A 144,179-nucleotide genomic window follows, 5' to 3' on the forward strand; every position below is an offset into this window, starting at 1 on the left:
ATTTTTCATTTCCAGTATTGTATTCTTCATTTCTGATTGGTTCTTTTTTATATCTTCCATTTCTTTGTTGACATTCTCACTGAGTTCATCTATTCTTCTCCCCAGATCAGTGAGCATCCTTAACACTCTTAGTTTGAACTCTCTGTCGGGTAGGTTGCTCATTTCTGTTTCACTTAGTTCCTTTTCTGGGGTTTTGTCCTGTTCCCTTACTTGGAATGTATTCTTTTGCCTCCTCATTTTGCCTCTTTCCCTGTGCTTGTGTCTACGTATTAGGTAGGTCAGCTATGTCTCCTGCTCTTGGATAGGTGACCTTATGTAAGTGATGCCTTAGGAGGCTTCCAGTGTGCTTCCCTCAGTTCTCAATGTTCCAGGGGTGGCCCCTATGTGGGCTACGTGTGTCCTTCTATTGTGGCCTGTTAGCTCTCCTTGTAGGTGCCCCGGGAGGCTGAGTTATGCTCCTGGCCAGCTGTTGTAATGCTCAGCTGCTTGTAGTTGTTGTGGGCCCTTCAGTCTCTTTATCAGTTGTGGGGAGCCCCAGCACAGTTGGCTGCAAGTTCTAATACCACATTTGTGTTGCAGTATTTCTTTTAAGTGAGTAGGCCCCCAGCGTGGCAGGTTGTTAGGCTCAGGGCCTTACAATTGCTGCAAGCCTCTAGCCTATTATGTCTCTTGTCAGCTCTCTGATGATTGCAGCTGGGTGGGGCTGGCCTCAGGCACAGGAGCACCCAATTGTTTCAGGCTTTGGAAGGTGGGGCAAACTTCCTGTGTGGGTCTTTGAGAAGCACAAGTCTCTTGCAGCTGACAAGCCCTGTTGCCCACAGGTCCACACACACAGTCAACACAGTCCTGCCCCGTGTGAGTGCCCCGACCTCCCCAAGTGGACCCAGTCTCTCCACGGCGGGAGCCCCACACACTCCGCCACCGCCCCACACTCTCCACCCACTCCTTGTGCACACCCTGCCCCGCTCAAGTCGGCTCAGTTGCCAGGCTGCAGAGAATCCAGTCACCAATCTATGCAGGCCCACACGTTGCCTGAGGGCTTGTTGTTGGGTGGGGCCAGTCTCTAGGGTGGGCTGCCTGCCCTGGCTGAGCTGGACTAAATGGGTGCTCTAGCGGGTGAAGCAGACCCTGGGCTAGCAGGCCTCAGGGAGAACTCCAATGGCGCCTGTGTCAGCACGCCCACACAGGGCCACAACAGTGGCCGCCGCCAATGTCCCAGTCCCTGGAGAGGTCTCACCCCTCACCGAGATGCACTCAGGGCCTATTAGGTGAGTCTCTTGTCACCAAAGCACTGTGCACCTTTCTTTCTGGTGATTTTAGGATGCTTTCTGGAATGGGTGAGTTTGTGTGCGGGCCCTTTAAGAGCCAGTTTTAGTTTCTTTGTGAACCGGGTTTTCTGGGGGTACTCCCCAATGTTTTAGTAGCAGGCAAAGTCAGATATTATGCCCCTGGTGTCGATTGTGCTGGGTCCACAAAATGCCCACAGCGGGGGCGCTCCCCTGCTCAGGACCCCGCGCCTCCAGGGAGGCTGCATACCTGTGAGCTGCTCCCGGCGGCCGTGAAGCTGGCAGCTTGTGAAGGCGGTGTTTCCTCTCCAGAAGGGAGTCTCTGCCTCTTCTACACCAGTTAGGATTGTCCGTTGTTGCAGGAGTTTCTCTTATCCAGTTTTCAGTTCTGTCTCAGGGGTAATTTTTCCACGAGTAGTTGTAAACTGGCTGTGTCCGTGGGAGGAGGTGAGTTCAGAGTCTGGCTACGCCACCATCTTGACTCCACCTCTCGATAATTTTTTTAATTTACAAAAAAACAAACTTAAGGGAAACCAGTCTGCCTCTATTAAGCCCATTAATAGATTTCCACTGATTTAGATTGTAAGAACTCCACACTGTAGTACTTGCTTTAGCTCTTGATTCCCACATCTCAGCTCAGGTCTGCTCACCTGCACCGACCTCTCTCACCCTCTGCTCTCTCTCTATACCCTTCTTCTATTGCTCCTCCCTCACATTCCACATATGAACACAGCTAAATTGCCTGCTATTTTACAAACACACCAACTGTTTTGATTCCTCTGTAGCCTTGCACATGTTGTCTTTTTTCTATGGGATGTTCTCTTTCAGCCATCCCCATCGGGTCCTCCCACCCCCACGTCCACACACACATACACACACACACACACACCCAATTCCTTCTCATCCAAATCAGTCAGGTGTCTCTTGTTTCAGGAACCTACCCTGACCGTAACCTCTCTGTTCCCTTATGTAGTATCATCTCTGAACCGTTTATTACGTATTCCTGTTAAAGCACACATCCTGGTTTATTGCTGCTCTTCTCATACGCACTCGTTCCTCTATGACATTGTGATTGCTTGCGGGCAACAGTTGTGCTTTATTTATCTTTATCTTTAAATTCCCATTGCCCAGCACAGGGAGTGTTCAACAAATGTTCGTTGTTTGGAATAACCCATGTAAAATACCTAACACAAGGCTCATGAAGACAATAAGCACTGGTTTCCATCCCTATCTTATGAAAAGGAAAATAGTATGGAGTAGTAAAGAGTTTACCACTAGGAGGGATTCAAAAGACCTGAGCCCCGAGTCCTGGTCTTATTTTCAGTGAGCTATTGGTTTGTCCTTGAGTTTTCCCCTTTACTTCTCTGTGCCTTTGTTTCTTTAGCTATCATACAAAGACAGTAGACCACTTCCATAAGGTTCTTTAAATGCTTGACTAGTTTCATGCTTAATTGGTTTATGGCTGTTTGGATGTTTCTACACAATGCCAAATATATGAATGAAAAATAAAAGCTCAATTGCCCAGATGCTCTAATACATGGTGCCAGACAATGCCAAAGGGGAAATGATAGTGTGTGAAATGTATATGTAAAATATCTTATTTTTGTGTAGTTAAAAAAAGTTTACAGTTTTTAACATGCTGTCAGATGCATTACTTCGTTTTGATTATTACAAGACTCTTGAATTATTATTTTCTTCTCATATATGAGGAATCTGAGGCTTAGAGAGGTCAAGTGACTTGCTCAAGATTACACAGGTAGCAAGAGATAGCTGGAACGAAAATGCCAGTTTTCTAAAAAGATGATTCCATTTTCAGAGATTTCAACTATAACCAAGATATTCACGCAAAAGATTAAATTTTTTACTGTTTATGGGTAATATAGAATTAAAATGGGAAGAACTATAGTCTTCACTATAGTCATCCTTATCAGGATTTTATTTTTGCATTTTTGAAATGTAGGAAGAAAGGAAGAGAGAGAGAGAAACAGGATATTTAAAGTCATTAGGTTAAACATCGTTGACTATATGTTTTAGAAAAACATTTTTTTAGGATATTAAAACTGTTATTTTTTCCAAAATCCACTTCTAGGCAGTCTGTTCTAAACTAAAATGTCAAAAATTTTATTTGTTATTCATACATCAATTGTGCATATGCCAAAGTTCTCCTACACTGTTATTCAGTCCATTGGCAATTGCTCCTCTTCCGGGTTGTCAAGTTCATTTATTTTTGGTTATTACAATCTGTTCATATTTTTCCAATTCATCCTTTTATTAAATGAGAAAAGCTATCAAATATATCTATTTAGGAAATGAGCAGCTAGTTCAAGAAAAGCATCTGTAATGCTTCATAATACTGTTCAAAAGTATTTTTATGTTCTGCTGTTCATTCAGAGTGCTGTATCAACTACTAATTTGAACATAAGACAATACACCATTTTTTATCAATTTTAAAACATGTACTTTCAAAACTCAAACATTATTCTGATTAGTTCTGGAGAAGAAAATATCACCTTATGGGAAAAAAAGTAGAATGAAGAGAATCCAAGATGACTGTCAAGTAAATACTTGTCTACAAACTTCTAAGTATCTTCCCTGCAGTTCCCTCTTAACACTTGGCATGCATTTAATTTTCTTTTCCTTCCCTGGTTTCTGTTTATGAATTTATTTTTGCAAGTGCTTTCTGAAGGTGTTTTAGAGACCAATATTATACAAATAGAACCCTTCTGAGGAAGTCAATAAAATCTTTCTACATTTAAAAACCTGGATAGTAAATGATAATTTTTTGAAGACATATGGCTTTTACAGTAAAAGTTAACATTTACATAGGTTCTCTGTTTGATCTCATTTGATGCTTATAACAATGTTGGAAATTAGTATTTATTGTCCCCATTTTACAGATAAGAGAGCAGATCTAGCAAAGGTAAATAAGACAAAGAGAAGAGGTTGAGGATACAGTCAAAGAGGAAAACTGACAGAGAGTTGCCTAATGGGGCAGCTTCAAGTTCATAGAAGGAGAGACCTGTCATCCTCTGATCTAAGGAGGAAAAGGAAAGGATGGGAGCAAATGCAGGTTTTTATTTATTTATTTATTTTTGTGAGGAAGATCAGCCGTGAACTAACATCCAATGCCAATCCTCCTCCTCTTTTTTTTTTTTTTTTTTTTTTTGCTGAGGAAGCTTGGCCCCAAGCTAACATCTGTGCCCATCTTCCTCCACTTTATATGGGAGGCCGCCACAGCACGGCTTGACAAGAGGTGTGTCGGTCTGCCCCCAGATCCGAACCTGCAAACTCTGGGCCGCTGAAGCAGAGAAAGCGCACTTAACGCTTGCGCCACTGGGCCGGCCCCAAATGCAGGTTTTTATTGACTCACATCTGGTGTCCTCTCACGGGCAGGTCATTGGACAAGAATGAGAAAGAGTGGGGCTGAGAGAAATCCAGGAAAAGGGTGGTGAAGACATGGAATGGCCACAATTGGAGATAGAAGAGAGAGTTGTCAAGTAAACTGTCAATAAAATTATTTAGATGGGCCCATTGACTTGTTGTAACCAGACTTGATCTATATTTTTAAAATACAATGGAAGCTTCTGCTACCAGGTTTTCTTCATTAGGATGCAGACCAGAAAAAAACTGCCCCCCAGAAAAGGTGAAGAAAGAAGCTTAAATATTTTTAGAGTGATCTGTGGCATGGTACATCAAATATTTTAATGTATCCCCCAAAGTTTCTTATTTTTATGCCTAAATCTTTTATCTTCACTTTGTATTATGAAATATTTCATATGGAAAAACTATAGAATAATATAGTTAACACCAGCTTTGTCAACCTTAATATTTTACTATAGTTGCCTTAGAATTTTGTAGGAAATTCGACATTTCCTCTTGTATGCCTCTTCTGGTTTCCATTTCTGTTTCTTTTCCCAGACATAACCTCTATCCTGAATTTGGTATTTATCAGTTTTATGCATATTTTTATAATTTTGCTACATGTGAATGTATCCATAAACAATCTTTTGTATTACTAGTCATATTTCTAAACTCTGTAATGGTATCAAACTGTACCTATTATTTCTCAACTTGCATTTTTGATTCTCTGTGTTCTTTATGAGTGCTGTCAATGTTGATGCATATAGCGCTGTTCATTCATTTTAACTGCTGAATTGTAATCTACTGTATGAAAATACCACAACTTATGTATTATCCAATTGATGAAGATAAGTTGTTTCCAGTTTTTCTCTCTTAAAAATGATTCAGTGAAGATTCATACTGTGTATTTCCTTATGCATATGTGCCTAGAAGTGAAATTTCTGGGTTGAAAGCTTGAGCATCTTGTAAATATGATCAAGCTATTTACCAAAATGGTTGTACTAAGTTGCACTCTGACCGTCACGCTTTGTGTGAGAGTTCCTGTTTTTCCACATCTTCAACAGCATTTAGTATTTTCAGATTTTAAAAAAATTCCAATCTGATGAGTATCAAATATTTCATCCATATTTTAATTTGTATTTCCCTGACTAATAAAGATGCAATTTCATATTTTTATTGGAAATTTGGGCTTACTCATCTATGAATTGTGTGTTCATTTTATTTATCCATTTTTCCATTGGTTCGATGTCTTTTTCTTATTGATTTGTAGTTCTTTATACATTCTAGATACTAATCCATTGTTGGAAATATTTTTTTCTCAAGGTATGACTTGTCTTTGATTATAGTGTCTTTTGAAATGCAGAAATTTATAATTTTAATGTAAACCAAATTATCAATTTTTTTAACTTTTGGTTTTTTTTTTCATCTCATTTAAGAAAGCCTTTTCTATGCTGAAATCATAATAATTTTCTCCAATATTTTTTCTAAATGTTTTAAAATGTTTTTTCACATTTAGGCCTTTTATCCGTCTGGAATTAATTTATGTATACTGTGAGAGAGGGATCTAATTTTATTGTCTCAATTGTCCGGGCACCATTGTATAGACCATCTGTCCTTCCTGAATTTGTAATGACATCTCTATAATTTACAGTGTTTTCATATGAATGAGTCTCATTCTTAGCTCTCAGTTGCATTACTTTATTCTAGTATTCTAACTGTGTCAATTTGTCACTTTTGATATTTTTATAGCTTCATCACAAATCTTCATATCTGCTAAGGTGAATCTATACTGTCGCTATTCCTTAAATTTTTAGGATTATTCTTGACCCTCTACTGATACATGGGAATTTTTGAATCAGCTTTTACATTTCCGTATAAAATCACAAAAACTCTATTGGAACTTTAAGTGAGATTGTAATAAAAGTTAAAATTAATTAGGAGCTAAGTGACCTATTTGTTCTTTTGAATTTTCTAAACTGTAAACTTCCTTTTACTTAGGTATTTTAATATATCTTTTGATAGAGTTTTATAATTTTTTCAGTAAAATCTAAAACCTCATTTGTTAGATTTTTTCTGGGTGCTTATACTTTCTGTCTCTTAGAAACTATGTTTTCAATTTTTAAAAAATTTTTGTTGATATATAGAATTGCAATTAACTTTTGTATATTTACTGTACAATCAGTAGTTGTGCTGACCTCTCTTAGTTTTAATAATTTGCCTGTATATTGTCTTAGATTTTCTACATAAATCATCTTTTCATCTGTAGAGAGTGAGAGCCATATTTATTTTCCTTAATATCATCACACCTTTTATTTCTTATTCCCAAACTACTGAGCTGATTTAAAGCTTCCAGTACAATTTGATTAGTAGCAGAGAGAGTGGGCATCCTTGCATTGTTCTTGACATGAATTGGAATGCTCCTCATGATAAATATGAAGTTTAATCTTGATATTTGGTAGATAAATATGACATTTAGTCTTGATATTTGGTAGTAATATAGGTTGTCTCTATTTTTCTATTTCTAGTGTTCTGTGAGCTTTTCTCTTGACTAGGTGTAGGGAATTTTATCAGATACCTCTTCTATTTGATACAGCTCTATATTTTTCTTTGTATCTTTTGGTTAATTAGATTAACAGATTTTCTAATGTGAAAAAATCCTTACACTCCTGGTATAAATTCAACTTGCTCAGGATGTTTAATTTTAATATAAATAATTTAATAGAAATACTCAAATATAAAATAAATTTCTTTTCTATATATAGTTATATAAATACATAAAATATTTTATATATAAAATATATATATATTTCTTTTCTAAAATATAGTTTCTTATTATGTGTGAGGAAAATGAAATGCATTTTCTCATAAATATTTTTTCTGAATTTTTGTTTTGTGTCAAAATTATATTCCCTCATAAAATTAGTTGGGAATCATTCTCTCACTTTTTATTCCCAGGAAGAGTTTACTTAAGATTATCTATTTGAATGTCATCTACTAAAACATCTAGATCTGTGTTACAGACCGAAAGTTTGTGTGCCCCCACAATTCATATGTTGAAACCTAATCCCCAATATGATTGTATTTGAAGGTGAGACCTTGGGGAGGTGAGCAGGTAATGGAGGTGAAGCCCTCATGAATGGGATTAGTATCCTTATAAAAGAGATCTTGGAGAGTTCCCCTGCCTCTTCCACCAGATGAGGACAAGTCTATGAACCAGGAAGCAGGACTTCAAGACACCAAATCTGCTGGCACCTTGATCTTGAACTTTCCAGCTTGCAGAACAGTGAGAAATTAATTTCTTTTGTTATAACCAGTGTTGTATAACAGTTTGTGGTATTCTAGCAGCCTGAACAGACTAAGACAGTCTGACTTCTGGTTAAAGAAGATGTGAAGATGTATATTTGCCTCTGCTCCTGCCCCAAATGGAGGGATTTATAAAGCTGAAAAAGAGATGGATAAGTGATAACCATCATACAAGAATGGAGTAAACTTAATTCCGAACTGGCGGCAAAGAAAAAACACAACTGCCACCATAGAAGGCAAAACTCTCAGGAACTGGAGGTAACAGATACATTAGAAGCAGGGGTGAAGGTAGAACTGAAAGTAGGTGTAAAGATGGAATTAAAAATACATGTAAAATTTATAAGTTGACTAACAAGATTTAAATTACCAAATGACCTTCTCCATCCCAGCAGAGGACTGGAAGTTTATTCTTCAGAGGGAGCAAAACAGATGTGGGGAATTATACTAAAAACTGAGGCATTTAATTAAATATTTACATAGGAAATATGGTAGCCCCAGTCTTCTGCTCGCACCTAGCTCTAAAAGTGCTGGCAGCAAGGATTCTACACCCTAGGCAGGAGACTATAAGAGGCTCATCTGTAGGGTTGCCAGATAAAATACAGGATGCTCAATTAAATTTGAATTTCAGATAAAGAATGAATAATTTTGCAATGTAAGTATATCCCCGTGTAGTAATTGGGTCACATTTATACTAAAAAATTACTCTTTGCTTAAATAAAATAAAATTCATTTGGGCGCCCTATATTTTTATCTGCTAAATCTGGCAATCTACTTATGTGAAGAATCTGACCAGCCCATGAGAAAAGATCTAAAGATACTGACATTTGCTGTCTGCCCCCCAACAGTCTACATTTAAAAAGCTCCAACTATGTGCAAAGAGCTTCCAATTAGCTTTTTAGCATCCCACTTTTTTAAAAAAAGAATTCAAGAAATGTGGGATCCTGTTATTCATTAGTAGCAACTGTTAATACTCTGAGTTGATATGACCTGGGCTACACTTTCTGGTGAGTATACACCATATAGAGAACATCTCTAAATATCAATGCTCTGTGCTCTTGTTTCTTTACCATAGAAATCCAATATTTTCTACCATAGAATTATTTTTTCCTAGAAATCTAAGAAAACAGAGACGGTTTTGGAAGAATGTGGAGTGATATGCTACTCTGTTGACTTTATTATTATTTTGCTCTCAGGGGGTGCTGCTAATTGCCTCTTTTTTTTCTGGTGAAATTCATGTAAACATAAAATTAACCATTTTAAAGTGAACAATTCAGTGGCATTTAGTGCATTCACAATGTTGTGCAACCTTTATCTCTATCTAATTCTAACTTTAGGTTGTAACCAAATAGTTACAACCAAATAGTGCTTTATTAATTAATTTATTTTGTTGCTCTCACTGTTCCAACTTTGGCCACTGGGAGCTCTTTCAGTTGGCTTCTGTGTCCCTTTGACATACTCCCATCAGTGTATGTGTTTTTTTTCCCTATCTACTTTTGATTGACATTTGAGTTGTTCTCGATTATTGTTACGATGAATAGTTCTGCCAGGGATATTTTTGTACATCCCCTGAGTAGAAGTTCATCTAGAAAACTCACTTAAAATGGGAATTTCTGTATCATAGGGTATATGATAATGCCAAATATTTTTCCAGTTTGGTAGCATTAATTTATCCTCCCAACAACAGTGTTTAAGATGTCCCACTGAGTCACATCCTGTGTAACACTTGATATTAAAGACTTCAAGTAAATCTTGTAGCTGTAAATGATATTACATTTCATTTCTCTATTTATTAATAAGGTTGAATACATTTTCAAATGTTTGTCATCCATGTTTTCTTCCTGTGAAAGGCTCGTTTGCATATTTTGTCCATTTTTCCATTTGATTTTGTGTGTATTTTCTTTTTGATTTATAGGAATTCTTTGGCAGTTGTATGTATCACAAATATCTTCTGTCTATCTTCTATCATTGTGCCACTGTGAACATTTTGTACGTCTCTTGTGTAGGAGTTTATCTGTAAAATACATCTCGGAAGGAATGTCTGTGGCAAAGGGTATGTGATAATGCCAAATATTTTACTGAATAGTCCCTTCTTTCTCCCAATGATCTGCAAATGCTGTCTCTATCACATATAATATATTGGTCTGTTTCCAGTTCCCTGTTTTGTTTTATTTTTATTTATCTATCTTTATGCCAGCACCACACCGTCTTACTACTAAGTAGCCCACTCTATTTTTCTTCTACAAGATTGTCTTTTATCATTGGCTCTTTGCTCTTCACATAAATTTTAGAATCTGTCAAGTTCCTCCAAAACCATGTTGAAATATTGTTTTGAATTGAATTGAATCTATAGCTCAATATGAAGAGAATTCACATCTCTATGATATTGAATCTTCCTGTTCATGGATATGATTTATCTTTCCATCTACTTAAAACTTTCTTTATGCTTTATCAATGAAGTTTTTAAAATTAGAGTTTTTGTTCATCTTTTTTTACATTTTATTGCTGGATATCTTATAGTGTTTGTTGTTATTAAAATGATATTTTTTTAAATACATTTTCAAATTGCTTATCACAAATAAGGAATTACATTTAATTTTTGTGTGGTGCTTTTATAGCTAGGCATTTTTTCGCCTAAAGTCTCTTACTATTTTCACAATTCATCCGTAGTTTCTTTTGAGTTTCTAGGCATATAATTGTATCATCTACAAATACTGATCATTTTCTTTCTTTCTTTTTCTTTTCTTTACTTAATTTTACATATTTATTTTTCTTTTGTTGCTGGACTAACTAGAATTCCCATACAATGAATAGAAGATGGACCGAGAACATTTTGCCATGGTGGAAAGTAAGAAAGAGTTTAAAAATGACGTGGTCATGTAAAAAGACATGGGAGCCAGCTTGGAGGAGATCCCTCTGGCCAAAGCTGCAATAATTTGAGCATCAAAATAAATAGTGAGACTAAGAGACTACAAAGCACTGAATAAAATAGAAATCTATGAACCTATACTAATGTAAACAAATAAATAAGGAGAGGCAAAGCTTTTCCTTATAGTAGAATGTGAACTAATAGTGTAGAAGCAATGGTGGGATCAGAAAATATTCCTTTGGCAATTACAGTAATACTCATTTTAGACAATAACTATCAATGAATGCTAAAGCTAATGGGTAAAATTTTAATGTGAAACAGGACACTTACATAATTTTAAAGTATCTGACAATATCCTCCAGCCAAAGACCACTAGGAACACATCAGTAGCTGAACAAGTTAGATTTTTTGCTTGTTGCAACAAGGGAGAGTGCACACTTCAGGGAACTGTGGGCCATCTCAATAAGAAGGTGTTAGAAAGGATTTATTGCAGGATTTTTACTTGTTAGGTGATTTTGGAGAGAGTTTAAGGAAGGGGGATTAGTTTTGGATTGGGGTAATTCTATGATTGGTTATCTTAATAAATATTATCCAGAAGGAGAAAAGACCAGAGCTGTAATTGGTAAAGAAGCAACAGTCGTTCATAATAGGATATGGGGATGTTTGGTCATTTTTGTGGTTTGGGCAATATTCACGTTTTCATCTGTGTTCAAATGCTCACCCAGTCAGTTCATAACAAAATCAAGTCCTACATGGTAATACCAGGCCAACTCCTGGATCAGGAGCTGTTTTTCTCTTACTCATAGGAAATTTGCATAGTCTTAAAGTATCTCTTACACAAGATACTAATTTCAAACTTAAAAATAGTAAATCCACAGTAGAAAAACTTAGCAAATGCCACTTCAACCAAGTGATCAAAGTTAACATCACCAGTAAAGAGCAATAAATATCAAGTGCCTCCATATGAGGCACGAATAAAGGCCCAGTGTCACTTCCATGGTATTCTTGCCAAAAATGTATAACCTGAATCTAATCGTGAAGAAACATCAGAAAAATTCAAGTTGAAGGATATTCTACAAAATAAATAACTTGTCCTTTTCAAAAATATCAAAATCATGAAAGACAAAAAAAGACTGTGAACCTATTCCAGATTAAAGGACACTAGAGAGACATGACAAATAAATGCAATCCATGATCCTAGATGGACTCTGAATTATTATTTTTCTTTGCTATAATGTGTGGAACAGTTGTCAATAGTAATAATGTCTGTAGCCTTTAGTACTGTTATGTTATCTTACTGTAATGTTATTTTCCTGGTTTTGATTACTGTGGTTATGTAAGAAAACGTCTTGTTCTTAGGAAATTTACACCAAAACATTTGGGGTGAAATATCATTATGTCTGCAACTTATTCTCAAATGTCTCAGAAAATAATAATAATAGAAATAAAAAATAATATAAAAAGAGAAAGTGAGAGAAAAAGAATAATGAAGTAAATATGGTAAAATATTAATATTTGAGGAATCTGGGTAAAACATGTACAGAAATTCTTTGGACATGTTTGCAACTTTCCTGTAAGTCTGAAATTATTTCTAAAGAAAAAGTTTTTTATAACACTAAAAGAGAAGAATGTTTTGTGCACACAAATGTTCACTGATACATTATTTGTAATAGTGAAAATTTGGAAGCCCTCTCTGAGTTCTATGTTCAAAAAACAACAAAGTAAGTTACGGTGCATATGCTTAAGAAATATTACCCAGACATCAAAATTAGCCTGAAACCTAGATAAGAAGAATGCAACTTGCTCTCAGAAGGGAAAACATCAAAATATATCTCATGATTATCTAATGTTTTATAATAAAGAAACTTTTTCATTTTAGTTGAAGTGCTTGATTTTTTGACCTGCGCCAACCACTTCTGAAAGCTAGCAGAAACAAGGCTAGAATTCAATGCCATGGCAGAGTACTCCGACATTTAAAATAGCTTTTTAGCTCTGTGTTTGATTATCTTTCTATAAAATGCTTTCATTATCTCTAATTAGATGTTGAAAGGGTTCTTCTAGGTCATTGTGATGGTCAATATTATGTATCAACTTAGGTAGGCTGTAGTACCCAGTTATTCAATCAAGCACTAATCTAGGTGTTGCTACGAAGGTATTTTGTAGATGCGACTAAAGTCAATCATCAATTGACTTTAAGTCAATTAAAGTCATCAATTGACTCTAAGTAAAGGAGAATATTTTAGATAATCTGGATGGGCCAGATTCAATCAGTTGAAAGAATTTAAGAGCAGGGTTGAGGTTTCTCTGAGGAAGAAATTTCACCTGTGGGCTGTTGCTTAGCCCATGCCAAGAGTTTCCAGCCTGCCCTTCCTGAAGGCCTGCCCTGCGAATTTCAGACTTGCCTAGTTAGCCCCCACAATCATGTAAGCCAGTTACTTGAGATAAATCTCTTAATATGTAAGTTCTAATGGTTCTGCTTCTTTGGTTAAACATTGACTAACACAGTCATCATCCATGTCAGTAACTCCCAGCCATTGATCCTACAGTTAGCTTGAAAAAAGTCATTGCTCTAAAAGCCACTGAATTGTACACTATAGATGAGTGAATTTTATAGTATGTGAATTATATCCTGATAAAGTTGTTACTGAAAAGAAAGAAAGAAAGAAAAAGAGGAAGGCAGGAGGGGAAGGCAGGCAGGCAGGAAGGAAGGAGGTAGGAAGGAAGGAAGGAAAGGAAGGAGAAAGGAAAGAAAGAAAGAAAACGAGAAGAACAAGTCATTGCTCATGTTGACATCTGGCAGATAAAGAAAGTCTTCGCTCCCCAAACTCTGGCCTCTGTTAGGCAACTTTACCAGCCACCACTCACCACCAGCTGGCCAACTGGAAGACCTATAAGTTGGAACCATGCGAAATTGCTGATTTTTGACAGCTTTGACTTACAAAAACAGCAATTATATGTAATTCCACCTAATGTTTTTATCCTTTTCTTGCTTTGGTGACCTGCAGAAGTTTTGGCTCTGTTGAAATATAAATCAGACAAAACTTTTCAAACTCTCAAGTAATAGCTAACTATACATATCACTTCAGGAGCAACTTTCATTATTTAATTTTAAGAAGAAGGATAATTCACATTCTCAGAGGTAAAAAATATACTAATATTAGCTTTCCTTTGATATCTCATAAGACTACATGTTTAGGTAGTAGGAAGATATGATGATAGACAGGATTCTTGAAATCTTTTCCCTAAATTTAAAATACTAAAAAAATCAGTGTGGATTTGTGTGAATCAAGAAAAGACACTCAGCACAATTTTGTAAAGTGTGAGTAGGCATATTTACTTGTTAGTCTGATACATTTGAGGAGCACTGAAGAACTGAATGTTCTGTCTTTCTCCTTCACATGTTCCCAGATACCAGTAGCACCTTAGAGACAATTGCCATGAAGTATTACAATAATTGTACGTTATGTTAAAGGGTCCTTAGCAAAAAAAAAAAAAGTTAGAGAGATGGCTAGTAATCACGTATAAATAGAAACATAAGTATCTACAATCTTTTAAGTGTAAAATTTTTCTTTGTGTCCTATTGAATATAAATATTCTGTGCATTTTGATAATATAAGAGAATCAAATGTTCTATAATCTGTACATAAAGCATGTAAATACATGATATAATAAGGCATAAGCTCCACCATACATTAGATAATGTATAATATAGAATATAATAGATACCTAATGTGGTTCCTTCTTTAAAGTACTTCGTATGCTTTTAATTACGTCAATTCTCATGATTAACGGTAGTTATGTTACATAAAGTCATCATGAACACTGACTTAGCAAATACTTAACCATTGCCCCTAGACGAAATACAGGGGTATGTTCCTGTGAGCCTCTGGTCACAGCATGTTCATCAACTGATCAATACATAACATTGTTTTATGTGTGTTTCTATTTAAGGAAACTTTATTTAATATATATTGCTGATTCATTGACATTGAACTCACAGCCAATAGCACTATAACTCATGCCTGAACGAAGCTTATCTAACATATATATTTTCTCCATAAGGCACATCACAGCTTTCATGTGCTCAGGAACACTAGACAGCTTGGGGTCATTTTAAATAGAGAAATCACCAATAAAAAGGACAAAAATGTGGAAAACACGGCACTAAATAGACCATGAAAAGTATACTTGTTTACAGTACGAAACCTAAAGCCAGAAGAGCATTGCCTTGTTCCACCTCTGCTGGAAACACGCACGGTCAACTCAGATTTCTTGCCACTCCGCACATGTCTGCAAATGACCACAAAAGCTAATTTTAGCAAGTAAGTGAATTTGCAAATATGGAATCCACAAATAATGAGGATTGACTGTACTTGACCAATGTCTATCTTTCCTCATTAAACTATAAGATTAATGAAAATAGTGAATTACTTCCTTTGTATCCTTAATATTTAGCACAGAGCCATACATATAGTAGGTAGTTTCGCAGTAAAAATGTGTTGAAAAGTGAATTAAAGAAATACTCTAGAATAATGCCTATGCAAGAGAACCTGGAACATTTAAATAGGAAATCCTAAGTGAGGTATCAATTGAGTCATTTATTTATTTATTAAAAAGTATCAAATTTATTTTGATACCTAGTTTGATTTTTAAATTAGAGCTGTTGGACATTTTTGTAACAAAATTCATGATCAGAGGTAGAGAAAACAGTAATAAGTTATTAAATACTGACAGTGAATAAAATTACTGAGCCAGGCATTTATAAAAGCCATGATTAATAGTAAGAAGTTCCAGTTGTACTACTTAACTGAAGGAAATATCTTTTAGGTCCTTACTTCCAGTTATAACACATTCTTATTTTAACATAATCTACCCTTTGCACCCAATTGCTATTATTCCCAACAAAATATTCCCAAATTTAAATACTTTCTTTACTATTTATTATGATTTAACTGTTACTCTTTAAGAGTTCCTTTAAAAATTTTTGAAATTTTAATTTTAATTTTGAACTTGTTTGGTCAAAAAGTATAGAAAATCACTACCACATGAGTTAAAACAAAGAATGGGTAAAAAACAAAAATTATGTCTATATAATCAGCAAACTAGCTGATAAGACACCTTAACTATTTCACATTTCTACTCAGCACAGTAAGAATAAACTAGTTCCCAGGGACTACAATACTTGGCATTTTTACTGCAAGCTTTAAATCATAATGTTACTCTGCTCAACAAATCATCTCTAAGAAAATGGCAGTGTTCATAAGTACAAAAATTGTTACATCCAGTAGGTGGTAGACTACATTGTCAAGATAAGAGAATTTTTTATAAAACTGGGTTTAAAAATACAGACTGTTGGGGCCAGCCCCGTGGCATAGCGGTTAAGTGCGCACGCTCTGCTGCTGGAGGCCCGGGGTTCGGATCCCGGGCATGCACGGATGCACTGCTTGTCAGGCGATGCTGTGGTGGCGTCCCACATAAAGTGGAGGAAGATGGGCATGGATGTTAGCTCAGGGCCAGTCTTCCTCAGCAAGAAGAGAAGGATTGGCATGGATGTTAGCTCAGGGCTGAACTTCCTCACCAAAAAAAAGAAATGCAGACTGTCTGATAATTATTAATATTTCAAAGGCTAAAATCAGAAAATGCAGAAAATAGAAGTACTCATTGATTAATATTATTTTGCTTCGAGAAAGCCAGAAATGATTCTACCCCAAGAAATAAATAATAATGATAAAAGATGTGTTTTTTCTACTCTCTTTTAAGCCAAAGCACATTTTTCACCTCAGAAAGGACAATTCTGTCTTTTTCATTCTTAATTTCTTTCGTCCAGAAGAGGATCCTGTTGTGAACCATTATTTGAATAGAATTCATAATATAAAGTCACTTTTCTCCACAGGATGTTTTCATTTCAGCACATAAACTGAAAAATGGCAAATAAGTAAGTCAATTATAAAGAAACTGTAGCAGAAAAATTTGTAGCATAAAAATCTAATTTACAGTAACTGTCAACAGACACCAACCAACTCCTACACCCAAGCCTAAAAGTCACTACAGTACTGAGCTTAGAACTTACATGATGCTTCCACATGGTCAGACTTCATTTACTAAATGAGACTCTCATTTCATAAAACCCAAAGAAGAAACCTCAGTGGGCCCCTCCAGAGCTTCATTATTTGCCAAATGATTTTGCTCTGGCTGCAGAGCCGGTCTATTCCTTCAATCTTTTTTCAGTCGCTCAGCTTTTGCAATATTTTCTTTACGTTTTTGTTTCTTCCTTTGCTCCTTTTCCCTGGCCTTCTTCCTCTGGGCCAGTTTCCAGGCTGACTGCCCTTGCTGAGAACAGTGGGGTAGGGGTCCAAATAACTGCTATAAGGAAGCCATATGGGTCTTTCGCAGCCGGTTCCAAAACCTACTAAGCCAGCCTTTCTATCAGACATCTCTGTAGCCGTTTTAGGAAAACTTATGCTCCAGTGGGGATCTCGAACTTTGACCTTGGATTATTAGTCAGTCTATCACAGTTTCAGATGACCCTTGGTTGTTTTCTTCTGTAGTTCTGTACACTTCTGAAGGTTTAAATTTTTTTTCTTAATTATTTTATTGAGGTCATATTGGTTTATAACATGGTGTAAATTTCAGGTGTAAATTTCTTCTTCCTTCCCGAAAGGGGTTGGCAGGGCTGGATCTCTGGCTCAGATCCGTGCGGCGCCGGAAGCGCCGCTGGTGGCCCTTCACCGCCATCCGCGCCTCCTGCTTTGTCTGCCTTTCCCTCTCATGTGTTTCCCGCCCGCTCGCTCTTCTTTTCTTAACCCGACGGTGCCCCCGGCCCAGGAGAGCCACGTCCACCGCTGACCCTCGGCCTTGGCGAGCGCGGCCCCTCGTCCCGCCGCAGTCCAGCGGGGCTGGCAGATGGAAGGGTCCCCGGGGAAGCCTGGTCGGCCTCGCCACACCTCGGGCAGCTGGCAGGTGTGCGCCCTCGCTGGGCACCCGGCAAAAGCACGGCCGCGGAGCCCCCAGCCTCCTACGTCGCCCCAGGCACCAGGTATCGGGCCCCCAGTCCCAACTAACCGAGTTATTTCTTATTCCAGCTACTGCAGTCAAGAGGATGTTTGATAATGGGAGACTAAAATTTCGTTCATTGGCTTTCTTTAAAATCCTAAAATAAACAGTTCCTTCAAAAATTTGTCAAGAAAAGACTTAACTTGCCATTTTCAAGGAAGATTCTCAAGTCCAGATTGGACGGTCCCAGAAAACGCCCTTTACATAATATACTCCAATAGGATTGATTTCTCTTTGGGCCGACAAACATTAAGCATTGAATTAACCGTGATTGATATGGCCCTGGTATTCATTAAGTTATATTAGGAAGCAGAGACGGATGGCATATTCTCCCCTTAATGATTTCCTTGTTGCAAGCAAAAGGCAATTCAAATCCATTCCAGAAACCTTAGAGCTACATCAAATGGTGTTCAAAAATATGTTGTGTTGTTCCTGACGGTGATGATGTCTCTTACAGTGAAAAACATTTTTCAAATGTAATAGCTGATCCTTTCAACCTCTCTTAGCACCTCAGTTTACACACAGCTGCCAGTGTACTCACTCACTGACCAAAACAGCAGCACACAGTGTCACTATTAAATCACTCTGTCCTGTCTTCGGAGGCCAATGGGATTTTCTCAGTATTGTTCTGCCAAAAACATTTTGATTGTACCATCAAGCATTTGCTATAGAAAATGCTCCTTGCCAAAACCAAACTTGAATCCAAAAGTCTTGCACCTACCTCCTTAATTTGCTCACTTCTCCTTGGGTTTGGCATTCCCATACTGTCTTTTACACAGTAACCCTCTTCTTTTAAATAAATAACAGTAAAAGATATATGATTTCTGCATAAACATATTGAGTTGAATAAAAGCAGAAAGACAAAATATTTGTTACTACATCTGATTCTTGACATATATATGGAAACTCTTATTTCACTGTGAAGTTTTTAAAATAATTACCAAGACATTGGTACAATACAATGTTTACTCTTATCTCTTCTCTGCTCCCATAATTGGCAGTTTCCAACTTGTCTACTTTCTACTACCAAAATCTCTCACCATCTGTACCCACTCTCCATTAAAACTGCCAATAATCTAGTTCAGACCTCAACTAGTGATCTCAACTCTTTGAACATGAGGAAATTTTAAAAATATTAATAAAATTGTTTATCCCCTCCTACAAAAATAAACATATTTTTAGTGTCTAATATTTGAGAAAATCTATAGTGACAAAAGCTACTATTGATTTATTAACACATTTAAATGATTTATGCTTTATTAATCATAATAATATCTAAATACATTTCCCAAATATTGTGTGTGTTGTGGTTTCTGCCTGCCTAGCACTTCTCCCTTGTTTGGGAAACAGCCTGCCCTCTCTTACAGGTTGAAAGTCTGGCAGTGTTTCCTTTGTCACAAGAATTGGCCTTGGGTCTTGGAGCAATCACATCACACACGTCTGCAAACACCGCTCCGTATGTTAGGGATGGGTCCAAGGCTTTGGCAAATGACACAAGCTGGGATCATCGGAGTTCCTTCATGTGGCTGGGGAGAAGAGACGTTTTGTGAGAAAATATCTTCTGCTTTTTGTATAAGCTGGTTTAAGTTGAGCTTCTGTTATTTTAAACCTCCCACCATAGGGTACAACATTGAGAAAGTAGGGTCTGAGAAAACCGACTGATCTCTAAACTAACCAAATTCATTTTTTAAATTATAATAGTAAAACATCAACATGAATTAAAAAAATCAGACATTATGTAAGAATGTAAAAGTTTCCCCACTCAAATCCACAGTCCAACTTTTTATTTATTTTTGTGTGTGTGTGAGGAAGATTAGCCCTGAGCTAACATCCATGCCAATCCTTCTCTTTTTGCTGAGGAAGGCTGGCCCTGGGCTAACATCTGTTTCCATCTACCTCTACTTTTTATGGGACACTGCCACAGCATGGGTTGACAAGAGGTGCATCGGTCCACGCCCTGGATCGAACCTGCCAACCCCAGGCCCCAAAGTGGAGCACGCGAACTTAACAGCTATGCCATCAGGCCGTCCCCTACAGTCCAACTTTTTATTGGAGATTTCTAGATTTCCTTCTAGAAAACTGTTAGCACACAAAGAAAAAAGACGCACAGAGGCGAGTCTTTTTAGACTTTGTTTAAACAATTAATATTGTACAATACATATTAGTCTACCATTTGCTTTTATCCTGGAAATGTGGATCTATTCCATTATTTTTAATGAGCTATGGAACATTCCATTGCAATGATTTGCCATAATTTATTTTACGAGCCCTCTATCAGTAATTAGAAAAATAAATAAAATTTTAAAGCATTTGGCTTCAATGAAGAAGTAATTTTTCTCTGTATTTAGATGTTAAAAGATAAAAATTTTTTGCTTGTTTCACATGGACTTATAATCAGAATGTTAAGTGATGATTCTCATTTGAATGATGGAGTTGACTGTGTCTTCGCTATGCAGCTCTAACTAAGACTTCATTTAAAATTCAAAAATAAATAGTTTAAAGCAATTGCTTTCATTTTCATACCTTTAAAAAATATCTGCTAAGTATTTAAGCATAGTAAATCTTTGCATTGTGCCTCAAAAGTGGACCCATACATTTAAGGAATTTCTCTCTTCATTCTGGATAAACAGAGTATAAGTGCTGCAGACAAGAAGGACCAGACAGAAATTCAAAATATTTCTGAGCCCTGTGGCAACTGGAAGAGCTCTTAGTTCTATAGTCATTTTACCTGTTTGATACTTTTAAGAAATATGCCCATATTTCTTTAATATGTATAAAATTGATGCTATGTTATAGAGTCATTCAGTTAATCAATATTTACTCTTTTTTCCATTTAAGTAGATGCTACCGTTCCTGGATTCTGTTTGATTTCCCTCGGTGCTATTAGTCCTATGTACCTTTTATCCTGTCCCTGCTGTGCGCAATTGGATATATACACAGTTTCTTGATGCTTGGTGTGACTATAAACTGACCACTTTGAAAAATATGTATATGGTACCTGAATTACCTTTTGCAATCTGATCAAGTTCGCCTCAATAAGCTGTGTCTTAACTTATCTCCCTGATCTGAAATATATCATTTTACCAAGTAATATGAGAAAAAATGTTCTGTGATGTGCATTACAAAAGCTGGGATTTATGACCTCTGAGAAAGCAGTCATTGAGGACAGATTTTAATATAACTCCATTGAATATCAAATCAACAATAGATAAGCAGGTTTAATTTTCTGTGCTTTTCCATAAGATAATTCCATAGTGTGGCAGACATAGAATCTAGATTTATTAAAATAAATATTTAAGAGGCAGGGAGGTTAATGTCACTCTTGCAAAAAAAAGTAATTAAGTAAATTAAGGTCAACACTACCATTTGAAATTCTTTAAAAATGGCCAAATGTGAACTTCTTAGTAGGTAATAGTAGACATTCTCTGTAGCAGAACGACCAAAGAAAAATGTTTAAATGTTCCCATTATAAAGATGTTTCACAATTACTTTGTGCCTTCCTAGAAAAACTCTGAAGACTTCATGAACATTTTTCTCAGTAAGTGAGTTTCAGTGCAGAATAAAGAAAGATACTTAACAGGAGTGAGCCCTATTTAAAGACTTATTTCAAATATGAGCCATATAAAAATATAAGTAATGAGACAGAACTCTTTGAAAAGATAAAGATGTGTCCAAAAATGTGAGTTGATGTAGGAAGCATTGGGATTTAGTAAAAGTTTCTTTTCACTGGAAAAATCAGATCCAAATTTTCTTCATGAGCAACTACTGCCCTTGATTGCCAATGTCTTCTGCAGCTTATATGATATATTTAAATATATAACTAATAATTATTACTTAGTCCAGTTCTTGCTTTCATCCTATAGAAAAAAATAAAATAGTTCAAAAATGAGGGCAGTGTGTTTTTCTCAGTTTAATTTACATACTTCAGTTCACTGCAGAATGTTCTGATACCGAACAGTGATGATAGTAGCATATTTAGGAACATTAACAAGTAATTGTTCTGGAGAAACGCCAGTTGGCAAAAGCTGCTGCCATATCAAACATGAGATTAGCAAGCTTTTATATTCCCTCCTGCACTGGAAGTAGAAAATTCTACAATTACAATTACGTTGCATTACACACAATTACATTGTGTTTAATGTTTATATGCACAAAGTATATGCATTTACAAAATACTTTCATTTTTAATTAAATTTCAGAATGTGCTTTGAGACACTAAAGGACTACTATGTTGTTATGGGCCGTATGGTTATCCCCATGTAGAATTGAGGAGGTTTTTCAGAAACAAATGATGTTGCCAACAATGTCATGCAAACTAAGTTGTCCCCACATTGAGCTATGGAGGCTCCTAATATTCTCATGAAAAAAAATCCTATTCTCAAAGGAGCTGTTTTTTCACTTAATCAATACTCTTCTGAAATTATTACATAGGTACAGAGTTAAAATTTTCAAAGACGGCCTTTCCTCTGATATCAATTGTTCTATTAAAAAAAAGAGGACAAATATCCATTTGGCATGTGATATCATATACTCCCATCGTTCTCCATCTTTTCCATTCCTATGTGACACCACCTCACTGTATCCTACAAATTTAGTTTCCTTAGATGTTCACTTGGGAAAAGATGTGTTATTTGATTTATTGAATGCCTATTATACAGTAGACGCTATACCTGGCACTTCACAAGGCTCTACATGGTAGGCATTATCGGGGGTAATATTCAAAATGTTAACAACCACCATAGCACAGCCACTGATTTATCAGTATGGACATAGACCATAACTACCAATATATTCTAGAGGTTGCCTGCCAGCTGAATATCAGCCCTGCTATATTAGTTTGCTAGGGCTGCCTTAACTAAGTACCATGGCCTAGGGGGCTTAAACAACAGAAATTTATTTTTTTTACAGTTCTGAATGCTAGAAGTCTGAGATCAAGGTGTCGGCAGAATTGGATCCTTCTGAAGGCTACAAGGAACGGATCTATTCTAGGATCTGCTTATAGATCACCCCTTCTCCCTGTCTCTTCATATCATCTTCCTCCTGTCCATGTCTGTGTCCAAATTTCCTCTTCTTATAAGGACACCAGTCATATTGGATCAGGGCCCACACTAATGACCTCATTATAAGTAAACTTCTTTAATGACCCTATTTCCAAATATGGTCACATTCTGAGGTACTGGGGGTTAGGACTTGAACATATGAATTTTTGAGAGGACACAATTCAGCCCATAATACGTGGTTACATTATCACTATTTTAAGATAAGAAAAAGAACCCTAGTTTAAGTATCTTGCTTAAGGTCATGTAACTAACAAACAAAAACTAGAAATCAAATCCAGGTTTGTGAGAGTTCAATGCTAATGTCATAATCACTAAATACTTGAAGCAATTTAAATTTTCATTACTTGATTTAATTTTTTTCTTTAAATCACTTTATCATTATAAAAATTTACGTTAATTATAGACATGTTCAAGCTAAAAGCCATTTTCATCTAGTTAGTGTTATAAACTTCTAATTTTATGATATTTGATGTAATATGTGTATTTTTATTTGCTAATTTTTTACACCCAATGGTCTTTCACAACAGGTGTAGGGAAGCTTATGTGAAAAGACATACCTACAGCAAAAACGTAAAATAAAGAAAAAAGGGATAAGAACTAACAAAAAAGGAACTGGATTGGAACAACGGTAAATTAAGAGTAATATTACTAAATGCAAACTCTATTTCTGAGCATGCTTACTTATATGTGTGGGGATCCAGTTATGGTATAACTGTTATGGTGTATCTATATACCATATATATAGTCCTGTTATGGTATATCTATATTAGGAAAAATTATCCAAAACTTGAAAATAAGGCAAGAATATTATAGCAAGCTCTTTCAAAATCATGCCAGTGCATTGTCTAACAAGTCTGCCTGAGGGATATCTGCCTCAGGATATCCCTGAGTGTTGTTTGACTCCCTAGAAAATGTAACTTTATTTGAATTACTATTTACTAGTTACTAGGGCTCAGACTCTGAAAAATTAGTTGTCTTGTAGAAAATGAGTAAGTTGCAAATTATTTTTGTCCAGGAGAGATAAAAATGATTTCTATCTATTAGAAAAGATAAGATAACCCAAAGGTTACCATTGTATTGCCCTGTAGGACATTAACCAGTTTTGACTCAGTTAGTGTTCTTATTCCATCAATTATTTTCCACACATTGTGTGTGTATGTGTGTAATCAAGTTTGTCAATCTGTATCATTAATAACCTAAATAGATCTCTGAATCTTTAACATGTGCTCACTGAGAGACTTACCTATTTAAGTTTTTGAAAATGTTATCTTAATATCGGATAAACTGATGCTTCAGGGATCCTCCAGGCATCTGTTTAATGAGTTCATATATATGGGGCCAATATTACCTTTGATATTTTGTGTTTAGATGCCTGGATCAAACTTGAGAGAGACAGGAGAACAGAGAGAATCTATGGTCCATCCTCGGCCCCACTCCAGGGATTAGATGCGATCCACTATGACCAGGGTGTGCAAGCAGCAGGACTGTCTCGATGAAGCTGAAAACACAATCAGTACTGCATCTGAGACCAGCCCTGAGAGGGGGTGGGCGACTCCGTATACCCAAATGGGGGTCAGTAGGTAGCAGGGACCATGAGGCAGAGAGGGCCTGAGCACTGCAGAGACCACCATCAGGCAAGAAAAGTGGTCACGGGGGCAGTGGTGATTGGCCTCTGGAAGCCAGGCACCATTTTCTAATCTCTTATGAGAAAAGGAGTTTAGTCAGGAGGCCATAGCAGAAGGATATGTACGAGCTATAGGTTATAGGGAACACCACCTTGAAATTCACGAAAAATAACAGAAAAATTGGTAAAGACGCTTTGGTTCCAAGGTAATGGACACGCGGTGGAGGTGATGCCTTAGCAAAAGTCACGTGTTCATATTGATGTTACTTCATTTGAATACAGTGTAAGGAGACCTGAAGATATTTCATTCATTTCAGCTTTAAAATAAAATTTTTATGAAAGTGTCACAATAGACCTTATTCCATTTATGTACCCAGTCTTAAGGAATTCCAGGCTCATATTTACATTATATTTTACAAAACTAAAGAAAACTCATCCTTAATAATAGATAATACTATCTCATGAAGATTAGTATAAGAAAAGACATTGAATTATGGTTTTCAAACTTTGAGTTTTTCTTTCAGCTAGCTTTCTTATAATAAGCTAGCTAGATAAATTATGGCCAACCTGATGATTGTTTTATCTTTGAAAGATTTTGTAAACATAGTCAGAGCCCTTATTTCTATAAAAATAATTTTTTTTCTAGAAACTAAATTAACAAACGATTGTTAGTAGAGGAACAAGGAGAAATAGAAGAGCAGCAGGAAGACAACTTACATTCACCCAGGACACTTTGAAGAATAAAAGGGGGAGCTATTAATAGTTACCCTGGAAATACAGGTGTAAACCAAGACTGTGTTGAGCAAATTGGGATTTAAGATCACTCTATGAAGGGACAGGAGTAGCAGAATAAATCTTAATTAATATTTTCTAGATATCTTCAGAAAATACCAGTGGACTTGTAATGGACACAGAGATGTACTGCCCAGGTCAGATCCCCTTTAAGAGAGTTCCCCATCTCCTAGGAGTGGTGCCAATAGGCAGCCTTTACTGTCAGCTCCTTCATAAATGCCTCAGCTACGGAGGGCTATCTTGCCCAAGATCCTGCCCTTCCTGGGGCAGCCCAGGCCATTTCAATTCAACACAGGACAACTCTCTTAGGCCATTTTGGCTCCAGAGTTCCCCATGGGTTGATTTTTCCCTTTGCTCAATCCTGCTTCCTTCCCAGAGGTGTTGATCTCAAGGGCACTCCCTAATAAACATCTTGCATACTAAACTCCATCTCAGAATCTGCTTCCTGGAAATCCCAACTTGGGGCAGTACTTGACGTGGACGTGTAAGTAGTACTATAATAACCAAATGGCAAAGTGATTTTGACCACACGTTCTGAAAGCAGACTACCTGGTTACAAATTGGGCTCCACCACCTACTAACTATATGGCTGTGGGCAAGTTAGCCTCGATTTCTTTTTCTGTAAAATGTAGATAAAGATAGAACCTACCTCATAGGGCAGCTGTGAGATTTAAATGAGTTAATACATGTGAAGAACTTAGAACAGTGCTTAGAACATAGAAAGTCCTCAGTAAGTCTTAGCTGCTATTAGTATCAGTAATATTATTTTTAGCCCGTTTTTAGTCAAAGTTGGGAATAATCCAGCATCTTCATCAGAGCATAGGAAGCCCATGGCAGTTTGGGTTGACTGAATTCCCTATGACTGGGCCCTTCCTCATATTCCAGTGCAGTGGAAGCCTCCCGACCAGTACCCAGGTCCTCAGTGACTTAACTCTTACATTGCCCAGACTCTGGCAATAAGTACAGTCCTTACAGTGATGAAACTCCCTGCCTAGGGTCTAGGTCTACCCAAAATCTAGATTCCTACTTGCTATATCCCAATACTCCCACAACCAAGTCCTTGATAGTCGCTCCTGGATCTTCCAAGCATCCCAAAATCTGCTTACCTAGACCTCCAACTATATCTAGTTGAGCAGATATCAGGGGTTCCTCTCAGCCTGACCTTTTCCATCAGCATGTTGATGCTGCCTTCTTTTTCCCTTTTGATCAAATTTCCAAGATTCAAACATAGCTTTGATACAGACCCAAACCAACAGTCTCCGATTTTTTTTCTCCCATAGAGGGCTGTGGAGATCTCAATCCTCTTGTTCTATAATCTGGCCTTTGCTGATGCCTCCAAATTCTCAGTCCCAATCAGCATGATAGAAAGGAAAGCTCTTGTGGCAACAAGCCATGAGGGACACAAGAAATTATAAAATATATAATACCAACCACAGTGAATTTCAGGAGGCTAGTGAGGTTCTATAGAATTTCTCCCCAAGTGACTTCATAGAGACACTGGAATACTAGGTACATCAGATGCTATTGAAGATAATCTAGTTTGTAATAGTGGTAGCTGCTTCTGCAGTTAGAAAATGAGTATTTCCTTTTGATATTATTTATTCTTTCTAAATAAACTATTTGTCAGAGAAAAAGGAAAATATTTTGTCTTTTTACTCTTTAAATAAATAAGACAGAAATAGTGAAGACTAAATTGTCCAAATAATCCCTTACTTCAACATATTGCCCAATTTATTTTTGTTAAGAAGAAGTACATTGTATACTTATAATTAAAGTATTTTAAAATTTTAATCAAAATTAGTAATCATAAAATAAACAGTTTATTGCTTAAGAAAAATATTCAGAATAAAACACTTTAGTTTGCATGTATTAGTTTTGGTGATAGTGGTGATTTGCTCTGATGTTTTAAAAATACATCATGGATATCACAGAAGACCCTGAACAGCCAAAGCAATCCTGAGAAAGAAGAACAAAGCTGGAGGCATCACACTTCCTGATTTCAAGCTATATTATAAAGCTATAGTAATCAAAACAGTATGGTAGTGGCGTAAAAACAGACACATAGACTAATGGAACAGAATCAAAAGCCCAGAAATAAACCCAGGCATATATGGCAACTAATATTTGACAAGGGAGCCAAGAATACTCAATGGAGAAAAGACAGTCCCTTCAATAAATGGTGCTGGGAAAATTGGATATTCACACATAAAGGAATGAGACTAGACCCCTATGTTACACCACTCACAAAATTTATATCAAAATGGATTGAAGACTTATATGTAAGACCTGAAACCATAAAACTTCTAGATGAAAACATAGGGAAAAACATTCTTGACATTGGTCTTGGCAAGGATTTTTTTGGATATGACACCTAAAGCACAAGCAACAAAAATAAAAAATAAACAAATACTCTAAGTACCCCAGCTTGGGTTATGCTGTCACTCCTGTTACCAAGAGGATTGAATAAAATAACTAGTTGGAGTAGAAGGAGATGCAGCTCCCCCAAAGAAGGAAAAACTGTTACTGTAAATGAGCATAAATGAGGCCATCTTGTTATGCTAAATGGCCCCAGCCCCTCCTCTGTGTGACTACTCGCTGCTCTGCACGTACTCCAAAAAATTCACATGCTCTCCCAATTTATGGCCTTCCCTTATGCGCGTACTCCCCTGTAGCTTGATAAATTAAAACTTTGTTCTATGAGTTTCTCTCCAGGAACAGACTGACCACAGGCAGGAAACACACCTACAAGGCATCCATCACAGCTGACAGAAAAATGGAACAATGTGATGCCTGGAGCCCGTCATGCTTGGAGACCAACATCCCTGAACCCCCTCCTCACAGCCCATTTTCTCTATATAACTGCCTGAAGATTCTGTAATCTTTGAAGATGGTTTTTTGAGACATTAGTCTGCCGTCTTCCCGATTATGCCAGCTAATCAAGCTAAAACTTCCTTTCTCAATCCCTAACGTGTTGTGAGTAATTGGCTCAGATCATGATGAGCAGAGCAAGTCCATTGCTTGGTAACACTACCAGAAGGGAAGGGATAAAACAATAGCTGTCCGTTAGGAAAAACACCAGTTTCCAACTTCAACTTTCAACAAGTTACTGCTGCAGGGCAGTGCCTAGGAGACATTGCTTATGACTGCTGTTTAAAGTATCAGTGAAACTGATGCATTTTACTCCTGGCCATGAAGGGTTTACATGTACCAAGTCTTGATCCTAAAAATTCTGACATTCTTACCCACTACCAACCCAGATCAATGTCCGAAGTGACCTCCAGAATCTGAACTCAGTATAGACAATGACACTCTTGGCCTGCTCTTTAACAGAGACCTTGATACTCAATAAGAGATATAATTTCCCTTAATAGGCCTGCTCATCACTGATGTTAAAATAATCTTGAGAAACACAATGGTTTTTCCTAAGAATTTCAAGATTCATTCTTTGTTATAAGCCAAATCTATGCCTGGTCCGTAGCCTTGGCATGGTTCTGCTTTCCATTGTGGTTCCAAGAGTTGGGAATGAGCTGCTGAAGGGCAAGAAGACCACAAAGAGATGAGGTTTATTGTATTCCTTTAAAAATACAATAACCAGAGCTATCAGGTTACATGTATTACAAAACAAGGAGGAAGGCACAAAGCTGAGATGGATTTGGATCCTTTCTGTTTTAAAAGCAATGAGTCATTGGCCATTATTCCATAGTGGCCTAATGCCTAGAGGGATTTATAAGAAAAAGGAAAAAGCAATCCAGGCTGTACAGCAGAGGCACCACTCATTGGGCACATTCTGCTAATTGTTCGTTATATAAACTTCCCTGGTGAATAACCATTCTGGCAATAGTAGAAAGGAGTCCTGAGGTTATAGCCCATCTCATTTCTAAAATATTCAAATTCCTATTAAGATGATAAATCACAATATTTCTAAAGAAATGTGATTCATTCACTGTCTAGCAGGTGAATAATCACTGGATTAAGAGTCCCTAACAATATTATGTGTTATATCTCTTTTTAATAATAGGTCAAGAATTCTGAACCTTGCCTTTTAATCCATATTGCTTTAAAAAACTATTGTAATCCAATTATATAAAATTAAATTGACTTTTCTGGGAGATTAGTAAAGAGAATTTATTATTGAACTTAGTGCCAGAAAAATGGTCATAATGGTAACTCAAAACAGAAAAAAGAACAACACATCAGGACCAATAGCCATTCAAAAAAAAAAAAAGGAGTTTAAATTATAATATTCCCAAACCAAAGGCCTTCATCAATTTAAGTTTATTTTTTTAATAGCCTGTAAAATCGGTTGCTAGTGCCTGACACGCAGGAAATGGACACTGTAAAGGACCAGATTAAAATCTATGCTATTTACCTTTGATGCCATACACAAAAAGAGAACAAAATAAAATCCAAATAAATAATAAATCTATTCTTTTAAATTTAAATAGATGACAATTTGATGAAGTAGACTCAATTTTAAAAATACAATAGCTCTGTAAAACAGTTGAGTTTTTTATGAATAGTGAACTGGTGAATTTAGCTCTGTGTTGTTAAATTTGACAGCCATAATCCAAGCCAACCTTGAATTGCTAATCTGTCCAAGGGCTGCTCGTCAGGGGCTCTTTCCATCCTGGTGGATTATGTTTTTTATCATTCAGTGAATTTACCTACCCAAACGAAGTTAATATGTATGCCAGCTCACTTCATTTCCTTTTAAAGAGCTTAGACTTTCCATAGAGCAAGAAAAAAGAGGCTGCTACGAGATTAAATCAAACTAAGGGTCAAGGCTCATGGTGAAGAGCAACTGGGATTTCGGTACTTAGTGGGGAGAGCTCATAGAAGTGGAGAGGTTTATTCCATCTCAGGGGGACAGCTGAGAGATTGTTTTTTACTGCAGGTGATATGTTGGCATGTTACTTACTCATCACACCTGCCAGCCTTGAGAGGGTCTCTTTGTCATTACTTATAACTGCCAATTCACAAGATGGCCCGGTCGGGAATGAAAGAACCAACTGAAACAAATAGAGGTTTTACCACAGCTGCAGTCTGTCTGCTCTAGTCTGCACAAGTAGGGAATCTTAAATAGGAAGGAGCAACCCAAGTACTTCACCTTTCAGGTCACCAGACATTGCAGGCCTGAGAGATGGGCCCTGGCCTCAGGAGTCAGCTTTCATGGAGGTCTGTGAACCAGGTGTTCAGGTTGACAGCTGAGGCAAAAGGCTTGATTTGATCACATAAAGTCTTTCTTTCCATATTCAGGATATATAAGGATTTTCCTAGTACCTTGAGTTCAAATTCTGGGGAAAATGCAACCAATTAAGCAGAAACATCAGCGAAAAGAATTAGAGCAGCAAGATGGGAAACATACACAAGGTCAGCCCTGACAATCAGACTAAACTGAAATAAGAGCAGCTGAAATTGAGAAAAGACTGTTGTCTGCCTAGAACATTTCTGCTGTGCCATTTATCTCCCTCTGGTCGTGTTGGTGTGTTTAGGCATTTCAAGCTGGAGGCTGTTCTGGGCACAGTATAAGGCTCATCTGTTCACCCTGGTCTTACTTTGATTTGACCTTTCAGTTAAATTGGCATTTTGTAGTTGTTTGGAAACTGTGCCTTGGGGAGGGAGTTTGCGGTGGTGAGCAGGGAAGGTACTGAAGCAAAGAACATAATTTATAACCATTTTGGTAGCCTGTCGACAGTGGAAGGTCGTGCTACAATGTTTCGAATGCATTTCTGGGGACTATGTCAGCCCTCTAATGTGACTGCAAGTTAAAACTCAGCTTGGATGTGGCTTTAAAGCACAATAGAATGACCTAGGAAGCTTTTACCAAGTATCCACGCCTGGATCTCATCCCTGGACATTCTGATTTAATTGGACTAGGATGGGACCCAATCATCAGACTTTTTAAAAAGCGCCCTCAGATGTTTATAACGTGCACATATTTCTAATGTGCAGCCATAAAGTAGAACCCCGCTTTATGTGAAGAAAAGCAGGAGAAAGGCCAGATACAGACAGGGTATGCTCTGGTCTCTAAGGGCATGTCTGTGGCTCTTTGGAAATGACCCATCAAATTCTTGGTGACACCGGCTCTGTCATTGATGCATCAGCCTCAGAGATGCTTGCCTCTATATTTCTTTACCAACTACCTCATCTATCAGAAATCCTGACTAAAGTTATGCAGGTTGGGATCTTAAATGCCTTCTCCCAATGGTGAACATAGATATAGCCTGACATGCATGTGGTATGTACACCCATTAATGGCTTAAAACAGTAGGGGCATATGGTGAGAATTCAAACTTAAGAAAATCCTGCTGGAGCAACGCTGCAACGATCATTATAACGCTAATGGCCTTTCAAAAGTATAAATCTTCCCTAATTTGGCCTTAAATTCTTTTTTAAATTCAGCATTAAAGAGATCCCTCTATATCTAAAATTTGATATTCAACCACAGTAAGGAAGGCTACAGTTTTTAAATTGACACAATTTCTTTGATAAAGTAAAGACTGTCAAAATTATATGTAGAAGCCCTAAGGCAGGAGGAAAGATACTTTCCATCTCCATGGTAAATAAAGTTCTTGACAGAGTCTGAGTGAAGGAGGAGAATGTTCCAGCTGGCAATCTCCTGATAGTCATTCTTCGGCATGATGGAAAAAGGATTACGGAAAGGGGGACATAATTAGCTTTCATCACAGTGTCATGACAGAATCCTCCCCTCTGTGCGACTAGCCTTATGGGAAAGATTGTTATACCCACTGCCATTCCATAAATGGGCTGCGTTATGCAACCTATGATAAAAAATGTTTGACATTCCGTGAAGCCTAAATCGAGACAGCACACCATATGAATTATGATTTAAGCGGGAAAGCAACCTCATGGGACGAGAATAGTCTCGTCCATGACAAGCAATTCAGGCTTTGCAAGTCCTCTGTGTTCCAAGTTTCAATGGGCTAATAAATAGAAAATGGGGAATGATTAACTTTGTTGCAGAGTGTACAACTCCCTGTAAGAATTAGAATCGTTACTGGATAGTAACTCAATATTCCTCCACATAGTATTTGCCTTTCATTGTAGTGGAGTAAGCACAAAACTTGGTACTAGGAGTTCTGTGTTCTGATCCCGAGTTTTCGAATACCTGTAAGTAACTGTGAGCAATTCAATATCTCTGGATCTTGCTTTTTATCACCTGTAAACAATAGGATTCTACTCATTCATTTGTTCATTCCAGAAATATTCATTGTTGCCTGTTATACACTTAAGCACCTTGCTGGGCACTGAGGATATAGAGATGGATAACACATGGAGCTTGTCCTCAAGCAGTGTATATCCTCAACAACTGAGTAAATAAATATGGACTATTCAGTGGTAGAAGTCCAATAGTAGAAACATATACATAGTAGAAAAAGAAATGACTAACTTGATTGGGGAGGAGAGGTGGGAATCTCAGTGTAGACTTCACAGAGCAAGAAACTCTTGAGCCAGGTCACAGATACCTAGACCCATATTAGTTTAAGATTCTGTGATCTTAAAACTGAAAATGAAGAAGTTCAACAATAAATGGATTTATATGGGTCAATTGCTGTCTCTGTATAAATTGTAAGGGTTTTTTCATAAGTTCTGTAGAGCTAGGAGTCCTGTAGAGCATCATAGAATAATACCTATTGAGCATCTTATTACCCTTTCCAGGCCCCATCCTGGAAAGCATCATGCTGCCACAGTCTCTCGATTCAATTGTTGCTGACTGGCTACCATGTGCTTGGCTTTGTACAACACACTGGGCAGATGAGAAGGAATAAGACATAGCTCTGCCTTTAATGAGTTTAGTAGGCAACTGGGGTGAAAGATTTGTAAACATTTGTAAAAATAAAGGAATTACAGAGTAATGAACACCATAATAGCAGTTGGTAAAAGGTGCTATGGGAACACAGAAAAAGGGGGCACTTAATTTTGACTAGGGATGGGGTTTTAGAAGAATAATAACACCACAGTTCATATTTATCAAGCTCTTACATCATGCAGGCATTTTCCATGATTGTCTCATTTAATTCTTTATTACAATCCTATAAGGTAAACATTATTACCCCTTTTTACAGATGAAAAAAACTGGGGCTCAGAGAAGTTAGTAATCTCGCCCAAAATCACAGTTATTCTTTCATAAGGTGAGCTTCCTGTGCAAGTCTGCCTGAGACCAAAACCCTCACATGTAGCTGTAATGTGATACTGCTTCCCAAAGAGAGGTTTCCTAAGGAATTGGTTACATTAGTTTCCTGGGGCTGCCATAACAAATTACCACAAACTGGATGGATTAAAACAACAGAAATTTATTTTGTCACAGTTCTGGAGGCCCCAAGTCCAAAATCAATGTGTGGGCAGGGCCAGGCTCCCTCTGAAAGCTCTAGGGCATAGTCCTTCCTCCCCTCTCCAGCTTTTGGTAACTTCAGGTGTTCCCTGGCTTGTGGAAGCACACCACCAATCTCTGCCTTCTTCTCCACATGGCCTTCCCCTGTGTGCCTCTTGTCTTTTCCCCTTTTGTCTCTTATAAGGACATTGGTCATTGGATTTAGGACCATCCTAATTCAGGATGATCTCATCTTGAGATATTACCTGAATTATATCCACAAAGACCTTTTTTCCAAACAAGATCACATTCATAGGTACCAGAGTTAGGACTTAGATAAATCTTTCGGAGGACCACAATTCAACCCACTAGAGTGATGCTTTAGTGGAGTTTTTAGGACAAGTTGGAGCTTGTCAGAATGGGAAAGAGTATCCCAAGCACAAATAACAATAGGTTCAAAGACCAGACAGGTAAGAAAATGCCACACTAGGAAATTACATATACTTTGTTATACTGGGAACAGCAAAATAAAAATAAACAAATAAAATAACATATGCTGAGAAATTATGTTAAAAAACTAGAGAGAGACCAGATAATAGAGAGCCTTTCCCACCAAGCTAAGTTATTCAAGATGTTTTATGTAAGGAAAGACGTGATTAATTATAGATATGATAAAAGTCACTCTAGCGCCAATATGGAGGCAGCATTACAGAATGGGAATTTGTGGGCAGAGAGATCCATTAGGGAGCATTTGACATAGCCCAGATGAAAAAGAATAGATTAAAGACCATTAAAAAGGAGAAGGGGCTATGAAATCAAGTGATAATAAGGGATAGATTTGACCAGACTTGATAATCAATTGGATGTGGGGAACTAAGGAAAAGAAAAGCTGAAAATGACTTCCACGTTTTAGCATGGACCATGGGGTTGACAATGCCATTCACCAAAAAGGGAAGCCAAGGATTGGTACAGTTTCTGGGGAAGGATAACGAATTTTGTTGTGGAAGTGTTGACTTTGAGTGCCTGAAGTATATACAGGGGAACTAGACAGTTGAACAGAGGGAGAGAGCTGCAGGTTAGTTTTGTGTGGTGCACTGTGAGAGTATGACTTTTCAGGGGCCCATGTCTTATTCATATTTGCATCCCTAACAGCTGTCAATGTACCTGGCACATAGTGTTGTAATGTCTGTTGAATTAATTTGAACGTCATTCCTATTAACTTGATATCAATGAAATTATAATAATAGCTTATAAGCCATCATGCATTGATTTTTTACATAAGAGTGATGTATTAGGCAGGTTTCTTTCCATGTAGGTTTTTCATTAAAGTTTCTCCATTCTGAGAGAGATAGAATTGACTTTTCAGACGGCTGAGTTTTGACAAAGAAGTAGACCTGCACAGCTCAACAAATTGCTCTTGCTGTGACTGGCCTCCCTGCAGGGAGCACGCTGCTCTCTTCTCCACACCACACAGGGACGGGGCCTGAGAAGGGTGTCTGGTGCCACCTGTAACAGATAAGGCTGTCTTAGGCTGAGAACAGAACTGGACAACCTATTGCTTTTGTATTCCTAAGCCCTGGTCTGAAAGTTCCATCAACAGTGATAAAACTGACTTTTTGATCTCCTTCTGCCTGACTCTTGCATCAGTTTTGGAGATCTAAAATTCCAACAGTCGGGCCGGCCCAGTGGCTTAGCGGTTAAGTGCGCCTGCTCCGCTACTGGCGGCCCGGGTTCGGATCCCGGGCGCGCACCGACGCACTGCTTCTCCGGCCATGCTGAGGCCGCGTCCCACATACAGCAACTAGAAGGATGTGCAGCTATGACATCTACTGGGGCTTTGGGGGAAAAATAAATAAATAAAAATTTTAAAAAATAAATAAATAAATAAAATTCCAACAGGCATCTTCACGGCCCTTATTCTCTCTAATTGAAGCAAAATTGACTTGTTCCTTATACACGTTCTTCAAGTACTCTGCTTTAAACAGAATAGTTTTTATTTGACTTAATTGAAAATGTTATTTCAATAACCAAATTAATATATATATATTCACTATAAAAACATATTGAAATTGTGGACAAACCGATATGTTTATTCAAAAAAATTATCTATAATCTACCAGAAAACCACTGTTTTTTGATGACTATCCTTCTAATCCTTTTGCTTTACATACGTATTTATTGTTTGGTTCTTTATGTATATAAAAATAAGGTCATACCATAAGTCTATTTTATAAAAAGTTATGATGAAATGTAGTTCCATGTCGTAAGATATACTTCAACATCATTTTATGACTTTTGCTTCTCTGTATTGACAAACAACAGTTTACTTAGTTAATTTCTTGCTTTAAGGCATTCAGATTACTTCCAACTTTATACTATTACAAATAGTTTTGAAAAACATTCTTGTAGCTTAGTCATTGTGCATATTTATGACATTTTTTATAATACATTTTAAAAATTGGGATTTTTAAGGTTTTGAGATACTGTGCCAGATTTTCTACCAACTCATGTGAATGAACAAGTTCATTGTCATTATTGAGAAGATTTGACGATATAATAGGCCTGCTAGCATTTCCATTTGTCCTTCCAGATTCACACCCTACCCATTGCCACCGTGTTGTATGCCCTGGGAGGCTGACCGCCAAGGATCATATCAACCAATTCCCTTGTGTCTGGCTTCTGGTTGAGTTTGGCCAGCGGAAGACAATAGCAGGATATTGGAACACTGCTGGAAAGAGAATGTGTTTATTCCCCTGGCTCCCTCTGTGTCAGCATGGTTGACAGTAGCTGCATATCTCTTCTATTGGTGTCCCTTTCCTGCAGCCACAGCTCTCTCAGGGCTCCAGTAAACACTCCCTTTGTTACTCCATCAGGCTGAAGATGGTAATGGTTTCCCATTACTACTATAAACAGAATGCTTCTTTATTGGTTACCTTAAGCTACTCACAACTTTAAAACAGTTCCTTCATTAAACTTGCTTCGATTATCCCATAGAAAGTGCCATCTGTTTCTTGCCAGGACTCTGACCAAAATATGGATAAGCACAAATTCGTAAACATAGAACTGACCCAGGGTGGTCTATATGAAATGCTTGCGAATAAAAAATAGTGAAGTAAATACTTTTCACCTGCCCTTCATACTGTGATATGCTTGTCTCTAAAATGTTAGCATTTTTCTGTTAACAACTTGGCTTGGATCACAAAAAAAAAAAAAATCTAGTTACTTTTAAAATCCTTAAAGAAAAATTAGTTTTCTCAAAAGAAAATGAAAATTAAGAGAGAGTTTTCAGTACATTGAAACATTGTCAATTATGTATTTTTATCATTTTATACAATTGAGATAAACAGCTGATTTTAAACAAATATTCAAAAAAAATTATTTATCCAACAGGTACATGAAAAATGTTCAACATCACTGATCACCAGGGAAATGCAAATGAAAACCACAATGAGCTATCACTTCACACCTATTAGAATGGCTATTATGAAAAAGACTAGAAATAACAAGTGCTGGCGAGGATGTGGAGAAAAGGAAACACTTTTGCACTGTTGACGAGAATGTAAACTGATGTAGCCACTATGGAAAACAGTATGGAGGTTCCTCAAAAAGTTAAAAGTAGAATTATCATATGATTCAGCAATTCCACTTCTGAGTATTTATCTAAAGAAAACAAATACACTAATTTGAAAAGATATATACACCCCAATGTTCATTGCAACATTATTTACAATAGCCAAGATATGGAAACAACTTAAGTATCTATCAATGGATGAATGGATAAAGAAAATGTCTTGTGTACACACACACACACACACACACATACACACACACACAATGGAATATTATTCAGCCATAAAAAAGAATGAAGTCTTGCCATTTGTGACAACATGGATGGACCTTGAAGGCGTTATGCTAAGTGAAATAAGTCAGAGAGAGAAAGACAATTACCATACGATCTCACTTATATGTGGAATCTAAAAGTAAACAAAAACAAAAAAATCTAGCTCATAGATACAGAGAACAGATTGGTGGTTGCCAGAAGTAGGGAGTGAGGAGTCAGCAAAATGGGTGAAGAGGGTCAAAAGGTACAAACTTCCAGTTATAAAATAAATGTCATGAGGATGTAATGTACAGCAAGGTGACTATTGTTAGTAATACTGTATTACATGTTTGACAGTTGCTATGAGAGTAGGTCTTAAAAGTCTTCATCACAAGAAAATATTTTTGTAACAATCTGTGGTGACAGATGTTAATTAGACTCATGAGGTGATCATTTTGCAATATATACAAATACCAAATCATTAAGTTGTACATTTGAAATATAATGTTGTATGTAATTATATCTCAATAAAAAAATTTATTCATAAACTTTGGAAGTGTATACTGAAGTGGCAGCCAGAATTCACCTACAATTATTGGGTAGACCATTCTCTATTTTGTTGTGTACAAAGTCAGCATATTCCGAAATGTTCCAGACTTGACAGTCTCTTTAATTTTGTGGCCCTGTCACATATTTTCCTGCTAAGACGAAGCACATTGCCAGTGTCAGTAATCTGTTGCCTTTTTCAAACTTAAGCTCCTACATTAATCTCCACGCACTGCTTCTTCATCCGAGAGTCACTTTCTGATGTAAACAATCACGAAACAATGTCACTGAGCATAATCCCAAACTGTTACCAATTGAACTCTCTCCCCAACTGGGGAGAGACCCCAGGAAGGGTCCCTTGCCTCTCCTCTTGGGGTTCTTCCTTTGTTCCGTGTCGCAACTTTGAAATGAGACGAAAGCTGAGTGTTCAATAGCACAAGCTTTATTCAATGGCCAAAGAATAGAGAAGTGGCAACTAAGTTCAAAAATCAACTTTTCAGCTCTTGGGGCGATTAAGCAGATGTTATAAGGAGTGAAGGTAACGAAGGGGAGGAATAGTCATAGTTATTTGGGGAACTGGGCAGGCTTTTCAGGGGAACAAGGGTGCCACCTCTTTTCTTTCCTTATTTGGTTATATCCTGCTATTGCCATGGCAGTTGTAAACTATCATGGCGCCAGTAGGTGTGTTATGCCGCGTGGTAATGTATTACAATGAGCATATAATGAGCTGCAGAGTCTATGTGACATCAAGTCAGACTGCCATGTTGCCTTCAACCAGTTTTAACTGGTTTCAACCAAATGTCTCAACAATCTCCTCCTTCCTCTCTTTGTGGTTTCCTGTAAGCTAAAGACAACATGTTAGGCTTGTTCTGAGGACAGTTGTGGTTAATATCTTATAGGGCTGGGGGCTGGGGTAACAACTCCTTCTGCACACTGCAGCATCCCATGGCTGTGGGGTAACTGATGCCAACTAAAAAGTATCTGGCATCATGCTGGGATGATTCTTATGCCAGCTAAGGTTGGTCACCAGACAGTGTCCCTGCAGGAAGTCTTAAAAACATTTCCAAAACAGCTTAAGGCATTTTATTCTAAAATTAGGGTGTGTTTATTTTAAAGGTCATTAATTTTGCTGCTATATTCCAATAAAGGGTAGAGTAATAACATGGAAATTGAGAGCTACATGCATCATGCTTATAAAAAGCTCATATGACTACATCTCAAAACTGCACTAGGCTGGCAAATACACAAGTTCTAACATCATCACAAATAGAAATAATCACCTTTTCCTTGGTGGTAACTGCAGATATATATAAATAGACTCACTGTCAAGTTGTAGTTCATAGTGTTTGCTGTCTTAAAAGATGGTATCTAGTCTATGCCTAAAAATGAAGGGTTTTTTTTTCTGTTTTGTCTTGAAATTGGTCAATTATTCTAAACAACCATAAAGGACCCTGAAAGACTAAAGTGGCAAAATAAGACACCATAAAAGACAAACTAAGGAAGTTAATACTTTGGTATAATTAATTTAGTTGGGTCTTTACAAGTGGAAGACAATAAATCATATTAGATATTTAAGAGTCTATACGGAAAACTTGAATTATGGCTTTTAAGCTGCCAGAATAATATTGAACAGTAGTTTTGAACTTATGGTTAATTCCAACTTGTGTTGTTGCTTGAGACATCATTGTAGTTCTGAGATGTTTTTTAAACTTCAGGCATGTGAGCCTGAGAGAACTAGACATAGCTGAAGAGCCCATTGAACATTTAGCAAATTCCTGTCCTGTGCATCCCTAATAAAGCATGATAGCCTCTAAGATTAATTTTCATTTCAATTCAGTTTGAAATGCTACAATTCTTAAGTCAAGTCTCAGTATAGTCACAAACCATTGTAATTCACAGGTGTCAGTTTAGTCTCTGGAATACTTGAAAAGCCAAAGGAGAATATTGGGAATTAAAACAACAGCAACAACAAATTAAATGTAAAAAGGCTACTGGGTACAATCTCTATTTTCTAGTTCCTGCCAGAGCAAATGTATGCAAAATTACATGAAAATTAGCTTTACTTATCATCTTCAACAAAACACAGTGTTTAACTAGTTTTGTGGAATGCCAAGTAGCTCGGAGTTTTATATGTAATTAAATGCCGCAGAGGGCTAATTCCTTTGATGACAAAGAGAATTAAAGGTAGGGTGAAATTTAGGCAAAAAGAAACCTTTTCCCATGAGCTTTAACCTACTTCCTTTCAACATTAGATATGGATCACATTCAATAGACATCAGTATTTCAAATACTATTAAAAAACTTACAGGTGCTAGATTATCACCATTGACACTTACTGTTCTCTAGATGGAAATGAAACAAGTGGAGGCTTAGAAGAAATTAAATCAGTTTTAACAGCAAGAGTTCAATTCAATAAATTTTAACTGAGATCCTCTATATGCAAAACAAAGATGACATAATCCTTAACTCACGTTACTCACAACCTGACAAGAGGATAACATAAATTTATAAATAATAATAAAGGTAGAATAAATAAAAATTAAAAATAAAGAGTGAAGGTAATTACCATGAAAGATACTAAATACAACGGATGTTCAAAGGAAAGAAAATATATCTTTTTGAGAGCTTCAGAAAACTTCATGGAAAAGATAGCCTTTGAGATGGAAAGAATGTCCACAAGATGGGGAACACAGGAATTTCAGAAGACAGTAAAAGCATGGACAAAGATAAGGAAGAAAAATGTATGTTGCACACAGAGAACACAGCTGGATTTCACTGCAGAATAGTTAACTGTGTAGGACAAATAATTGGGAGATTGTGTTGGGTGAAGATTTTTAGATTTCACTCTGATGGCAATAGGGAAACATAAAAATTGTATGTGCAGAAAAAGTGTCATGGACAAACGTATGATTCATATGTCAGCAATGAGTAGGAATAATTGATGTGAGGAGTAACAAGAGTTGGGAAGACTGGTTAAAGTACAGTCTCCATAGTTCAGGTGAGAGGTGTATAATTAAACCCAATACTTCAGCCAAGACGGTGGTGACAATTGTTGAAGAACTTTGTTGCTCCACATGAAGTCCACAGATCTAATTCTATGAAAACAAGTCTTTTGCGATAGCATCATAGTATGTAGTCAACATGTTTGTAATATACTCAGGAACAGAATTACACAAGGCAGGTCATCACAGCTCACTATATCAGTGTTTAAAATAGTAAGGTTCAAGTTTCTCCAGGAGACCAACCTCAAGGAATCCAGCATCGCTATGAACAGGTGTTTTGACATCTCTTCTTGTTACTGTGAGCTCTGGATAGAAACACTATATTGAGTGGCTTGGAATTGGGCCAAGGCACTACGCTCCTTAATGGCAGCTAAGCCCAAAAATGCAGGTCTTAATTCTTAACCCTATGTTGATGCTTTCAACATTTTAAAAACTTTTATCTCTTTTTTGTTTATCTAGAAGGTGATGCAGTGATAGCTGAATCCTATGCTGTTGGGATCCTTCTTATTTTCCAAAGCTGGCTCCTTCTGCTGAAACAAATGCCTTCCTTCAGCAAATAGGCTGAATCTAAATAAGATAAATAGGTGTCCTCTGGGGCTTATAGCAGATAAGCCTCTGGGCATTACTGAATACACTCAATTAGGAGGTGTCATTCCCAGGTGGTGACAGTGACAAGGAATTAAATCCTAAGAAAGTGCACTCTGAGCACTTGAATTTCAGCTGACTAATTTGGTTGACTCCACTTGCAAGGTTTGACCAGCCACTGCAGGTGAAAGGATTTGATTGAGCATAGATCAAAAACCTCCCCAGAGCTGAGTGACCTTGTTAAATAACTTTACTACATCTTTTATGCAGTGAGTTGTGCTCAGCAAAGCGCGGATATTTTCCATTAACCTCTGAGGCAACAAGAAATTTATCCATTTCCTTTCCCTGCTTACTCACCTCACTTAAATCCTTCAGCAAGATGTCCCTCACTTCTCCCATTTGCCAACTTCTCACATGAGTTGTGTGAACTAAGTCCCCAAGTAAGACTGCTGTCTGTACCACATCTACAGGGTTCTTGGGTTTTAAACTGGGTTCCTGGGATAGACTTCTCAAAAAGAATTCCAAATATAATTTAAAGTGCCTAGAGAAAAGGAGAGAAACCTCTTACCTTCCACAGTTTTACAGACTAACTGAATATCTTTGTTGAGCTGGATCAGATGGGTCCAAACGTACTTACTATATGCCTAGAGTGTCAGGCCCTGTGCTAGGCACTGGGTCCAACGACAAATCACTGTCCCTGGAGAAAGAGAGAAAGTGGCTGACAGTGATGGAGTGTGATGGACCTGAGAGCACATCCCCATCCCTAAGTTTCTTTGTGGTTTTGATAGAATAGCTAATTTCTCTGACCCTCAGTTTCTGCATTTGCAAAATGGAAATAATAATACCTCACAGAGTTTGAGAGTATCAGATGATATTAGTGAAATTCTTGTTGAGTTCGCGCAAATAGCGAGAATGCCCAAATGTTAGCTGTTTGTTGTTGTTGTATCAGGGTTTTATTTTGCCTTTTTTTTGGTTTGGTTTGGGTTTGAGTTTGTTTTAGTTCTTTTAGAAAATCACTGTTGAAAGGAGGGAAGTAAATTAAACCAATAACTGTGAGATAATGTCCCAACGATCACATCAATGAACAGCTCTCTTTTTTAAGTAAATATTTAACCATTTATGGAACTAACATCTTAAATGAAATATAAAGGATATCTTTTATCTTAATATCATAGGATGTGTTTCATGTGTGTGGGCATAAATAATAATGAAAACCCTTACACACATCTTGATTCTTAAGGCAGCAGGAGGGGAATGCTTTGAAGCAGAGTTCAGTTACCCTCCGTTATATTAGCACCTCCCGTGGTGTGATGGGTCAAGGCCAGGCCTTAGTCAGACTGTGGCTCAGCCACTGCTTACTCAGGGGAAAGCACTGAGCGTGCTGTTTTGCTGAGTGTGCTGAGGAAGGAGCATGCCTGGAATGGTTACTATGCTACTGGAAGGACTGCAAGTTCATGATACTCCTCCAGCAACCTATGTAAGGTGCACAAAAATCTGTTGGGGTTTCTATCAAAACTTCTAACAGCCAAAAGGCCATTTGGAAAATGGATGATTCTTTTTAAAACCTAGACCTTGGAACATACGTGATCAACAAATGGCAAATGTAATCAAAGATTTTAGGAAAATTAAAAATTTTAAAGACCTTGTTAGATTCAGCCCCTTGAGTTATTCTCATTAGCAGTGGTCCACTATGCCATGTCACATCACCAAAGGCTGAAATCAAGCAGAGCTGAAAGCAAAATAAGATGGACAGAGGCCATTAGGGACTCAAAAGAGGACAGTGATGCAAAGAATATACAATTGCTATAGACCCAACATATGCTAGGTGCTTGATGATTTTCCTGGTTTCACTCACAGGAACACTCATGCTCGTGCAATAAAGGCCATGAAGGTGATCATACTCCAAGCCACCCTTCCCTTCCCAAACTAAGACCCCATATCCACCTGTGAAAGTCTTCCTTGGAGGCTTGCCCCATAACCTGCCATATGATCACAAAAATCTAGTTTAACACAAATTAAAAAAAAAAAAAAAAACCAAAGGGATTTGACCCTGCTGGGTGCCTGGTCCTTTACGATATTCTGAATGCAGAATTTTGAGTTAGCAATAGGGATTTCTCTTTTAACTTAGATTCAACTTTTTATTCTCCCTCCCTTGATCCAATAGACTGTCCTGAAGACATTCAGCCTCCTGGGTTTATTCCCGATGGGCTCCTAGATCTAGCCTACGTGATTTCTATTTGCTTGCTTCTTTGGTTTTCTCTCACTGTGAATTTTCCATTGACGTTAATTAAGCTCTCTTTAGTGTTATGAGCTTCTCAGTATCTGATCTACAGCCTTTCACACATAAAAAAATAACAAGTTGGAAAGAAAGCAGTTCAACCATAAAAGAGATGTGGAATCTGTTCAAGTTGCTACATTATAAAAAGGTCAGCCTTTTAAATGGTCAAGTTAAACAGGATGAAATCTGGATTAAGCCATCCCTCTGTGAGAGTTCAAGAACCCATCCACAGGCATGCTAATGCGTGGAAAGGATCCACAAGGCTTCCTTTCTCTCCGTGGTCCAGGCTACATTTCAGCAGTTGAACCTGCTTTGAAAGTGAATAGTACTGGGGCTCTCATAGTCAACACAAAGTCTAATATAACCTAAACAAAACTACATTTTAGAAATTAAACAGCAGATAGTCCATAGTGAAAGTCCAAGAGCACATATCAAGGACAAGACTTTAAAAAGGCCTTTTAAAACTGATAACTTTGATTTTTTTAATAATAGGTTTGAATTTGTTGTTGTTGCTATTTTATTTATTATTTATTTTTATTTTTTTCCATATTGTGTGCCAATTTTATTTGCGTCAAATACCATATGATAATGATGACAAAGTAAAATGTTAGGACGTACCTGAGTGTCACTTTAAGAAAACATCTTCATTTTTAGGCCAAGTTATTTTAAGACAAACAATCAAAAATCTATATTTTTATATACATAATGCTATTGACCTATCAATGTCAGTCCATTTTTCTGTTACATTCAGGTTTTATTAGGAAAAAATATTCTTTTATTAATAGAAATTAGGATTTTTTTTCTGTACTTTTGTATATCTGACTTTTTTCTCTTTAATTTGTTTGGGGGGTTTGTTTTGTTTTTTAATGTAACATGTCAGGTCAAAAATGATAAGGGTCTCCTAGGGTAATGACATCCTCAGAGGTACTCTAGGACTTTTTCTCTACTGCTAACTACAACATACACGTTTGCTCTCTGGAGCATCCTTGTTAATCAAGTCTCCTAGGACATGAAACAGAATCCTCACCCCACCAATCCTATCACACTATATTCCATGATGTTAGTCACACCAGCAAGTTTCCTAAGAAGTAATTACAACAAAGATGATGTCTTCCAAGCAAATAAATATTTTATGGCTAGTCAGCCTTCCACTCTCCAAACCTCATGAAACCATGAGGACCCTACCTGCTCTTATCCATTCTAACTCATAACCTGCCTGAGACAAAAGCCCACCTAGACACTATTCCCTGCCTCCTTTCTCCTGAGCCCTGGCATCATTTTAGCACATCCTCACAAGCTGGAGAAGAACTGGTCTCCTTTTAACACCACAATACCACAGGAAAAGCTTGTAAAAGAGATAAAATCCACAAGAGGGATATTCTTACACAAAGATAAAAATTTCTCTCTCTTCCCAACCCACGTAAAATCTTCACTGTCTGAATACCTGACCCAACAGGTAACTTTGAGGACTTCCCTCATCTTTCTATATGGGTCAGATGAGAGGGTTTGGAATGTGACATCAGTTAGAGGAGTTTCCACACAGTGGTTTGTATAAGAATCACCTGGGAAATGGGGTGAGACCCAGGAAAATACGTACACACACACATGTGCAATGAAGGAGGGGGAATACATACATTAAATGTCTCTGTAATCTCTAACGTAGTCTCTTGCAGACTACATTTGAGAACCATTGCTTATAATAAGACACAATATCATCTCTACAAGGTGACTTACTTGAAGAATAGCAAATAGGATTTTTTTAATCACAGAAGTGCAATAGTTAACAGAAGTAAACAGGTAAATAGCAAAAATATTAATAGTGATTAGAAAGTATAGAAAAGGAACGCAAGGTGATATTATGAGAGGTTTGAGGGCGTATATCAGAAAGAAGAGGTTCAAGTGTCTGCAAACTCATTTTCCCAAAGGATCACAAGAGTTCCTCGTTTCTCCCCAAATATGATGCAAGTCTAATAATTTTTTCCAGCCATCACCCCTCACCTCCTACCTTGGCTGGAGACAGAGAAAGCTCCCATGTTCATTTCTCTGTAACACAAGTGTTCAAGAAGAACACTTAAATCCCAGGAACCATTGAAATTGTCTTTCATTTCCCCATGCACTAGCTGCCTAACTGCAAATTTAACACAAAAGTCTCACCATGCCTTGCAGATGCCTTGCTCTAGCCCTCAGGGATTTATCCAATTCTGAAAGGCAAGAAAAATTCTATACTAACCACTAATAATATGAATTATTATTTGTCTCTTGAAAAAGAATAGCTGAAAACAGCCCAGGCCCTCCTAGTCAGCAATGGAGGAGTTTGGAACCAAAATATCCAAGACGCTCTTAAAAAAATAGCTTAAAACATAGCCCGCCTATATTTTAACAGTGAGGAATAGCCCAAAAAAATGGATATAAAAAACACCATCTTTGCCAAGAAGCAGTAATGAATTTTTAGGGAGGCCTATATAGTAAATAACTTATATAAAGAATACAAAAATAACCATAAATATTGTATATATCCCTTAATATATTAAATACTTATCACTGTCAGCAGAACTTCCAAATACCTCTTCTGTTAGTGCAAGCACTGCATGCTACTTCATAAAAATTTGCCTTCCAGTTAGCTGGTTTGCTAAGAAACAGCAATATAGGTCTTCCTCACTTAACAGACATATTGCTAGGGTATTGTAACCACAATTCAATTTTAGTAAATCAAATCAAAACTTGAAAGTGCTTTTCATTATACATTTTAGAGATGCAGTCAATTGATAGTTCGCTGTGTTAACACTTTCTTCTTCTCCGCTTTCCTTCCTCCAGTCCCTTAAACTGAGTAAATAGAAGACTAAATATGGGAGTAAAGTCAAAACCATTAATTTAGTTATGTCCTTAATCTAGAGAAGACGAGAGGCCAGGAAAGAGGATGAGTCAAATAACTGAGGAATTGAACAAGCAGTGGACCACAGAATGCACGAACGCGTATGCATAGAATAGCTTATGCATGTGTACTGCAGGAGGGGAGCACCAATCAGAAGCCTTCTTAGGATCTTTCTAGGCCTACAGACCTATGAGTGAGTGAGGATGTTACTAATGATCATCTTGAGAATCCCTATTGCCTGATTTCCAAACTATAACCAAATTTACTGCAGCTTCTGCTTCTTAATATGTTTGGAACCCGGTTCCCTCATAGAAATCCTTTTTTTCTCAAAAGCCTCTTGTGTCCTCTTAGGGTTTAAGGTTATTGATTTGACATCAATCAAAAGACATTTCAGGAAGCAAAATAGAGCATTAACTAATGAAGACACACATCTATGTAGAGTGTGTACCCTGAATTCTCCCTCCTCTTCAGCCCATGAGCCAAGCAGCTTTTCTCATCTACAAGCTAAAATAGTGCATTATTTACAAAAATTTTTATTTATAAATAATAATAATGAGTCTCTTGTAATTGTTTACAATCATGACCAGACAGTGAAAACAGAGACAGATATATAGTCACTCATGTTTTTTTAAGAACCAAATGAAATAGGAGGAATTGACAATTGTAGAAGTGGTGGCTTGCCTTTTGTTTATTCACAATCATGGTAATGCACCAAGATTCATTATAGTCAGTGGACTATGTTCTTGGCTTTTAAGTAGAAACCCACTAGCATAAGCTTGTTTCTCATTTTTGCGTAGCAAAGAAATCATAATAAAAATGTCATTTGTATGTAAAATATTTGAAACCTAAGTCTATTTCCCCAAGAATAAAAGATGCAGACATTTGTTCCCTGTGCTCTTTGATGTCTTAGTTTTTTGGGCAGTTTGCAAATTGGCTATACTGATCATGGGGCATCTACAAAGATATCCACACCTGAATCTTTCATGGAATAAAAAGTAGTGTTTATATTCAAGAGGGCATCTGTTCCTGCAGCTTAAAGAAATTATTTCCTTGACTGCACTGAGGAATGATTTAAATGGGTGAACGCAAGAAGTCACTTGTAGAGAAGACAAGACTGTGGAAGCAGGGACCAGTGACGGAACCACAGCAGTAATCCAAGCATCTTGGATTGAGGTGATAATGATAATGATGAGAGTATTAGGGAGGATATATTTTGGAGGTAGAACCAAGAACTGTTCTGATGAATATGGAGAATGAAGACAAGAGTTGAATCAAGGATAATTTAAGTAACTCAGAAGATGGTGGTTCTATTTACTGAGATGAGAAAATCAGAGGAAGAACAGGAAAAAAATGGAAGTTTGAAACATTGATTAGACATATAAATGCCTGTTAAGCAGGTGAGTGGATTCTGGAGGAAGTTGGAGCTAGAGATATTTGAGAGTATTCAAAGCCATCAAATTGGCTAGCAAGTGTATGTAAATGGAGAAGCCCACAGGCAGCTCCAAATTTAAAGACCAATGGAGAAGGCAAAAGAGACAGAGAATGAATGACTATCAAGTAAGAGAAAACCAAGAAAAGGTGATGTCATGAAAGCTAAGAGAAGAAAGTACTTCAGAAAGAAGAGAGTGGTCAACTGCGTCAAATGCTGCTGAGAAGTCAGTGTCAGAGAGCGGGATAATTGGATTTGAGAAATGGACTTCATGGGCCGTCTTGTCAAGTGCATTCTCAGAGGATCAGTGGTAACACAAGCCTGATGGGAGTGGATTGAGGGGAGAATGGGTGGTGACAAAATAGAGACAGTTACTACAGAAAATTCAAGAAGTTTTGCAGTGAAGCACAGTTTTGAGGGCAATAGCTGAAGGCAAATGAGAGCTAAAGAGAGGATTCTTTTTTAAGGTGAAAGATACAAATATGTCTCTACACCAGTAGGAATAATTCAGTAAAAAGGAGGAAATCAATGAGTCAAGAGAAAAAGAGGATAAACACAGGGGGAAAATCTTTGAAAAGGCAAGAGTCATTGGGATCCAAGACACAAATGGAAACGGTGTCCTTGGTAAGGACAGATTGTTTCATCCTTTGTAGAAAGAGAAAACACAGATTCGGATTCAGGAAGGATGGTAGGGCTCATAATGGGAAGATGAGAGAGTTCCAGTTGTACTGATTTCCTAAAAGAAAATGAGGCTACATCATTAGCTGAGTCAGAGGATGTGAAATGGCAGGGGGGTGGAAAAAGAAAATGATTCAAATAGAATAAACTATTTTTAAGACTCTAGACGTTTTCACCTATAAATCCTAAGGAAAGTCAAATAAAAATGCTTTGTTACACAAAAGGAATATTTTGACTAACTGTATCTAACATGTAGTTTTGACTAATTGTGTCTGACGTAAATCTAGTATTCAAATGAAAAAATCTGATTGATGAAGATTAAAAAAAAAGGAAAGGAGAGAGAAGAGTGAATAAGACAGTCATTTTGGAGAGGGAAATAAACAGTAGAGGTATGGTAGGTTTGCCAGAATTGATGGACCACTGAAGATTTGTGGTCATGGATGTGTTGTGATTAGATATGATTAATATAAGCCAAACCTGCATGCTTAATTTTTTTCTCTTTACAAGATAAAAAAAATTAAAGATAGAATGAGCAAATAAAATCAAGATATAAATTCAAACACAGCTTTAATGATTAGTTTAAGCTTGTGCCCCAAATAGTTGGTGTCCTGTTAAAGAGCAGCAGAGTAGTGTTCATTAAATTCATAGAAGAGTATAAGTTTACAAGCACAGATTTTGGAGTGAAATAGCTCTGCCATTATGTTGCTATATGATCTCAGCCTCTGTTAAATCTCAGTTTTCACATCTATAAAATGGGGACTATGTCTAACTCATGGAATTGCTGTGAAGATTAAATGTGTGCTAATGTGGGTCAAGTCCTCACCACGGAGACTGACACATGGTAACTAACCTGTAAATGGCAGTAATTTTTATTACTTGTGAAATGACTGATTGAGGTTACAAAAATATTGACTTGTGAATGTTGCTTTAACCTACTTGTCTCTGATCTGTAAACTGACCACAAGCAGGGAATGAAAGAGAGCAAAGTACATTTACCTGGATAATCAGCTAATACTAATTAAGAATTGACAATTCTACTTATTAATTCTCATTTGATTTACTTTTTTTTATCTTCATGCCCGTGACTTAATTTAACTTTTCAACTCAAAACATAATGGAAATGTTTCATATTTATTCACACCAAATTATATCTCTGTTTAAAAAGCAAGCAAATAAACTATTTATTGTCATTATTCCACTGAAGATTTTCCTTCCAATGAAGCAATGATCGCTCCTTGATTTAGGACAACAGAGAGAAGACACAAAAATAAAAAGGAATTGTTGAAATGCAATTAACAGTCAACTATGCTAATAAAGGAGGAAATAACAGGGAGGGACTCTAGCATTCCCATAAGTTAATAAATAAATTTCTATACCAGGAAAGCCATCTCCTAAAGCATGGCAGCAATGGAGAAAGTACAAAGTATACATTGTGCAGAAGAAAAAAAAAAGGCAGCCAGAAAGCCAAAAGGCAGTGTTCTCAAATCAGAGGGTAGACAGTTCACATGTAGGAACTGGGGAATTATTGTATTTCCAACCACTGACATTAATATACTTTTTCTCCATATTACTGATATTATATTTTTATGTATCAATTAAAAATGTAAAGAGATATAAAAGTTAACAAAAAAATTTCATGTCGACTCAGTCAATCATTCCATCACTGATTTGAATAATTTAGATCAGTTAATGCTCTATTCCAACAGAACTAAGCCCTAAAGATACAGAAAACATTGGGTTTCCTGCTCACGAATGCTTCCCGATTAAAACAGTTGACCACTGTGGCATACAGTAGCAAGAGGAGCCCAGAGAAGAAATCATTCATACATGCCTTTGAAGCAAGTAACTTTTTAACGTTCACAGAATACTGTGAATATATTTTTTCACATTTATTTGATAAACTTGGAGCCTGAGCCATTGAATGATCTTATTGCCTAGTCCAAATGGCCGTTGTGACTGAACAGCTTTCGCAACCTCACAGATTTTTTCCATTCTTGGTAAAATTTTTTAAAAATGACCATTGATCTCTATTATCCCCATTATTTAGCCACTTAACTCATCTGTTGTTTCTTATTTCGTTACAGTCCTTAAGAATTAAACTTACCAGTAAGATGATTTTTCTACCAATAGTTTGTTATGAGAGAGCCAAAGGATCAAGATTACATTCTCTGATGGCACAATTTAGTCAGAAAGTAACTGAAGAACAGCCCTGCCTCCACAGTAAATGGACTTCTTGCAGCTTGTTTCCTTATCAACTGCTCTGCTATAACAGAGATATGTGTACCTGCAAAATTTGTAGAGTTGTGCATTTTAGATAGCGAGAAATACCAAACCCACAAGACAATATTTTAAAGAGAAAAGTTACATTTTATAGTCTATTATTTTTGAAGTTTTCAAAAATTTCAAGTCAGAAGGAAAAATAAATGTTCTGTATGTTTCTGCTAAATTGCCATTAACTCTGAAAATGGAAGATGTGCCCAGCTCTTCTTTTAAGGAGATGCATTACAGCTCCCTTTAATAAATTTTAGTGGACTGCAACTAGATTTAACTAGATGGAGTCATTCTGTCAGATCTTAATAAATGGGATATAACTGAAAGTCTATGCATTTTCTAATTTATGACCTCATGCTTAGTATTTAAAAGAAAGGAAGGAAATCGGGTTGGTATATTTCAAAAGGCTAACACTCATGCCTCAGTCACATCATAACTGAAGAGAGATTTCCCTTGTTTAGAGGCTGCTTAGCTGGAGACAAAGAAAATGAAATGCAGTTATGAACAGCTTAGCTTGGGTTTATGACAGATGGAGGTGTGTTCATTGTTTAAAATAAGTTCTTTGCTCCCTTTCTCCTAGTGACTTTATCTAAGGAGATGCATTAATTGTAAGCCAGGAAGATGCTCCTTTGGAGGATTTGGGGAAGTCTTTGTTGCTCAGCAATGAATCATTATGGAAAGCAACTGAAGTCCCATGCTTTCACATGTGACTCCATATGTATGAATTTGGGGAAAGAACTAACCGAAGGCTTTTGAACTTAGATATGTAAAAAACTGACCAAGCTGGGTTTTCCTGTTCCTCCTCTCTGAGTCACGTTGAAGATTTGAAAGCATGACCACAGCTGCCTGGTTTAGGCTACTAAATAGCCTTAGAAGGAGCAAGTCAAGACCTTTGACTAAAGTTTGTATTGTCCATTTGGATATGATCATCATCCCGTATGTCAAAATAAAACCGACTTCATCCACCAGAAATCACCAAAAAGATGAAACTGAGCTTGAAATAATCACTTTTGAAGCACTAGGTGGGATGGTTAGAAGACATAATTTTAAAAATATGAAAAGGGCAGTTTCAGCCTGGGCTAGCACAAGTGAAATCATGCCGAAGAAGGGTCGGTGGCTCAGTGGAGGTAGGAAAAGATTGGGTCCTATTCTTACCCTTTATTCATTTTTTTAAAATATAAAGTTCTGAACTATAGAAGAATGCAAGAAAAATGCAAATGCCATGTTATCATCAGTGTCTGTGTGAAGAATGATTCCCTGCCAAGGAATTATGCCTGGATAATAATGATAAACTTTATGAAAGAAATTGAATTCTCCCCCATGAAAAGTAAATTTGGATTCTTGTTGAAATCTCTTAAAGGGAGGTTAATAACTATTTTGTTTATTGTATTTAACATTACTTTTCTGTACAACCATTCACAATGATTTTTTCCTATTAAAGGAATAATGTGCCTTGTTCAAAATATATAGCACTTGCAGCTTCAAATAAGCCTTGTTAGGGCCATGTTCCTCAGAGGGTATGACAGGTGGCCTGGTCATGATGGGTCACTGCTATCCAGACGGAACAATCAGTGTGCCCCTTCCAGCTGTTTCTCAATAGCATGGTCTTAGAATTTATTAAGAAATATAGTGAAAGGATAAATAGAGAATGAATGAAATAAATTATTCTAAAAAATGACAACATATAGTTTAGAATACACTAAACTCAAGCATGCATATGTGCACACACACACACACACAGATGATACGTGGGATTTTAGTTCCTTGGACTACAAGCTCTTTGATGACATAGTAATGTCTTCATTCAGCACCAACTCTCTAGTATGTGTTTGGTATCTAACTAGGTGCTTAATAATATCATGGAGCATGTTAACTGAATATCTGATCTCTAGCAAATGATGAAAACCTTTGGTTAGGTATGACCAAGTGAATAATTTTCTTCTAGGCTAATCTGGGATCCTCCTTTTTGATTCTGATAATTCTATTTTGGATGTCCTACATTTTTCCTATGGCAATCTGTGATTATCAGATTGTATATAGTTGCCTCGAGTTGATAGCATAAATAATGAAATCCTCATGAACTGATTTCTAAGGAACTTCAGCCTTTATTCAATAGAGTCTGTTTAACCATCAGATGAACATAAACTGAGGAATGACTTCTCTGTTGAGTTCTGTGGTCCCACGGCTTTTTCTCCCCTTGCTTTGCTAGTGGTTTGCTCCTTTATTAGCAATAGGAAGAGGGTTTTGTCTTGTGTATTTTGTTTCTGAAAGGACGTCTATGTTGGGTTTAAGATAAAAATCAATTCTAGCTTTGGGCAGAAACAGAGACATAATGAAACTTCTTGAACAACAAATAACAGATTCCATGCAATTCCTATCAAAATTCCGATGGCATTTTTTCACATAAATAGAAAAAACAATTCTAAAATTTGTATAGAACCACCAAAGGCCCCAAATAGCCAAAGCAATCCTGAGAAAGAACAAAGCTGGAGGCATCACACTTCTTAATTTCAAACTATTATTACAAAGCTATAGTAATCAAAACAGTATGGCACTGGTATAAAAACAGACACACAGATCAATGGAACAGAATCGAGAGCCCAGAAATAAACTCTTGCATTTACAGTCAATTAATATTTGACAAGGGAGCCAAGAATACTCCATGGGGGAAGCATAGTATCTTCAATAAATGGTGTTGGAAAAATTGGATAACCACATACAGAAGAATAAAATTTGACCCCTATCTTACACCACTCACAAAAATTAACTTGAAATGGATTAAAGACTTAAATTTAGGATCAAAACTGTAAAACTCCTAGAAGAGAACATAGGAAAAACCTGCTTGGCATCGGTCTTGGCAATGATTTTTTTGAATTTGACACCAAAAGCAAAGGCAACGAAAACAAAAATAAACAAGCAGTCCTATATCAAACTAAAAAGCTTCTGCACAGCAAAAGAAACAACCAACAAAATTACAAGGTAACCTATGGAATGGGAGAAAATATCGGTAATAATCAGATAAGGAGTTAATATCCAAAATATATAAAGAACTCATACAACTCAGTAAAAGAAAAACAAACAATCCATTAAAAAATAAACACAGGAACTGAATAGACATTTTTAAAAGAAGACATACAAATGGCCAAGAGGTACATGAAAAGGTGTTCAACATCACTAATCATCAGAATTGCAAATCAAAACCACAATGAGATATCGCCTCACATCTGTTAGAATGACTATCACCAAGAAGACAGGAGATAATAAATGTTGGCAAGGATATGGAGAAAAGGGAACTCTTGTGCACTGTTGATGGGAATGTAAATTGGTGCCAACACTATGGAAAACAGTATAGAGATTCCTCCAAAAATTAAAAATAGAACTACCATATAATCCACCAATCCACTTCTGGGTAAATATCCAATCAGTATCTTGAGAAGATAGCTGCACTCTCATGTTCATTGCAGTATTATTCACAATAGCCAAGATATGGAAACAACCTAAGTGTCTATCAATGAATGAATGGATAAAGAAAACGTAGGGTATGTATACAATGGAGTATTATTTAGTCATGAGAAAGAAGGAAATCCTACCATTTGAGACAACATGGATGGACCTTATGCCAAGTGAAATAAGCGAGACAAAGACAAATACTATATGATCTCACTTATATGTGGAATCTAAAAAAGCCAAACTCATAGAAACAGACAGTAGTATGGTGGTTACTAGAGGCTAGGGGATGGGGGTTGGGGAGAATGGCGAGATGTTGGTCAAAGAGTACAAACTTCCAGTTATAAGTCAAACAAGTTCTAGGGATCTAATGTACAGCATGGTGGTTATAGTTAATAATACTGTATTATATACCTGAAAGTTGCTGAAAGAGTAGGTCTTAAATGTTCTCACCACACAAAAAAAATGGTAATTGTGTTACGTGGTGGAGGTGTTAGCTAATACTGTGGTGGTAATCATATACATAAGTGTATCAAATCAACACATTGTGCACCTTAAACTCATGCAACGTCAATTATATCTCAATAAAGCTGAAGGAAAAAACCCACAACAGCTGATGTATAAGAAAACCTTATTTTCTTTGCTAATTGCCTGATGCCAATAATCTAACTACTACCAGAATATTTCTCTTTCTAGTCGTTAAACATCGGAGCAACAACCATGTAATAAACTGCAAATAATTACCCTAGGATTCTCTAGGAAGACATTGCCTTCCTCCCTCCATTAGGAAAAAAAAAAAAACTGTAAAAATTAAAATCTACCTCTGAAAATCACCAAGTGTCCAAATGCTCACTTTCAAAATTTGAGAAGAAAAAGGATTAAATGCGCTTCAATCTGAAGAAAGTCCTTTGCAATTTATGTTATAGCCCAACCATGACTGCTTTCCATCTTTATCAGGGCCTAACACCTGAAACAGTTATTTCTTCATAGACACAAAGACAAAATTGCACCAATTTGCTACAGGGAAACTGAACATTTACACATTTTACCTACCATTTCTTTTCTTCTCACTTCAGGTGTTCTTGTCATGCTCCTCTGAGATTTAATCACATACACAACAAAAACTTGATGTTCGTCTTCTACTTGCTGGGAGCTATAATTTTGGTTTCTTTGTTATCTGCAGCATTTATCTTTTCTAGCCCATCAAATTTAGTCAAAATGATTTCTTTTTGCTCTTTAGGAAGTTACACTTTTCTTTTGTAATCATGTCCTGGTGAAAAGCGGTAGAAAGTTTGCATTATTCTATCACGTTCCTACAACAGATTTTATTTCCTTTTCTCTCAGGCCACGAATTTCTTAGGGGATCACATTTGACCTCCATGTATCTATTACTGGTGATGATTGGATTGGGTTAGGGGACCTGTTTACAAAATATTTTCTTCAACTGTGGGATCTTTGTGCTTCCTGGCAGTTTCCTGAGATCTAGGGTTGCAAAATTTAAGAACAGTAAAATCTCCTTTCACGGGGCTCAATAATCATAGCTATGACTTATCAGCCATGCTACACGTGTCAGGCTCTTTACAAAAATTATCTCTATTCAAGACCACAATCTTACTCTTATTTGCATTTTACAGGAAGACAGAAGATCAGGAAAATTAAATAACTTGCCCAAAGCATCAGTTAGTTAAATCCTGGTCTGTTTTCCTTTAAAGCCAATTTCACTACAACACCACCCTGCCTGTCCAGTTATCCACAAATATCCCCTTGGCATTTTCTCTTACCCTATAATATTAGTCATATCCATCAACTCTGAAACCACAGGGAAATCTATATTCTAGGGCAGTGCTTTCGAACTTGGCACAGCAGAATGACTTAGGGTGCAGACTAAAAATGCAGATTCTTGAGCCCTCTCTCCCAGAAAATCTGACTTAGCATTTTACACGGGGGCTCACACATCTGCATTTTAACAAGTGTATCACGTGATGATAATACAGGTGGTCTGAGAATCATACTTTGAGAAACACCAGCCTAGTTTCAGTTTATGTCCCGCTGGACATAACTAACAGGAACCTACTATTGCTGTCATTCAGTTAGTGGGATGAATGAATGACATTAATTAACTACCCTTGAACTTACTACATTCTGTGAGGAGTTGCAAGAATGGAAAACCTAGTAGATCCCTGCCCAGAAATAGTAATTTAATCTAATAGGAGTAATTAAAAAACACACACGTCTGTTTATATTACATAAAGAAAAATGACAGAAACACCTATCTATATGGTAGCTACAAATTTATGCCTACTTGCGGTTAAAAACCATTTGCAAGTACATGAAATGTATTTCTGTTTAGTCTTTCACTTTGGCACTAACTCTTTTAAATGTAACCTAATAATCATTTTGGGACTCTCTTTCCCTTAAAAATTTCCCTTAAAAATTTGAGTAATTGGATTGAACAACCAATAACCTGGCCTGGAAAGTCCAGAAACCTCCTTTCTATGATTTCTGCAAATTTCTAACTTTATTTCCTCAAGTTCCACTCAGAAATGAAGCTCAGCCCCATCCTTGTTTCCACAAAATGTCTGATCACACGGTTTTAGGAGTGTGATAAGTTTACTGAGGATTATAGGTGTTTTGGGGAGAAATTAGACCATGTACCTCACAGCCTACTGCCATGTTAGTGGCTCTAGTCCACCTCTCCTATCTGCCTGTTATATCCCAAAGCCTATACTCCCTCCACATCACCCTCCCCATTGCCTACAATCGCCTGGGAAGTATAATACTATTTATTCTCAGGGAGCTCTTTATTATCTAAGCAAGCTCAACCTCCCTGAAATTCAATGAATAAAACTTTCTCCATCTTGGTTGTGTCCATAGAGCAATCAGCTGGACTCAATAAATGGAACAACACTAAAACATCTAGTTTTGAGTATAAAACCAGAGATTATTGTTTGATAAATATTGTTTTATACATCCACAATCCTAACGAAAACAAGAAGCAGTAGCAACTACTTAATCAATTATAGTTGGTGTTCCCTTGAACAATCTATTCCTCTATCTTAATGTATGTGTGTGGGGCCTCTCAGCACCTAAAATTGATGACATGTTTGTGCTCTAAAATTATGCAATTACTCAAAGGAGAGCCTCTTAGGACACTCATAGCAGATTTACACTCAATTTATACACTTACTTTGTAAATTCATTTTGATTATGTATACAGAAAATCTATCCAAAGAATTAGAGATGGAGAATGAGGTTGCTTAGAGGTGAATCCACTCTCAAAAACAGTTAAAACCAGGAACCTGACAGCAAGGTAGTCTAAAACAGAAAGTCTGAAATCAGAGCAGGCTCTGCTCATTAAGTGCAAGCAGGCCCACACACCTCCTTGTATTACAGTATACTATAGACTCAGAGCCTAACATGGTTTTTGACAGCTAATCAGGCTCCATAAAAGGAATGAGTAATTCAATGAGATAAGCATATCAATTGATCTCATAATGTTATTTCTGAATCGTGAAATGTCAAGTTTATATTTAGCATTTTCATTTTAAGAAAGCAATTTAATGTATATTTCAAAAAGATAAAACAGTTTTTATACTCAAAAAACCTAAGCCCTCGACTATTTGGAAAACGGTTACCTAGCATGGCTCCATCTTTCAACATTCTGAACACTGGTGGTAATATGTACATAAAACAAATAAATATAGCTCAGGACTATCACTGGTGAATCAATTAATGCATATAAATAGATAGAAAATAGTAATCACCTCCTTTGTTGTGCCCTTCTCATTATTCTTTCTTTCTTTATTTGAATATGGCTATTTTTATCATATGAAACTATAACATATCCAAAAAAATTTGTTCATCTGATAAAATAATCACTTTTTTCTCTTTGCTATTTATTTGCAAAGTCAATCTTTTCGTTGTTTGTTAAATTTTTGGATGGACTTCAGGGATGTTGATATAATATGGCAGTTGCCAGCCAAATTAGCAAACCACTCATAAAAAAGCGCATGTGTGTTTTCTGACATCCTGACAAGCAGTGGCTGTGTCATTGACCTGTGGATCGGCACATGCCAGTAGCAGAAGAACCGGCTGGAGCAACTGATGTGCCAGGAACTTGTTGAAGGCTAGTCTGAGAAGACTTCAGGAGGAAAAGAATGTTAAGGCAGGTGAGAAAAGAGACTATTTCCGTCAATTGGTTATGGTGTGTGCAAAATGGGACAAAGATCAAAGAAAAAGTCTCTTGGTAGCACAAGCTAAGGTTTAACAAGAAGAGACAGTACATTAGGCAGGAAGAGAATTATAAAGCAAGTCTGCAGGCCTGTAAGCTAGAGTTTTAATTTAAGTCAAATTACAATTGTCAACCATTATAAATAAAAGATAATTTAATCGAGTTGCATGTTAACAAGACTCTCTCTCAAACCCTTAAATGATCCAGGACTTTCCTCTCCAATGTTTTGATAAGTGGCTATTCAGACTCTTCTTTAATCTGTCTGAGGTAATGAATTTCTGTCCTAAGAAGGACAGTTCTATGTTAGAAAGCTCTTAATTATTAGATATCCTCTCTCTTGGTAATATCCACTCACCATTGACAATAGTGACATGTGGAATCACACAGAAGAACCACCTACATCCCACCTGTTGGCCCTTAGAGTATTTAAGGAAAAAAACCCTAATGAGCTCCTCCTCTAGGACATTAAATATTTTTACCCTTCCATCATCTTGGCTATGCTAAAATTTGAAAATGTCTAATTTTCATTTATCCCTCAACCCAATAACATCAGATTACTGATCTTTTTTCTCACCAATCGATTTAACCCCATGCCTACCTTTGGAATTACACTAAAAAAGGACATTAATTTATGCTAATTCACAAACCAATGGACAAGACTAAGTCCTTACATTATCTATTTTTTACATTTATCACACTTTTCATCAAATCTATCTCCTTCACTGGCTTCTCTTGATTCTCCTCTACCTCTGTGGCCACTTCATACTGTTATTTTTGTCTTTTTCTTCTGCTGGATCCTTAAATACTAGAATTCAGGGTTCCATGTTTCATTCTCTTCTTGTTCCTCTCTTACCTCTTCCTAGACACACTCATTTGTTCTCATAATTTTAATTACGATTCTTAGGCTAAAAAATTACAATTCTTTGTTGCTCACGCAGACCCCTTTCCTAACCCCTATAAATCTGCTTATTGTGTATCTCTACCTAGATGTTCCAGAGGCTCTTCCAAATTAACAAACCTGAAACGAATCTTTTACTCTCTCCAAACCTGCTTCTCACTGAGTACTCAGAACCACTATTGGCGGTGCCACCATTCAACCAGCCACACAGACCAGAAATCTGGGAGTCACCTTTCAGTCTTACCTCTCACTCTCCTCTACCTGTATGTTGTGTCAATCACAAGTCAAGTTGATTCTATCTGCTCTGTGGATCTTCAATCTGTGCTTTCCTCTGCATTCACACTCCCACAACCTAGTTCAGGACTTCTTTATCTCTTGTCTAAACTCTTATCTGATCTCCTTCTTCTAAACTCCAATCCTCCCAGGCAATCTTCCATATTACCACCAGAATGAGTGTGCTAAAAGACAACTTAGATTGTGTCATTCCAAGTGCTTAAAGCTCTTCACTTGTTTTCTATTGCTTATAAAATTAAGCCCAAACACTTAGCTTGGATTAAAGGCCTTTTGCAATCTGACCCCTGCCTATGTTTCCTTCTTTTTCTCTTGTCAATCTTCCCCATACTTTCTAGGCCTTAGCAGTGCTAAGAGTTCCGTCTGCTTATAAGGCGCTACTCTGACTCACCTAGCCTCATCTTCTGACTCCCCAGTAAGCAATTCACCGTTCAAAATCATTGCAAATTTTACTCTCACCAAAAAGCATTCCCTGACTAACCCACACTCTTCTGTGTTTACTCTTTTCTCCTGCAAGCTTATATTTTGACCTTAGTCACATCATATTATAATGTATATGTTCACTTATGTATCTACCCTATGGGACTCTGAGGTCCTTGAAAAAAAGATTGTTTCTTTTCAATACTCTATCTCCTTCCCCCTTCTTCCTGTGCATAATAATTCACAGACACATAGTTATTCAATAAATATTTATTAAGTAAACAAATGTGGTTTCTAAAATCCAGAAATTATCATAAAAATTGGCAGTCTAGTAAAGAGAACACATAAATAAATCATTAAAATATGACACATTTTATATATCCTATCCCAGGTCTCTATGGGTCTCACAGACTGCTCATGCCCTACCCTTTTGTGGGTCCTCATGGACGTCACCTCCAGGCTTGACATATTCATCTGTCCATGAACAAAAGCTATTGGAGTCTAGGAAAATATTGATAATTTCTACTTTCCAACCCTGAGATAGAGAAACAAAGAGAAAAAAGAGAGAAAGTAAAAAGGAAACAGGAGAAGGCTAGTGCAAAGTGTGGCGGGGGGAAAAATAGGTAATCATTGAAGTAGTGGAGAGCCTGGCACACCTAGGTACTAAACAAACATTTCTGAACAAATAAGTGAATAAATGAGTGGTGATGGATAGGATAGAAGTAGAGTTGGTCTAATAATTCAAAAAGTTGTGATTTTAACTACTAGTTCTCTCTTGGGTGTGATGAACCTACCACTGAGTGGATCTTCTTGACATACATTGGTTCACACCCTGTTGCTGTAAAATTGCTAATAAGGTTGAAACCCTAAGTTCAGTGCTATGGAGTGTGATGAAAGAGAAGCGACCTATTTTTAAGGAGTTTAGGAAAATTGCCGGAGGATGTGATAATAAATATCTGATTGTTGATTGATTCCACTATAAATTCATAATCGCTACCTCAAATAAGCCCACAATCTTGTCCAGCAGTTGCACTAATTTCCAACTGGCTAACTTACCCTCCCACATCCACAATGACATTTTCAAATCTTCTCTACCTCCTCAAAACCCTGGTCTCCCTTCCTCCTTCCTCATGGTCAGAAGATAACTTCACTTCCGCTTCACAGAGAAAATAGAGGCCAGTAGATGGGAATTTTCTCATCTTTCAAATGGAAAACATATACATCCATCTAGGACCATATCCATGTTATCTTCTTCCTTGTTGCTGTAGAAGGATTGTCTCTTTTCCAGTCTAAGATCCAGTCTTCCATCCTATGTGGGAGCCCATTTCACTTGTTCCAGATCTCTTTTGTGTATTTAACCTCTTTCTCATAACTAGATCGTTCAGATTTGGTTAAGACTCCTTAAGCCTTTCCTTGAACACACTTTTCCCTTGAGCCTTCAAGCTTCTTTTCTCCTTTCCTTCTTTCTTTCTCAGTCAAGTTCTTTAAAATGTTGCTGTTATTATTTACATTTTCTATCCCCATTTCCTCATCTTGGCTCCTCCCTTCACTCCATTATGGTTTGCACTCCCATCACTCCACCAAAATACCACTTGCTAAGGTGATCAACGGACTTCATATCCACAAATGTAAGAGATGCTTTTCGGTCACCATCTTATTGAACTTCACATCAGTGTTTGACACTGTGGACTTCTCCTTCCTTTTCGAAACACTCTTGCTGTTTAGTTTCCATGACACAAAATTCCATGATATTTTTCTTATCATTCTGGCTGTTATTTCTCCATCTCCTTTAGAAACTCTGCTATCTGGCCATTAAATGTGAGAAATTCTTAAAGTGTGGCGTGATGCCCTGTTTTCTTCTCACACCATAATCTGTTCTTAAGTAATCACACCTCAATCAACTATGACATCAAAAAGCAACTGTATGACAAATGGATAAACAAATGTGGTATATCCATTCAGGGGAACATTATTCAGACTTAAAGAGGAATGAACTACTGATGCATGCTACAACATGGATTATCCTTGAAAACATAATGCTAAGTGAAAGAAGTCAGATACAAAAGGCCATATATTATATGATTCCATTCCTACAAAATGTCCAGAAGAGGGAAACCTATAGGAACACAAAGTAGATTAGTGGTTGCTTAGTGCTTGGGGTTGAGGGAAGGTTGGGGTGATAGTTAAAGCATGCAAGTTTTTGGGGTGGGGTGGATAAAAATGTTCTAAAATAGACTGTGGTGATGGTTGCATGTATCTGTAATACATTAAAAACCATTGAATTATACACTTTAAGTGAGCAAATTGTATAGTATGTGAACTATATCAAGAAATTTATTTTTTTTAAAGGTTAACAACAACAAAGCAACTGTATGGAAATGACCCAAAATTTTATGTCCAACTTAGACCTCTTCTCTGAACTCCACACTCATATAGCCAGTCTCCACATATATTCCTAAAATGGATCTCCAGATCAGCATATAAAAAAGAAATCCTGGCCTCCCTTCCCAAATCTGATCTACTTCCAGTATCTTTATCTCAATGAATGGTGCCACCTTCTTTCATCCTGTTATGCAAGCCTCAAACTTATCAGTCATCTCTAAATCCTCCTTTCCTCACTTCCCTTATAAAACTCAAGTTAACTCTCCTATGTATTCACTTCCCTCTATCTCAGTCACCAGCACTCTGGTGCACTCTCCCATTATGTCTAAATTGGACTGTACTGCAAGAGCTTTCTGATTATTTGTATATCTACTTGCCCTCCCCACCTACTTCATTCTCTAATTCCATTCAGAGCTAGTGCATCAAAATACAACTGTGGGTGTGTGACATCCTTTTTCTCCATGCCCTGTCCCAGTTTAAAAACTTTCAAAGGATTTAAAGACCAAAATCCTTAATGTGGCCTACAAGGACCTGCCAGGACAGGCCCCTTTTCTCTCCCTAGCTTCATCTCACACCATGCTCCACCTCACTTTCCATGCCCAGCCACCCTTGTCTCCTTTCAGTTCACTGAATACTCACATTTTTCCTATGCCTATGCTGTTCTCACCATCTGAAACAATCTCACTGCTCACCCCTTCCTTTGCCTACTTAAATCTTACTTTTCCCTCACATCTCAGCTTCTCAGAGAAGACGTCCTTGACCTCCCTGATTAGGTTAACTAAATGTTCTTATAGTGCAATGTTATTCTCTCCATTCTCATTCCTATCCCAATTATAATTGTACATATACAGTTACATGCTGCATAATAACGTTTTGGTTAACAACAGACCGTATATACGACAGTGGTCCCGTCAGGTAAGTACCATATGGCATAGGTGTATGGTAGGCTACACCATCAAGTCTTGCGTAAGTACACTCTATGATGTTCACACAATGACAAAAATCACCTAATAACGTATTTCTCAGAATGTATCCCTGTCACTAAGCAATGCATAACTGTATTTGTGTCTTCTTTTGGTTAATTATTATCTTTCCTACTAAATGGCTACCTCTCTATAGGCATACCTCTCATATAGGCCTTGTTTCTGTTTTTGTTGTATTGTTATTGGTTGTTATTTTACCGTACTCAAATGCTTAACAGTGTCTAGACCACAATAGTAGATTCTTAATAAATATTTCTTAATTCATAATTAGTTACAGGAGAAACATTTCATTTTACTTAGGAAAATTTCCGTATCCCCTTCTGAACCTCCTAGAGGCAGCATTTGCCAGGCTGAGAGCAGGGATGGTTGAAACTTCCCAAGGGCAGGCTTCTCTAGTCATTGAACTGCATCCTAAACATAACGTTTGGAAAACTGGGGCTTTTGTTTGGCTAAATAGAGTACACAGAGATGACTTGGTTGGATACATAGAGAGATATGATTTGGCAAATGCAGATATAACTGGGGATACTGAGGAGTTGTGGGGGGAAAAGAGAGGAAAAGGATGAAGCATCCAGGAGTGAGAGAGAGACGTGTAGGGGAGAACATCTAATGGGAATTTTTAGGAAGCTTTGCTCTGTGGTGTCCAACGTAAATACTTTCCGCTATTCCCCATTAAACTTTACATAATTTAATTAACTTGCCAATGAGTAGTGGAATTGTATGTGGTTTGGGCAGGGGCATTGGGTAAGAGGATGAAGCAGGTTGCCGAGTTTGACTTCAGGGTGGATGCAGGATAAGAATAAAGCACTTCGCTGTGACACAAACACATCCAAGAACTCCAATAAGAGTTTGAATAATACCATTTCTCATCCAGTTTTTCAGAGATGTAGAATGTAGGCCTGTGCATCTCTTTGGCTTTCCAATTACCTCGTGTTATCACAGATTGGCATTCTGATACACCATCAGTGAAGTATTTCAAATAAAGTGGCTTGACCATGTAAGATTTTGGTTTTCTCCCCATGATCAAAGGGCATTTGCAAGAATGCCATCTAAACACCATTTAGCTTGTGTATTTTTTTTTGTTCCTGCAGCAGTGAATAATTAGGGACTACAAGTTTGTGAATTCTCTAGGTGTACGAAAATGTTAAGTGATGGAGTTTGCACACGTACAATGAAGATGTGATTGATTGTTACCAATTCTGGAAAATCTGAAAGAACTATTTCAAGGAGTAAGAGCATTTTGATGGGATAAATGGACAGAAAATTTACATTTGCTTATTCTGTACTAAAACCGGTGTATTATTTGGATTCATGAATACATCAATTCCAGAGACTATGCTGGGAAGGTAGAATTATAACACTGTTGTGCAGCATTTACGATGTCTTTCATGATTTTTCTAAACAGGGAAATTCTTTTTTATTGGTTATGCCTCACAGTGGTACTGTAAGATGAGTTAATCTCCTTATCTTGACAGTATATTTGAATCCAGTGACAAACAGCAAGGTAAAATAAGCTGCCAGCATCACTAACAAGCGAGTGAGATAGCTCGAATAAGCACATTTGTGTCTGGGCTACCAGACAGTTTTAATTTATTTTCCACTACATCACACAGGTTTCACAGGTCACAGAAGGGCTATCTTGTGAAGATCTGCAAAGTCAAAGACAATCTTGATTTCTGCATTGGGATCCATATACTGTGAGGTGTTTATCATGGATAACCTCATCTTATATTCAAAATCCTGCAAATTAAGGCAGTTCTACCAATGAGGAAAATACAACCCAGAGAAGTGAAATGATGCCCAGGAAGTGCAGCTGAAGGAGATACAGCTAGACTTTCACTATCCAGTTTTATGGAATTACAATTTTATATGTATTCTTTACACTAAAGATTGTGTGTTTCTAACATAACACCAGCTGCACAGCATGACTTTCAAAGAGACAGAAGTGTTCTTTTTGTATTATGCACTTTGAAAAATGAATTAAACCAGGTTTCCTGCTCCTGACAATGAAAAGAGAGATTTTCTCATACAGGCATAGTATCAATTTTTTATAATACCTAAGTGTAGAATGGAAATAAAAGAAAACAAAATGATTTACAAAGTGTATCAATTTTTCTAATACCTAATTGTGTAATGGAAACAAAAAAAAACAAAAACTATTTATAAAATTTTTAAATTCAGTGCACCAAAGAAAAGAACTAAATATCCAATTTTTGCATTCTATTATTTCTAAATACATGTTCAGTGAGCTAGCTTAATGTGTTTTGGATTTTTTAAATACAGTGAAAAATATAAAAGACGGGTGCAGCCCCGTGGCCTGGTGGTTGAGTTGGGTGTGCTTTATGGCTGGCAGACTTCAGTTCCCAGGCGTGGACCTACCCCACTCGTCAGTGGCCACGCTGCAGCGGCGACCCACTTCCAAAATACAGGAAGACTGGCATAGATGTTAGCTCAGGGCAAATCTTCCTTGGAAAAAATTATATATTTATATATATTTTTTTATATATATAAAAGAGAAGGAGAAAGGAAATGAACCAGTTTATAAGACCATAAAAACATATGTTCTCAAGCACAGGATCCATCAGCTCAGTATAAACATTTAGTAAAAGAAAAGAAACTTTTGGAAAGAATCACATAGCCTAGAGCAGAGGATGTTTCCAGGAGAGCAAAATAAATGTTTCAACAAATATTTAGCAAAGCAGCAGCATACTTATTTGAAATACTCTAACTGTTTACATTTTTAAATTCAGGAAAAAATCCTATATCCAGTGGGAAATGTGCCTAACCAGTTCCACAACATTAAAGTTATTTTTCTTCTTTCACTCTCAATCAAAAATTGGTTGTGCATATGATCATGTATTTGCAGAGACAAAACTGCTTCCTTTGCCTTTAACTGTATGACGTAACAGTAGGTTCAGGGCTGGTTGGAGATTTCCATCAGGACTCTTCTCAAAGCTTCCAACTCCATTAAAATGAAAAATGGCATTAAAATGTATAGTTCTTGACACTGAAGATGTTTTACAGTTATCACCCATCCAAATAGACGCCAGGCAGAATTGTTTAAAGGAGCTGCAGGGTTACTTCTCCGGTAAAGCAGAGTGACAGTTGATATAAATAGCTCCATTATTTACATATCTCTCCTGCACCGCTCTAGAAATGAACAAGTGAAAATTCCGTGTTGTTTTGTTTGCTTTTTCCCTCCATTAGAGGCTCTTCACCAGCTATGTTTAGGTTTTTCACCTGACGAATGATTCACATCCAAAATCAATTAGTAGGTAAGTTCTCAGCAATGTAATTGAAACTACAATTCAGACTTTTGATCAAGAACAATGTCAGCAGGTCAATAACAGCAACGCAGAATCCTGTGGCAGTTCCTGAGACAGAGAGAGTTTTAAACGAGAGAGGAATACGAACTCTAAATAAATAAAAGGCGTCCTTAGAAGGATAGAGGTAGAAAAGAGATAACAGAATAGGTAGGAGTAGATAAAGGAAGTTTGTTAGAATGAAAAGGAGAGAGAGAGAAAATGTAATGGAGCAGGATAGTGAAGAGAGCAATATACCAAGTGGAAAAAACTAGAATATATTATTATTATTGTCATTATATAATAGTGGTACAAAAAAACATTATTTTCTTGACTGGGTTTGCTTCTATCAGCAGTTTTAATGTGTGAATTGTATATGATGATGATGCCTTCCAAGATTAACACAGACAAAAGAACAAGCCTCGTGCAGGGAGCATTCCATAACGGAAGTTGCTTATCTGTTCCCTTATTCCAGACACCAGAAACTTGACTACAAATATCGCCTTGGCCAACATGTTCAGTCTCTCTCCTTGATAAAAGCTGAATGCAGGGCCGGCCCTGTGGCTTAGCAGTTAAGTGCGCACGCTCCGCTGCTGGCGGCCCGGGTTTGGATCCCAGGCGCGCACCGAGGCACTGCGTCTCCGGCCACGCTGAGGCCGCGTCCCACATACAGCAACTAAAAGGATGTGCATCTATGACATACAACTATCTACTGGGGCTTTGGGAGGAAAAAATAAATAAAATGAAATTATTAAAAAAAAAGATTAAAAAAAAAAAGCTGAATGCAAAGTTTTTAACCAAGCCTTCCAAACGACCCACAAAGTGTGGGAAGGTGTGTAGAGTTTAGCTGAGGCTGATGTTGCCCTATGCTCTAAGAACCACACTCAGTTCTCTTAAGCATAGAGAATGATGTACCACTTGCATTTCTTTTTCTATTTGCTAACAACTCTTGATGGCAATGTTCACAGTGTGGTTTATTTTCAATTGTGTGATCCTAACTGCCTACCTGGGAATACTTTCTTTTTTCCGCTCTGCTGCCTCTCTTGTCTTTGAAAGGAAGAATACAACTGCAGGGTAACCGTAATCAGAAAGCCAATCACTATTTTCAAACACACTGCATTTGATATACAATAGAAACTATACAGGTACAACAGATACAAGGTATAACAGATATAAGGTACAACAGATATAAGGAGGATTGTAAATAATGATTCACCGCTCTACCCACTCCCTTAAATTAACATATAGTCATGTCTCAAATCTGTGAGTGTTATGAGCAGTCTGACTAGTCACTTCAAGAATAATATTTTAATTCACAAAAGTTAGGGGATTTGGTCCTCTGCCTCTTATTTGAGCTATTTTCTAAATATCAAAGAAACAAGAGAAGTATTGTTTCCAAAGTGAAAAGCCTCTCACCCTGCTCCGACCACAGCTCCCCTGGCTTGGGCAGAGAGACGGCCTCTCTAGGCCCATCATTACTCTGTTGACAGAGTAAACCCCTTCCCATCTACTCCACTTTCCTTCTCTTCCAGATGATATTGGAGCAAATGCCCAACCCTGGGGAACCGCGAACTTCTTGGCCAGACTTAATTCCTTAGGTTGACTCCTTTAAAGAAACCTAGCCCATGGTTAAGGATCCTTTGGACTTTACAGATTATCTGGAACCTGTCAGGCCTGTCTTGTTAACTTGCTTGATTTAGATTTCTGGTTCACATATGATTATTTCCTATGTCAAATTATTCAATGTGGTCTCTCTCCCCCTCTGAACAAAGGCCACATCAACAGCTCTGGTTAAAAATTCTAATATACTTATTGGTTTCTTGTTTTGATATTTAATTCCCATCGCTTTTAGACAATATATGAGCATACTTAGTGAATGAACGTCAGGAAAATCAGAACCCTGAACCATGTATGTCAGATCAAAAATCCTCTTCTTTCAAGTTTCCATCTCTTTCATGAAGCTTTCCAAGATTTTTATATTGATCTGTTCCTTCTACTGCCTTCTGCACTAAAAGGATCCATAAATCAATGGTATATACCAGACACTCTGAGATCTCTGCTTCTAAAGTATGCATCTAGCATGCTTCTTTTACCGTGAAATACCAGAATAATAATCTGTAAATGATGTTCAACTTCACTTAGTATAAAAGAAATAAAAATTAAGAGAAGATGTCATTGTTGGCCTATAAAACTAGTGAAGAAATTAAAATTAATTAATAATAAATTAATAAATTAAATTTAAAATACCAAATCTAGTGACTAAATGGTGGAATGTGTATTCTCGTTGCCCTCACTGGCCAATAAAAGGGAATCTATTCAAAAAGCACAGGGCTCCTTTCTTCCAATGCCTGTTCATCTTAGTTAAATCCAATTCCTGTTAATTCATTTAGTCTTGCCCCCTCAGATAGTATGGATTGATTACTGTCAAAAGTTACCAAAAATAAAAGTAAAAAACCCAACTCTGGGCTGGCCTGGTGGCGTAGTGGTCAAGTTCTGTGTGCTCCATTTCGGTGGCCCATGTTCACAGGTTTGGATCCCAGGCGCAGACCTACACCACTCGTCAGCCATGCTGTGGGGGCATCCCACATACAAAAAAAGAAAAATAGAGGAAGATTGGCACAGATGTTAGCTCAGGGCCACTCTTCCTCAAGCAAAAAGAGCAAGATTGGCAACAGGTGTTAGCTCAGGGCCAATCTTCCTCACCAAAAAAAAAAAAAAAAAGAACTCAACTTCATTGCCCTGTAAGAAAGAAGAAATGTATTAAATTTACCACCACCACCAAAAAAAAAAAAAAAAGCCATTAACTCTAACTCTTTGTACTTGTTGATGACAGATAATTGATTATTCCTAATTCTCCATGAACTTCCTAAACATTTTTTTAAACTTTCAACAATGCACAGTTATCCATGATTACAAAATACAGAGAAGATCTAGTAACCTAACTTAAGGACACACAAAGTTGATGATGTCTTGTCATTCAAAGGTGTTGCTGTCCCTAATTCATTGACCCTTCTGGGCAGGTGAGATAATACCTCTTTTAATATGAGCAAGCAAAGAAAGTCAATGAACTTCACTGTAGCTAGGAGTACAGAAACCATCAAAATTGGACAAGTATGGGACTGAGAGCTGCTAAGAACATGACAGCAAGGGAATTAACAAAATGAAACAGAATAGATATAAAAGTATTTGAGGCTCTTATTGTCTAAACTTCATCATATGCAAATTTGGAAATATTCAAGAAGAGGAAGCATCTAGCAAAGAGACTATACATCAAACAAGGATGGAGATTTCACATAAAACATTTTTGCCTTTATCTTTGCATAGAAAACCTCTCTCCTATTTCCAAAGCTGGATTCCCTTAGCTATGAGAGAAAGGGAGGGGAAATGATGTTAGTAATCACTAAATGGGTTAGATATGGAGAATAGGGTGAACATATGTGACCTGCATTATATTGGAACTTCATAAGAGAAGAGAGAGAATAGAGCAGAGAAAATATTTGAAGAGATATTGGTTAAGAAATATCCAGAACTGATTAAACACTCCAAGACACAGATTTAAGAAACCAAATGATCTCTTAGCAGAACATTTAGCTTTATATCCTATCATAGTATCACTACAAATAACAAAGAAACAGAGAAGATTTTTAAAGTCACCTCAAGAGAAAAGAGAAATTACTTACATAGGAAGAAGTATTAGACTGACATCTAATTTCTCAGTAACAACAACATAATCTAGAAGACAGTAGAATCGTATTTTCAAAATGCTGATAGATAATAACTCACCATCTAGAAGTTTATAAACAGCAAATCTACCTCTCAAAAAGAGAATGAAATTATACTTTTTAAAAAAATGAGAGCTTACCATTAAGAGATTGCCACCAAACCTTTAAATATGTTTCAGAAAGAAGAAAATGGTTGCAGAAGGAATAAGTGAAATGGAATAAAGAGAAGTAAGCAAAGAAAATGGTAAACACAGTGAAATCTAAAAAATATTGACTGTATAAAATACAATTGATGTTAGAGCATTTAAAAAGTCCTTGTATTATCTGGGAAGAGAGTAAAGTTATTAGATTTAAACTTTGTTGTGTATAATATGCATGTTAAAATTTGTAGAGTAATAGAGGGTATAATTTGCAAACCAGTAAAGGGTGAAAATGAAACAAAAGCAAAATCTAAAACGTAAAAAAATCAAAAATAAATCAAAAAAGAAATAAAAACAAACACAGAAAATGTAAAATAAATAGAAATAACTCCAAACAGATGAAATATAGTAAACATATATACTTTTTTATATGCACCAGATAACATGACTTCAAGATATCTAAAGAAAAAAAAATTATTGAACCTCAAGGAGAAACTGAAAAATCTAATATTTTAATAAATCCTTCTCAGTAATTGATACTAATTCTTTGAAATAACTGCTTTATTTCTAAATTTTGAAATTTAAAAACATACATCTATGTAATTCATGGTTTCATAGCTGAAAACTAATTAGCGAAGTTTCTCACTTAACTTAAAAAAAAGAATTTTACTGAAACTGACTCAAGAAAAAATAGATAACTTGTCAAATACTCATTAAATAAATTAAATCTCTTCTTTAAAATCTTCCACCAAAAGGGCCAGCCCTGTGGCATAGCGGTTAAGTGCGCGTGCTCCCCTGCTGGAGGCCAGGTTCGGATCTCAGGCGTGCACCGATGCACCGCTTGTCAGACCATGCTGTGGCAGCATCCCACACAAAGTGGAGGAAGATCGGCACGGATCTTACCTCAGGGCCAGTCTTTCTCAGCAAAAAGAGGAGGATTGGCATGGATGTTAGCTCAGGGCTGATCTTCCTCACAAAAAAAAAAAAAAATCTTCCACCAAAGAATACATCAGTTTAGGTGATTTTATAAGCAAGATCTATGAAACACGCAAGGAATAGATAAATTCAATCTTAACCAATCTCTTCCAGAGAATAGAAGAAGTGAAGTATCCCTTGCATGAGTTAGGATAATAACAGGGTGTTGTATCAGAGACTCAATACTAGTTCAATGGCCTCAAGAAGATAGACGTTTATTTTTCTATTACGTAGCAGTTCACAGTTAGTGTTGCAGACACAGTATGATTGTCATTAAGGAGCTAGGTTTCTTCAATCTTGTTTTTAGGTATTTTTTTTTTTTTGTCTACCTAATGGAGGCTACATTGCAGGCACATCCACATCCTGGCTCATAGGAAGTAGATAGAAAGTACATGGAGGATGGATGCCTCAATATTTTAAATCTCTGATTTGAAAACAGTGTGTATCACTTTCACTCACATTCCATTGGTAAACTTAGTAAGTAGTAAACACCCAGCTTCAAGAGAGTCTGGGAAAACTGTCACTGCTCTACATTAGTGTGTCTAGACAGGTTTCAACTCACTTCTGTTGAAAGTATGCACATAGAAGATGGATGGCAATCTGTTAGGTGTGCTGTAGGAGGAAGTCCTGCATCAGATCAAGGTTTCTCATGTTCCAATCTAAGAGTCTTTCATACTCCAAGAGTCTGTGAATCTATAATACAGGTTGCTCAAAAAGCAGACAAATGGAGAACAACAATGGAACAAGAAAATGAGTGCAAAATAAGAAGGCTGAAGGCACTCAAACAAGCCATTCACTCCAAATTTGCCTGTGCTTGGAGCTGGGAAATTATGTCATCTTAGCTGTAAGACTACAGTTCAAGGAACAGTGATTCAGTTCCCTGTTGCCTTAACTCCACGAATTAGAATGAATTTACCAATCAAGGGCTATTTTTATATTTTTTATATAACTACCATCATGATATCCTTTAATTGACTCATTAGAGAGTAAAGAAAGAGAATGCAAATTTTATGTGGCATCTACTATACTAGATGTTAGACATATTTCATTTAATCTTTCTGTAACTGTCTTATTATAGATGAAGAAAATTAGAATTAAAAAGGTTAAACCAATTGCCTGAGGTCACATATGTTCCCAGGTATCCACCTACTTGATTTACACAAAGGATTTCTTTTCATTTTGTTCTAACAGCCTGGTTATTTTGGGGTTTGGAATCACTACCCTACACTGTATGGTAATAGTAATATTACAGACATAGTTTCATATCTTTAAAATGAAATAAGTATGGGGGCCGGCCCAGTGGCATAGTGGTTAAGTGTGCACACTCCGCTGCAGCTGCCCGGGGTTCAGATCCCAGGCATGGACAGACTTACCGCTTGTCAAGCCATGCTGTGGCGGCGTCCCATAAAAGTGGAGGAAGATGGGCACGGATGTTAGCCCAGGGCCAATCTTCCTCAGCAAAAAGAGGAGGATTGGCGGCAGGTGTTAGCTCAAGGCTAATCTTCCTCACACACACACAAAAAAAAGAAGTATGAATGTATTTGGAAGAAATATATGAAATTTATTAATTGTAAAATATTTTGACTTATTGATGGGAAGGGTCAAAAATGGTGTGACAATAGCATAAATTATTAAAAGTTGTGCATCTCTTAAAAAGACATCAATCAGGATATCAAAACTTTTTCCCTCTTTAAGTTGGAAACAGCATATTTCTAGTTTATTATTCCCCTCATAGAATAAATTGACTTAATTCCCTCATTTTTAATTTGATTTTAGCTCACTAATAGTCTATTACTGACAAAATGGGTATAATTTATTGTTTTATAGGGAAGAATAAAATGTGCAAGTTTGTCTTGGGTGACAGTACGTTCTATTTAGTGTTTGGATATTATCTCATTTTTCAGTAATAATTTCTCACAAGTATTTAGCACCTAATTCACCAAGAAACTCAGCTGTGAGGGAAAATGTCGTATTCTCTTTCTCTAAGGTCTTCCTAGCTTACACGGTGAATATATTATCATATTTTTTAGCCATTTCATGGTAGTCCAGGAACATTTCAGCTTATTCTAAAAATAAAGAACATTTAATGAGGATCAACAAGACATTTCAAAAAATGGTCTAAAAGTGGTAATGTCTTTCTGTCTCCTGGAATTTCTTTCCCTGATTCACACATTTCCCTTTGCCTTGACCTTTGACTCATAATTGAGTCCTTACAACTTTTTTAAGAAATTGTTTCTTTTAATTTTTATTTCCTTTTTTCTAAACTATCTGACTTTGCTCATCTCTGGGGTGATTTAATTTGTAATTCTGTGAAAACAAGCCAGAGTGTTCCTTTACTAGTCAGCCTTTTGACATTATTCAAAACTTCTTAATAAGGCTTGAAAAATATCCCAGTTTCTATACACACAATTTTTTTAAGTCATAAAACTGTAAATTAGAACCAACTGAACTAAGATACTTACCTCCACTTCCTAATTCTAGCAAATAGACTACAGTCTGATATGGTGTTTATGAGATGAAAAGAATGAAAGAGGCAGAACAGAACAGTTCCAGATTTCAATATCATGACAACTTTTGAAAGCAAGATAGACTATTTTACAGACTTAAACACACCTTTAGGAAAAAAAAAATCCTTCAAGCTCTGCATCTTAAAAGGCATATCATCACATGTGGCATATCATACCATGAAATAATAATTGTTAAGCCCACTTTGCTTTATAAACATGGGAACAAAACCAATGGATTGATTTTGTACGTTATCATCGTATGTGCAAATAAGGTAATAAAGTGTTAATAGCATTGTTAGCACAATCAACATTTTCTCCACACAGTAAAAATGATCTTTTTAAAATGTCAGTTCTATATTCAAACCCTCCAACATCTTTCTATCTTAGTAGAATAAAATCCAAAATCTTTACTAGAGCCTACAATGATTAGTCATGATCTGGCCCCCAAAGACCTCTCTGACGTCATCTACTTCCACTGTCACCACCTTCTTCCTCTCTAGCCAATGGGTCTCCTTGCTGTTCCTCACATGTGCTAGGTGACGTCCTGTCTCAAGGCCATTGTAGAACAGTTACTTCTCCTGTGAACACTCAGGTGGATATCCACATGGCTCTGTCCACTGTTTGTTTCCGGTCTTTGCTCAAAGGGCCCCCTGCCACCTGATCACATCTCCTACCCCGCTTTTCTTTTCTTTATGATAAACATAGAATATAGCTATTGATTTTTTTTTTTTTTGGTCTGCATTCTCCCACTGAAGTGTAAACTTTATAAGAATAAAGGGGCTTTGTTTTGTCCAAAGGTATGTTTCCAGTACCCAGAAGAGTATCTGGCACAAAGCAGGCTCTCAATAAAAATACTTCTAAATATAGAAATGCAAAAGTTAGTGTAGTATAGTATTTGACTCACATTAGGTATTCAGACAAACTTTTGACTCCCTATTTAATGAGACCAAGGTTGCTAATATGATAACCATAGAAATTAAATAGTTCCAAGCAGAAATAAATGCTGTACCCCAGTCCCACACCGGTATCCCCTAATTGTAACCTGCATGCAGCTATCCACAAGGATATTGGGACAATAAGGAGTGGAGAGATGAGGCTAAACACAAAAACATAACAGGGAAAATTGCTCAGAGAATATGCATGGCACGTATGAACTGAACAGTTAAGCATCAGATATGTACTACTTTAAGCTGGCTCTGCTTTTAAAACTGCGGGTATTACTCCACACACTCCCACCCCTGCCCAGACCAAAAAAATCTTATTCTGCCCATTGGAGTATGTTCAGTCCAATCCAACAAATTTTCCCTCACTTATGACTTAAAACTTTATCTCCTAAAGATAATCAAGTTCAGATATCCCTATCATAAGTCAGTAACTATCTCTTTCCCACAGTTCTCTTCGCCCTCTCATGGGTGACCCCTTTTTTTCACAGAGCTCATGTGTGGGAGAGAGGGAATGAGGCATCGGTGGAAAAGGGATGGATCTGGCCACTCTTCCCTTGAATATGTAGCTGCAGTAACCTTCCAAGACTGAAGGAGCTCAGAGTGTTCTCAGAGGGATCTGGTGCTGGTCCTTCTGTGTGGCACATTGCAGGGTCTAAGGTGCCCTACTGAGCCCTCCTTGAAGCCTGCTGCTGATCGTCATAGGAGACCCTACTCCTTCCACCCACCCTATTCCCATACCCACGGCAGTGGGTCACTCCATAACCTCTGGGTCACTCCATAACCTCTGTGTAAGGTTGTCATTCAGAAAACTCAAGAACAAGTGTAGCTACCATCCCTGGATTTGGCAAGAAGTGAGGGAGAAGGGGAAAAAGAGAAAAAAAACACAACAATAAAAGTGTGGCTTTGAATTTAGTGGCTAAAGGATGTAGTCTACCTCGTTCTCGGCTGTGAACAATCTCCGTTTGATATTTCCAGCTTAGCCTTGGACAAGGGCCAATCAACAGCCTTGCCAAGGGGAGACTGAAGGCATCTCTACATCACATTTCACATCACCATATCCATATACTAGTGCTAGAGAAATCCCATCTTCTTCAGAACATTCCTAGTAAATTCTGCCACATAAAATCAACTGAGACTTTATCTATCAAGGATTATATAAAGTTTTACAAATATTATCTCATTTAAACCTTAAGAAAATCTCCTGAAACAGATATTTTATCTCCATTTTACACATGAAACAGAGGTTCAGAGAAACTTTGTAGCTTATTCAAAGTTATGTAGATAGTAGGTACTGGAAACGGCTTCCATATTCTCTTTCTCTCTCTCCCCGCCTCCCTTATTCTTACTCTTCCCAATATATGCCCTAGTTTCTGTGTTGTATCATACCGTGTTCTAATGTTCACACAACACTTTATTGTAGAGTCACTAAGATAGTGTCACCATGAAGTCATAAGCACCTGAGACAGGGGCTACAAGTTGACCAATATAAGACTTTAAATCAAGGGTATAGACAGATGGCCAGTAGTCAGAATTTAGCCTGAAGACCTGTTTTGTTTTGATAACACAGTGCTTGATTTTTAAATGTTTTTAGGCAGATCGGGCACTTGTTAGTTTAAGGTTTCTGCCACTCCGTTCTGATTCACGCCCCTGTTCTTCGCATACTCACCTCCCCACACAGCTTTTGAAGGCATCTGAGTTTGGAACCTCTGATTGAGGTCAACATAGATCCATGGAAACTAGTAGTCTTTCAGGTTGTCTGATTATAGTCATTGTCTATTCCTACTGAGAGAACAAACTTTCATTTGGAAGAGAATAGAAGAAAGGAAGACACATAGAAGCTGTTCAAATAGAAGTTTGGATGGAGAGAATTTAGACCTAAAGCCAAAATACCTTCTTAAACAGGAAAAACTGAGTAAAAGCAAACACTATGCCAGCTGTCAAAGGTTAGGTCTGGATCCAAGTCACAAATGTCAAAGGAAAGCAACACAACTAAAAGAAAACTATGAATTTGATGTTGTCTTGGTTTGGTGTAAGATGTGGGATATCCTAATATTTATATGTATCTCTCCATGAGGGCTCAGATTCATGTGCAAGGATGATTCAAATCTTCCAGGCAAGTGAAACCAGATGGAAGGAGCACCCTCTGTCTAGAAGTGGCAGGCAGCAGCCCTGCTAACCAGTGACGCTCTGATTAACCTCTGACCCGCTAGACTGAGACAAGTCTCCAGGTGTTGACTATCTCTCAACATGTGGTAGGTAGACGATCTGCAGCAGGCTCATTTGCTAAAATATAGATTTCTATCTACTCCCCTCCCCTTATCCCCACAGGACTTCTCAATTGGAGTCTCAAGGTAAGTCTTGGAATCTGTTTTTTAACAAACATCATCATATGATTTTTATGATCACTCAAACTTGGGAACCACTGCCTTAGACTTGTCATAGGTCCTCCTGCTTCACTTCATTTGATCTTGACCCCTGTTCTTCCTGGAACTCTGGCTCTTGCCAAATTCCTCTTACTGAATGCCAGATTTGCAAGCCTTCTGGCTGGCTCTATTCTATCGCTGCACAATCTCCAGCATAACGAGGTGATTATATTTTATCATTGCTTCTACTCTCCATTCTCTGGCCTGGTATTGAAATAACTAACTGCCATGTTAAGTTGTCACGATCAGTGCCTATGAGTCTAGAAGCTACGAAGTAGGATGCTTTAAATAGCTAGCTATTCCCTATAAAATGATAGAAGGAAACAATTTCCAAAGTAAACAAAGGGAAGTCATTTGACAGATAAACTAGATCAGCCACAGACACTCAATAAATAGTTTGCTTACCGCTGAGAAAACAAAACAACAGCAACAACTTTTTCTGGATTCTGTGCCTGCTAACCTTTTAAATCTTTATAAGAAGTAATTTATTTTATAGCTCATTCCATTGTATACTTGCAATCAATGAGCAAACTATGGCACGATGTTTGCCCAGCTTTCCTATCAAGACCATAGAATAAATGAGCTGTTGGACTACCAGGTATGTATCTTTTAAAAACAGATTGAAAATATATGTAAATAATTTTGTCTCCTGAGCCTAAGCAGTATGCAAAGATGTTTAAGGATGATCATAATAATGCAAAATTCATGACAACTCATTTGCTATAATAGCGACTCTGAGTCACAATGAAGAATTGAGGACACATACGGGAAACAATTTCAGTAAGAGGGTAACCTGTGTGTACAAAATTTTAAAAGTAACAAAGTTCTCTGTTAACTTTAGTAGCATAAGTGCTATGCTGTCACTCCCTCTAGGCAGCCAATTATAATGCAGACCTCTCCAGAGATCTGAAATACACTGAGTTTGCTACACATGGCTTTTTGTAGAAGTCTCAGAATTGTGGAGAATTCCCAATGGCAGTGGAAAGGTTGTTTCTTTTCCCAGTGTCACATCCCATTAGAACACACACATCAGTTGAACAAATACTTGATTCTGCCAGCAAAACAAGTAATAATGGTGAGGGACAACAGTATGTAGAGAAGCAAATATCTAATTTAAAGAATGGCACTCAACCTTTTTAGAGAATAACTTGAAAATAACTATCATAATTTCAGATGCACATATCTTTTGACTCTTAGAAACATATTCACAATAACAAATTAAAGATGCATATACTAAGCCATTCTTTGCATCATTCTTTGCAATTAAAATCCATAAAACATTTTAAGCCTTCATCTATACAAACTAGGTTAAATAAACCATGGTACGTATTCTACTGTGTGGCATAAAAAAAAATAATAAAGCAGCATTATATGTATTAATTGAAATGATATCCATGGTATATTGTCAAATGAAAAAGGAAGTTGCAATGTATTATTATATTATGTTTACACTTGTGTATAAAATAATTATATACATTAGTATATAATGCTTATATATATCAAAAATTTCTGAAATATACGCAAGATGCTGTTAACAGTGATTATCTTTGGAGGTTGCAAATCAGGGATCTGAAAGACTTGAGTGTTTTCACTCACCATTTTATACTTTTTGTACTACTTTTATTTTTTACTACTAGCCTGTATTAATTTGAAATAAAATTAATTAAAGATCAAAATCTTTAATAACACACAGTGTAAGTAACAGTATAAAAATCCTCATATATTGTTGGAGAAATTGTCAATTCTAACATTTCCATGGAGAAAAATTTGGCAGTATATTTCAAAATTAAAATGCATATGCTATTTGATCTAGCAATTTCTTCTCTAAAACTTTATCCTACAGCTATATTAACACATACACAAGATAGTCATTGCAGCATTATATATAAGAACAAAATTTGATAGCTACCCAATTGTCCATTAATAAATGGATTGCTATGCAGTTGTTAAAAAGAATAAGAGAGTTCATCTGTGTGTTAAAATAATCACCAAGATATATTGTTAGATACCAAAAGCAAGGTAAATGGAATGTTACCATTTGTGTTAGCATAAAAAGTTTATAAATGCCTACATATTTCTAAATATATCTAATACCTTTGAAAGAAGTATTTAAAAATCTAGTAATTAGTTTCCTCTCATGAGAAGGCCTGAGGAGAAGAGTGAAGGAGATTTAATTTTAATATACATCCTTTTATGCCTTCTGAATTGTGTATCATGTGTTTGAATTGATTATTTAAAAAAACTAATTTAGGGCCAGCCCCATGGCTTAGCGGTTAAGTGCACGCACTCCGCTGCTGGCAGCCCGGGTTCGGATCCTAGGTGCGTACCGACTCACTGCTTCTCCGGTCATGCTGAGGCCGCGTCCCACATACAGCAACTAGAAGGACATGCAGCTATGACATACAACTATCTACTGGGGCTTTGGGGGAAAAATAAATAAATTAAAAAAAATTTTTTTAAATTAAAACTAATTTAAAGTAATGTTAAAGTGTTTGATAAGGAACTTTAAATAGCAGCCACAGATTTTCATTCCATTCGAAGAAATAGATAACTTTATTCATTCATTCAACAACCATTTATTATGTGCCAAATATAACTGTAGATCCTTACCATATATCAGGTAATAAAACAAACTCTCTGCCCTTATGAAGCTTAATATTTGGCGGGGAGGGAGTAGGTGCTGGGCAGGGACTAACAATAACAGTAAATATAATAAAGAACATGTAGTATGGTATATATTATAGCAGAAGGTGATAAGTGCCATGGGGGAAAAAGAAGACTAGGGTCTGGGCCGGCCCCCTGGCCTAGCAGTTAAGCACACGCGCTCGGCTACTGGCGGCCCGGGTTTAGTTCCCGGGCGCGCACCGACGCACCGCTTCTCCAGCCATGCTGAAGCCGCGTCCCACATACAGCAACTAGAAGGATGTGCAGCTATGACATGCAACTATCTACTGAGGTTTAGGGGTAAAAAAAGGAGGAGGATTGGCAATAGATGTTAGCTCAGAGCTGGTCTTCCTCAGCAAAAAGAGGAGGATTAGCATGGATGTTAGCTCAGGGCTGATCTTCCCCACAAAAAAAAAAAACAGAAGACTACGGTCAAGGGTATTGGAAATGCAGGAATGGAGGATGGAGGATAAGTTGTGATAATAAATAAGGTGCCAGGGAAGGCCTCATTGAGAAGATGAGATTGGAGCAAAGATTTGAAGAAGGTAGATATTTGAGTGGGTATCTGGAGAAAAAGGATTTCAGGCAAAAAGAATAGCTCAAGTAAAGACTTTGAGGTAGAAAGGTGCCTGGTATGTTCAGGAGGCAAGAAAGCAAGAAGTGCTGGTGTGGAATGATTAGGAAAAGAGGAGCAGGAGATGACATCAGAGAAATAACTGAGATCAGATCCCCTAGGCTGGGACCTTGTATGCCATTATAAGAACTTCAGTGTTGACTCCGAGTGAAGCAGAACCACTGCAGAGTGTGAGCAGAGGAGTGACACGGTCTGATTTACTTATCCAAGGGTCACTCCCATTGCTGCAAGGAAAACAGATTGTGGGGGAAAGGGTGGAAACAGAGAGACCTGGAAAGAGGCTATCACATAACCCAAGCAAAAGATGGTGGAGCCCCAGTAGCAGCAATGGTGATGGTGAGAAGTGATTGGATTTGATTTCCTGGGAGGTTGGATGTGAGGCATGAGAGAGAGGATCCAAGGCTGATTCCAAAGTTCATCCAATCCTTGAGCATGACCCTTTGACACTTTCTCACCCACTATCTTCATGTGGCTTCTGCAAGATGAAGGCAAGATGGAAATGAATGATAACAGAAGGCTAGCTGACAAACGCTTACCCTGTAAAAAAGATTGACATGGGCTCTTTGTCCTCAGGAAGAGGGTTATTGCTGTTGCTTTTATTTTATTTTATTTTCTCTATGTCTATTTTATTTCAATGAGACCACTGTTATATTTGAGAGTTTTCTTTAATGCTTATTCCTTCAGCATATCTTCTTATTTACCTTATGCAAAAAAAAGTCACAAAATTGTGTACAATTTTACACAAAAGATATTTTGTTTCAAAAATATCCTGGGTGAGAAAAGTTCTGTCTAAATAATCCTGTGAGATGCATCTGCTGTTAAGCAGAGGTGTTTCTTATTTCATGTCATTTTTCTTGTGGACTAAGGAGCTTTTGCTTGCTCTTTGGCCAAACAGCTTCTTCCCATTGATTAAACAAAAGAACATTCTTCCTATCAAGACAAAAAGTTAAAGAATAACTACTAATAGGTAGTATGTTTATGACCTTGATTTTGGTGATGGTTTCAAGGATGTATACATGTGTCAGAACTCATCAGGTGGTATAATTTGAGTGTGTGCAGTTTTCTGTACACCAGTTATAGTTCAATAAAGCTGATTAAAAAAAAAAAAGAAAAACAGAAACTAATTGGATGATAGCTTCCAAAAGCGGTGGTCCTGAATCTGAGAATTGCTCTGTATTTATATTTTTGCAAAGGATTCGTCACTCCTGCAGGGATAAACGCAGAGGCTCACACTGTCGATCTTACTTGCCATTCTCCTATATCAGGCTCAGGCTGGTTTGGCCATTTTCCCAAGTACAAAAGTGACCATATTTCAGAGCTTTCCCTTTGGTGGTTGCATGAAATATACACTGGGTACTTTTATCTCTGGAGAATGGAGCCTTTGGAATTTCATGCTTTGAAAATAAGATTGCATGAAGACATCTCAATAGCAAGCTCCCTGGAACAATGATAAGGTATGGAAACTGAATTGAAAAGATACTCACGTGCAATACCTTTTTGATCAAAAATATAAGTAATATTAACAAAGTACTCTCCATCTTTGCAATTCAGAGCTGTCAAATGGACTAATTTGTTAAAGGAAGCATGTATCTTACAAACATGATGCATTTATGAGCCCAAATGTACCTGTCTCTGTGTCTGTATTATTATTTATGTCAAAGCAATGAGAAATCTCTAATACACTGCCAATACCAAATTATGCTTAAAATAGGCCTTGTTGTTGACACCTTCTAACATGAAAAGTAATATTTGTATAAGGCAAAAAATAAATGTATACAAAGAATTAAATGAAAAACAGAGATAATCACTAGGTTTAGAAGATTTTACAGCAAGTGAAAAATATGGAATACAGAAAAGTTATCCTTTATAATTGTGAGATAAGCATAATCAGTTTTTAAGTTATGAAAGGTGAAAAACATGTTTCCATCTCAATGATGGAAATGAAATTGAGCAAAATATAAAAATTTTATTTTTTCAACAAATATTTATTAAGTGCACATTTCTTTCCAGGTCTCTTCCAGGCATGAAGGTACAGCAGTGGACAAAACAAACAAAAAGTTAGTGTCCCTTTGGACTGTAAAGATTTTAATCCCCAAAAGTGGTTTCTGGTTCCAAATTGTAATCGGTTCTACACTCCATGAGTAATTTTGAATGGGATAATGATGTAATTTTATTTTTTCAATAATGAATAGTAAGAGTTAGATATCAAAGTTATCCCAAAGTTCTCAAAGTTATCAAAAGGGCAAAAGAAGTCAGATTTTCACTCAGCTAAAGAAATAATGAAAAGAAAGCCACACTGAGTGTACCTTATTTCTTAGTCTATATATGGCCCAAAAACGTTCGTTTTCTGGCTGGGTAACATTGGGCGAGTTTCTTAACTTCTTGGTACCTCAGGTTCCTCATATGTAAAATGGGGATAGAATTATACTTACCTCATAGAGATTTTTTTGTGTGTGTGAGGAAGATCAGCCCTGAGATAACATCCGTGCTAATCCTCCTGTTTTTTTTGCTGAGGAAGACCGGCTCTGAGCTAACATCCATCGCCAATCCTCCTCCTTTTTCTCCCCAAAGCCCCAGTAGATAGTTGTATGTCATAGTTGCACATCCTTCTAGTTGCTGTATGTGGGACGCGGCCTCAGCATGGCCGGGGAAGCGGTGCATCGGTGCGCGCCTGGGATCCCAACCCGGACCGCCAGTAGCGGAGCACGCGCACTTAACCGCTAAGCCATGGGGCTGGCCCCTCATAGAGATTTTAAGAGTACTTAATAAGCTAATGAATCTTCAGTGATACCGAGCTTGATGCCAAGGTCTCAGATGACAGCTTAGGTTTCCAAAAATGCAAATTCAGACTATGTAAAACATGTTAACTTCACATGATGGAGTAACTGGTACTCAACTAGATTTCCCACAATCAAGCAGGTAAAAAACTGGATAAAATATTCAAATCAACTGTTTTCAGGCAGCAGACAACAGACAGTATAAGACTACAATCTCAGAAAAAAGCAAAACTCACAAGGCAAGCCCCACAATTGCCCCCACTTTCTGCCTGGGGACAATTTCCCAAGCACAGCACAAAGAACAGCAGATTCAATAGAGACAGTCTCCCTGTCTGCTAACATTCGAAGAGCTGTCATGTGGAAGATGAGTTTTACTGGTCATTTATAGCCAATAAAACTAAGACAACTGATGGAAGGCTTCAGGAGACAGAGTTGAGCTCAAAAAAATGAAACATTGTTTGGCTTTGAATTTTGCCATCCAAAGATGGAATAGGCTGCTTTATATGGCATTGAGTTCCCTGTCACTGGAAATAATCAAACAAAAGTAAGTAAGCCAGTTGTTATAGGGTGGTGTGGTGAGGATTCTAACAGAGAGAGTGGATGGGGTGACTTACCATGACCAGGTCTCTAGTTCCTGGAAGCCTTAGTCACTGCGACTAAGAGCAATCCCAGAAAGAAGCAAAGCTCACAAGGCAAGCCTCACTATTGCCCCACTTTCTGCCTCGACAATTTCCCAACCACAGCACAAAGAGCTGGAATCCAAGCAGAGGATGGCACATCTGCTGAGCTGAGGAGGCAGAGAATAGAATTCAGAGTAGGTGGAATGACTAGGATCTGCAGGGCAAGGCATTAGACAGGAGGGAACTGTGCAAAAAGGGCCAGAGAAGTCCATGCTGGGGAATCTTCTGTGATTTCAGGGCAGAGAGCCGGGCTCTGTTTAGGATGAGGCCACACATGGCATGGGAGTTATTGGTTCCTTTGTGTTTGAGGATAGAAGAGAGTTACTAGGTGTGAAGCAGTGCTGCAGAGAGAGCAGCTCCACGGAACAATAGGAGTTTGGCCCCACCAGGGTGGAGAGAGTTTGTGAACAACAACCCTGGAATGCAGCTGAGACAGCAGAAACATCACACCTTAGAAGAAAGGATCGTTCCCTAATAAGACCTACTCTAGACATGCATAAGAAAGCCTAAAACCAAGTTCCAACAAGATCTGCAGAGGAGACAGATTTTGGAGGTTGAATCCTCCTGTTAGAGGAAATAACTCAAACTTTCCCAAAAAATGCAATACCAAAGCACAAAATAAAGCCTAGACAAATTCAAAGTGTTCAACAAATGAACTGGCTTATAAAACAAGAATCAATGCTTTTCAGAGTATACCAGAATCCAGAATCTGAAAAACATATTTCTCATATATTCAGTATTCAATCCAAAAATCTCCGGACATAGAAAAAAGAAAATGTGATCCATAGTAAAGCTTTTTAAAAAAGTAATCAATAGAAATCAAATCTAAGATGGCCCAGATATTGGGCTTAGCAAACAAAGATTCTAAGGCAGTTATTACAAACATGTTCAAAGATTGAAAAGAAAACATGTTTAAAGCAGTAAAGGGAGAAAAAGAATCTTACTTAATGTGTGAACAGACAGAGAAGTTTAACAGAGACACGGAAACTGTAAAAAGAACCAAAGAGTAATTCCAGAACTGAAAAGTACAATAGCTGAAATAAACCATGGCGGTGAGCAGTAAAAGGTGAAATCATATAGAAATAAAACGATGTAAGGCATGATAAGAAATTTGAGTCTGGAGGTTCAATTAACTTGTATTTCTTTCTTTCCTAACAAATATAACCTAGACTGGATATTTTAAAAAATATTTAAGACAGTTCTTTGATTCTTAGACTCCAATGTACAGTCTATAATGAATTCATTTTAAGGTGTTTTGGGGGAACACTTGAGTTTACCAGGAAAAGATGAAAAAGTTCAAATGAAATGAGAAATCCCACCTTAAAGTAAGGTAAAATGTATATATACGTATTGAAGATGAGAATGATAACTGGTAAAATCTTCTCCCCCCAAAATCACAAGATAAAGAATAGTAAAAATATTTACACTTTTTGACAAAAATTACACAACTTATTCTAAGAAATTGATTGGCGATGTGCAAAAATATTTAGATCCATAACTGTAGTATTATTCATAATTATAGCATTATTTTTAGCTGAGGAAAAAAATAGGACAAAAACTAAGAAACTGAGTAACAAATTGAGGTATAGGTATATTATGCAATACCATATGGTACTTTTAAATCATGCTTTTTAATGGTGATTTTTAATGATGGAGACTATTCATCACATATGGGATTTCATATTTTCTTAAAAGCACATTTTTAAAAAATTTTACTATCTCTGAAGTTGAAACGTATGTTATAATCAATGGAATTTTACAATTATAATTGGTAGCTTTGTTTCTTCTTTAGTGATACAAAAAATAATGGTGCAACTTACAATAGATGATATCTTAGATTAAATGAAATATAGTGATGTTAAATTTTAAAAGTTTTGTCTCTGGGGCCAACCCCGTGGCATAGTGGTGAAGTTCACACTCTCTCCTTCAGTGGCCTGGGGTTATGGGTTTGGATCCTGGGCGTGGACCTACACACCACTTGTTAAGCCACGCTGTGGTGGCGTCCCATATAAAGTAGAGGAAAATGGGCACGGATGTTAGCCCAGGGCCGGTCTTCCTCAGCAAAAGGAGGAGGATTGGCAAATGTTAGCTCAGGGCTAATCTTCCTCACACACAAAAGAAGTTTTGTCTCCAAATTATTTAATATGGTCTCTTATGACATAGAGAGAGGCAGTTTTACAACAGGAATAAGAGTACAGTTCGTGGAGCAGATTGCCTGCGTTCAAATCCCACTTCTGCTATTACGAACTATGTAATCTTGGGCTAGTTTCTTAACTTAACATGCCTCAGTTTCCCCAAAGTGAATGGGAATTATAATAATGTCCATCTTGCATGATTGTTCTAAGGATTAAAAGTTTTTAGAATAGCATTTGGTACATAGGACACATTCCATAAATGAGAGCTATTATTACAAATAAAACACACATATGCATAGAAAAATCTGTAAGGAAAGAGGTTAGTTGTGATTATCTCAGGGTGGTATGATAAGTGGTCATTTTTATTTGCTGTTTAGGGTTCTCCAAATGGTCTGCAATAAAAGGATATTAGTTGTATAATTTAAAAAACAGTATTATTCTGAGATAAACTAAAACTCATTACATTAAAGAATCTTTGATTGACATTGAAAATACATGTGGTGTAATGGTTATAACTTGAATTCTGTAAAAGTTACATGGGTACAGAAAAAAACTAGAAGGAAATATCTCTGAATAGTATGATTTATATATAACTTTTAAAAAAATACTTTATATATTTCTTTTAAAAACTTTCTACAATGAACACATAATTGTTTTACAGTTAAAAAGTAAGACTACTTTTTAAAATTAAATATGGAACACTTTGTGAGGTAGCAGGTAGAGCCTTTCAGAAAACTAGGCAAGAGCCATAGCCTACGTGACCAACCGAGTAAAACTCGGCTCAGACCCTAAATGGATGGCTCAGTGGAATGCATCAATCTACTACCATCTAACTCCTTCCAAAGCAGTTCACCCCCAGATGATGTCTGACAAAGTTTCCCTGAGCTATAACTCACTCAGATCAGAGAGCTTCCATGGAGATCAAAACGCCTGTATACATTTTCTTTTTTTGTGTGTGAGGAAGATCAGCCCTGAGCTAACATCCATGCTAATCCTCCCTTTTTTGCTGAGGAAGACCGGCTCTGAGCTAACATCTATTGTCAATCCTCCTCCTTTTTTTTCCCCAAAGCCCCAGTAGACAGTTGTATGTCGTAGTTGCACATACTTCTAGTTGCTGTATGTGGGACGCGGCCTCAGTATGGCCGGAGAAGCGGTGCGTCAGTGCTCACCCGGGATCCGAACCCGGGCCACCAGTGGCCGAGTGCGCGCACTTAACTGCTAAGCCATGGGGCCGGCCCTACATTTTCTTTATTATTGTTTTTCCTTGATTTTCTCTAATCCTCAAAAGAATAATAATTTTCTTTAAATACAATAAACAAAAATAAATTCATCAAGTTCATGATTTGGTTCTGTCCAAATATCTTAACTGCTCTATTTTAATAGAACAACATCTTTCTGGGGCTTTTAATCAGAAAGTCCTATATTCAAATCTTGGTTCAATCATTGATTAAATGTAAGTTCTTGATAAAGCCACTAATCTCTCCAAGGTTCAGGGGTTTTGTTTGTTTTTATCCATAAAAATGCAGTTAATAAAATGCACCTCATAAGACATTAGGAGAATTAAATGAGAGTGTACATAAAGTGCTTGTCTCATAGTCTAGCAAAATGTTGGGTGGGAATAAGCAACTCAGACACATTTTTAAAACTCCTTGAATTAAAAATCCCAGAACTGAGCCAGGCATTAGACTCTGTCCCAGTATTAAACTTTTTAACATGCTCCTTAGCTATTACTTGGTGGTCTGATATACGGGCTACTTATCCAATATCATCTCTAAATATGCAATATGGGGCAAAATAAAGGAAAAGGAGAGAGATTTGGAAAGTAATTTGGTTTTTTTCCTGTGAGGAAGATTAGCCCTGAGCTAACATCTGTGCCCATCTTCCTCTATTTTGCATATGGGATGCCACCACAGAACGGCTTGATGAGCGGTCAGTGGGTCCGCTCCCAGGATCTGAATCTGCAAACCCCGGGCTGCTACTGAAGCAGAGCACACAAACTTAACCACTACACCACCGGGCCGGCCCCAGAAAGCAATTTTTGACAATAATTTTAATGCCTAGTGTATAGGAACGAAGAAAGAGCTTTGCTTAAAATTAATTATAAGAAAGGCGAATATATTCTATAATAATAAAACTAATGTATGCTTTTTTGTGTTGGGTAGTGTGCTAAGCACTTTATATTGAGAACCCCATGTCTTCATTAGGATAACACTGTAAGGTAGTTATAATCTCTTTTTTACAGAAGGAAGGCGAGTCCACTCATCCAAGCATCTGAGTTCATATGGCCAGTAAAGTGTAAGGCTGAGGATTCTAGTGCTGAGCAAGTCTATGGAAAGTCATCATCAGATTTTAGATAAATGATTTTCATAACCTCTCGTGGGTTTCAACTAGAAGACGTGCATGGATGTGGTCACAGGTTGGTCTAAATACAACAGTAAACCCTGGGAGTAGTGGCCCTTATCAAGTGACACTGAAGGCCCTGGCAGATAGACACTACACCGTGTGCCAGACACTACACCATGTGCCAAGAATATTTCTCTGCAAAGAATATGCCTTTTACAATTATTTAAATTTACAGTGAAAATGGAAGTGATTTTGATAACCTGCTCTATCACAGAAATGTATGCTGGAGTGGCTGAGGAGAGATGATGATCTGATCCTGACCCGTAGCTAAAAATATCAATAAGAAAAACAAAACCACTGTTCACCTTATGATAAAGAACAATTCTCAAAATTGACTTATTTATCAGATAGTATTTTAAAAGTAAACATCTCAGTTCAAGATTGCAAAGAATAAATGAATGTTTTCGATACCTATGACATGATCACTGTAATGAAAATATATTTGAACATCAGATGAAGAGATTTATTGTGGAAATTATAGTCATTTTTTGTCAGTTACTTGTGATTGAAAACTATAGCAATAGTATTAAAATAACCAGTAATACCTTCAGTTATCTTTCTTCCCTGTAAAAACTTGTTGCCAAGTTCATTGATGGTTCCAGAACAGTGCCTGGCACATAGTAGGCACTGAAAAAATATTTGTTGAACTGGAATAAATTATTTCCTTAGGGCAATAAAAGAGTACAATCAAAGACCTTTCTAATCTGCCAAATGACACACACAGAAAGATACGCTTATCAAAATTTCTGCCAAGAGGGGCTGAAAACATTGTACCCACTGCCTTTTGGCAGCATCAGATTCTGTCTTCCTGGTAAGGCAAAGCTTGAAACGCAATGAAAAAACTGTTGCCTTTGGTAGGTTTATGTTCATGTAAAACCAGGTTCTCAAAACTGCCAGGGCTCTGAACGCATTGGGTGGGATTACTTTTATTCAGTTCAGCACTATTTTCTGAAATTGTTTGATTTAATGCAGTAGCATCTTTCTGGCAAGCTACTTGAAATATTCTTTTTATATAAAACAAGCATGACTATAATAGGGAGTGAGATACCTTTGATTTCTTTTTCAAAATAAAACACGATCTTTCAAAGAATTTTTAAACTTTGACTTTGACACGTGAGAAGGGCACGATGCTATGGATTCTCCCCAGTTATGTATTGCTCATCTCTTCTCTCCTTAGAAATACCTAAACAGGAAAGCTTGAGAAGCTCTACAATTGGTGATGAAAAAAAAATCTCTGTCTGTCTCTGTGTCTCTGTCTCTCTCTCTCACACATACACACACCTACCCTTCTTCCAGATTCTCCCCCATGCAGAGAGGCGCCTCTATGGCCTGTCTCACTGCTCCTCCCACTTCTGTAGCCCCCTCTCCTCCAATGACAATTGCTGATTCTATAGCAAATTTGAGTGACATTTTCTGCACAAGGTTCAACTGAAAGAGAAAAATGTGTTTCAATGTCTTTCCTTTCTAAATAAATACAGTTTTATTGTGTTCATGACAGGAAGAGAAGAGAGAAACTGTGTACTCTTAAATTTTAGAGCAGCATTGATGAATGGAAGAAAATTTTTGAGGAAAACATTGCCAGTTTCTATCAGAAAAAATGCTAGTATCTAAGCATATCTGAGAAAGCAATATGGAGGCAGCTCTCTGACCTTTGACCCTAAAAGTATGGGGTCAACTGAATCACAAACTGAGGGTCCATATGGGATTCTCCCCTCCTCCCACAGTATATTGGCTCTAGCCCTTAGGCTCTCTTCTTTCTCCTCTTCTTCCTCATTTGTCCCCTAGGCTGCCATTCCCATGGCTGCTCTGCCTTCATAACACTGGCTGTTCAGATTTTGTCATTAGTTCAAAAATGATAACTGAAATAATGGCGAATGTGCAGAGTAAAATGAATGTAAGTTCTGGAAACCACTAAAGGATAGACAGAAGAGCCCTATAAAAAGAGTAAAAAGTAGTTGCCATAACAAAATAACAAATAACCCAATCAAAAAATGGGCAGAGGATATGAACAGACATTTTTCCAAAGAAGGTATACAGATGGCCAATAGGCACATGAAAAGATGTTTAACATCACTAATCATCAGGGAAACGCAAATCGAAACTACACTAAGATATCACCTTACACCCGTTAGAATAGCTATAACCACCAAGACAAAAAATAACAAATGTTGGAGAGGATGTGGAGAAAAGGGAACCCTCTGGTGGAATACACTGCTGGTAGAAATGCAAACTGGTGCAGCCATTATGGAAAACAGTATGGAGATTTCTCAAAAAATTAAAATCAAAATACCATATGACCCAGCTATCCCACTACTGGGTATTTATCCAAACAACTTGAAATCAACAATTCAGGAGAGGAGTCAAGATGGCGGCGTAAGCAGACTCGGGACTCACCTCCTCCCGTGGATACAGCCAATTTACAACTACTCGTGGAAAAATTACCCCTGAGACAGAACTGAAAACTGGATGAGAGGAACTCCTGCAACAATGGACAATCCTAGCTGAGGTGGAAGAGGCAGAGACTCCCTTCTGGAGAGGAAAAACGCCGCCTTCACAAGCCGCCAGCTTCATGGCCGCGGGGAGCAGCTCACAGGTACGCAGCCTCCCTGGAGACGCGGGGTCCTGAGCAGGGGAACCCCCACTGTGGGCATTTTGTGGACCCAGCACAATCCAGACCAGCGGCATAATATCTGACTGTGCCTGCTACTAAAACACTGGGGAGCACCCCCAGAAAACCCGGTTCACAAAGAAACTAAAACTGGCTCTTAAAGGGCCCGCGTGCAAACTCACCCATTTCAGGAAGCACCCTAAAATCACCAGAAAGAAAGGTGTACAGTGCTTTGGTGACAAGAGACTCACCTAATAGGCCCTGAGTGCATCTCGGTGAGGGGTGAGACCTCTCCAGGGACTGGGACTTTGGCGGCGGCCATTGTTGTGGCCTGGTGTGGGCGTGCTGACACAGACGTCATTGGAGTTCTCCCTGAGGCCTGCTAGCCCAGGGTCTGCCCCACCCACTAGAGCACCGATTTAATCCAGCTCAGCCAGGGCAGGCAGCCCACCCTAGAGACTGGCCCCACCCAACAACAAGCCCTCAGGCAACGTGTGGGCCTGCATAGATTGGTGACTGGATTCTCTGCAGCCTGGCAACTGAGCCGACTTTAGCAGGGCAGGGTGTGCACAAGGAGCGGGTGGAGAGTGAGGGGTGGTGGCAGAGTGTGTGGGGCTCCCGCCGTGGAGAGACTGGGTCCGCTTGGGGAGGTCGGGGCACTCACACGGGGCAGGACTGTGTTGACTGTGTGTGTGGACCTGTGGGCGGCAGGGCTTCTCAGCCGCAGAAGACTTGTACTTCTCAAAGACCCACATAGGAGGTTTGCTCCACCTTCCAAAACCTGAAACAATTGGGTGCTCCTGTGCCTGAGGCCAGCCCCACCCAGCTGCAATCATCAGAGAGCTGACAAGAGACCTAATAGGCTAGAGGCTTACAGCAATTTTAAGGCCCTGAGCCGAACAACCTGCCACGGTGGGGGCCTACTCACTTAAAAGAAATACTGCAACACAAATGTGGTATTAGAACTTGCAGCCAACTGTGCTGGGGATCCCCACACCTGATAAAGAGACTGAAGGGCCCACAACAACTACAAGCAGCTGAGCATTACAACAGCTGGCCAGGAGCATAACTCAGCCTCCCTAGGTGCCTACAGGGAGAGCAAACAGGCCACAGCAGAAGGATACACGTAGCCCACACAGGGGTCACCCCTGGAACATTGAGAACTGAGGGAAGCACACTGGAAGCCTCCTAAGCCATCACTTACATAAGGTCACCTATCCAAGAGCAGGAGACATAGCTGACCTACCTAATACGTAGACACAAGCACAGGGAAAGAGGCAAAATGAAGAGGCAAAAGAATACATTCCAATTAAGGGAACAGGACAAAACCCCAGAAAAGGAACTAAGTGAAACAGAAATGAGCAACCTACCCGACAGAGAGTTCAAACTAAGAGTGTTAAGGATGCTCACTGATCTGGGGAGAAGAATAGATGAACTCAGTGAGAATGTCAACAAAGAAATGGAAGATATAAAAAAGAACCAATCAGAAATGAAGAATACAATACTGGAAATGAAAAATTCATTAGAGGGACTCAAAAGCAGAGTAGAGGATACAGAAGAACGGATCTGTGAGCTGGACGAAAGACTAGAAGAAATTACCCAAGGTGAACAGGTAAAAGAGAAAAGAATTAAAAAGACTGCGGACAGTCTAAGGGACCTCTGGGACAACATCAAGCACACTAACATCCGTGTTATAGGTGTCCCGGAAGGAGAAGAGCGAGACAAGGGGGCAGAGAATCTATTTCAAGAAATAATAGATGAAAACTTCCCTAACCTAAGGAAGGAAACAGACATCCAGGTACAGGAAGCACAGAGAGCCCCAAACAAGATAAAGCCAAAGAGGCCCACACCAAGACACATCATAATCACAATGTCCAGAATTAAAGATAAAGAGAGAATCCTAAAAGCCGCAAGAGAATGTCAAGTTACGTACAAAGGAAACCCCATAAGGCTATCAGCTGACTTCTCTGCAGAAACCTTACAGGCTAGAAGAGAGTGGCATGATATATTTAAAGTGCTAAAAGGAAAAAACTTACAGCCAAGAATACTCTACCCAGCAAGGTTATCATTCAAAATGGAAGGAGAGATCAAAATTTTCCCAGATAAGCAAAAATTAAAGGAGTTTGTCATCAAGAAACCAGTGCTACAAGAAATGTTAAAGGGACTGATTTAAGGGGAAAAGAAAAGACCACAAATAGGAAAAATTATCTCTTTCCATGATTAGAATGTAATGGATACAAATGCACAACAAAGAGGTTAGATATGATATCAAAAACATGAGGGAGGAGGGGAGTTAAAGAGTACAGCTTTCAGACAGAGGTCAAACTAAAGTGACCATCCATTCTGTATAGAAGAAGAAAGGAACAGAGAAGGACTACTAAAACACTGAGAAAAAGAAAAAAGTTAAAAAATGGCAGTAAGTACATACTTATCAATAGCTACTTTAAAGGTCAATGGACTAAATGCTCCAATTAAAAGGCATAGGGTGGCTGATTGGATAAAAAAACAAGACCCATATATATGCTGCATACAAGAGACACACCTCAGACCTAAAGACACTCAGAAACTGAAAATGAAGGGATGGAAAAAGATACTCCACGCAAATGGCAATGAAAAGGAAGCTGGGGTAGCAGTACTCATATCAGACAAAATAGACTTTAAAACAAAAACTGTAAAAAAAGACAAAGAAGGGCATTACATAATGATCAAGGGAACAATCCAACAAGAGGATATAACACTTGTAAATATCTACGCACCCAATGTAGGTGCACCTAAATATATAAAGCAATTATTAACAGACATAAAAACAGAAATAGACAGTAACACAATAATAGTAGGGGACTTTAACACTCCACTTACACCAACGGATAGATCATCCAAACAGAAGATCAATAAGGAAACATTGGCCTTAAACGACACACTACAACAGATGGACCTAGTAGATATATACAGAGCATTCCATCCAAAAACCGAAGAATACACGTTCTTTTCAAAGGCACATGGAACATTCTCCAGGATTGATCACATATTTGGCCACAAAACAAGTCTCCATCAATTTAAGAAGATTGAAATAATACCAAGCATCTTTTCTGACCACAACGGTATGAAACTAGAAATCAACTATAGGAAGAAAATCAGATAAGCCACAAATACGTGGAGATTAAACAAAATGCTACTGAACAACGACTGGGTTAATGAAGAAATCAAAGAAGAAATCAAAAAATACCTGGAGACAAATGAAAATGAAAATACGACATGCCAGAATTTATGGGATACAGCAAAAGCAGTTCTAAGAGGGAAGTTTATAGCGATACAGGCCTATCTCAACAAACAAGAAAAATCTCAAATAAACAATCTAACAATGCACCTGAAGGAACTGGAAAAAGAAGAACAAACAAAGCCCAAAGCCAGTAGAAGAAGGGAAATCGTAAAAATCAGAGCAGAAATAAATGAAATAGAGACCAAAAAAACAATAGAAAAAATTAATAAAACCAAGAGCTGGTTCTTTGAAAAGATCAACAAAATTGACAAACCTTTAGCTAGACTCACCAAGAAAAAAAGAGAGAAAGCACAAATAAGTAAAATCAGAAATGAAAGAGGAGAGGTTACAACAGATACCTCAGAAATACAAAAGATTATAAGAGAATACTATGAAAAGCTATATGCCAACCAATTCGACAATCTGGAAGAAATGGATAAATTCTTAGAATCATACAACCTTCCACAACTGGATCAAGAAGTAGAGAATTTGAATAGACCAATCACCAGTAAGGAGATCGAAACAGTAATCACAAACCTCCCCAAAAATAAAAGTCCAGGACCAGTCGGCTTCCCTGGTGAATTCTACCAAACATTCAAAGAAGACTTAATACCTATCCTTCTCAAACTCTTCCAAAAAATTGAGGAGGGGGGGAAGCTCCCTAACTCATTCTATGAAGCTGACATTACCCTGATACCAAAACCAGACAAGGACAACACAAAAAAAAGAAAATTACAGGCCAATATCACTGATGAACATCGATGCAAAAATCCTCAATAAAATACTAGCAAATCGCATACAACAATACGTTAAAAAGATTATACACCATGATCAAGTGGGATTTATTCCAGGTATGCAGGGATGGTTTAACATTCGCAAATCAACGTAATACACCACATTAATAAAATGAAGAATAAAAATCACATGATCATCTCAATAGATGCAGAGAAAGCATTTGACAAGATACAGCATCCATTTGTGATAAAAACTCTGAATAAAATGGGTATAGAAGGAAAGTACCTCAACATGATAAAGACCATATATGAGAAACCCACAGCTAATATCATCCTCAATGGTGAAAAACTGAAAGCTATCCCTCTAAGAACAGGAACCAGACAAGGATGCCCACTGTCACCACTCCTATTTAACATAGTACTGGAAGTCCTAGCCAGAGCAATCAGGCAAGAGAAAGAAATAAAAGGGATCCAAATTGGAAAGGAAGAAGTGAAACTGTCACTATTTGCAGATGACATGATTTTATATATAGAAAACCCCAAAGAATCCACCAGAAAACTTTTAGAAGTAATAAACGTATATGGTAAAGTTGCAGGATACAAAATCAACATACAAAAATCAGTTGCATTTCTGTACACTAACAACGAAGTAGCAGAAAGAGAAATTAAGAATACCATCCCATTTACAATTGCAACAAAAAGAATAACATACCTAGGAATAAACTTAACCAAAGAGGTGAAATATCTGTACACCAAAAACTATAAAACATTGCTGAAAGAAATTGAAGAAGACACAAAGAAATGGAAAGATATTCCGTGCTCTTGGAATGGAAGAATTAACATAGTTAAGATGTCCGTACTTCCTAAAGCAATCTATAGATTCAATGCAATCCCTATCAAAGTTCCAACAACATTTTTCACAGAAATAGAACAAAGAATCCTAAAATTTATATGGAACAACAAAAGACCCCGAATAGCTAAAGGAATCCTGAGAAAAAAGAACAAAGCTGGAGATATCACACTCCCTGATTTCAAAATATACTACAAAGCTGTAGTAACCAAAACAGCATGGTACTGGCACAAAAACAGACACACAGGTCAATGGAATAGAATCGAAAGCCCAGAAATAAACCCACACATCTATGGACAGCTAATCTTTGACAAAGGAGCCAAGAACATACAATGGGGAAAAGAAAGTCTCTTCAACAAATGGTGTTGGGAAAACTGGATAGCCATATGCAAAAAAATGAAAGTAGACCCTTACCTTACACCATACACAAAAATTAACTCCAAATGGATTAAAGACTTGAATGTAAGACCTGAAACTGTGAAACTTCTAGAAGAAAACATAGGCAGTACGCTCTTCGACATCAGTCTTAGCAACATATTTTCAAGCACCACGTCTGACCGGGCAAGAGAAACAATAGAAAAAATAAACAAGTGGGACTACATCAAACTAAAAAGCTTCTGCACAGCAAAGGAAACCATCAACAAAATGAAAAGACAACCTAACAATTGGGAGAAGATATTTGCAAACCATACTTCTGATAAGGGCTTAATCTCCAAAATATATAAAGAACTCATGCATCTTACCAACAAAAAAACTACCAACCCAATTAAAAAATGGGCAAAGGACCTGAACAGACATTTCTCCAAAGAAGATATACAGGTGGCCAACAGACACATGAAAAGATGTTCAAAATCACTAACTATCAGGGAAATGCAAATCAAAACTACAATGAGATATCACCTCACGCCCATCAGAATGGCTATAATTAACAAGACAGGAAACAACATGTGTTGGAGAGGATGTGGAGAGAAGGGAACTCTCATACACTGCTGTTGGGAGTGCAAACTGGGGCAGCCACTATGGAAAACAGTATGGAGATTCCTCAAAAAATCAAGGATAGAACTACCATATCATCCAGCCATCCCACTGCTGGGTATTTATCCAAAGAACTTGAAAACACCAATTTGTAAAGGTACATGCACCCATGTGTTCATTGCAGCGTTATTCACAATAGCCAAGACTTGGAAGCAACCTAAGTGCCCATCAAGGGACGAATGGATAAAGAAGCTGTGGTATATATACACAATGGAATACTACTCAGCCATAAGAAACGATGAAATCCAGCCATTTGTGACATCATGGACGGACATGAGAGTATAATGCAAAGTGAAATAAGTCAGAGGGAGAAGGTCAAATACCGCATGATTTCTTTCATTAAGTAGTAGATAATAACAACAATAAACAAACACATAGGGACAGAGATGGGATTGGTGGTTACCAGAGGGGAAGGGGGGAGGGAGGAGGGTGAAAGGGATAATTTGGTACATGTGTGTGGTGATGGGTTGTAATTAGTATTTTGGTGGTGAACATGATGTAATCTATGCAGAAATAGAAGTACAATGATGTACACCTGAAATTTTTACAATGTTATAAACCAATGTTACTGCAATAAACAAAAAATAAAAAAAAAGAAATCAACAATTCAAAGAGACTTATGCACCCCTATGTTCATTGCGGCATTATTCACTATAGCCGAGAAGTGGAAGCAATCCAAGTGCCCATCGACAGATGATTGGCTAAAGAAGATGTGGTATATATATACAATGGAATACTACTCAGCCATAACGAAAGACAAAATCATTCCATTTGCAACAACATGGATGGACCTGGAGGGTATTATGTTAAGTGAAATAAGCCAGACAGAGAAAGACAAACACCTATGGTTTCACTCATATGTGGAAGATAAACTAACACACGGACAAAGAGAACAGTTTAGTGGTTACCAGAAGGGAAGGGGGTTGGGGGATGGGCACAAGGGGTGAAGAGGCACATTTGTATGGTGACTGACAAATAAAAATGCACAACTGAAATTTCACAATGTTGTAAACTATTATGACCTCAATTAAAAAAAATAGTTGCCATAGAGTAGGAAAAAAACCAGGATTAAGTAATGTAATGGTGATATTTGAAAGAATGGTTCAAAATGGGAAATATACCCAGGAGGCCAACTAAGACAGAAAAATGTATTGGATTTAGCTTTAGGGAGATTATTGGTAGCTTTGATAAGATGATGGTGTTGATTGAGGGGTAAAAGGGAGGTGAAAAGTGGACAGAGCAGTTAATTCTTTGCATTTCAACGATCTATTGACACATCTGTCTCCTTTAAGAAACTGTAAATTCCTCTAGGCCGTTGTCTTTGTCTTTTTTTCACATCTCTCTCCCTCAGTGTCTCCACATATTCCTTTAGAGCAGAAATGGAATGACTGAATACTAAGTATAAAGATCTGGGAAACGAAAAAAGAACTTGAATTAATACTCCAATTATTACTGAAAATGTCATTAAGAATAATATAGATTGGTATTTTGTGTTCGTATAAAAATCAACTCCATTGGATAACAGTGATGATTACCACTCTCTGATGGGAAACCAACTCAATTAATGACCACCCTTTCCCGACAGAGAAGGCCATTATTGAAATTTCACATACATTATTACATTATAGCATGGATATAAAAGTCTTCTGCTCTGTTGATAATTGCGCTACTATATTAGCACTCTCTGGATAAATGTGCTATTCATTTGATTACATAAAACAAATATCATATTGAACTGCAGTCATATTGACTACCCTGTGTGTGCTTTTTAAAAGCCACAGGGAGAAGGTTTTCCATACAGATTTTCTGTGTAGCTGAAGCGTTGCCTTCTTGGTTGGTCAAGCACATAATATTTTAATGCTCCAGATACGACAGACTTTAGATTACCAAAGTCAGAATAAATAAAAACATTCTTCTTTTTCCAGAGAGGGTTACTTTCCTGCATCTGATCTGTTATCATTTCAGAGAAGAATCAAGCCATGAAAAGAGAAAAAAGAATTAATAACATACTTTGTTCAGCCAACCAGATGAGAATTTTCAGTCTTCAGTGAAAATATGAATTAATGACAAGCAATAATAATAGCAATAAATAACCCATGATTCAGTAATTCAAAACAGATCTGCTGCTTCCCATCTACTTGTATGTTAAAATGCAGAATAGAATAAAAAGCAAAAGTCTTCCAATCTTATCCTTCAGTTCCCAGAATATATGATCTGTGGGACACATCTATAATCAGGTCAATGGATCCTTCTGATGTCCAGAAATACAGACTAAAGAATTACAATTAAGATTTGAAAATCACTTACAAATATTGACTCTGGATTCCTTTAAATTTGTTCATGTAAATTGCTATCACATGGTTTTGAAAGTGAGTGAATGAAGAAGATGCTGATAGATACAAGACCTCACTTTGGTTTGTTTGATTATTAATTTCTGGTTTTACTTGATAGTAGCAACAGATTATTTATTGTTTTATCTCATCCTGTGCATATTATGGTGGCTGAGCTACAAATAAAGTTAGGAGAGGCTAATAAGTAAACAGACATGTAGAAATCTTAGTTCTTTGTTTTAGAAACTGTGATCTTGGGAAAATCACCTAACCACTCCAAGCCTTAATTGTCTCATCTGTAGGAAAAAATGTGCAGATGGTTATACCTCCCTCATAGGATAGCGTGAGGACACATGCCCATATCATAGTGATGTCTATATGAACATAGAATCATTTTTTCTCCCTACAGAAATACAGCTGTAGACTGTATTAACTAGCGAGTTGTGTGGTGTGAGAAGAAACAGAGAATGTTCTCTACTCATGCACAGTTCCAGCCTCACTGAAAGATATTCCTTGCCCTGATCTCTATGAGGAAAGCACATGGGATGAGGTTCCTTCTTTGATCCCTGAAAATTTGCATTTACTACTGGACACGAATGACTCTAACTCTTTCTCAGTCTGGAGAATGGAAAAAAACACTAGAATTGGAATCCAAAGGTCTGTGTTTGGATTTTGTTTTTCTGCTTACAAACTGAATACTGGTGCTTAGCTTCCATACATCTCAACTTTAAATTTCCAGAAATCTCAACTCTCTTATTATAAATTAAATGTTAACTTTTTAATTATTTAAATTTTAAAAAATAATAATTCCTACCACACCAAAAAGGAAATTAGATGAAGTAATACTATCTAACTCCTGCTACTCAATAAAGTAATCAATAAACATTTGTAGCTATGGATATTAGTGTTTAGTAGACATTTGGCTCCTATCTACTGATAATAGTAAATGTACAAAATCCTTAAAATTTAATACTAAAGTATCACTTGATCAGTAACACTCCTCATGATGTTGTCCCTTTTTCTCTTCTAGACTCAGAGAGGCCTTAGTGTTAATACAAAGCCAGAATATTTCCTATACAGAACAAGACAGGCACGGGCTTCTTTTCTATGATCAGTGTGTTAGGCACGTGAGATAAAGAGTGAAGAGTAAAACCAATCACCTCTGTGTGGCATTGGGTCCTAACCTTCTCCTAGGTCTGAGATTAATTCATGATGTGAAATCCAAACATGCAGCTGAACTTTGGGCTATGACAGGAATTTGGGGGGTGAGGAGAGGGAAGACCTATGAAAGTGGGAACGGGTAATGAGAGACAAGGTAATCAATCAAAAGAGCCGCCAAAAATAATACTGCCTATTGTGACAGATATCTCAGGGGGAAATTAGGCAACTTGATTCTACTTAGCTAGATAAGTCCAACTTTAACCAAAATGTGCCCAAATAGCTGAAAAAATGCAAATTTTTTTCACTCTGTATTTTATAGAGACTAGAAAGGATATAAGCCTGAGCTAAGTTGTAAATTAAATCCCCATAAGCAATTAAACGGACTTTGCCCCTGCCATTAACTGCGTGCTGGGAACTGGCTCTGCACAGTACTTGTCCACTAGCTGTCAGTATCCTCCCAGCTCCCTTAGGAAGCCCTATTCAAGAATAAAGAAATACAACTAGAATGTCTCAGAAGGTACAGACTCTCTACTTTGCCAAAAACTAGGAAATAGAATGCGCTAGATTTTGTTTGGAGAAGTGAGGCTGTCCATATTTGCACCATAGCTTTTGGAGTAACATTAAATACATTGCTGATTCAAGTAGGAAGTAAAGCGTAACCAGACTCAATGCGTTCATCTCTTGGTGAATGCCGAGCCGAAAAGCACAACTAGGGCTGAAGTGGGTAAAGAAAAAGGTTTATTGCTTGCACAAGCAATGGAGAACACCCGGGATAGCTCCCAAAGCAGTGCCCTCCGCAGCTTAGCGCAGTTGGAGATTTTATACACCGAAGTGCAGAGGATATGTTACAACTGTGTAACAACTGGGCCTAATCAGGGCACTTGTGCAGGCCACTACATAACGAGCTCAATGCAACATGCCATTACATAACAGGTCCAAGGTAACTTTTGGACACTCAGAGCTGGAGCATTTTCAGGGGTCCTGCTGCAACCATGTAAATTTCACCAAAGGATGGTAACATCTGGGAAAACGAGGACATCAACTTCCAAAAAACAACTCAATTAGTTTTCTCCTTGTCTGGAAAACATTTGACAGACTATGTTTAGTTATGGTTCAGATTTTCATTAACCCTTTCCTTGCCTGTTTCTGGTCATAAACAGAGTAGAAGTGGGGAGCGCCACGTGAAACTAAACACATCAAAACAGAGTGGCACTGAATTTAGGGGAGCTGTTGGTTTACTATCATCTAGAAACTGCCAACGGAAAACAATTGCCCATTTCTGTGTGAGGAAGTTGGGCAGAGTCCAAACTACTTCTTTCCGTCATTCTGTAGGTACGCAGAGGTTTCCCAAACGGGGTTTCCTCCGGCTCCTGTCAGCCACGGCGGGGTGTTATATTCAACTTGCTTTTACTGGTACCTGAAAGTCAGTCCTGGTTGCGTGTCTCATTACACCCCATCACAGGACCCTGAGGGACTGATCACAGCTGAGTACGAGAGATGCCCCTATGAACATTTCAACAGGGATTTGAAATCTTACTAAAAGTAGCTCTATGGGTTACACATGATCAAATGCTTTATAGTCACGTAATAGCCACTGCAAGTGCCCTAAAAATTTTGGCAGAGTCTTAGTTTTTAATTTTCATCAGAAGATTTTTTTCCTGTTAAAGGAACTATCTCCTCAACAAAACTTAGGACTTAGTAAGAGACTTCTAGTCACAGTATTTAATGAAGGATTATTCTGAACACTGATATTAGTTGGTGTGCTTATAAATTACAGAAATACATATAATAACTGAACATGGAGGTATTGAGGACGTTTCCAAGACTGACTGATAATTTTGGATAGATAAAAATAATTTTATTTTAAATAGATAAAATTATACAACTAAATTATCTGAAAACATGGAGGGATTGAGGACAGTTCCAAGACTGACTGATAATTTTTGGATAGATAGAAATAATTTTATTTTAAATAGATAAAATTATCCAACTAAATTATCTGAAAACTCTTGGAAATAATGTATTTATCTGTGAATGAGTGCACTTGTCAGTCTAGAAATGCAAGGGGAGGTGGAAAACTATCTCTTTTTAGAATGACAAATTCTGAAAAAGCTGGACAATGAAGTCCACACCTCTGCTGCTGTAAGAAAATACATTTGATTAACAACATGCATTTTTTCATTGTTAACAAGGGAACATTTGCTTTAAAATTGTCTTTCATTTTCATGGCTATGATTCCTGGAATCATAATCATATCCCCTACCTCTATGAGATATGTTGTGAATATAATATCTAAAACAACATCTCACCTTTAACCATGGAATCTCGAAGTGGTGACTGAAGCTCAGAGAGGATAAGTGACACGGCCCAGGTCTCCTGACAACAAACCCAGCCCTTTTTCATGGATTCCAAGTTGTCTTATCCATCCTAATGATCCATGAAAGAGAATCCAAAGTGAGACTGAAGGAAAGAAGTGTTTCTGAGAAGTCAAAGTAAATTAAATGGATTTACTCTTCAAAATAATTTGAAATGTGGAACAGTACTATAAATATAAAAATACAAAAGAAAAAGATAAAAATAGTCTGTGGCAGAAAAGGATCTTTAAAGGTGATCTCCTGCAAAGAAACTAAGAAACTGTTTAAGACCAGAGGCAGAGGAATGCCTTAAGAAAGGAAAAGAAAATGTGAGGAAAATGCAATTCTTCCTGCCAGAATGGACCTACTTTGAATGAAATCACGTTGGTTTCACTGAAATTATGTCGTTTCAGTGAATTTCCTGGCATTACTTTTAGCTATATTAACTTCCTCACCAGACAAAAAAAAGTATTGAAAGTTAAAAACATAAAGTAAGAGGTAATCTGTGCTTATTAGGGTTATTTAAACGTCCGAAGATAATAACTAAAAAAATCTGAAAGCCCCTGTGATCACTTCAATTAAATGTTCAGGATAACCAGGTGAAAGGAATTTAGAGAAGAAAGCAGAGGAAGTTCAGAATGTCAGAACTCCAGCAACATTCTCCCAGAAACACAAAAGAAATGGCCCTATTTTCCTCAACATTCGTCCTTAACGCAGTCCTGACCTGACACCCAGCTCCCATCACACAAACTCGTTTCTGATGACAATTCCATCGCCTGTCTGGTTTTCTAGCTGTACCAGTTTGCACTGGGAATTAGCTGGGGAGGAAAGATACCCTTACTCTCTATGACTTGGTTGACCAAGAGAAGACATCACACCGGTAATATGTAAAGTCATTCAGTAGAGTAGATGGGGGCACTGTCCCTTACTAGCTGTATGATTTGGACAAATTACCCATCCAGTCTATGAGAATTGTCAGTCTCTATCAAAAGATAACAATGAGCCTATCTAGGAGCCTGTCTCACAAAAATTGTATCTCTGGTGCTTAAGATATATTGAACAAATGTATTCAATGCAGCATTGTTTATAATTGAAAAAAAAAAGATGATACAAGGTAAATTTTCATCAATATAGGAACGGATATTTCGATTGTGTTGTGCACACAGTGGAATAGTAGACAGCCTTTAAAATCTATTATACTGGCAGGGAATAACGCTCACAATATATTAAGTAGGAAAACAAGTTCCAAAACAATGTGTTTACCATAATACCAGTTTTTTAAACTACCTAAGTATGAGTATTTGTGTAAACATAAAATATTGTCTAGTAGTTCACGTATCAAACTGTGCACAGCTACTGCTACTAGATGGTGGTATGTAGGGACTTTCCTTCTTATTTACATAAAGTATTATTTGAACTTTTGGAAATAAAATTTAGAAGCAATGGTATTAAAAATAAAATCAAATGAAGATTTAAATAGTATCATATAATAATATCCAGTTCTCAGTGTTGTGATAAGGATTAAAGACCATGCATTTAGCTTAATGTCCGGTACGTAGTAGGTGCTCAGAAAATGTTAATAATAATAATAATTATTATTATTGTTATTAACATTCAAAGCAACACATCTACTGAAATCATTTGTATTCCAGTTCTGGAAAGCATTCAATATCATCTTATTCTTCAAAGTGAATGCAGCATTTTCTAAGTCCTTGTTTTTTTTATCAGTTAAAAATGAGATAGTAATAAAAACTTCCTCTCTTTAGTCAACAGTGTTGACCAGCCAAGTGTGATAAATGAGGTGTTCTTCTGAAGCTGCAAGGAGATGCCTCATGATTCAAAAGCGCTGACTTCAACATTGATTATTTTGGGTTCCCTGAATTTGGAACACTGATGTTTATTGTGTGAAACAAAAAAGGTATGTCGAATACATTTGGGATTGTTCTTTCATTTTAGTTGTTCAGAAGACTTTACAACCAGGTATTCTAATAAGAGAAAGCACATACACCCATGGGCACAAACACACGTGTGCACACACACATATTCATCAACACTTACCAATACTTACACATCCAAATCAGTGTATCTTCCTGCAGTTAGTTATTCAAAGGAAGGAGCTGAGGCAAAGGAGATCCAGAGTGCAGACCCCACAGAGGTGCCAGGGGAAGGCTGCAGCTGGGCAAGGCTTGACCAATAGCAGGCCAATACAACATCTGAGGGCTGGGTTTTCAGCACCAGCTAGCTGCTTTATGGCTTATTTTTCACCCTGTGGATAAAATTACTGTCTAATCTAAAGTGACCATGTTCACCACATGCCAATTTAAAGATCTCTCACTTAGAGGTTATATAACTATTCCTGTGATTCTGGCAAAAATGTTTGGACTGCCTTTCCTGAAATAACCATCAAGAATATTTTTCAAGACACACACACAAAAGTCACTTTACTTCCTTTGGAGTTTCATTTTTTTAACTAACAACTGTACTACCCAGCGTGGTCATCGACCTCCTACATCATGCTCTGAGTTACACTCACTACTTCTGAAATTATGAATGAAAATTTGATGCCAATGAGTTTATGAAAGGTATTTTGCAAGCTTTTACAGAAAATCCAAAATAACTGTTTCAAAATAATGTTTTCATAATGACTACACTATTGTAATAGTATATAGCCTATAGAAAAAAAAATTTTGGAAAAAATGCACTCAATTGGGCTGCTAATGAAAATAATAATTATTAAAGACAGTCACATGACATCTTGTAAATAATCTGATTCACATGCTAAGAAATAGTAAAATTAATTCCTGTAGCTGGTCTTTTGCAGATGACTCTGTCATACGGTCTTCTAAGACACCAATGAGTTGCATATGGACCTGGAAGGCATGATGGGATCCAAAATAAAGAAGCTATTTCTAAAATGTTTTCACAAAATGCTAGTTCTTTGAGATGCTCTAATACTCTTAGTATTATTAGTATTGTGATATCATACAAAACTTAGAAACACTGCATATTATATTCTCTTGGAGAGCTACAATGCACATAGGCAATTTTAAACGTTCTGAAAAGTACCACAATAAAGAAAAATTATCTTTGTTTTACCAATATTTTCCATATTTACTTAGTAATGGAGACTTTAATTCAAGTAAAACCAATTAACCTCTCACAAAGCTAGTATTTTTGTATAATACACTTTGGAAACACTGGATCAAAATCTCCAATATAAAAAAAAATGCAAGTATAAATAGCTCTGAATAGGAGTCTCAATAAACATTTGCCTTGTCAGCTCATCCATCCCTTATCCCTATCAGTTTCACGTTATTCATAAAAGGCATAATAATCATGCCTCCCTTTGAGTTCTTCAAGTCACTGATACGCTTAGAGGATACAAGAAATTATTTAGGGAAAAAAAAGTTTATGTTATGATTTGAAAATTTTAGATTAAAAATAATTTTATTCCTGGCCTCTGGAGCTTTGGCTCGACTTAGTGAATTGCTTCTGAAGAAAAGAATATTGAAAGGAGACAAAAAAGTAGCTTTATAGTGGGGGAACCTAGCAAACAGCACCTTGGCCAGGTGATCAAGATTAACATCACCAATGACAAAACATGCTGATAGCAGCCCCTGACATGATGTGATGAGAAGGGTACTTCATCTCTATGGCATCGTTCCCCAAAATTCATAACCCCAGTCTAATCCTGAGAAGGAAAATCAGACAAACCCAAACTGAGAGACATTCTACAAAATACCTGACAAGTACTCCCCCAAACTGTCAAAGTCATCAAAAGCCAGGAAAGACCAAGAAGCTATCATAGACCAGAGAAGCCTAAGGAGACAGAATGACTAAACATAATGTGGTATCCTAGATGATATCCTGGAACAGAAAAAGGCTATTAGTGGAAAAACTAGTGAAATTCAAATAAAGTCTGGAGTTTAGTTAATAGCAATGCACTAATGTTGATTTCTTAGTTTTTAAAAGTGGTTATGTAAGATGTTAAAATAGGAGAATTGTATATGGGAACTCTCTGTACTTCTTTGCAACTTTCCTGTGACTCTAAAACTATTTCAAAATAAACTGTTTATTTTAAAATAGTGAAAATTGCATCTAAAGTTTCTGAGTCTGTAAATCAGATCGTATAGAAAAGGTAACTGCAAGATAAGAGCATGAATCTAGATTTAAATGGCCCAACTTTGAATCCCAGTTCTGCTACCTGCTAACTCCATGACCTTGTGTAACATCTAAAGTTACTCATCTGTAGAAAAGAAAGAATAACATCCCTAATTCATAAAGTTACTGAAGGATTAAAATTGTTAAACATGCAAAACGTTTTAAACAGAGCTTGTCAGCTATTAAGCACTCTATTAGCTATAACTGTTACAGTTATTACTTATTAACATGAGTTTAAAAACCTTAAGAGCTCTAGTTGACAGTGAATAAAATATAAATAATGATGACATTGACAAAATAAACCAACTAATATAAGTTCCACTCCATTAGTAATAACAGTAAAGTCTATCAAAGGCAGAAAGTAAAATTTCTCCTTTTCATTTATCAGAACTTTAAGGGTATTATACTTGGTTCTGGGTGTTAAACTTTAAATCAGATATTAGGGCTGGCCCCGTGGCTTAGCGGTTAAGTGCGTGCGCTCCGCTACTGGTGGCCCGGGTTCAGATCCCAGGCACGCACCGACGCACCGCTTCTCCGGCCATGCTGAGGCCACGTCCCACATACAGCAACTAGAAGAATGTGCAACCAGGACATACAACTATCTACTGGGGCTTTGGGGAGAAAAAAAAAAGGAGGAGGATTGGCAATAGATGTTAGCTCAGAGCTGGTCTTCCTCAGCAAAAAAAGAGGAGGATTAACATGGATGTTAGCTCAGGGCTGATCATCCACACAAAAAAATAAATAAAAAAATAAATCAGATGTTAACAAACAAGTTTCTTTAGACAAAAACAATCAGGATGCCATATAAAAACTGCGACATAGAGAGGCAGTTGGAAAATCTGGGAATGTTTAACCTGGAGGAAGAAAACTCAGGAAGGATACCTGAGTTTAGGATACCTGCTTTAAAAATGTGAAATATTTTCACATTAAAATAATTTAATATTTATGTAACAACTTTAAAGCTAAACTTGGAAGGAAATCAAATAACTTGTTCATACAACTACTAATAGTTAGTAAGGACCTGAGGCCCGGTTGATGCCACACATGAAGAATATAAAAAACAGTAACAGAATTGCCTCCACAAGAAACTTGCTCTATTATAATAAATTTGCATCTCTAATGTGTCTAAAATATGTATCTTTTACATTTGTTCATTTGTGTTACTCACTGGTATGCTAAGATGTCTTGAAAGGGACAGTACACCAATTATGTTAAAGTGGTATAAAAATTGAATTTCTTAAGCTCTACTTTTATTTAAAACAGAGCAATAAATAAGTTACATGTTTTAAAACCCTAAGATATATTTTAAAACTAGGGTAAGATTATACGAGGAAAAGAAATGTGAAAATGCTTCCACAATTCTCCTCCTATGTTATAATCTTAAGATATTTTTTCTTGACATTATACCCAGCATGGTGCCTTACTCAATTAGACGTTAAATAAATATGTTCCATGAAGATTGGAAACATTACATACCACCTGCAGCACGTGAATGCAAATATCTTAAATTGCCCTCTAGAAATGAGAATACATCATGTAAGGATTAGAGATATCGGAAAGAGTAAACCTAGACTTCGTCTGTATTTATTACACATATTTAAACCAAGAATTGTTATTGAAGATTATCATCCTGCCTCTGTAACAGTCAGTTCATTTTGATGGTAGGGCCCCACTTACCTTATTTAGTTCAGCATTGCTTTCTCCCTCAAACCAGAATCCTTTCTGTGAATTTAAGTCCATTCATTAGTGGGTAGACACCTTTTAGTTTTAGAAATAACGCTTGCCAACACTCCATCAAAGCAGAGTTTGTAGCTATTAGGCCTGCTATACTGTGCAAAGGGAAGGAAGGAAGAGTTTCAACACGTTGAGTGAAAAGGTAGCAATTAAAATAATAGACCACTCATGAAGAACTACAGGGAGACAACGTAATCCTTGTACCAAAATAATTGAAATAAGGAGAGAAAGAAGAAGGAAGGACAGAAGGAAAGAAGGAAGGGAAGGATGGAGGGAAGGAGCTAAGTTACTCCAAAAGATAGAGATTAAAGGGGCAGAAACAATGTCCAGAAGTGAACGGTAACCCTGATCAAAGAGACAACATGTCTTACTGCATCCTCCCCTGCCTCCTTCTTGCCCCAACCTACTCCTATATTCTCTGGAAGCCCGCTCCAACCTTTACGCTGGAAATTCCTTTCACTCCCTGGCCTGCTCTGAGACTGGCTCTGCCCAGGGGTTCCACCTTTCCTGAGGCCCTTTCACAAGGAGACTGCTCTTTTCTCCCAACTCCATAGAATCTGAAGGTGGGGTCACGATCCTCCTCAAACCACACTGCCTCTTCAAGACCCCTTGTCCTTCATTCTCTTTCTCTCTCCATTCTTTTTATTCTTTTGAGGCCTGCCTCCATTGTTCCACCCTCTACTACTTTTCCTTGCTGTTATCTATTGAACTCCAGGTCACTTCTGTATTTGCAATCAAGACTTTGAAGTCCTTCTCTTGTCCTGGATGACTGAAATATTTGAGTAGATGACTTGTCCACTGACTTGACTTCTAAGTTCCTTGACACCAAATGACCTCCTTCAACCCACATCAGCAATCCACCCCCAAGGCTACATCAGGCTCACCACTGAAACCTGGAACTTGGAATAGAGTCCTTAGTCATCCCTCTGTTGTCACAACCTCCTACCCTACCTCTCAATCAACTTCTGCCTCAATTCTTGAGTCTTATCAGAATATCGCTCTATTCTACAGTCTGTGATGTTTTCTCCCTTCTCTCATCACTCTCATCTGCTCTGAACTAAATTCCAGAGCTCGTGGTAATGTCTTAGTCCTGGTTACACAGGAGTGTTCAGTGTATGAAAATTCATCAAGCTTTACTTCTATGATATGTGCACCTCTCTGTTTGTATTGTATACTTCAGTAGGGTTTTACTTTTAAATTCAGAGCCCATAATTTCAACCACTTTCTTGCCAAATGCCCTATTTCCCTTGTTCTCTGTCCTTTCCATGTAGAAGGCCTCATCTCTGTTTGAATCTAGCTCTCTGCCCTCCCTGCACCTGTTATCAGGCTGTTCAGCACTGCTGGGAAGGAATCACAAGACCGCATAGATAGGTGTCACTGGCCCTCTGTGGTTTCTCACCTTCCTGCCTCCAAATCTAAAGACACACCAGCGTCTGCACTCATCTTTTCTTCTTCTATTACTTACAATAAAAGACAGTTTGTTGCCTGACCAGGATCAGTTCCTTCCTCTGTGCTCAGATCCCATCCCTTCTCAAGAACCTCAGGCGGTTGCATTTTTTTCTTTCTGCCCTCTATCTTTGACCTCCCTCTTTCCACTCGATTCTTCCCATCAGTATTCAGGCATGCTCTACTCTTCCAGCTTATTTTACAAAAATCTCTCTTGTCAATGCTATTCTCACTCAATAATTCATTCATTCAACAAATATTTATTGATCGACTATGAAGTATCAGATACCAGTGACCCAAACAAACAAAAATCCTGTCCTCATGGAACTTATATCCTAAAAAGGACAGATAGATGGATAAATAAATGAGAAAAAAATCATAGACGGTCAGAGAATAGTATTATGGAGAAAGATGAAGTAGGAGCAGGAGAAAGGGAATGGTATGAGGGAGCACAGTTTTAAATACGGAGCTCAAAGAAGGTCCTCTGAGAAATAACTGAGCTAAGTCCTGAAAGAGGTGAGGAGTGAGCCGTATGGAGACCTGGGGGATGAGCATTCCAGGCAGAGGACGTCCTCCTCTTCTTCTTTACGTGCTTTCTTCCATTCTCATGATTTGCATGTTATCTAAATGCTAAATGTTATCAGCCCTGACTTCTTTGCTGAGCTCCAGATCCACGTTCCTAATGCCAACCTTATATCGAAACTTGAATGTTTTCTCCCTGTACTAGTTTCTTGTTGCTGCCGTAACAAATTTCCACAAAATGGGTGGCTTAAAACAACAGAAATTTATTCTCTCGTAGTTCTGGAAGCTAAAAGTCCAAAATAAAGGTATTGGCAGGGCTGCACTCCCTTTAGGTGAAAATTTCTCTCCTCTGGGAGAAAACCCGTTCTTTGACTTTTCCAGTTGTTGGTGGCTCCAGCTGTTCCTTGGTTTGTGGCAGCCTAACTCCAATCTCTACCACCATGCTCAGCATAACTCCAATCTCTGCCACCTCCTCTGTGTCTGTGTTTTCTCTTCGGTCTTCTTATAAGAACCATTGTCGTTGGATCTAGAGCCCATCTGGATAATCCAAGAAGATCTCATCTCAAGATCCTTAACTTAACTACATCTGCTAAGACGATTTTTCCAAAGACTATTCACCGGTTCCAGGGATTAGCACATATATATATATATTTTGGGGGGACCACCACTCAATCCACTAGACTCACACATGCCTCAAATGTGCTACTATGTTCAAAACTAAACTCTTGATCTTCCCCCAACCACCCCTCTTCTCAATCTGCTCCTCCTCCAGTGCTCTCTCAGCAAATGGCTCTATCAGCCATTCAGCTGCTCATGCTAGACATCTGTCTGTCTGTCTCTTTCTCTCCACTGCCACTATCATATCCTAGTCTACCATTCTCTGACAGAAGTATCCTATCTTGTCTATGTGCTTCCAATTTTGCTCTTATTCCAAATCATCCTCCACAATTCCAAGCCTGAAGGATCCTGCTAATATCTTATCTTGTTTTCCTCTTTTAATGGTTTCTGCAGGACACATTCTAATAGGCCTGCAAGACACTCCCCCGCTCCCATGCTCTGGAGCCCTCTACTTTTCTAGAATGACTGCTTAGCACTGTTTGCCTCATACTTCTTTCAAATCCTCAAACCTGCTATTCCTAATGTAATACTTTTGGGTCATCATTTATACTAATCTCTTGAACATAAACACTCTTTCCGGTCTCCTCTACTCCTAATCATCTCTTGCTTATTTTTTAAATTCCTTCAAGCAGCTTTCCCTGACCTATTGAACACTTAATAATAATATCAATAGAAACTTTGCACTTCTATTAGCACACATGTTATCACTTATTATTGTTATTGTGTTAATTGCCTTCCTCTTCAGGTGGACTGTAAACACGAGGCAAGCAGTAAGCATGTGCACTTTGCTTCTCAACATGACCTCAGTGCCTAGTTCATTGTCTGGCATATGGTAAAAGCATAACAAATAATGAATGAGTGAATGACTGGTTAAATGGGACCAGCTGAGGGATGGGTTCAGGATAAGTTGCTTTCTCTGGAATACTACTAGTTCACTCAGCATCATCAGAAAAAATCCTACGCACCATTTTGCTTTTCCATAGCTCTGTAGCAAAACTTGAACCAAACAACTAATCATTTCTTACCTAAAGGCCATAACCTTGGGGGTCTTGCAACACTCATTTGCTCATAACTTCATAAACCAAAACAAGTCTTTTCCTAGTAGCAATACTGACCTTCAATTTTCAAGCACATGATCCTTTTTTTTTTTTTTTGCCATTAATAGAAGAGATCTATATTTCCAAATTTTATCTCCTCCATGGAATGTTAAAGCTAGAAGGGCCTATAGAGCCCACCACCCTCTTTTTACAGGTAATGAAGGCAGCTGAGAAGCAGAGTCACTTGTCCTAGAATATACAATATTTCTAACGGCAGTGCCTGAACAAGGTTTCTTAACTCTCAGTATGATGGCTTCCCTGTCTGCCTGGCTGCCTCTCATTTCAGAATGTTAAAAAGAAAAAAAAAAAAAAATGCATTGCATACCATAGAATTATGCTGCAAATCATATGACTATTTGGGGATCATTACAAACTTTATTCATAAAATATCTTAGCAGGAAAGAAAACTAGTATTTATTGAGCCCCTGCTACATGCCCACCACTTTGATAGGAGAATTTTGTGTACTGTTTTCTTTACAAGAGTCCTGTGAGTTAAATGTTATTATTCCCACATTACTAACGAGGAACTAAGAATAGAAGTTGAAATATAGTAGCTTCCCAAAGTAATACACATTGTAAATGGCATAATCTCTATTAGAATCCAACTCTGTCTCAAAGTGAAAAGTACTCCTTTCTTCAGAACTAGAAATTCTTTGTTAAAAGTGTCCACAGCTCCTAGACAGACTGATTAGGGAAGAAAAAGAAATAAAAGGCATTCAAATTGGAAAGGAAGAAGTAAAACTGTAACCTTTGCAGATGACATGATATTATATATAGAAAACCCTCAAGACTCTATCACAAAACTGTTAGAACTAATAAACAAATTCAACAAAGTTGCAGGATGCAAAATTGATACAAAAATTTGTTGCATCTCTATACACTAATAATGACCTATCGGAAAGAGAAATTAAGAAAACAATTCTATTGACAATTGCATCAAAAAGAATAAAATACCTAGGAATAAATTTAACCAAGGAAGTGAAAGACCCACATATTGAAAACTATAGGACACTAATGAAAGAAATGGAAAGATATTCCACGTTCGTGGATTGAAAGAATTAACATTGTTAAAATGTCCCTACTACCAAAAGCAATATACAGTTTCAAGGCCATCCCTATCAAAATTCTGATGGCATTTTTCCCAGAAATAGAGCAAACGGTCCTAAAATTTGTATGGAACCATAAAAGACCCCGAATGACCAAAACAGTCTTGAAAAACATTAACAAAGCTGGAGGCATCACCCTTCTTGATTTCAAACTATACTACAAAGCTATAAAACAGTGTGCTATTGGCATAAAAACAGATACATAGGTCAATGGAACAGAATAGACAGCCTAGAAATAAACCCACACATATATAGTCAATTAATTTATGACAAAGGAATCAAGAATATACCATGGAGAAAGTACAGTCTCTTCAATAAATGGTATTGGGAAAATTGGACAGCCATATGCAAAAGAATAAAACTGGAACACTATCTCACATCATACACAAAAGTTAACTCAAAATGGATTCAAGACTTGAACGTAAGTCCTGAAACCGTAAAACTCCTAGAAGAAAACATAGGCATCAAGTTCCTTGACATACGACTTGGTGATGATTTTTTGAATCTGACACCAACAGCAAAAGCAGCAAAAGCAAAAATAAACAAGTGGGACTACATCAAGCTAAAAATCTTCTGCACAGCAAAAGAAACCATCAATAAAATGAAAAGGCAACCTACTGAATGGGTGAAAATATTTGCAAATCATATATCTGATAAGGAGCTAATATCCAAAATATATAAAGAACTCACAACTCAGTAGCAAAAAAAAAAACAATCCAATTAAAAAATGGACACAAGATCTGAAGAGACATTGTTCCAAAAAAGACATACAAAGCCAACAGATAGATGAAAAGATGCTCTCTATCATTAATCATCAGGGAAATGCAAATCAAGACCACAATGATATATCACCTCATACCTATTAAAATGTCTATTATCAAAAAGACAAGAAATAAGAGTTAGTGAGAATATGGAGAAAAGGGAACCCTCGTGTACTGTTGGTGGAGATATAAATTGGTGTAGCCACTATGGAAATCAATATGGGTGTTCCTCAAAAAATTAAAAATAGAACTACCATATGATCCAACAATTCCACTGCTGGGTATTTATCCAAAGAAAACAAAAACACTAATTCAAAAAGATATATGCACCCCCATGTTCACTGCAGCACTATTTACAATAGCCAAGATATGGAAACAAACTAAGTGTCCATAGATGGACGAATGGACAATTTTATATATATATATCACATGGATGGACCTTGAGGGCATTATGCTAAATGAAATAAGTCAGACAGAGAAAGAAAGATACTGTATGGTCTCTGTTACACGAGGAATCCAAAAAAAATAATAATAATGATAAATATATATTAAAAAACTACCAAACTCATAGATACAGAGAACAGATCGATGGTTGCCAGAGGCAGGGGGTGTGGATGGGAAAAATGAGTGAGTTGTTTTGTTTTGTTTTTCATTTAAATAAATTGAATTTTTTAAAAATTAAATAAATAAAAACATCCACAGCTGCTGTTAGGCCCTGAGAGTTCCTTCTGCTACACCACTCTCTGGTCCAGAAGTTCAAGATATTTCTTCAAAAGAATGCTTTTATTTTTATATGCTACTAAGATATAGTGACTTTATGAGTTGTTAAGTGTATTAAAATTTGGTATTGATAAGTTAAAATCAATACATTACTAAATTTTGCAGAGAACTCTAATTCAATGTTCTACTAATGTCGAACCATTACACCAAGCCCCTTCATGCACACCTACACAAAAATAGTGGGAATTTCCACCATTTTATGTTCTTGGTTATTGACACATCAGAGTGGCTTTCATATGGTCATGGTGTCTAGTTGCTGCTGTTTTCACTTTTCCTTTATAAACTCTTTGTCTTCATCAGACATTAGCAACAGAGGTTGGAGTATTTGGCTCTGGAGTAGACGACCTCTGGCTGTGGCCCTGGGCACATTGCTCAACCTTTCTGTTCCTCAGTTTCCTTGTGGGGTTGTTTCTCATAGAATTAAAGGAGGGGAGTGTTAGGCACTTAGAATAGGGGCCGGAACATACTGGTTTCTTAATAAATGTCAGTTATCATTATTTCAACTTAGTTTTGTAAGATTATTTGGTTAATTCTATACTGTGTAGTAATGTGTATTTGCATAAATAGTTTGAGTCTTTAATTGTCCACTAACTGAAACTTAATATCTGTACTTTTTAGTCGTCCATTGTACCATTGTTAAAATAGACAATTTTATAATGCCCTCAAAATTTGCTTGTACACTGATATGTCATTAGTGTGGTCTGTAAATTTGTCCTATTTAATAATTTGTAACACATTACCAAATGGAGTGTAATAAAATTATCATTTTTATTTTTTAGAGAATTGCTTTGTAAAAATTAAAGGTATGAACTCATATCCTCATAAATATAAACAATAAGTAATTCACATATGTTGGTACCAATAGGTACCAATTGGCTCTTTCCCAGTTCTATTTTTTACTCATTTCTTTTTGCCCTGGAAAGTGAAAATCAGTATTCCAGAAGGGCCATAGAGAATTTTGCCCTTAACAAGTGGAGTAAGTCAAAAAAGTTTGTGAACTGAAACAACTACTCTATCACTTCAAACCTCCACAATTATCACATGCTGACCTGTATTATAGTTCTCTTCCCATACACATCTTCACTCCTCAACAAGATTATTTCCTGGAGGACAGGGACCCTGCACGTATTATACTGATTAGTAGCCCCCTGTGTCGTTGGGTGGAGAATCTTGCACATGAGAGATTCTCAGTAAGAAGTAAGGAGGATGGTTGCAGCTACTCTTCAGGGAAATGTATATCCTTTAATCACACTCTGGTAGATAAGAAAATGGTAGATATGATTTCTTTCATGACTAGGTTTTGGGTAGGAAATTGCTAGGATTAGAACACCATTATAGACTTTTAGATATGCTATGTGTCTGAGCTATTTTTCTGATAATGACAGCGGTATTGGAAAATTAACTATGAAATCATAAGTAGTCTTCTAATACAGGAATTTAATAGACTTTTTAAATGGCTAAGGCCCAAAGTTAAAGGTCACAGAAAAGATGAGAACCTGACAGGCACTAAACCCCTCATGAGTGGACTAGCATCAGATGCTGTCCTGTCTTTCACCATGCTAACGATATACCCCAACATTGATTGGCAGGAGTTCTTCTGTTTGTGGGAATTGACTTAAGTCACTCGAGATCTTTATTTTAATGATGACTGACATCCAAAGTGTCTCTCTAGCAAGAAGTCTTCCTGCTTTGACATTCAAAACTCTATGTCACAAGCTCCAAGAAAATGTGCCAGATGGTAAAGACCAGCAGGGAATTTAAGGCTGCTAAGTACACCTCAGCCCCTTATTAAGTGAGAGTTTGAAATTTGGCAGTGGGGGGGACGCGGGTGGAACCTGCCAAAGATCAAGTCTGTTTATTACATAAGAATATGAAATAACTATTTGACTTTCTTTTATACAAAACATAGTCATGTTTGACAAGGACAATCATATTGAATAACTGGGTAAAATCAAAGGTAAGTGATTGTCTCAGCTGTAAAAGTAGACAATGAAAAACAAAGAAAGAATAGAAAACCTTATCTTTTATGTTGGGATTTCACTTCACTTCAATATGTAGGATCACACTCTTGCAAAGATTAAGGTGACATTTACTTGTATCTGTATGACGGGGGAGAGTGACAGCAAAGATGGAGCATTGTGTGGAAGAAGTAATTCTATTTGTACAATATGAAATATATGTTTCCAGACACAGTTTTTACCTGTTGCAAACACCTGGTATTTTTTTATTTGTTCTACTTCCATGAGAGCTATTATAATTGTCATTGAAGAAAATTCAATTTAATTCAACAAATATCTGCTAGGACCTTATGGTATAACATTCCATAAGGGACACAGAGATGGGTAAGGGAGGTTTATTTGCCAAAGAGCTTGTCATCCAGAAGGAGGTGAGAAATGTTTAAGAGTAATCATATTACAAGGTGGAAGGAGGTAAGTGTCATTGGAACCTGGCTGCCAGAGGTCTAATTCCTGACCTGTAATTCGCCAGCTCTATAAGCATGCGCAGGTTTCATGATCTGGCGGTGTCTCCCTGTCTTCATCTGGAAAATGGGAGAAACAGTAGAGTGTATATCACAGGTTTTGTGTGGAGATTAAGTGAGTGAATACATGCGAGTTCTTAATACCAGCATGTTAGAAACAAGCCCTGTTAGCTATTACTATTATTAGAGATACTCAATTTAAGTACTATGATATTTCAAAGGTAGGAGATACTGCATTCCATTTAGAGGACTAGAAAATGTTTAGGGAGAGAAAACGCAGCACTTGAAATGGGTCTTAAAAAACAGACATAATTTTGAGAAGTGGGGAGAGAACAGTGTAAAGAATGGTGTAGAGGTAGAAAAGCGTAAAGTGTGATATAAAACAGCACAAAACAGTGTTGATTTATAGGAATGTGAGGTACTTGGATGGGAGAAAGGGAAAAGGAGTCTAAGAGGCTTGAAAGTATTAATGGAAGAGTCCACATTTCAGGCGGCAGGATTTTAACAAAGAGACGGTTTGGAGGGTGGGCTCTTGCCAAGGCATTCCAAACACAGATACTGACAAGAGGCAAGAAAACCAGGGCATCTTCCAGACAAAGAGAAGGCAGCAATGACTCACTAATCCAAGCCTACATTTCAGGATAGGTGGGTGTGTCTTGGGAGAAGTGGAAACATGGATTTGAATAAGTCAAGTGTGAGATGTCAATAAGATATCCACATAGGCAATTGGAAATGTTCAAGCAGACGCATGAAAGAAAACTAAACACCAAATTGTGGTCAGAAACCTTTGATTTGTAGGCATGTAGTTTATTGCTTCTAAAACTTTTTGGAAACTGAAATGATAGACTATTAAATAACTATCCCATAATTGCATAATTCATCATTTACAACAGTGAAACCATAATTCATGATTTCTCATTCATTTTTTCATAAGGCTTCAGAGAGTCTCTTCATAAAAATAAGATAAAAAATGTTCACCAGTCTTCCCAAGAATGTGGATTTCCAACCCGGGTGTCCCCATAGACAGAGTTCTTAGAAATCTGAGCCACAGTGTCTCTAATGACTGATACTCTATGGTACTTTTTACTCTTTGAGGGGTACTGTCTGAAGTGAAGATGAGTGTAGCTGACCTGTTTGGGTTCTAATCCAGATCTGTGACCCCAAGATTAGTATCAGGTGACAATAGTGTGAATACTTTTTTTTTTTTAAGAATTAGGTATAAAGAAAATATATTGCCGTATTCAATCACATATCAAATTATAGGACCAAGGGGGTGTGTGGCTTTGTGCAAGCTGCCAAAGCTGAGAGTACCATCGTTTCCTTATCTGGAAAATGGGGAAAATAATAGTGCCCTCTTCATAGGGTGGTTGTGAGGATTAAATGAGATAATCCATGTCAATGCTGAGCACAGTGCCTGGCAATAAATACGCCATGCTACTTTGACCTGCTATTTTGGTTTGATGCGTCTATGCAGCCGACTAGGATAGATGTGGCATATAAAATTGCCCCCGGAGAGAACCACAAGCTAACTGATTACACATTAAAAGGAAACAAAAGTAGATAAAAATGCTGCAGAAATATAGGGAAATTTATTTCTGAGTTGAGACATTGGCATGTTTCTACATTACGTGTACTATATGGTAAGCAATCAAATCAAGTGTTTCTTTCTTTTTTTTTCAGAAAAGTAAAAGTATTTTATAAATACAAATAATCTTTCCCTGATCTGAAAGGTTAGATGTTTCTATGTTCAGAGCATGTTTGTGTACTATATTGTGACTAAAGTTTAAATAGGTTATTCTCCACCTGAAAAATAAATTTCAAATATAAGTCCCAAAAATAAGGCTATTTTGTATTGCCAGATTCCCCCCAAAACTGTAAGCAAACAGCAACATCATTTTACTGTGCAGTAACCTTCTTCATTCACATCACTCTACATCACTTTGATTTTTTAAAAAATATAACGATAGAATTATATTTTTCTTCAATTTTATAGCAGTGTTTTCAAAATAACCCTCAGTTTTGCGCCATTTAAATTTGTCTCAGTGCTGTTATAAATATACCTTGGACTAAGATTTTTCCCTCATACAATAGGACTACTAGTGGTTTTTATCTATACAAAGTGAAGAAAGAAATGACAGAGTATTTTTTTTTTTTTTTGTGAGGGAGATCAGCCCTGAGCTAACATCCGTGCTAATCCTCCTCTTTTTGCTGAGGAACACCGGCTCTGAGCTCACATCTATTGCCAATCCTCCTCCTTTTTTTCTTCCTCAAAGCCCCAGTAGATAGTTGTATGTCATAGTTGCACATCATTCTAGTTGCTGTATGTGAGACGCAGTATCAGCATGGCCGGAGAAGCAGTGCGTCTGTGCGCACCCGGGATCCGAACTCGGGTCACCAGTAGCGGAGCGCGCGCACTCAACCGCTAAGCCACCGGGCCGGCTTAGAAATGATAGAGTATTAAACAGCTGAAAAATACCTCCATTTTAGTGATAACACAAATAGTAATGCTATGTAATCATGCTAGGGTGCTGTCTTACTTTGGCTACAGTTGAAATTATGTATATAAAGCTACTGTCCCTGCCAGAATCAATATTATCAAACACTTGTTTCCCGTTCTGTATTCTGTCACATACATTGTTTTAACTATAAAGCAATACTTAACACAATGTTCCCTTCAATTTATAGCTAAGAAGCAGAGGACAACCTACTTACTCCCTTGCTGGTATTTTCTTCTTCACGTGCTCCCATGATTATTAATTTTTATAATTAAGCTTTTTATTTCAAGATGATTTAGATTCACATCAGTTGTAAGAAATAATAGAGAGATCCCATGTAACCTTTACCCAGTTTCCTCCAGTGGAAACATCTTGCAAAATTATAGTACAGTATCACAACCAGGATATTGACATGGATGCAGTCAAGACACAGAATATTTCCATCTCCGCAAGGATCCCTCATGTTGCCTTTTTATAGCCACACCCTCTTCCCTTCCACCCCATCCTCCCCTTAATCCCTGGTAGCTACTAATTTGTCCTCCATTTCTATAATTTTGTCATTTCAAGAATGTTACATAAATGGAATACCATAGTATATGACTTTGGTAATTGGCTTTTTTCACTCAACATAATTGCCTGGAGATTCACCCAAGTTGCTGTATCAATAGTCTGTTTCCTTTTATTGCTGAGTAGTATTCTGTGGTGTAAATGTATCACATTTGTTTGACTATTCACATATTGAAGGACATCTTGGCTGTTTCTATTAATTGATTTTAACTTCTAAGTTAACATTTATAAAGCTTCTACTATATAATACCGATCCTCTACCTGTTTCTACAACTTCCCAGGATTTTAAGTCATCATGTTCTACAAATGCAGTATTTTTCACACTTTACAAACCTGTGGTTATACTCATTTAGTAGCATCTCTCTTGAGAAGAAACAAACAGTGGTTTCTTGTGCTCGACCAGGGATTTCCCAAATGTGTCCATTCAATGAACATTTATGGAGTGGACAAATACCCTGCTGAATATTGTGGGTGTGGGATATATAATGCTAAGATGACATAGTTCTCCATCTTGGGACATTAGACTTATTATATCCTGACAGGAACTCAAATGAAAAGAGCAGATGAGAATAACAAATGATCTCTTCCTTGTTAGTGATGGAATGTTAACAAATGAATTGTCTGATGGCCTGGGAACATCCTCCTGTTCAGAGTTCCTCAGTCAATGCATCCTAGGGGCGTGGGGGTGGGGGCGGTATATATATAATTATATATATATATATGACCAACAGGTATAAAAACTGCTCCAAAAAGTGAAGTGAGGGGAAGATGGGAAAAAAAATTTCCCATTTAGCCTGATTATCACAAAATCCCTAGAATATAAAAGTTGAAGTGAGTTAGAAAACCTTAAAGATACATTTTTCTCCTAACTCTGGGCCTCTAATAATTAATAGAGGGCCACAATGAAGAATAATGATACTACTTTTTTGTACACTCCAGATAGAAGTGGGGCAATGGCTTCTAAAGAAAATGGCAGCCCAATAAGTTATGAATATTTTGTACTAGGAGAATTAAGATTATTACAATTTGTACATTTTTAGTCATCATTCAGTTTAGTTAGTGTGAAATTAATTAGTTGAACAACTAATTAGTTAGTTGAACTAGCTAATTACCTGAACTACAACAACAATAATAATAACACTTTCTAAGATTCATTAATACTCACTCTATGCCTTACACTGTGCAAAGCTCTTACACACATTACATATCTCACTCAGTCCACACTGCAACTCTTTGAAGTTGTTACTATTACTATTATTATCTCCATCTTATAGTTAAAGAAACTCCAATTTAGGGAGAATGTGTTAGTTTCCTAATGCCACTGTAACAAATTACCACAAACTTCGTGGCTTTAAACAACAGAAATTTATTCTCTCACTGATCTGGTGGCTAGAAGTCCAAAATTGAGGTGTCAGCAGGACCAAGCTCCGTCTGAAGACTCTAGGGGTGGATATTTCCTTGCCCCGTCCAGCTTCTGGTGGCTCCAGATGTTCCTTGGCTTGTGGATGCGTAACTCCAATCTCTGCCTCCGCCTTCACGTTACCTTCTCCTCTGTGCATCTCTCTCAAATCTACCTTGGCCTTTCTCTTATAAGGACACTAGCCACTGGATTTAGGGGCCACCCGAATAATCCAGGATGACTTCATCTCGAGATCCTTAACTTAATTACACCTGCAAAGACTCTTTTTCCAAATAAAGTCACGTTCACAGATTTCAAGTGTGAAGGCGTGGACATATCTTTTGAGGGATCACCATTCAGCCCACTATAGAGGTTGAATAATTTCCCCAAATCCACACAGGTAGTAAGGGGCAAACGCCAGCTGTCTGACCCCAGTGTACATGCTCTTAACCTCATCACTATTCATAACTGCTTTTTGACAAGTTATATGTTCATCAGGGAGAATATTCCTTAGTTAGGAAATATATTACATATCTAATATGTGATATTTGCAAGGCACTATGAAAATGCTATTTTTAACCTTTCTTAAAACACACTAAGTTCAAACCATTGAATATGAGTGCAATGTATTGTATGAAAGTGACTTACTTCATTTAGAAAATATTGAAATGGGAACAACATCTTTCTTAATTTCAGTCTTTTCGAATTATGTTGCTTCACTGTTACTCGGTTGGTTTAAATACAAATGGACAACTCTGACAATGGCAGTAACTTATCCAAAGATAAGTTGGCTTATCTTTGTGGATTTGATGATTGTAATACCCAGTCAGAGAGCTGCAACACTCTGATCCTAACACTGGAGGTGAGTCTCTTCACAGGTTCTGCTGAACGCTGTGGCAGAACCTCACCCTGGGAAAGAACAAAAAATGAATCACTCACTTGAACATTTTCCCGCAAGATTTCTTATGTCTTATTTTATTTTATGTTATTTTTTGGTTATAAAGTAGACAATAATGTGCTATGGCTTTTAAAACCGTTTCCTGGAGATTTTTAAGATGCTATACCCCTATGGCTTTTAAATGATCCATTAGTTGGGGAAGAAAGTGGGGAAAGAATAATAGTCTTTTAACTCCATTTGTCTGAAAGAGAAATTGATCCTCTGCATGATTGCATAATGATGGAACATTATCAACTCCACTCTTTAATGGTCTATAACAAAATAAAATACTGAGAGGGCAGGTGAGTATAAGACCCAGCAAAAAAAATCACAGCTACCTGCTCTGAGCACCATTCAAGCAAATGAGAAAACAGCCCGTTTTCAGAGGAATTAATTTGTGTGATAGACAGCCAACCAGAATTCTTTTGGCAAGAGCATCTTTTTTTTAAACATCTCGTTATTGCTTGGGGCACAGAAAACATATTTGCATGCAGCCATCCTTTAGTAAAAGAGTCAAAAAATGAAGAGTAAGGCTGAGAGATACTGTCTACTTTCAAATACAGAGGCTACAAGCAAACTGAACACAGTTCAGGTACAAATATAGATTTTTCAAACCAAATTAGAGAGGACCATTATCTTTCTCACAAAATTGTAGCAGCTTGCAGAAACTTACTTTGCTTTGACAGGCCAGCTGTTTTTTTTTCCTTTCCTGTTACAGATCACGATATTCTTACTGGAAATCAGATTTTTAACTGCAGTTTTTTTCATCTGTGTGTGTCCAAAGCACCTTCTTTTTTATTGTCTCATTTGTCTACAAAAATAATCTAGGCTAGAGATGAAAGCAATCAATCAGCAGTAGTTATTGAGCAATTTACGTGGCCAGCACTGCGCTAGGTGAGGTAGGAGAAACAGAGGAGGCTCAGACAGGGTATAATTAAATACCAACTATGTGGCAGAGAAAGTGTTCTAGGAAGAAGTAGTGAATAAAAACTTCCTAGGGCAGGAGGGCACTGGAGCTTGGCCTTGAACAAACATCTCTGGCACGAGAAAAGGCACGAGGTGGCAATGTACATGTCAATGTTTGCTCACTAACTTATCCCAATAGCTACCATAGTGCCTGGCACACGCTTGGTACTCAGTAAATATCTATGGATTGTTAAATGGTGAATAATGTATGCAGATAATGTTGCTATAAGGATAGCCCTGTGTTTTAAAGTCTTATGAAGCTATTCAGAGTGCTTTAACATGACACAGTAAGCAGGGAAGTTCATCATTATTAACTTCCATTGTTCTATAGTATAAATAGGCCAGTTCACTCCCAAAAGCAGCAGTGACATTGCTGGAACATAGACACAGCAAGAATTTTAATTCTTATTGCAGGAATTTTCCATTAGATAGTCCAGGTGGGGCTGGGGAAGGGGTAGATCTGGAAGGAGGTTAGGAGGGATCCTCAGCTCTTCGGCTTTTTCCAGCCCTCATCTTGAGTTCTACCACCTTAGCAAGAGTCCAGTGATGTAGTGACACTATATCAGAATCAATGTATCCAAGAGCCCCTTCCATGAGTGATGGCCCTGGAGCCATTCTCTTCAAACTAAAAGTCTAAGAATAATATTAGGTAAAGAACTATGAGCAAATTTCAGTGAGAAAGCCATGATTTCCATCTGCATTGGTACTAGGTAATGCTTGAATTCCCAGCCCAGCCAGCTGAAATGAGAGCGTTGTTCATTAGATACCGCAGAGCTCGTGTCTTCTCTTCATTTCTGAGGTCCTCTCTCTCCTTTAAATGGCACCCACAGAGGATTGAAATGTGCTTTTTAGCATTTATTGGCTATATCGGCTAAAAGCTTATGTTTCTGCTCCCCGATTTTAGAGCAGATGGTGAATGAATGTGTTTGTGTGTGCATGTATGTGTGTTCAAATGGCTTTCTCTAAAAAGTAAGCCAGAAATTAAATTGAATTCTTTTACTTATCTGTGGCTCTCAGTTGACGGCATTACCAGTGTGCACCCATCGCTCTCAAAGAGGTCCATGATCTCTCAGATAGTTTTTAATTTCTCTAATATATTTAAATCCCATTTTTAATATACGGCAAATATTATGAATATTGAAATATTAACAATTCCACTTGGCTTCTATAAAATGACGCCCACCAAAGGAATGATATTACATATGCTCTGCCATAGCCTTCTTGTCTTCTCCCAATTCCTCTCACTCTCCATGATCAAAACTGCTTCTCTATAGGTTTATTAGACAAAAAATAGGTAGGAAACAGCATGACTTTTATACCTTCTTTCCCACCTCTACTTACTGGTATGAGCCAACTTTACTGTTATATAATGCTTTTACAATTCTAGTTATAGAGGGACAGGATTAATATCAACATAATAGGCTATACTTCATGGCTACATTCCCCAGGACCTAGCCTAGCCTGCTGTGCTTCTGAACTCATGAGCTAACAAACTGTTATGTGTATGTGGGATTAAAAAGCCTCTCAACACCTCACTGGGAAAACCAAGAGCATCCCTGGTGGCAAATATAGGAGAAGAGTAGTAAGTTTTAATTTCATTTTTACATGTTTCAACATGGTATTATAGAATAATATTTTCTGCCCAGTGTTAATATGACATTGAGGTATGGCATACATTGTAGAATATATTCTTTCACATTTCAGAAATTTTTAGGATTATCACTGAGATGGGGGATATGGATATAGATATACAGAAATTTAGACAGAGATATAGTCTCTCATCAAAGATATAAGTCAACCTGAATAGAAGCACTCACCTGAAAACCAGCGTAGGAAGCATGTTTGTGGGAGAAACTTCTCATCATCATGTCTTTGATCCAACCACCTCATTTCTTACCTTGAAAACTCATCACCTACACAGTAAACATTTTCCAATACATTTTCTTCTCCGTGTTCTTTCCTAGTGGGACCCAACCTGTGAGGGCTTTGTTTTTTTGCATTACTTTTTCATAATTCATATTTTTTATCTTGATAAACATCATCTGCAGTTTTTTAAACCAAACTCAGCACAATGGTGAGAAGCCATCCAGAAACAAAACGAACTGGACACGATAAGGATATCCCATGAGAGCCAACTACTCCTGAAATAAGTTCAACCACTGGAGGTCGCCAGTGCTCCACTTAGGGCAACAGATTTTTAAACACCGTTATGTACGGAAAAATATGCAACACCATTTGGCATACACAAATGAAACAAATTTACAAAATGAAGTCATCCACCTCCACAATTTACCAAGTTTCTATTGTATCTCCAGATCAGTATTTCAATTATGCCAAATACACAGAAAAATTAGTATTACATATAGAGAGTACTTCAAGTTAGCTATCTTAAATTTGTAAGGGATAAAGGTAAGTAGAACGAAGAAGAAGCTCCCTATCTACTCTAATACACAACACTTTCTCAATGACTTGAAACAGCTTTAAACCTGCTCATTATAAACAAGATATTGTATATATTTAAATGCAAATTATTTTAAAATGACTTTCTATTTTACTTTTAACTATTCCTAGTCTTTCTAGAAAAGAAATGGGTTGGTAACTTAATATAAGAATAGCAAGTACTGATATCCCCAGCCTAGCCCAGTGCCTGGCATTCAATATAGTTAAATGAACAAAAACATATGTGAATGAATAATTGAATGAGAGCAAATGAAGGAAATTACATGGACGGTAACATGGAAAATTAGATAAGATATACACTAATGAAAAGCTCTCTCTTTGCAACAATTTTAACACATTAAAGTCATAGCCTATAGATGGGGATCCTTGCTATAAAAATAATTTTATTTATATAATTCCATAAATGTTTCTTCAAAAAAAGGATGGCAGAAATGTCAAAAAATGAGGAACTTTGCATGATAGCTCTGACATTCTATAGTTAGTTAAGATACTTATTCAAGGGAAAAAAATATTACCACTAGGGCAAGGAAAAACATTCATGTTGAGGGAATTGGTCAGGATGAGCTAGGTTATGCTAAGTAACAAACAGTCCTCAAATCTTAGTTCCTTGAAATAAGGCAAACAGAGAAAGACAAACACTGTGTGATTTCACTCATATGTGGAAGATAAACAAACACACGGATAAAAACAGATTGGTGGTTACCAGAGGGGAAGGGGGTGGGGGGAGGGTGAAAGGAGTAAAGGGGCACATACATATGATGACAGATAAAAACCAGACTATTGGTTGGGGCTGGCCCAGTGGCGTAGTGGTTAAGTTTGCACGCTCCACTTTGGCAGCCCAGGGTTCGCAGGTTCAGATCCCAGACATGGACCTACGCACCACTGATCAAGCCATGCTGTAGCAGGCGTCCCACATATAAATTAGAGGAAGATGGGCACGGATGTTAGCCCAGGGCCAATCTTCCTCAGCAAAAAGAGGATTGGCAACCGATGTTAGCTCAGGGCTATTCTTCCTCACCAAAAGAAAAAAAAAACTAGACTATTGGTGGGTGAACACGATACAGTCTATACAGATACTGAAGTATAATAATGTACACCTGAAATTTACACAATGTTATAAGCCAATATAACCTCAATAAAATAATTTTAAAAAGTCTTAGTGCCTTAAAACAACAAAGGCTTCTTTCCTACCTTTGTGACAAGGCCATCACCAAGTGGCTGAGTTTTCTGCTTTACCACTTCCCACACGAGGGCCTGAAGGAGCTGATGGAGCAGCCACCATCTCCAATGTGGCCAGTCACCACACCAAAGCAAGAGAGCCCTGCAGAGTCCTGCACTGGCAATTAAATGCTCTGGCTCGGAAACGGTGGTTGCCTGATTCACAGGCAGCACAATCTTCCCATGTGTCCAGAAGAGAAAGGAAGCTCAAATATTTCATAAATAATGACTACCACCTTTAGAAAGTAAATCCTGGCTGATTTCCATTAAAACAATAAAAGCCTATATACTTCTTAAAAGAAGAATGAACTAAGATGTATTTAAATCTTAGCAACTTTATTTTCTTGGTTTGTAATTAAGTAAAAGTAGCCTGAAGGTTCAGCATGGAGTCTTGTGCCTTCTAATGTGCCTCCAACGTGGCAGAGTTGCACACAGCAGGATCTCAGTGCCCACCGAGGGGCCATTCCCTGGCAGTCTGGCAGCCGATGCCTATGCAGAAGAACACCTAAAGAGAACATGGAACTGTGAATACAGTTACTTAGGGAACACAATTTTTTGTAAGTTATAAGGAGCAGAGACACTAGAGGGCAAAGAGTTTAAATGCTAATATAGATGTTCAAGGTTTTCTAGAAGGGAGAATGACGTATGAGTGTGCGTGTGTGCATGCGCGCACATGTGCTCACACTTCACCCGGCTGCCCTTTCCAAGAAACTCAGAGAAATTATGTACAGCCCAGTAAAGAAAAAGAAGAATAGGGTGGCCTTAGGTTGTAAATTCAAGGAACTTCTTGAAGAAAATTTAAATATTGAATATTGAACATCTCTTTGCAGGAGTCAACAGAGATTGATGAGGAGAAAGTGTGAAGGGGACAGGATTTATAATCTGTTAATGTGCCCAGGCTTCCCACCCGCCCCAGTGAACAGAATGAGCCCCGTTCCTGCTTATCCTCCTGCCACTGCCTTCTGAGGAGATTCTCTGGCAAGCTAGTTCAAGGACTCTCACGAGGCTGAATTAGCAAATGGGCAGAGAAGGATTGAAGCAAAGAATACAGAAGAGAAGAAGGGAAAGCCTAAGAAAAAAAGAAAAAGTAAGGAGAAGAGAGTGAAAAAGAAACAAAGCTGAGGGAGAAAGGAGAAAGAGAATGAGGGGAGAGAAGAGAGTAAGCTGTGGAGTTCAGAGAACAAGAGGATTTATTTTGTGAGCTTTTGCTCGTACGCTGGGGATGGAGGGTCACAGATGAGAGGGTCCAACAAAAAATGATTTGGAAGAGAATTGTAAAGAAGAGGAAAAAGGAACGTGAGAAGCTTTCCCTGGGTTTATGGATTGCATCCCCTTTATTGTTTTCCAGAGGCCAAACGTTTTTATTACTTGGGGTTATTTTGAACACGCTTATTTGAATATGACTCTCTCTAAGGTTTGCATTTATTTTTTAAAATACAGATAAGAAATTGCTGTACTTTATTTAGAAATGCACAAATTAGTATGGCATAATACATTAAAGAAATGTCAAAGTTTTTGAGGCTTTTGTCAACAAGAGGAGAAAAGGTTGTTTGCCAGCATTCTCTTAAGGGCTCTTCTTTTACAGACTGAAAAGAATTACCAGCCTTTTTTGCAATGCTGATATTTGCCCTCTTCACTGCTCTTGGACCCTGTGTTGGTTATTAGTTTATTGCCTCACAAGTCCAAACACATCCTTGAATATAATGCTTTATGATGGACCACAAATTCCTTTAAGCGCTTCCCCTTTACGGTGAGCATGATGTTAAGCTTTCCCAGCAGACGGCGCTGAGGAGACATTGCAAGAGGAAGAGGCTTCTGGTGATTCCCTGCACAGGATAGGGGAGGCAGGTGGATGCTGGCCATGCGCAGATGGAGCCTGCCTAAGCCGCAGGACCAGAACATGATCCCTCTGCAACTTTGCAGCCTTGGCCTGGTGATAATCTGTCCTCAGCTCTCTGGAAAACCTTCCCCCCACTCCCCATCCCAGAGCATCCTGCGCTCTGAAGGCCTTCTGCCTCTGCTGGCATCCAGACTCCCACGACATGCCCACGCCACCTCTTGCTGATATCTGCTCCCCACCTGCGCTCCGGAGGGCTGCCTAGTGTTTGCCCACACCCGCACTCCAGCCAACTTCTCTGCTATGGGGTGACCAAAACATACTTTATCCAAGAAGTCTACACCCCTTCCAAATGTGTCCCTCCTTGGGTAATCTCCCTCAGCTTTTAGGTACTACATAGAGTTTCCTTATGTCTTATAATTACTTTTATTAGAGTTAAAAATTATTATACCATACTTCCCCTGTTTAACCTACTATGTGGTTTCTATCTCCAGATTAGACCCAGACTGCTACAGACTCTTCAATGTAGTTTAATATACTCAACTCCACTCCCAATACCACGTTTCTCACGGGAACGTGTAACTGACTCACTGCTTGGAAATACCCTAGTGTTATGAGTGCTGAAAAATCGGCAGATAGAATAACTTACATAGAATGACTGGGGTCTGTGGTAGATCCAAAATCAGATCTTAGATGACTAAAGAATTCCCTTCTATCTCTTGCTAAGTAAACAGTAAAGAATGAATTACACATACCTAGCAAATTATGTTCTGTGGAGGCCAAAATACAGGAATGCAATGACATATCCACAAACGTGATTGAGCTTTGAGTCCAAGTCTTGTAACTTTTACTATATCCCGAATACAGACGACACACTTCCGTTCTGTGTAAGCATGTTTATCAACATGTCATTCATTCTTAGGGAGCAGTCAGGGTCTGTTTCTTTCTTCTGTAGGCATCCTGCCACCATTGCTTCAGAGACTTGATCTTTCCCTCTGAAAAATTAACAGCTGAAAAGTTAACACGACTTTTCTCACCCACACCATCACACACACACACACACACACACACACACACACACACACACACAGTTTTGGTACATCTGAGTCCCAAGCTGCATTTATCCCTTCATCCTATCATGTATTTTTTTTTCTTCCCTCATTTTCAAATGCCACCATTGCCTTTAAAAATCAGGTTATAATTTTCTAAATTTAAAGATGTCTTAATTATGGGTCCTGCAGCCTCCTTAATCTACATCTCTTGAGCAATTATCTGAGTTTTTTTTCCATATTTGCCATGCCACAGGCCTAAGATTAGAATTTACACTAACGGTTCCCAAGCCTACAAGTCCCAAACTAGGAAGAGAGAACCTACAGTTACATTAGCTTTTGACAGATGAAATAACATCCTGTTGCAAATACCTTTAAATCAAATTTGTCATGCTCCAGAGGGCCCATTTCTTTCAAAAGTGTAAAACTCAGAAGGCCAGGAAATGGAAGTAGAAGGTGTGACCTTGAGTGTGAAATATCTGACTATGCAATTACTACATTAAATATTCATACATTTCAAAGCAAATGAAATTCCCCTAATAATCAACTGGCGATCACAAACTAATATGTATCTTATTAATCTCTTAACAGGAATGGGACCAAATATAAATTTGAACCGTACTATTTCAGTTATTGTCTGATCTGCTTTTCTTGAACTTGTTAAAGAACATAGGAAAAAAATTCAGTATAGGAGAAAAAACGATAAGAGAGTTTCTTAGAAAACACAGGCTGAGTCAAACCCTGGAAGATACTATCAATTGAAAAATATTTGAATGTATTTTCAGCAAGACTTAGGGTGAAATCAAGTTACCTGAAAGGCACCAGATGTAGAAATTGAAAAACCTATTGCTAGGAATGTCAAAACTGAAAAATAATATTGAACAAAGTGGAGCCATACATAATTCCTATGTTAATATATTTATCATCAATCACGAGTTTCATATCAACTGCAAGTCTCCTGTTCTTTCAAAGTTCTCTACAATTCTGATTTTTTTTTCTTAAACTTCATTGTTGTAAAAGTTTCCACATAGTCTGTGGGTAGTTTGTTTTGAAGAAGTTTCTACCCATTTACTATTTTCTCTTTGGTATATTCCTGTAATCTTTCTCTCCAAAATCCTGTTTCCTTCCATCATTTTGAAGCAACGTTTTGGCGTTCTTTCCAACCACCTCCTCAATTGCTCTTAAATCCCTCCATTGCTATTCCCATGATCCTAATACAGGTTCTCATCATCTTTTTCCTGAGTGATTCCAGTAGATTCTAAACTTGTTTTTCTACTTCCCTTCTGATCTATTCTTCCATGTTACCTCTAGAGGTATCTTTATAAAACACATCTGATCATATCAATTCCCTGTCAAAATATACAAAATCAATATATAAAAATGAATGTGTCGATATTCCCATATACCAGCAACAAACAATTTGTACGTATAAGCAGTACTTCACAGGTTCATTCTAAGATTTGCATGGGAATGGGAAGACCAGGAGTAGCTAAGACTCTCTCTTGAGGATGAACTAGATGTGAAGACTTGCTCTACCAAATATCAAGACTTATTATAAAGCCATGATAATTAAGAGAATGTGTCATTAGTACAAGGATAGACAAATAAACCAATGAAGTAGAATAAGGAGGCCAGAAATGGACCCACCCATATCTGGACACTTGATTTATAACCAAGATGGCATGGCAGGGCGGTGGAGAAATGATGTTGTCTTCAATTAATGGTTCTGGAACAAGTACATACCTATATGGAAAATAATGAAATTGCACCTTTACCTCATGGACACACAAGAATCAACACTTGATGTGTTATATACTTAATGCCGAAGACAAAGCCGTAAAGCTTTTAGGATCTGATATAGGAGACTATCTTTGTGTCTTCAGGGCAAGAAAATTTTCTTAAATAAGACATAAAAAGAAACCAGAAAAGGAGAAATTAGATATATTTCAGTGCATTAAAACTAAGAACTTAAAATTCACCAAAAGACACATATTAATAGAGTAAAAAAACAAACCCAAGTGTGGGAAAAACTGTTGTTGTAACACACAAAACCAGACAAACATTCATATCCAAAATGTAAAAAACCCCTACAAAGCATTAAGAAAAGACACACACAACAGAAAAAAAAAGGACAGAAGACTTGAACAGGCACTTCATAAAGAAGAAATCCAATAGCTAAAAAATATGTGAAAAAGTGCTCAACCTCATTAACAATAAGAAAATGCAAATCAAAATCATAAGGAGATTCCACTACATGCCCACCAGATTGGCAAAAATTAAAAGTCTAACAATATCAAGTACTGACAAGGATTATTGGGAACACTCGTACTGCTTGTGGCAGGCAAAATGGTCATGCTGCTTTAGAAAATAGTTTGGTCTCTTGTACTAAATTCAAAGATATGCTTATCTTATGACCCAAAAAGGGCACTCCTTTGAGAAACTTGCGTGCATGTGCATGAGGAGACAAGTATAACAGTCACAGCAACATTGCTTGTATGATCTAAAAATTAGAAACTACTGATGTGTCTATCAACAGTAAATTGTCTAGTGTATTCAAATAATGGAAAACTACCTAGCAATGAAAATGAATAAACTACAGCTACACAAAGCAAGTCATAGCATTAAGCAAAAGAAACAAGAGGCAAAAGAATATATATAGAATGACTTCATTTATATAAAATTCAAAACAAGTAAAACTGAACTGTAGTATTTGGGGATACACACACAGGTGGTTAAACTCTGTAGAGGTGGTAAAACCATAAAGTGAAGCAAGGACTTGATCGTCCTAAGGTTAGGACTGTGGTTGACATTAGGTGTGAGGGGGAGGGTGAGACTAGAAGGCACCATATAGAGACTAGAATGGTACCAGCAATTCTCCACCTCTGACCTGGGTTGTGGTTACATGGGTGTTGCCCTTATAACTTTTCAATAAACAGTGCACTTTTCCCTATTTGGGCTATATTTCACAGTATAACCAGACTTTTAAAAAATATTTGTCCACTAGAGGAAGCAACCCAAGTGCCCATTGACTGATGAATGGATAAAGAAGATGTGGTACACACACACACACACACACACACACACACACAATGGAATACTACTCAGCCATAAAAAAGTCAAAATTGTCCCATTTGCAAGAACATGGATGGACCTTGAGGGTATTATGTTAAGTGAAATAAGCCAGACAGAGAAAGACAAACACCGTGTGATTTCACTCAGATGTGGAAGATAAACAAGTACATGGGCAAAGAGAACAGATTAGTGATTACCATAGGGGAAGGGGGTTGGGGGGCATAACGGGTAAAGGGGCACATATATATGGTGACTGACAAATAATAATGTACAACTGAAATTTCACAATGTTAAAAACTATTATGGGGGCCAGCCCCGTGGCATAGCGGGTAAGTGTGTGTGCTCTGCTGCTGGCGGCCTGGGTTCGGATCCCAGGCGCACACTGATGCACGGCTTATCAGGCCATGCTGTGGCGGCATCCCATATAAAGTGGAGGAAGATGGGCACAGATGTTAGCCCAGGGCCAGTCTTCCTCAGCAAAAAAGAGGAGGATTGGCATGGATGTTAACTCAGGGCTGATCTTCCTCACAAAAAACAAACAAACAAACAAAAAAACAAAACTACTATGACCTCAATAAAATAAAAAAATAAAAATATGTATATATTTGTCCACTAGACAAATGTGAAGCAAAATACACAGACTTGGAGCCGGCCCAGTGGCGTAGTGGTTAAGTTTGTGCATTCTGTTTCGGCGGCCCGGGATTCACCAGTTTGGATCCTTGGCGCTGACCCACATACCGCTCATCAAGCCATGCTGAAACAGCGTCCCATATAGAAGAGCTACAACTCTACGACTATGATACACAACTATGCACTGGGGATTTGGGGAGAAAAAAGAAAAAAAAAAAAGAGGACGCGTGGCAACAGATGGTAGCACAGGGCCAGTTTTCCTCAAAAAACAAAAATTAAAAAACAAAAAACTTCGTTAAAAAAAAAATACACAGACTTACTCCTTACAGACCCAGTTGGTTCAAGTATGTTTTTAACTGAGAAAATATTCGCCCTCATTTTGAATAACTCTTGTTTGCTGACCTTGCAGTCCACTCACTGTCACAGACGAGGTATCTTTCTCCATATCTCCAAATTTGGCTCTCAAAAATTCTTCATTATAAACTCTATGACTATTCCTGTGGGAATGATATTCAGATAGAATCCAGATATGCTGAATATATATTTTCCTAAAAAGATAAAAGTCAAATAACTGAGAAAAGTTTAATGTCAAGTGATAGTGACTGGCAGTATCTTTCTGACCACAGTGAGAAAATCCAGACAAGTACAGGTTGCAGCTCTGCTTACACCCAGCGCTTCTGAGAAACCCCCGCTTCCGTCACCCCAGCCGCTGTCAACCTGGACGACCAGACTGCCACTCCTGATTTGTCTTGTTCTTTTCAATTCTGTCTACATAGCCGATATATTAACACTTTTAATTAAAGAGAAAAAGGAAATGTCTTACTTGGGGGATTTTCAATATTTGACTGTTCTATTGCTGCTGCTGCCTTATATTTGCAGAGTTTATTATCCTTTCATTTGTTCAGTGAGCAACGTTGAGCTGTTGATCAGACCCAGTGCACTGTGCCAGGCACTGCTCTTCAGAAGCCTTGCCCATCCCAGGAACAGTAACTTCATTATCTCATACACTCTTTCCAACGATGCTATGGGGTAGGCAGTAGATATGTTGTTACTTGTTGTTTATTTTTTAATTAGATTTTGTATCAGTTATCTTTTCCTATGAACAATCCACTCCAAAATTTGTGGCTTAAGGAAACAGCTATTTATTTAGCTCCAATTCTGTGAATTAGCTAAGCAGGTTCCTCTGGTTGGGGCCAGCTCAGCTAATTTTAGCTGGACTCTAATGAGTCAGCTAGCAGCCGGCTGACCCAGGATGGCCTCACTCATATGTCTGGCCAGGATGACTGGGTGACTGGGCCACGTGTATCTCATCATCCTGCAGGATAAACTAGGCTTCTTCACATGGCAGTCACAGAGTTCCAAGCACAGCAAAAAGGCAAACCCAGTATGCAAGCATGTTGCAAGTCTCTGCTATGTCACACTTGCTAAAGTCCGTTGGTCAAAGCAAGTCACATGATCCAGGCCAGAATCATTGTGGGAGAGTGTGACCAAAGGGTGTGAATGCAAAAGATGATGAATCTGTGGCCATCTTTGCAATCCACCGCAGCCCTGGAATGCCTCTCCTAAGGTCACACAGTCAGCATGTGGCATTGGAACCACACCTCCCAGCTCCACACTTCCAGTTGAGTGTTCTTTCCACTAGGGAAATAAACACAGGGAAGAGGGGAAGCTAATGGAAGTGGGGGTTGGGGAGGGCGTGCAGGGGAAGATGATTAGGAAATCGCACGGGATAATTCAGACCACAGAGTAACCCTAGTGATCTGAATAATTCAGTTCAAGTGGTTACTGTGATGAAATTATGGAACAATTGCCATATGTTTGCTTTGTCTTAAGTAATGCTAATAAATTTTAGAGTATTCAAATCATCAACAATATAAATGTGAAGATGGACATAATTCATTCATCCCATCCTCTTATATTCTTTCACCCTCTTCCCATCTCCCCAGGGACACCATCTCAATACAACTTTCCAGAGGTGGGGCAGGAATCCTTTATTTCCTTTGCAAGTGCACACAGTATTTGACTGGGTTTCACAAAGTGGGCGTCCGTTAAATCTGCTTGTCTAAATGATCGGTAGCACACAGAACATGTTAAAATAGCAAACTATTGCCCCTGGGAATATTTATTTTATTAGTAGTTCTGTTAATGCTGTAAAGAGTGTTCAGTCCTGGGATGCCAGGGAGGGTTCCTCATTTGTAACTTCAGTTTTCTCCTACTCTTCAATTACTTCAGTAACTTCGATTACTCTCATTTCACATTCAGAACATTGCAGCTCATCCACAGGTTTGGAAAAATCAACAGGCATAAGTACTTGAGGGGGCCAAGGTTTGGCTGGTTTGACTATCACACAGTTTGGCTCACACTCCTGCGCTTACTAGCTCTTCATCCTTGAGCAGGTTGTTAACACTCTGAGATTTAGCATCCTCATCTGTAAAATGAGGATCATAGCGCCTACCTCAAAGGCTATATGGAATATTGAATTGGATTAGTCTGTATGTAGCATGCTTAGCGCACAGCCTGGCTTGTTGCGAATACTCTTTACATGATCATCTCTACTACTACAAATAATATTATCCTTATAAGACAAATAATTTAAAAAGTGATTGTTTCACAAACTGAGGTTACCAGGAAAACTAGAAGATGCATCTCCAGGTAACTCCTAGATTCTCTCTTTTTATATATATATTCAATTTATTTAGACTAAAAAAAAAAGCAAAAACTGTTCAACCATTTCTCCCACCTTCCAGCCCCCTGCCTCTTGCAACCACCAATCTGTTCTCTGTACCTATGAGCTTGGGATTTTTGTTTGCTTGTTTGTTTTCAGATTCCACACATAAGAAAGATCTTATAGTATTTGTGTTTCTCTGTCTGACTTATTTCACTTACCATAATGCCCTAGAGGTCCATTCGTGTTGTTGCAAATGGCAAGATTTTGTTATTTTCAATGGCTGAATAATATTCTGTTGAATATATATATCACAATTTCTTTATCCATTCATTCACTGATGAACACTTAAGTTGTTTCCATGTCTTAGCTATTATAAATAAGGACGCAATGAACATGTGGTGCGTATCTTTTCAAGTTAGTGTTTTTGTTTTCTTTGGATAAATGCCCAGAAGTGGAATTGCTGCATCACATGGTAGTTCTATTTTTAATTTTTTGAGGAACGCCCATACTATTCTCCATAGTGGTTGTACCAATTTACATTCCCACCAACAGTGCACAAGTGTTCTCTTTTCTCCACATCCTCACCAACGCATGTTATTTCTTCTCTTTTTGATAATAGCCATTCTAACAGGTGTGTGGTGATATATAATTGTGGTTTTGATTTACATTTCCTTAATGATTCATGATGTTGAACATCTTTTCATGTACCTGTTAGCCATTTGTATGTCTTCTTTGGAAAAATGTCTCTTCAGATCTTCTGTCCATTTTGTAATTGAATTGTTTGTTTTCTTGCTATTGAGTTGTATGAGTCTCTTTATATATTTTGGATATTAGCCCCTTATCAGATATATGATTTGCAATTATTTTCTCCCATTCATTTTGTTGATGGTTTCCTTTGCTGTTGCACAAGCTTTCTAGTTTGATGTAGTCCCACTTGTTTATTTTTGCTTTTGTTGCCTTTGCTTTGGGTGTCAGGTTCAAAAAATCATCGCTAAGACCTATGTCAAGGAGCTTACTGCTTATGTTTTTTCTAGGAGTTTTATGGTTTCAGGTTTATATTCAAGTCTTTAACCCATTTTGAGTTAATTTTTGCAAACAGTGTAAGATAGTGGTCCATTTTCATTCTTTTGCATGTGACTGTCCAATTTCCCCAATACCATTTATTGAAGTGACTATCCTTTCCCCATTGTATATTCTTGGCTCCTTTGTCATAAATTAATTGACCATATATGCATGGGTTTATTTCTGGGCTCTCTATTCTGTTCCACTGACCTATGTGTTTATTTTTATGCCAGTATCATACTGTTTTAATTACTATCACTTTGTATTATAGTTTGAAATCAGGAAATGTGATGCCTCCAGCTTTGTTCTTCTTTCTCAAGATTGCTTTGGCTATTCAGAGTTTTTTGTAGTTCTGTACAAATTTTAAGATTGTTTGTTCTATTTCTGTGAAAAAATATTATCAGAATTTTGATAGAGATTGCATTGAATCTGTATATTGTTTTGGGTAGTATAGACATTTTAACAATATTAATTCTTCCAATCCATGAGCACAAAATATCTTCCATTTATTTGTGTCTTCTTCAACTTTGGTCATTAATGTCTTGTAGTTTCCAATGTACATACAGGTCTTTCACCTTCTTGGTTAAATTTATTCCTAGGTATTTTCTTCTTTTTCATGCAACTGTGAACAGAATTGTTTTCTTAATTTCTCTTTCTGATAGTCCATTGTTACGTGTAAAGAAATGCATCAGATTCTCTTTTTTTGCTTGTTTTCTAAGGTTCATTAAATCTCATTTACAGCAAACCAGAGAAGCTATTTCCTGATGTCCTCTGATGTATTAATTAGTTCGCCCAGACCCTTGTTCACATGACCTGCAGCTCCCTTGCCCTGTTTGGAGGACAGATGTTACTGACCTTCCTTGGCTCCCATCAGGAAACTGCACTGCCTTCTTCCCAGAGTCACTGGCCACCTTTCCACATGTATTTCAAAACACCACAGGGATGAAAAAAATCAGGCTGATAAAGATGCAGCCTAGTTCTTTATTCAAAAAAGAGTCATCTTTCTGAATAAAGGTTGGAGATTTCAGTGCTGATACCTTTCTCAAAAAAGAAAATCACGTTTTCATGCAGATATAAAGAAGAGAAGGCAGACTCTTTGCAACGGGAAAGTCTTATTCCTCTTTGGGCCCCATTGTTTGTAAACAATAATATGCACATGCAGGGAGGAGAATATCTTGTTGAAACAATAAATGGCCCCTAAAGACCTCAAAGTGTTTTGAGGAAATTGCTATTAGTTTTCCCAATCACCCTTTAGCAATAAAAATCTCAGATTCACAGAATTAAAGTGAGATCTCTAGAGTCAGTTGCCCATTGCATAATAAAGAGATCCCAGTGGTCTACTTCCTGAAAATATTTTGGTCATTTTCATGAAGAGTTATTTTGAAAAATGAATACAAACAGTTCAAAAACTTTGTAAGCTATTCCGAATAAAAGTTTCAAAGAATCTAGGCAAGTCTGAGTTTCCTTTCAGGGTTATTTGAAAAATTGACTGGAATGGATCAGAGAAAAAAGCGTGGAAGAAATAAAGCAGAATATGCACACACACACACAATATCTGGTAGAGCTATTATGTTTTCCTAATACAGAAGCAATAAATATGACCTCATTCGGAGATGTGGATTCAAAGAATCTTCTATGTAAAATTGTTTGGGATACAGCAAAAAGTTTATTCCAATTAAAATTCTTTTCTCCAATATTTGCAAAACATACATCTGACAAGGGGTTGATCTCCATAATATATAAAGAACTCACACAACCGAACAACAAAAAAACAAACAACCCGATCAAAAAATGGGCAGAAGAAATGAACAGACACTTCTCCAAAGAAGATATACAGATGGCCAATAGGCACATGAAAAGATGTTCAACATCATTAATCATCAGGGAAATGCAAATCAAAACAACACTAAGATATCACTTCACACCCGTTAGAATGGTTATAATCACCAAGACAAAAAACAACAAATGTTGGAGAGGATGTGGAGAAACAGGAACCCTCATACACCACTGGTGGGAATGCAAACTGGTGCAGCCACTATGGAAGACGGTATGGAGATTCCTCAAAGAATTAAAAATAGAGATGCCCTATGATCCAGCTATCCCACTACTGGGAATCTATCCAACAAACCTGAAATCAACAATCCAAAGAGGCTTATGCACCCCTATGTTCACTGCAGCATTATTCGCTATAGCCAATAAGTGGAAGCAACCTAAGTGTCCCTCGCCTGACGATTGGATCAAGAAAATGTGGTATATATATATACAGTGGAATACTACTCAGCCATAAAAAAAGACAAAATCGTCCCATTTGCAACAACATGGATGAGCCTGGAGGGTATTATGTTAAGTGAAGTAAGCCAGAAAGAGAAAGACAAACACTGTATGATCTCACTCATATATGGAATACAAACCAACACATGGACAGAGAAAACTGTATTGTGGTTACCAGGGGCAATGGGGGTGGGGGGTGGGCACAAGGGGTAAAAGGGAGACATATATATGGTGATGGACAAACAAAAATGTACAACCCAAAATTTCACAATGTTAAAAACTATTAAAACATCAATTAAAAAAAAAAATCTTTTCTCCAGCAATTCCAACCATGATTCTCATTTGTTAAGATTAATTCACCAATTCCTCTAATAATGACTCTGGGAGAAGTAACACAATAAGTCACTGTTAGTGTGAATATGCTAGTGTAAATTAATTCATCCACTCAACAAACTAGATTTTTTATGTCAACGGCTGTCGATACAGGGATTACAAGCATATCTGCTGGGACATCATGATGGTGAGTCCTTGAGCAAGCAAGGGGCAGTAGGAGGACATGGACACAGGGTTATATGACAGAATGCCCAGTTTGTAGTCAGGCAACTTTCTTTAAGACTCAAGTTCCTCCTTATAAAACAGGAATAATTCTATCTTTCCTAGCTCACAGAGTCACTGTGAAAATTAATTTCAATAGTATTCTTGAAACACTCTAATGTTTCATTCCAATATAAAAAATTAAGGAATGAGGCCAAGAGGTAAGTGGCAGAAGGTCACAAGTACAAAAAACATGCATTAAGATGGGAAAGAGTGATGACATAAATAAATGAATACATAGATAAATAATATAAGAAATGTCAGTTACTAGGTTTTGCTTGAGATTACTCCTAGAAAACAGTGTAGATATTTTATTCAAGGACATAAAATAAGGATAAAAATAAAACAAGTTGCTGCATTAAATGAAGATTTTCTGACTTATTTCGAAAGAACCCTGGCGACATAAAAGTCAGTCCCTTTCCTTGATCTCTCCTTTTAAAAAAGGCAATTGCTAAAAAGAATGTGGTAGATTTTCAAGCCCTGACATGCACAGATGCCCGTGAAATATGAAATGAAACAAAAGCAAGCTGCTGAACCTTATTCTTAGCTAGATTCCATTATTTATATGTATGTTTTTAAATGCAGGAAAAAAAGTCTAGAAAACACACTAAACTATCAATAATGTTACCTCGAGGGAAAAGAGTGAGGCTGGAGAAAATTGGGAAGAACGACTTTCTTTACACTTTCATAATATTTGGAAAATTTCCAGTCATAGACTTTATGATTTCAAAAATTTACTATGAAAACATAGTATGATAGATATCATAGATATAGTCACAGTTCCTTACCATGGGAATGAGGTCAGCTGTACCTTGAAGATTAAGCAGGAGTCAGTCAGATGAAATAGCAGAGGAAAAGCATTTATGGCAGATAGTGAGCATGTGCAAAGGCACAGGGATCTAGGAAGAGGAGAATTATCCAATATGTGTAGTAGTTTGGTACAAGCAAATCTTAGGTAGATATGGGAGAAGAATGGAAGGAGATGGTAGGAGGCTGATCCATGCAGCTTGTGTAAGATGTTAAGGTATTTGAACTTTATTCTGAGCCTCTAGGAAGCCAGTGATGGATTTGAGCATGGGGGTAACACACTCCAATTTGTGTTTTAGGAAGATGTCACTGGAAACGGTGTAGACAATGGATAGAGTAGAAGGAAAGGCAGTTAGGAAGCACTTACCATGATCAAGGAAAGAATTCAAGGCCTGAACTAAAACAATGGAGAGAAATCAATTAGACCATTGGTTACTTGAAACTGAAGTTTAGGAGGGAGATCTCTTCAGGAGGTACGGCTATAAGCATCATCAGAGTGATTAGCGTAAATTAGCATGTCCCAATTCCATTATCCATGTTCCCCATCACAATCTAAGAAAATATTAATATAGAAAGAAAATATTAACAATCTAAATATTGTTATTTACTCAATAGTTTTTTATTGTTTCACATTAAGCCTCTTCCTAAGCAGTAAAATTATAGGTTTGATGGACCATGTTTTTCTAGTACACCTTAATATAAGCACATAACAATTAAAATTAAAATAGTATCCTTTTTGTACAGCATCTAAATCTTCTCAAATACCACCAATGAAAACCATACCGTACTTTAGGAAACACAAGACCAGTTGCTTCCAATTGTAAAATTCTATGAGTCTATGATATTTAGTCAAAACCTTCCTTTGAAAATTGAGCCCCAAAGATGTTATAAGTAATTTGCCCAAGACCTGGCTTAAACCAAGTGTGGTCTTCAGATCTAGTAACTCACAGATGCAAATTCTCAGGCTTTCTTGAATCAGAAACTCTGGAGGTGCAGGGAAACAATCTATGTTTTAGAAAACCTCCCATGTGAATCTGATGCCGCCATGCTAAAGTTTGAGAACCACAGCTTTGGACCAACACAAGAAGGTGAAATTCAACACCGAGACTGAGGCACTTAGGAGAAGCCAGATGGAATCATTTCCAAGTCAGTGCTCTTACATCTAACAACATTCTGTCACTCTTTTTTATTGTTGTCAAGTTTCCTACTATGCATTTCAGAACTCATCTTCAGTTCTTTGACAACCATTAAATAAATCAATAGAGGATTAAAGATACATGAGTGGTTTTCTAGATCACTAGTATACTGTTTGTCAAACTCCAGTTATTCTCATACCACAGTTACTACCTTCATGATTCTGCTCTACCTGTATATCACATTTATTACTATTCACTTACAGTTTTTCTTTAAACAAATTTCCCATTTTTACTATAATAAATCAACTTAAAAGAAAAATTTATATTACTACCATGACAAGAAAGTCAGTATCCCTTGCTGTAAATAAAAGCTAACTACATACATAAATATAATGTTATTAAATTCTATCTTTGCTTGTCAAAGTTCTGCTCTTGAGGACTGCATTCTTTATTAACAAGGGTGGTTAGCCTATATTAGTGAGGTATTCAAGTTTCATACCTAACTTGATGTGATCTGGATAGAAAAAGCATTGAAATGGACGTGATGTTCTCATCCTGTGATTCAATATTAGCTAATTTTAGGTGCATGACCCCCTGAAATCACCTCCCATCCCAGCAGTGGTTCATATTCCATATTTTGGGAAATGCTCACTTAAAACCATAGGTTTAAGGTAAATAAACCTTGAGAATGCACAGATTTAGACCAAGAAATGTCCAGAAATAAAACCTGCATATTTAAGAGGTGAATAGAAAAAGAAGAGCAAACAACAGCAACTAGAATACCACACCTGGCCTGAACTGAGAGGGAGTGTAGCTCAAGAGGTAGGAGAAGAGCTGGACACCAGAGTTGTCACTGAGCCC

The sequence above is a fragment of the Diceros bicornis genome, chromosome 11 (genome assembly GCF_020826845.1).
Source record: "Diceros bicornis minor isolate mBicDic1 chromosome 11, mDicBic1.mat.cur, whole genome shotgun sequence".
Lineage (NCBI taxonomy): Eukaryota > Metazoa > Chordata > Mammalia > Perissodactyla > Rhinocerotidae > Diceros > Diceros bicornis.